Source organism: Metopolophium dirhodum, chromosome 3, assembly GCF_019925205.1.
Source record: "Metopolophium dirhodum isolate CAU chromosome 3, ASM1992520v1, whole genome shotgun sequence".
NCBI classification, from domain to species: Eukaryota; Metazoa; Arthropoda; class Insecta; order Hemiptera; family Aphididae; genus Metopolophium; species Metopolophium dirhodum.
Window position 1 is genome coordinate 12,097,811 of NC_083562.1, and position 122,587 is coordinate 12,220,397.

At 30.6% G+C, this 122,587-nt stretch overlaps 6 protein-coding genes across 9 annotated transcripts; 1 reads left to right on the forward strand and 5 right to left on the reverse strand.

Moving 5' to 3' along the window:
* Positions 1–28,302: 28,302 nt before the first annotated feature.
* Positions 28,303–50,023, reverse strand: LOC132941564 (uncharacterized). Of its 2 annotated transcripts, XM_061009670.1 has the most exons (12): positions 49,773–50,023; positions 41,716–41,928; positions 35,997–36,101; positions 35,726–35,905; positions 35,256–35,342; positions 34,662–34,880; positions 34,206–34,369; positions 33,446–33,657; positions 32,779–32,936; positions 32,486–32,614; positions 31,553–31,738; positions 28,303–31,320 (listed from the first exon to the last, which is right to left on the reverse strand). In XM_061009670.1, exons 1-12 carry the CDS (start codon positions 49,945–49,947, stop codon positions 29,816–29,818), a joined length of 3,333 nt encoding a protein of 1,110 aa, XP_060865653.1. In that variant the 5' UTR covers positions 49,948–50,023; the 3' UTR covers positions 28,303–29,815. The 2 variants fall into 2 exon arrangements, with proteins under 2 accessions (XP_060865653.1, XP_060865654.1); XM_061009671.1 differs by lacking the exons at positions 35,726–35,905; positions 35,997–36,101 and having other exon boundaries at positions 28,305–31,320; positions 49,773–50,021.
* Positions 50,024–60,324: 10,301 nt separating this feature from the next.
* LOC132941876 (uncharacterized) lies at positions 60,325–62,900 on the reverse strand. Its single transcript, XM_061010095.1, is given in 4 exon segments — positions 60,325–61,135; positions 62,799–62,851; positions 62,854–62,883; positions 62,886–62,900. Coding segments are annotated over 4 exon segments (405 nt in total). The 3' UTR covers positions 60,325–60,828.
* A 2,171-nt stretch (positions 62,901–65,071) lies between these two features.
* LOC132940858 (rac GTPase-activating protein 1-like) lies at positions 65,072–83,185 on the forward strand. The gene is made up of 13 exons (XM_061008652.1): positions 65,072–65,319; positions 65,385–65,520; positions 79,275–79,382; positions 79,701–79,903; positions 79,976–80,105; positions 80,162–80,328; positions 80,408–80,552; positions 80,631–80,796; positions 80,920–81,040; positions 81,637–82,031; positions 82,111–82,237; positions 82,322–82,485; positions 82,596–83,185. Exons 3-13 carry the CDS (start codon positions 79,301–79,303, stop codon positions 82,672–82,674), a joined length of 1,779 nt encoding a protein of 592 aa, XP_060864635.1. The 5' UTR covers positions 65,072–65,319; positions 65,385–65,520; positions 79,275–79,300; the 3' UTR covers positions 82,675–83,185.
* LOC132941482 (uncharacterized) lies at positions 67,709–77,034 on the reverse strand. 2 transcript variants are annotated; one of them, XM_061009568.1, is made up of 6 exons: positions 76,639–77,034; positions 76,256–76,354; positions 70,784–70,878; positions 69,933–70,202; positions 69,645–69,845; positions 67,709–69,586 (listed from the first exon to the last, which is right to left on the reverse strand). In XM_061009568.1, coding segments are annotated over exons 2-6 (2,157 nt in total). In that variant the 5' UTR covers positions 76,258–76,354; positions 76,639–77,034; the 3' UTR covers positions 67,709–67,997. The 2 variants fall into 2 exon arrangements, with proteins under 2 accessions (XP_060865551.1, XP_060865552.1); XM_061009569.1 differs by lacking the exons at positions 76,256–76,354; positions 76,639–77,034 and adding an exon at positions 71,706–71,842.
* Positions 71,349–73,648, reverse strand: LOC132941483 (ATP synthase subunit s, mitochondrial). Its single transcript, XM_061009570.1, has 4 exons — positions 72,519–73,648; positions 72,211–72,431; positions 71,972–72,134; positions 71,349–71,912 (listed from the first exon to the last, which is right to left on the reverse strand). Exons 1-4 carry the CDS (start codon positions 72,617–72,619, stop codon positions 71,798–71,800), a joined length of 600 nt encoding a protein of 199 aa, XP_060865553.1. The 5' UTR covers positions 72,620–73,648; the 3' UTR covers positions 71,349–71,797.
* Positions 83,186–87,246: 4,061 nt separating the features above from the next.
* On the reverse strand, positions 87,247–120,529 carry LOC132940401 (zinc finger protein 395-like). 2 transcript variants are annotated; one of them, XM_061007994.1, is made up of 8 exons: positions 119,620–120,529; positions 117,490–117,647; positions 113,906–114,075; positions 109,607–109,818; positions 91,217–91,317; positions 90,563–90,750; positions 90,345–90,457; positions 87,247–89,829 (listed from the first exon to the last, which is right to left on the reverse strand). In XM_061007994.1, exons 1-8 carry the CDS (start codon positions 119,992–119,994, stop codon positions 89,632–89,634), a joined length of 1,515 nt encoding a protein of 504 aa, XP_060863977.1. In that variant the 5' UTR covers positions 119,995–120,529; the 3' UTR covers positions 87,247–89,631. The 2 variants fall into 2 exon arrangements, with proteins under 2 accessions (XP_060863977.1, XP_060863978.1); XM_061007995.1 differs by having other exon boundaries at positions 87,262–89,829; positions 90,599–90,750.
* Positions 120,530–122,587: the final 2,058 nt, after the last annotated feature.

Consider the following 122,587-nt stretch of genomic DNA (forward strand, 5'->3'; position numbering starts at 1 on the left):
TATCTACCCATATTTTATACTGTTTATCCACAAAATATTATCTTAACGTGGTTGCCAAATTGATAATAATAATAAATTAATAATTATAATTATTATTATTATAATTTATTAATATTAATTTATTAGTAGATTTCGAAAGCGGAACACCAATAATAGCTGTTGCAGCATCGACGATGTGGTTGTACGCCGATACTACCTACTCACAATATAAATGTAAAAGCATTTATCAATCGCACTATATGTCTATAAATAATGTATACATATATTAAGGTAGAACCACCTATATATCAATATAATATTACATTTTTACTGAGCCTTACGGCCCTTGGTAAACATTTCTCATAATCTAATAGGTACCTACCTGTATATTTTTCACTTTTCACGAATAGTGAATTTTAAATGTATTAAAATCGTATACGATTTTTGTTCTTATGCAGCGCATTCAATAGCAACTGCTGAACTGTGGGGACATATAATAAATGATTATATAGTTTATGGAACATGAAACATGGGACATAGGTACGGAAACATTTGTTTCGTGTGCCCACATTATTGATAAAAATAAATCATTTTTGCTAAAATAATTCGAACATGCACATACGGCATACCTACTATTATTACGCAAATATAGTACACCCGACTACCCAAATATACCTGCAGTGTATTATTATGGATATATTATAATAATGTCTAAGATATAAAAACATAATTTAAGTTCTGATATTACAAAATATATCATAATATATCATAAAATAATGTTTAAGCTTTAAATTGTTTAACAGAATGTAATTTAAAAAAAAATTAATAGTCCACTGCAGTGATACATAAATTACTTGTACATAATATTATGATTATCTACAGATAAAATCTAATAAATTCAAATAAATTGTACTTATGTATTACTTGGGTATAGGGTATATTATATTTTTCGTTTGAAATTATTATAGTTCACACGTTTAACATAATGTATTGATACTTGTGTGAACTGAATCAATGTATTATATATTTATGTGCCAACTGGAAACTATTTGAATAAATTGAAATAAATTATTTATTAAAAGTAATTATTCAGTCTCCCCGAGCCTGAGAATAATATCTTGTTTAATTATTATTATTTGCATAATATATTTCATAGTAATATATTATATTATAGGTATACGTAGACAAGTCTATAGGTATTACAAAATAAAAAAACTATTAGATATATTATATTTTATTGTAAACTGATATGTTTTTTTTATTTCATAACTTGTTGCTAGCGACAGTGAGTTGTAACATTTTAATAATGTTACGTTAAAATCAATATTATGTTTTCAAAATAAAATTACTTGCGTGTTAGTATGTTATTTTATAATAATATAATTACTTATGTGATAAGAAAATCTTGGTTCTGCATGTAAAAAATGCGTTATTTTGCAAACGAAATTAACCGTTAAATATTTGTGATGAAATTAAAAAACTAATAACATTATAGTAAGTACCTAATTTTAAACCATTCATTTCAATTACAAATGTACACTATTTTAAATATAAATCTTACAATCGTGATTCATGATTGTAGGTACTATATAAATATATAATATACTAGCTGAATAATCCGGCTTCGCTTGCGTGCGAATATAGGTGTATCTCGGTTTGAGTGGATCTCAGTTTAGTTTAGGTACCTCAGTTCACGGGCAAATCAGCGTCAGTGTACCTAGCTTTGTAAAATAATTCGACCTAGATGGGTAAATGTATGTTGTAACGTATCTCTCAACTTTTCTGAAATCTCTAAAATCTATGTCTGAGATTTTCATCAAAATCAATCGAGTAGTTTTTAAGTATAGGTACCTACCACCTATTTATTAAGCTAAAAACATACATAAGTTTTATTTTTTAAGATATGGTTTCTTTAATCGAGGATTTGTAAACGCCATGTACCTGATCCCTCCAAGTAACCAATGGCTATAATTTATAAATAAAAAGGTTCCATTTTCACCAGGAATCTCAAAATCCTTGTTCGAGGACCTTATTTTGGAAAATCCTGGCCGATTCGTCTAGTGGATCCACATCGTAAAACGAAACTACTGACCAAATGTCATACTTATACTCACATACTCAGTCAGTCAGGACAAGTTTTTTATATAGATTGTACAAGCTGGCATTAATGATAAAATGTAATACTATTTTATTAATTGTATCTACAATAAATACATATTATATAAGACATTTAAGGTTAAACGAATTAATTGTTACTTAGTCACCATTTTATATTTGCGATTGGTTGAAACTGATTAGTTTTTAATTTTTATATAGGTTACCTATATTCATATTTTCATACAAACATATAGATATAGGTATTCAGTTTCAATAGTAGTTCAACAATAATATATTAATTATGAACTATATATTATTATAGTTAATACTTAATTTACTGCTATGCAAATAAACTAATTAAGGATCTTCCTCCAAAGACAAAAAAAGTAATATATAATTAAAACAATTAAATGTTGTGTTTCGATTTCTAAAATGAATTATGGGTATACATTTCGTTTTTCGTAAAAATAATTAACTATAAGTGTATACACTAATATTATTGACCAATTACCTACATAATTAACGACGGAGCATATCGTTGTTTCAACCGTTTTTAAAAATATTAAGCACAAACAATTAACAACCGTTTAAATATCTTACCGCGAAAAAAAAACATGATGATTTCGTCTCGTTTCATTATAATATTTATTACTAAGCGCTTTTGATAGGGTAGTTAGGTGTTATAGGTCTAAAATAATAAGTAATATTATAATCGTGTAATATATATAAATATATATAGTATTATATTATAATAGGTTCGAGACGATATTTTTTAGGTGTATAATTTTGATGTTTTGATGCATCGTCCTTGAAAATATGGACCCCCGCTCGAGGTATTTACCCTCCGGGCGACCACCACCGCGGTTAGGTGCTGACTATGCGGCGCTGGCTTACGCATTTACATTTGAATAAAAAATAATATATATATACAATATAATATTATAATGTGTCGGTGGAATTCGGAGAAACGTATTATTATATTATATTATATACAGTATAATATATTTATGTGTGTGTGTAGGGTTCCCATATGGACGACCCAAGACGAAATGGCCCCGACAAAGTGGGTAGTACACGCACGTTGCACTCGCTGCTGCTGTATGTATATAACACACGTATATGTATAGTTGTGTAAACTGTTGAATAACCTGCAATCTCCGATGAGGGATCTCTCTTTTATTCGCCTCTCGTCGTCCTTTATAATATTTACGTATTATTATTATTACATCTCGCGTGCATTATACGCGTTTTTGACAAGACGCCGAGAAACCGCGCGCCTTAACCTGTGCGGGGAGAAAGAACCGAAAAAAAATGATGAAAAACCCGTAGTCCCCTCGACTACGACCGCAGAACAATGCGCAATGGTCGTATGTATATAACTATATACCTAAGTGCGTGTAAATGTGCAAGTGCCTATAGTCTACATAACTATAATATTATATATACCTATACTCGTATACGCATGATACGCAGCAACCGTCGCGATAAATAGTATTATTGGCATTCCCGATAGATAATTATGAAATTGATAGGTATGGTATTATGGCTCGTATAGTCATGTGTAATTTTATTTATTGTGTAAAACGAATTCACGAATAATATGTTTAAGAACATAAGAGTACCTACGTTTCGATTAGAACTTTCTACAACGTCTAATAACTTATAATCTTTATATTATACTCGATATACTCTTGTACGCGTGATGTACCTACATAATACATACCTACCTAGGTAGTATATTTAAGTTAACTGATGTAATATCGTGAGTTGTACGTTCTAATAATCACCCTATATACTTTATACAGTGTTAATGTGTTTTCTATACGGAATTTTCTAAGATTTTTAGTGTAGTGCGATCGTCGGTTGCAAAATACTTCGTCAAGTTTGTAATAATTATAATAATATTGCATTTATATATAGTTTATTATTTTATAATGTCTGATCGACGTTTGTTCGACTTGGCTGGTCGTCTGTCTTTCGTCTAGAGTATCAAGCGTATAGCTGTTATATTATTTTAGCATCGACACTTGAGAGTTTGTAAAATCTAATCTAGTACGGGAAGTATCTTTAATAATAAAAAATAAAAATAAAACATAGAAAATGATTTATTATTAGTAGTTTAATGAGAATATACATGTTGTGTGCAAAATAACAGCGGTATTACAGACGTGTTATTAATAGACATTGCAAAATTCAAAATCCGATCGAGTTTAAATACGTATATTCTACATAAACAAACGCATAATATGACGTGTCTTATATTATAAGTCTCTAATTATTCTATTTAGATAAAACCATAAACTGTAAACAAATATTATTTTAACATGTAAGACATTGTTAAAATGAGTTCGTGTTTTATAATTTGAAAAAAAAACCTTTTGTTATAATATGACAATGGTTGAACCAAATAAGTAATGAGTAATGAAACACATTATACCTAAACACCTATAGTATTATTGGTGTTGAAATTGCATAAAACGTTGGATGTGATTTCGATTTCTTATGAGAAAAATAAGAACATGTCGACATTATGACATTACGATCTGATATTATAAACTATAATGTCACTCTATTGTTTGATGTGTCAAAAATTATTATTAAATACATAATAATATAATATTTACAATTTACAATAATTGCATATAATATTATATTATATGATAATGATAAAATTATATGTCTTAACAATGTCAAAAATTAAATATTATTAGATTTAATGCTTTGTGATAATATTCAAAGAATAAAGTATGTAGATATCAAATATATTTGGATAAATATTCCGATCACGTCAATTGTATTAATCTATTGTTCATATGTCGTCCAACTGTGCAAGTGAATAATAGTGAAATTGTATTTAATTAAGTATTTACGTAATAAACTAATAAATAAGAACATGATTTATAACTTTCTTTATATATTGAATCTTATTATTTTTATTTAATTTTAAAATTTTCGATTTAATCTTACACTTCTTTACTTTAAAGAAATTATGAATTGATATGAATCAATATAATATATACCTACTGTAAGTCTATATTAAATTATAATTAGAGATAATAGATATCAATAAAATATATATACCAGGTGACTCGCCGAGCATGCTCTCATCAGTCACCCAGATATTTTCCTTTAATAATACATTGAATCAAATTCTGAATTTTTAAGTACCTAATACGTCTTAAGGACTCAAATATTTAGATTTCTTATACCATTTAAGGAGAGCCCAGTGGTGATTCATTGAAACAAACATTTTCAGAAAAGTCATGTGCTTAATAATTTACTAAAAAAAAGTTAGCTCTCAATTAGAAAAAAAAATTAGTTCTGGGCTCTCCTTAAATGGTATAAAAATCTAAATAAGTAATTGAAAATATGGTTCTTAAGTATACATAAAAATTGTTAAAATCAAAATTTAAATAAATATGTTATTAAAAGAAAAAAGCTTGTTTGTGCTTGGTGAATCAACCTGCATATTATGTACATAATAATATAATATATAATAATATAGTATACAAAAGTCAAAACTAAAATTTTGAGCATAAAAATAACAATATGGGAATTAAAGTAATAACACATTTTATTTATCAAACTACCATTTACCAAGGCCATCAGCTTATTAGTATCAAAGAAATTACATTTATTTATTAACACAATACATAACTGCAATTATGATAATATTATAATAACATATCATTTAGTTATTATTATTTTAAATAAATCATTTATTATAATGTGATTAAATTATTGTATATTTATTATAAATCATGATTGGTTATGAAATAAATATTATAACCTAATTTCGGAATGCCATAAAAACGGATCATATTAGGAATATTAGTTGACTTTTCACTTTACTTAAATTATACCTATCTATACTGGCTACTATGCCAATTGATTTTACTAATGAATATATGGATATATTATCATCTTAGAGGTATCATCACTTTTCTATAAATTGTTTGATGTTCATATAAAACGGTATTCATTTATATATAAAGCTTAAAAATGTTTATATAAATATAAATTATGAACTACAAGATTATTTTTTTATTAAGGAGACGGATGAATTAGCATTTATTATTAATTACCATATTTATATTATTATTAATACTTAGAATTTTCTTATGTTGCAGGTAGGTAGAACTCATTTTAACAAACATATTATTATAGAGTGAATGTAAGTATAAATTAATTTTTCTTTGATTCATTTGTAGATATATTCCTATGGTAAATAATATTTGTGTTTGTATATCCATTTGTTTTAATAGTTGTAAGTTAAAAGTTAAAACGTAATATACTCATATTACGTCATATTATTTCATGATGGTAGTATGGTAGAAAAAAGTGCAAACTTTAAGAATACCTGGTATTTCATCATTTTAGTAATGAATAACCCCATTTGTGGTTAAAATGTTATAATGTATTGATGTATCAATACAAATTGAATTAAACGTTAGAAACAAAAAAAAATCATTGTTTTATCAATAAATTCACAAATACACAACATAATACAAATAAAAAATTTCTATTAATTCTATTATTTATACCCAATGCAAAAAGTATTAAAAATAGCTAGTAGGTTAGGTTAGGTTAGGTCATACCTAGTAGGTATATACTTATTCATAGGTAGTACATTTATTGACGCCATTAGCAGGGGGCTAAGCCCCCCTCCCCAAACTAGCAGATTTTCGAAGAACCCAGAATGAACCTGAGCTTCAGGTGCTTCAACGATTCAGCCCCTCAAAAAACATAAGAATCACTATCGGTTACGAATTTAGAACGGTTACTGTCTTACTGAACACCTTTATACATTAATTCATACGCAAATAATTTGGAAAACTTATCCATTTAATTAATTGGTTATTCTGGTTAGTCAGCATAAAGTAAGTATTCACATTATTCAGATATTATACCACTATCAAGTACTATAGTCTATATGATTTAAAACTTAAATATAGTTATATAGGTAGTATCGTACATACTTATTTTTGTGCATAATTATACATATAGATATACATTTTAAACAAACTATTATTTGCATTTCTGCTAAGTAAAACAAAAAATATGTAATATTATATAAGTACAATTTTTATGAGACATTAAAGTACGCTATAATAGTACCTATGTTGTATCTTGAGTGTACGTGATATTATATTTTTTAATTTCATCATATCTTTATGTTTTATATGTATATAGCCGTATAGGTAAAAACTCTAATTGTTACCAATTAGGTACTCGCTGCCATAATATGTATTACTTAAATTATAATAATATCGTATTTTAATGTACTTACTGCTATAAATAAAATAAAAATATACAATAAAATATTAGTAAATCATTGGAGTATATAGGAGAAATTTATGCGAGTAAATAAAGATGAACTATCTAAAATTGTGTAATTTGCAATTTATTTTGAGTTATCAAGAATTTGCAAATATAGCGAAAACCAAGATTTATTACATTTATAGTTAATACTATCTTAATTTATTTTAAATCATGGTTCTATATAGGGATATCATTAGTATTTTTATTACACACGTGGGACGTAGGTATATGACATAATTATTAAATTTATTATATTACAAATGTACAATAGCCAATAGGTACTATAGATATTAGGCATATAATATATAGTAATTATATTATATTGAATATATTAAATTTAAGTGGTATGACATTATGACGTGCTTAGTATAACGTTCAGTTAAAATAATAATGATTTGAATGTTAGAGTTTTAGCATTACTCCTACAGTCCTACAAACAGATGCCATTATATAAATGCGCAACATCTACAAGTGCCAATTTATTTTTCGATTTAACACGGTAGATATTTTTGCATTTTCATAAATAAAATTTATAAAGCACGTGGTTCAGAACGAATACGCGTGTATTTAATATTTTTTAAATACAAACATTTGCCAAAAAATTGATACAAAAACATAATTATTGTGACAGGTCATTAGAAAATTGTTACCACCTCTTCCTATGCATTCATTTTTTTATCGTATTAATTATATGTCGACCGAAGATCGTCTTATGCCGTCGTTGTACATATTAACACGTCGCAATAATAAATGGCAGACGTAAAAAAATAATTATAATACTTATAATAACGAAAAAATGTTCACGTCGTAGACACTTGCAGATAGCAGTGGTATATATATTATATAGTTATATGGTACATCCTGTTTTTAAAATGGGTTTGGTGTGGAAATGACACGTGTTCAGGTTTTTATTTTTACCCCCTCGTAACCACCGCAATCATCAGAATCTTTACACCACTCTTGCGCGACCAATGGAAACTTTTCCTTTTATTTTCAGGAGCCGACACTAAAAAACAACAGTAAATCGAGGTAAATGCGCTTGTATACAGCTACATGCAGAACAAGGTGAAATGATGTGATGGAAAGGGAGGGTGCAGGAAGGACCGGAATGCCAAAATCCAAACGAGTGTGTATAGGCATTAGACATATGATATACACACCATCTATATACTGCAGACTATATATTAGAAACATTATACATATATACTGCGATATACATAATATATTATATTATATAGGTACCTACGTGTGCTGCAAGCCTCGCAGACGTCAGACGGCGTCCACCAGGTGTTTTTCTTGTGCATACGCGTGGCATAGTATACATATATTTATGTGTCTACACATTATATAGTAGACTAATATATATAGTAGTAATTTCCTAAGCATTTTTTTTTTTGTCTCGTGCGTCTGGTGCAAACATTTCGATCCCGTAATAATCACAATAATAATAACAACAACACAAATGGCCCATCTGGCCGGAATTTTATTATTATTATTATTATACATATCGACGGCCCCCGCGCAGTCGATCATTATTGCACCTGGCGAAACCGTTTGTGCACACGAGGACGAACCGTTTCTTTTTTTCTCGCTTTTCTTCCCTCCTTTGCTCCAGCATTATATACATACATATACAGGTATGGTTACCTACACACGACCGTATTACGGTCCGACGGCGAAAATGCGTCCTGCGCGTTTGCCCTCATTGTTTGGTGCTCCGTGCACATTATATACATATTTCGCGGCGGACCACCGGTGACAGATGGCGAATATCGACGTGCCTGTGCAGTGTGTATATATATATAAACACATACACAGACACATACACACCGTGTATATAATATATAGGTATGTAGGTATATGCACTTAAATATTATAATACGCGTGTGTGTGTTGCGAGAGGGCGAGGAAGTCTCGCGGGAGACCAAACGGCAAACCGTGATCCGCGGCGGCTGCTTTCATAATATGTATCGTGGTGTGGCCGCACAATATACCTACGTGTGTACTGTGTAGATTTTTACACGATAATAATAATATATATATATGGTTGCGTGCTTATATATTACAGTCGTGAAATCTACGGGGGGGGTGTAGGGTGCAGTTTCAACGCGCGTATTTTCCTATACGGCAGCAGGACTGTGGAATTTAAAATAAATATCAGTTGTAAATGATTTTATCAACTCACTAGCCACCGCGGACCTCCCGGGCACCCATCGTAGAGATTGAGTCCAATTTATGACACTGAAATTCAGTAGCAGTGCTCATGTATGCAACATCGCGACGACAATAATTCATATATTATATACAATTCTCAACGTAACTGAAACGTCATATACATAATATTACTTATATCCTGCTTAGAAAACCTTTAGTCTGTCTGTCTGTCTGTCGTCTGTCCGGAATGCGCCGCCAGTATAAATCGGCTTCCGGATTGAACATTGTATATAATAATATATTATTTAATATGTGAGTCAGCGGCACGACGACCGGAATAATATAATCTTACCAGTCCGAGTATCCACCATACCGTGCGAATAACAGTCCACACACGTACAAGTAAAAATTTTCTTCGGTGTAAAAAAAAATCAGGAAGAATAATAAATGTAAACACAAATAACGGGAAATCGGGTGAAAACGAATTCGCGCGCGTTTACGTATAACTAATATACCTAGATCGACGTCCTATACAGCATGCTTCAACATTGTGCATCGTACGAGCATATTAAGTAAAAGTATATACAAATTACAATAAATATGATATCTGAACACTCTGTATATCCAGCCAATATCTAGGACTGCTATCGTGGATAATCAACCACGGGATCCATATTATATAGAATATAAAAAGGGTTCGCCCGTAAAACAATAAGCAATTAACAGCTATATATGCGTACCTAGAATATAGATTCAATGTGATATTATTGTGTTTTATGTAATTTTTGGAGTAGACATTAAACATAAAAAATGTTTTAACAATAGGTACTTCAAGTCACGAAATTGAGAGGTTTTATACTGAATTTAATAATATTTAAAATAACAAACAAATAAATATTTGGCTTTACTTTTTTCCGATGATCAATGATTGTCAGCTTGATCAGGAGACTTAAATAGATTTTTGAGTTTGTGTGATATAGTTGGCTCATTAGTTATAACTTATAAGTGAATATTGATAAGTGGAAATGCATGTCCTTCCACTACAATAGCCGAAGTTTACAGCATAAACGGTGTTCGCCGTGTGCCCTATCAATCGTATAGATACAAACGACAATTACACGATAATTTAATTCGTTTATGACTACTTTATGTAGATGTATAATTTAGGTATTCGTCGATTTGTTTTTATCAACAATAGAGCCTGAATAAATATGGAATTTATGAATAATCTGGAATAAATATTTATATTTTAAACACAATAACTTGTTTAGTATGTACCTACTATTGTAGGTACTCGTACCTAATTATGTAAATATAAGCTAAATTGACTGTCGACTTAAACAGTTTCCCATTAATATTAGGTAAATATTTAAATTATATCAATCAAACAAATAGCTATAAAAAATTCAAGATGAATAATAAAAATCCTTGTCCTCTAATATTTTATAAGAATATAACCTAACCCAACCAACATATCAAATGTAATATATTAGCGAAGACAATTACATTTTTTCACGGTAGTAATTTCAAAACTGATTCATAAACAATATTTGACAACAATGAAGAACAAACAAAAAATCTAATGAAAACCAATTTTTTTTTTATGTATTTAAATGAATAATGGACAGAAACAAATATAAATATATACTAAACCTAACCTTACACTCGATAGTTGTTATCCAGATCCTCTTTATATATATATATAAAAAGAAGATGAAAAAAGAAAAATATTGTGCGTTTCATCGGCTGTCAAGCAGTGTAATGGGACGGATGATGGTTTTCAGACCGCATAAAACGATCCGCGTATATAACGGTAAATGTATTGGCGTGAATAGGCTGCACGCGATGAGGAGCATTTCAGAAAAGATTCGTTTGTGGAAAAAAAATTGAAAATACTTACTTACACACGCGCGAGCGGGGATAACGCGCACCATGGATATTCTTCGCATCACAGTATCACACGCGAATAATTCCGAACAAAAGTGACGCACTATTATATTATATTATATTATATTATTTGTATACGAAGGGGAGACATGCGGTCCGTCACATACTATATATTATGTATAATAAAATGTATAGGTAGTGTGTCCGCATATAATATATAATATATATAAATATATGTATAGATGCGTGTATAAAATGTGTGTTATTGTGTATTTCAGTATTTGTGGGTGTGTGTGGATGAGTTTAGAATTCGCTCCGATAATTCAGATTTTTCGAGTAAATAGACACTGTACGAGCAGAGGAAATACTTAAATCACAATAGCATAATATTATGCACTGCAATGTAAATCGATCGGAATTCATTTGAGCCGGGTGGCTTCTTTTGCATTTCTGCGATTTTAACGCGCGTGCTACGTACATAATATATATGGCTATATATACTATAAATATATAGGTGTTTTGTATCACACCATTATGTAATAACCACATTATAATGAATAATGACAAATTACCAACTTCAAACATTTTTCATATGTAGGTACTATACGTCTATACTGTATATAGGTAGATACATCATGTAATAATATTAAGGTAAGTCTTAATCAATAATATCGACGTTTAACGAAATATTGAGTTTATTTAATTATTTTATCACAAATAATATAGGTATAATTATTTAGAATTAATTTAATTTAGTTTAGATTGATAATAATTGTAAAATAATAAAAACTAAAAACAGTTAAAACCATTTGAAATGTGTAGGTACTAGGTAGACAATTTGTATAATTACTATTAATACAATTAATCCGAACATTCCGAGCAAATTTAATGAGTTTAAAATTACTATATAGGTACCTATAATTTGCTGCTCATATTCTTTATTAGTTTGCTTAAAATATGATAATCATATAAATTTAACTTTAATAATATGCGTAGGTATATAAATAGTTCACTACAGAATAATAAATTTGAAATTTAATGAATGTGTTTAATAATATATTAATTAATATTTATTTCAATAATATAACTTTCAACACTTTTCATGTGAATAAATTTATTTAAATGGTGAATGTACATAATGTATAAATATTGTGGTGGATTATAAATTATGCTGATTTTTTCTTGTCTTAGTAACATTAGCATAATGTAATATTTACAGCTAACCCCAATTTTATATCTACACATCAAAAACACTAATTGAACACCTTACATTCCATATAATGAGCAAATGAGCAACGGCTAAAATAAGAAAAGTCTACATTAATGTTCTATAAAAAAATGATTAATTTTTAAATGTTTATATTACAATATTACCTATATAATATGTCGTTATTCGTTACACTATTTATAATATTCAACATACATATAATATATTATATAAGCAAGCAAACTTAAAGTATGCACAAAGTTATTGAACTGCCCTTGAGAAGTTGAGTATTTTAGAAATCACAGCCAATTTACTTTTTAGCATCCAAGGTTTTGTATATTTAAAATTGTTTGAGTTTGATATTTATTAATTTCGTAGAAAAGTATTAAAGTTAAAAATATACAATATGTTAAAAGTCGGTAATAAAGGAGGTATCGTTCATCATGCTGTAAAAGTTAAAACAATTCTAATACAATTAAAAACTGTTATCTAGTTGAATGTTATTATTTTTACTTTTTACTGATATTTCACAAATCGATAATAGTGTTCGTTATAATTAGGAAATTAATTTTGTGATTACCGATTACAGTGGATAATATAATTAACTAGTATCGGTGTATACAATTTAATTTATTTCCCAAGTTTAAACTAACATAAAAAATACTATTAATTACATAAGTAAGATATCTGTTATAAATTTTTGGATAAGCATGTAAGATTAATATAGTTGTGTATTGATATACATATAAATATAGGTAATAAGACAGGAGAGGTCGCTCTGCTGAATAGTAGATACCTGAAGTACTTCGTCATTGAGTAGGTCATATGGTTACTGAAATGGACGTGGTAAAGACTTAAATTTGAATGGAATGTGTTAAATGGCGTACGAAAAACGATTCTGAGCGGAGACGATTTGTTAGCCAATTATCTAAGGATATTTTATTACATATTTGCATTTTATATTGCTATCAGAAATACGGTGCTGAATATAGATAATAGGTTGAACCAATGTTTGCCAACAACAAATATTAATTATACTTAAAACAAATAATTATTTCATATAATACTACTAACTGTTATTAACCTTTATTATGTCAATACAAACGCACCACTTAACTATAATAATATCTATATATTATATTAATATATTTTACATTAATTATACACTCCCGCGACGAGTGATTGAAATAAAGTAAGTATGAACTACGTTCGTTCATCACCCAAACATTGAGAAACGACGAGTCATGAATGGCTTATCGCGCATATCGCGTAAAATCCATGATCTATAAAATATGTCATTGCAGTCGGTTTATTCCGAGTAGTTTCGTCGAATAAATAGTTAAAAATAATTGCATTGGTTATACGTTTCTAGTATAGGTAGTAAATAATAATTTGTGCAGTGCAAAACGTTTCAAGTCCCTACGGATAATATTTTTTGAATTTATTACAACAAAATAATCAATAGCTTTTTTTTGTTTAAGTATAAAATGTCGTCATCAAAATTTGAACTTACATAATATATTATTATGTATATTTGAGATTTTTATTTTTCTCTAAGAACAACTTATGACTTGTATTACATTATTTGACCTTATATTAAGCAAAAGATTTTATGAATTTTTGACTAAGTACACAATAATTTGCAAATTTTAGTGATTTTGACGATTATTGTCAAAATGTGAAGATCAGACATAAAACGCTTATTAAAATAAAATTGTGCCCATGTGTTTTTGATAAGTTTTAATTGCTGTAAGAACAACTTATAATGAACTTTGTATTCATTTTTAAAGCTTTTTTACTTACAAATAAAAATTGTATCATACTTAAATTTAAAGAAAAAAACTAAAAAAAGATTATATCTATTAATAGACGAATAAAAAGTATTTTCAGACACAGAATTAAAATTAAAATTAGAAAAAGAATACATCATTCGAAGAACTAATACCTACAATCATCGCTCCGCTCAGAATTTTATGCTAGCATGAAATTATGTTATATTATGGGCTATGGCGAATGTCATCCTTTTTAAATTAGTATCAAAACTTAAATATTTAATACAAATTAATATTTATAGTATACTTATAAATTTAATTCAAGTATATAGAAAGAACGTTAAATAAAATAAAGTTTTTATTTATTTATAAAATCTTTAATTCAATGATTGATAAATAGTATATTATTTAATTTTTACTATATATCAGCAATCAATGAGTAATTATAAAAATTATAATTGTATAACATTTTCGATGATTTACGTGTTACATAATACGTACTATTCTTTTATTTTTATGGATTCATGGTTTATTCGTTTATAATATTTTTATTACAGCTGCATATATTATTATAATGGTTTTCTTCAATTTCGAAGAACCATATACGTCCTATATTTCATATTACACTATTAACTATAATAATATGAATATTATATTATATTTATAAACCAGACCGCGGTTCGTGTGATGTTCATTTAAACCATTACGCGAGCTATATGAAATGAACATTTATAAAGGATACTCCTTATACTCGCACAGAAAAAAAGATTGTTATACCCGAATTCGCGGCGTTTACCAAAAGATTGTCTGCGGGGCTGGAACGATCGGTTTTTTGTACGTTACGATTTGAAAGCGACATATTTTTATTATAAAAACTGATCATCGCTATGGGTGGTAGGGAAATTTCGTTAATGGCACAAATCCCCGGGCGCGGAGTTTACGGGTGAGAAACCGTACATAATAATACAATATTATAATATATTGTACGACGACAATTTATGTATTCCATTCAACGATATTATATGTATATAATAATGAATTTGTGGAATAATCGAAAGGAAGTCACATATGCCTTGTGCAATCGTAAATTATATCGCCTTATCCGTATAATATAAGTAGTACAGCAAGAATTGAATAGTACGTACAATAACAAGAATATAATATATTATATACAAAATTCGATGTACAAAAGACGCGCGTCGAGGCAGACTGGTGGACTTTATACTATATAGTTTAAATATATATATTATATTATTACATATTATTATATTATACGCGCGAACCGCTTGCAATATTTTCTTTTCTCTCAACATACGTCCGAAACGTCCATTGTGCGTACGAATTCGGTACGATAATAGTATAATATAATATAATAAAATAACAATACGAGCACATATTGACCAAATATTTTTTTCCTCTGACACCGCACCGTGTGGCGACAACGCGTGGTCCGGCTGTGGGAGTCCAGTTCCCGACAACTGATTTCGGTCTGGTGACGGATACCGCGGTTCCGGTAAACGCGTGCGTACCTATATAGGTGTACCTATTATCCGACAATGTAGTGTTTAATTAGCGTACCCACGGCTATGTGGGGGGCCATCTGCACTCTGAAGTTACGCATATATATACTGACCAGACTGTAGGTGCAATAATATATACATTACAAAGCCGACCGCTAACGGTATACCGTGGTACTATTTATAAACAAACGAAATAAAAAAAAATATAATATATAATATAGGAAAATAGTAGCGAATTAACACAGGACGTTTACCGTTGGACACTAGGTATATTATAATTAAACAGAATACTGAGCGCGACGAATCGCGATCGACAGCTATGATGTCATCTACTGCACGGTTATCATCATCATCAATCATCGTAAATAGACGGCGGAACCGCACGTTTCGTAATATCGTAAAAGTTTAAAATTATATATATAATATAATTATTATAAATGAGTCCATCTACAAAAGACGACGCCGATCACGAGATCGTCCGGGAATTTCAACATCGCCTTGCGCGCTTTTATATACTTAATACTTATATTATTATATTGTATACGGCGTGTCACACGTGTGTGTGTGTGTGTGTGTGTGTGTGTGTATACAACTCAACTACATACAGTAGTTAATATAATAAGATTATAAGAACATACGACAACAATAAGACCTGGCACGCTATTATGTATGATGGACGATATTATAGACTCGAAGGCTATATTTGCAGGCGTACCTATAGAGGACGATTGTGGTGATTGGCTAACGGGTATTTTGCTGCAGAATGTTTGTGAACGACGCACGCCTAAACGAACCCATTCCAAAGCGTCCACTTACAAAATTTGTCGTCATCCGTTATTATTGCGATGATTTACCGCGTGTCACGAATGGTCGCATGCATGGTTGATAACGCGATGATGGCATTATGGCAGTTCTGTGGCCTTAACGATTTTGACTCCATCTTGCATGAACTCAACTATTGAACTATACGATTTTTTATCCAGCAGTGGAAGCTGCGTTTGAAAATTATTTATAATAGGCCTTTTTCTCGACGCTCGTGGTATAAAATAATAGTACAAAAACAACAATTTCATCCAGGTGGAAACAAAAATTTCAGCTAGGTGGAGGTGAGGGGTAGAATCTATGTACCTATCAGCTGCTTTCACTAAATCATAGAACAATAATTATAATAATAATTAATATTAGTAAATCGGGTCCTATTAGCAATCTAGTTTAAGTTTTAACGATGACCTTTTAGTGTAAGTACCTAGTCTTACACTAGTTACACTAAAAAGTAAAAATTCAATGGCTAAAATACCGGTTTCAAGACCACCGATGACAAGACTATACAGTCAAATACACGTAAGCGCACATTGTGCACATTATTTGACTAACGAGGTCTATGCTACGATCACACGGGATTGCCGAGAAATTTGAATTACACTCGGACTGATTTAGGTTCTCAGTGGCGGGTACAATAAGACATAAGTGAACAACTGTTGTTGCACTTTCTCATGACTTTAATACTATTTGCCATTTAGACTGACAAGGCCACGGCCCACGGCCCGTTCGCTTGTCAATAGTAATAGAACACGAAGTCAACTATTTAATAATACTTTTACATAATATTGTTATGCATATTATTTAATTTTCTGCAATTATTAATGTCTTTGAAATTTTTTGTAGAGTTAATTTTTCTAAAATTATAAGTGTAATGATTGTTGATTGTTCATATTAAAAAAATTAATGATTCCGAATATTTATAAGATATACAAATATACATATATATATAGGTACCTATTTATGATGAAATACATCTACAAATTATGTAAAATTAAGTATGGCTGAAGTGCCTGCAGATTTTATTACAATAATCATTTAAAAACAATTTACTACACTAATTTTCATAATACATTATTAACATTCACATCAATGGCATGTACCTATCTAAAGAAAATATTGAACAATTTTTTTTTATTAGTTATTGTATGTGCAATGTGCATTAATAATAATAGTAATTTGCATGTTGCGTAACATAAAAAAAATAATAATTTAAGAATTCTCTGATCCTTATACAACTTTTATAAACTGAAATCTGTATTGTTTAAATATAAAAATCAAAAATCTTTAATAAGCCCTAACCATACATTTTATGGATTATAGTATTGCAATTTTGCACTCATTTTTTCCACTACATTATTCCATGTCATAATGTTCTGTTGGCTTTTACACACCCTTATGATACATTGTTTGTGCGACGACGGAGGGGGATATTATGGTATTGTATACAACATTTTGCGCGTACAGTTTTCATTTTTAAAAGTATAACATGTATCATCTAAACTAAGCACCTGGTCTTAACGATCGAAAAATGTGACCAATGCGCGCTGCACATTCAATTTGGAACACCTATTATGAAACGATGTCAAATAGCCACCAAGGACAGACCGAACAAATATGCTCTTTATAGATTTATACATACAACAGAGTTTAGAGGTGTGGTATTTATTCATATGACATATTTAGATTCATAACAATATTGTATAAAATTTAAGTCAAATAAATCACTCACACGGCGTTGCTTAGCGAACTGTGGGAAATATAATAATAAACCACTAACCCGTTTATAAATGGTAACCGATAATCATAAGGATGATAAAATTCTTGTTCAAGAGTATGTTTCCAATTATGGCTCATAAAATAAAAAGTTCAGTTTTCTTTTAAAATAACTAATCAGACATCAGTATTTATAAATGAGTGCAAGATTAAAACATAAGTTTTCGACTGTTTTCATCAACTCTTCAATTATTTATAAGTAGATTGGAACGAATTATTTTGTCATTTCGTTTTAGCAAACTGCAACAACTATATTACATGTAACGGACCAGAACATTTTTTTTAATAAAAAAAAACTATATTTTTTGCATTAAACTATAAATATTCACCCTAATTTTAAATTCTAAACTAAATTCTTGGATATATCCAATATCCATATGGATTGGTGCATTATTTGATCGCAGTATTACCACGAGTATCGGAGTTTATAATCATACAATTGTTTCATATTAATCAATTTTTTCTATTAAATATGAGGCGAGGTATTACAAAATATACGAGCCAAAGCAGCAGTCGATCGTTTCAATGGAATAATGTTTACTCACAATATAATATATACCGGACAAAAGGCACATACACCCATTACACCCGTGGTACTTGTTGATTCGTAGTTAATTATATTTGTATTGTGGTGAAATAATAACGAATATCTCATTTTTACTTTTATTTTGTATAGCATAATATACTTATTGTCACCCGTTGAAGAGCCACCTCTGTTCGTATACCAAACCATCTATACCGCATGATTCTAATATAAATATATACATATAATACATTGTATACATTATACGATTTCGTGTCGTCGTGCCTGTAGGGCTTGTATAGTAGTTGTTGCTGTATATAACGAAAGCAAGGTGAAAAGGAACCGAGAACCCTTTAAGTACAATAATCGGAACACAATGGTTGGAGGTTTTCAATGTAACGATCACCCCTTTCATTAGGACGACGCGGATCTTCGATCTCATCGACGAACCGGTTGATTAACTATAATATATAACGTTGATGCCTAAATAGAAAATGTTATTAGATTTACAGTTAGTTTTTGTTTATAGTCTTCATTCGATGTAGGTAGGTATAATGATGCCATTTATTAATTAATATAGTATAATTTACATCGGATATTATTTTTCATTGTTTAGACTCTTGCAGTATACACATCCTATGTATTTTTAAATGTAAATTAACTATTAATGCCTAATTAGTGATTTATTATACCTAATCTAACTTAACCTTCGAGGGTGGTAATGGTGAAGAGTGCGACCTACCGGGCATTTTCAGGTAATAGGTTTAGTGTGTAAGTGGAAGTAATATACTATCGGGGTTCACGCCTTAGTTGTGACACTATTAGGAAGAAAAGAACTTAATGTGAAACCAACCAGGAATACTGTAATATACCAACCGTGAAATAAAAATATATAAAAATACACACGACTAGGTTGATGAAAAATGCATTACTGCAGAGTTCAGGAGACGCCTATAAAATTCCGGACCGTAAAATTAACAAAAATTAATATGTGTAGAACACAAACCAAATTGAAATCTAAGTTTACGAGACGTAATCTTGAGAGAAAATTATAGGACGGAACGAAAATTGATTGGAATTAAATATCGAATAACGTAAAACGTCCGGAAAGCAAAATTCAGGGATGCCAATAAAATCCCGGAAAAAAGTCACCGGAATTATGAAATAAGTAATAACTGAACGTAATGTAACCGTATTATTAAATTGAAAGAATTATAAATATATTGAAAACGAAATTCCAGACCGTAAAATCCACGGAATTGATATATCTTGACTGTAATTTGTTTGGAACTTAAAACTAATGAAGAAAATAAAATCGGAAAACTAAATTTTGAAACTCGGGATTGTAAAATTACTAGAATATAATTTGTGTAGAATATTAGAAATTTTAGATTACGAAAGAAAGTAATAAGGCCTAACGTAAATTTACCGGAATTAAATAACAATGACCGTAACACGCCCGGGGAATGTAAACTTCCAAAAAAAAATGCAGGATGATAGTACAGTTTTTGATCAGATATAGTATAGTATATTTTGGTTTCTAACTGGTAGGAATGGGGTGGGGTTGAACCAGGGGTGGCTCCAGGGGGAGGGGCTAGGGGCTGCAGCCCCCAAGCTGTATTTCTAAACAATTTTATACTGTTAAAAACAAAATTACAAAAAAAATCATTGACATTTTCTGTAAATTATGACTTGCCCCCCCCCTCTAACCATGTCCTTGGAGCCGCCCCTGGGTTGAACCAGGTTTCTGTCAGAAAATTGGATTTATAGTATGTCAATTTACTTTAGTGCGGAGTCAAAAGCAAAAATTCAAACTTCCCAGTACTTTTTATTTTTTAAAGTATAATATATAATATCATTCGTGTGAAATCACCCCTAACTGACATCTCCAAATATTGGACTTTTTTTGGGAATACAAACTACAACATTCCAACAAACTGAACCCTCTCAATGGTTGTCAGCATTTCAGTGACTGAGAATGTCCGGTATCTAGATGTTTCAATTTATGTTTTTATTAATAAATATATCATCCAGATAATGAATAATCGCTTATATTTTAATTCGTCACCATACGATTCACGAGAACTGATGAGTTTTAATTTGTAGATATATATAAATACCTATCAATATATAGCTCAACAATTTTTACACCTGACTGTCACCTGTATACCGATGTTATGGATCTACAAACCTAAAAAGATACGCTGTCTTACAAACGTATAACATAGTAAATTGTACGCTCAGCAAATCACATGTATGTCCATTAGTTTAAAAATCAGAGTGAATTTACCTCTTATAAAATTTAAAGCTAAGATTAATATTTAGGCAATATCATGGGCTTTTTATTATATTTTAATTTTGAAGCGAGTTACATGGATTAGATAACATTGCTATTATTCCGCATTAGCCGCGCGATATCTTATGTACCTATAATAATAATAATAATAGTCCTACCTATAATTTTCCAATACAACTTGTCTTACTTCTATGTGGTTGAAAATAACTTGCAAAATTACTGTAATCTGTAAGTTACCTATTAAATATTAAAAACGCTCTCCTGTTCAATTTAATATAGGTACCATTTTTTATGAACGGCCCTCTTGTATTGACAGTACGATGTTACTTACATCATTGCTCACAAGAAATGTTAGAACAGATTAACAGAACAATAGGTTAAGGTAATTAAGTAATTTAAACTTTAGGTATTCGGCGACAAACCAATACGCGCGCGTATCATCAGATGTGAAGATTGATTGCACAGGCTTTGTTTTATATTTAAATATTATAATTGAACGTTTTGTTGACATTGATTTGCCTAACTCATAACTACCTAAATCATTGTAAATCTATTTTCAAAAAAAGCTCCCACCAAAATGTTCTGCCCGGGGAAATCCCCCATGCTCTCCCCCCCCCCCCCCTAAATACGCCATTGATGTTAGGAAATATTTGGGGGACTAAGGTCTGCAGCCTCAAGTCTCCCCATGTATAAGCTTACAAACCTTAACAATGTAAATCGAAAAATGCAGCGTAGGTACCCACCATATATTTATGCGTGTATTCAATATATGCGTGAGCCAGTGAAACTTGACTTGCTACGATAATATTATAGTGCCATAGTGGACGTCGATAAGTGCAATACCATAGATAATATCGAAAATACATCTGTACATTTTGAACAGTTTTATATAATTACTATGTTTATACGTTTCTCATATTTTTAACCTAACCTAGCTATTTTGACTCGTTTTTAGCGGTTTATGGACATTCAGTTTCCAATATAATCAGAATAAAATCTTTGCTCCTTGTGTGAAAATAGTTTGCCACGCCACTACGTTAGGGTGTTAGACTACACGTCACAGTGGCACCAGGTATAAAGAATTGGAATTCTGAACTTAATCGTATCTAAGAAATTAGATATATTATCAAAAAATGTTAGGGTTAAAATAAGTTACATTTCGTTACAAAATCTTGAAAATGTTTCGTACAAAAATTCTAAGCATGGCGTGCTGGCGTGCGTAGCTTTGCTCGAATCCATTAAATACTTAAATTTTATTTTATTTTCCTCACTCTCGACTCTTTTCATAGTCTGGTGTATCTATCGAAATAGAGATTCCTCAATTCTTGAGGTGTTCTTTGTTCAATGGCCACCTCCCGCGCGGATGGCGCCATTTCCTTATTTGGGCGCAATAAAAATAGCACAGTTAAATATTTGTCTATATTATCTACATAAATTGGCAACTCGCTCTACAATAAGCCACATCGTATTGTATTTCGTGCAATATCCGTTAACACTGCAGGGTCAGCCGCATTTTTACAGCGAATTGCCGTTATGCCTGACAACTCGATATAGTTGTTAAAAGAAATTTACAAAATGTAGGTATTGTTATGCAATATAGGTACCTAATCAAATAAACAAAAACGATTTATGGTTTCAATAAAAATAAACAACTTTATTATAAACTTTCACTATACTAAATTAAATAAATAAATAACCAATTATGTTTTATTATAATAGGATGTAATGCAATAACAAATAGGTAATTATTATTAATATTAAAACGATTTTTAATGCATTTGAAAATATGTCTTTCTGCAAATATCTATAACTATACCCTTTTCGGGGACGCAACTGATCCACAAACAGGTGTACCTATTGTGTATACATAGGACGCAAGCAGTATTCTCTCAATGTGCAACTGTGCAATGCTTAGAAAGTTATTGGTAGAGTTTGGTATTTCTACTATTAAGGAAGGAGTAGACAGGCAGTGGGAAAAGTCACTGAATCGGCCTGTTTTCCGTGTAATATTTTACACAATATCCTACAACGGGTAGTGCTGCTGCTGTTTTTCCAACACGATCTTTTGACTAATTCGTCTGTTTTTCATAACAACGACTTACGCCATTTTACGCAGATCCACAGAATGTTCGTCGCAACAGCGGTGTCCCACGCCCCAGTGGTGACCGAGTTTGCGTTCGACACCTCTTCGTCGAGTCGTTCGTCGTTCGTCGTTAAGATTATTAGTTTTGGTATAGTGTGTCCTATTAATACTATTATTATTTAATTGTTAAAATATACGTACAAGTTCAACAAACTCGCGCAGGCCGACGTCGTCATCTCCGAGGACGTGCAACAATAATGTTACACGCGTCATTTGTATAATAACAACAATAATATTATAATATTATAATATTGTTCGCTATTTTCACTATATACATATATAGACGCGCGCGCATATACGTGGTCACACAATAGGAGACGTCTTAGTACAAACAAATTGGTTGTTTTCCACGTATGGATATTATATTCAATATAATAACAACAATACCAATAATAATAATAATATTATTATAAGGACACACGCGGCTGCTACGGGGCCAGCCAGCAGACGATCGCATTATAATATCATCGCGAGCACATTATAATATATAATGACATGTATGCACGCACAATACCTCTGCAGTACAGTGTCTACACACACACTGTCGAATATTATACTTTAACTAGGCAGGTAGGTGTACCTATAATAATGCTAATATATCTATATTATAATATTATATACACATGGTATTATAATAATATTATTACGATACGTCGTACCCATGGAGGTAGGTAGTAGGTACGCATCGTTATGCAGCTACTGTCTACGGTCGACGAATTGAACGGCGCTGACGAACACTGCACGGCGTGTTTGGACTAGTCTTTTATTATATCGCGTGTGTGTGTGTGTACAATGCATAATATATTATAATATGAATTCGAGACTGTATACTACCTATATACACTTTTGGTATATCGATACGGCGATGGTGGTTGTGCTGTATACACAATATATAATAAATAGGTACATGTGTACACAATATTTGTATTGTTATTTTATCATACGATATAATATAATATAACAATATTTTGTATAGGTACCTTCCTACGCGCGAACGTGAAAGAAAAAAAAACCGTGTAATCGTCATCTGACGAGACGTTCGATGAGAACCGTAGAGGATCGTGACTTATCGAAATAATACGCGTGCATAGAAGAACACGACAACGCCAAGCCCCAGTTGCAGTCACGAGTTGTGTACTTGTATATGAATATATATATATAATGTGTAAGTATAATATTTTAATAACGCACACACTAATCACTATTGCACATGGCACCTCCTACTATACAATATATTGTCAGTGTACATTTCAATATCATATTTGATATTTCCAATTCCAACTGCTGGTGTTTCTGCTGCTACTCGATTTTTATTTTCTATTTATTTTTATTTTCTATCTTTGTGTCCTTAGTAATTTGCGCGCTTTATATCGGTGTGCAGGATTTATCATATAAGAACGCTTCTTCGACTTGTCCACAGTATATCTGCTATTACTGTCAGCGGACTGTTTTTCGGCTCGACTGGAATCAGGGACTCGCTCAAAATGGAGGTTCTGCAATTTCCCCTGTCTTCACATACATAATAATATACATGAATAAAAAATAAATTATACCTATTTATTCGGCCCACGAGGTGTATTACTCCCACTCAACCGTACTTGTCACCCACCAAAACTTAACCCATGTAAATTTTGAGTTTAGTATACCTGTCCGAAAATAATGTATAAAAAATATTAATCAGAAAAAAATTAATCAACGAGAACAATCACCGCAGAGAGCTATTTAAGTAGGTATGTTATGCAATAATATAGCCCCTCGCGTTTATCATGTACGAGTGCACAATTTTCCTTCTATCGTGTTTTAAACGGCTGTTATTGTTCTATTATTTTTTATTTTACCTTTCCACCGGCTGTCCGTTCTTCGTTTTTGCAGAATTTGCCACCACCATCGCGCAAGTACAAAATACGACGATAACGCAACACAATAACATACGCATCAACATCACACTAACATGTAAACATATAGTCCAATAATAATAATATAGAACAAAACGCCAATACGACGCACGCAGCGATTTCCATACAAACGTCGAACACAAAACGACTTCACAATCAACAACAGCATATTTTATTATTATTATTAACATTGTGCAAGCGACCAGTACAGTATTTACTATTTTCTGCACGCAATACTGTATTGGTTCTAGTCCGCCAAAAATAATAACAAGTGTCGGAGAAATTTGGCGTATAATGTGTTGCCTATATCTGCAGTTCTCAACTTTTGTGTAGTGGCGACCCAAGATATTTACTAAATTTTTCATGTGACCGTTTTATTAATAATGTTCAGTGAAACGATTAAATTTGATGAGCATTTTACTGAGTACCAATTATCAATATTGTAAATGACTTAGAATCGTAACTCTTGGAAGAATTTACAAAAACTTTATTATTTATAAAACTATTTCATAAAAGTAGCCAGACTCAAAAATAAAAATATTTTATCGACGTTTAAAATTTTTGCCGACCCATTTAACATTATTGGCGACCCAAAATTGGTTCGCTACCCTATGGCTGAAAACCGCTAGCCTATATAGCTAGGTATTTTGGACGATTATCGCGATTTGATCGGAGAAAACCCGATATAAATCAATTGTATAATTCAAAATAAACAATATTGTTGGGGAAAAGATAAACAACTCGATACCAACCGTTTTTAAGGAGTTACATATAGGCAATTTTCCAAGTACTTGTGTGTATAGAAAGTAATCATTAGTATAATGGTGTGTTTGGCTGTATAATTTAAAAGAAATAACGGAGCGTTCCCTCACATGTACGCTAATGTCAATTATTGTCAAGTATTATTATAAATTATAATACCTACTTTGTCAAGGGTTTCAATTTTTTGCCAATTGTATTAAGTATTAACTAACCTAGTTATCCAATAAAAAGGCTGAAAACACATTTCAATTCGCCATTGCTCGTTTACTTGAAATCAAGTTCTTTACGTTTTAAAATTGTGATTAATTGATTCAATTTTTAGTTTTTTTTAATAACATTTGAAAATTTAATTGTGAAGTGTTTAAGAGTTCTATTTCAAAAAAGTGAAAATATTATTTTGAAGTAGGTAGTGATGGGTCCGTACTCTTGTAATTACAAAGTAATGATTACATTTAGTAACGATTATACGATTGCATTTGATCGTTACATGAACGTTCCGTTTGTATACAACAGTTTCAGTACCTACTACCATGTCCTGGTACCTAGTGGTTAGAAAGTACGATCAACGGTGGAAGACATTCCGTGCCCCCATGGTCTATATTAGGTAACTACGACCATCAGTAACTTGGTCTATTCAGCGGTCGGGAAATTCAGCGACTGACGCGCTATATAGGTGAATTAAGTTTTTTGTAACAAGATATTCATAGTAATTGGAATTTAAATAATTAAAGATTAAAAATTTGACATAAGCTAAACCATATAATATAATATAAAATGTACAATATTTCAACATAAAAATATTAAGAGTAGGTTGGTTTAATTTTGATTTGTAAGTGTTTGAAATAGAAATGATAACCTGATCTATTTGATTGCAATTCGCAAAACATATATTTAATATTTAGGTAGCTACGGCGGTATCTTTATATTAATATATTATATATTATATATTATGAACATTATATACATGCTATTACTGCTAACACATTTACATAAATATCATATAAGTAACTACGTCATTTTTAGTTACACCGAGAAAACAAAATGAATTTTGTTAAAACTGGTTTTTATAAAAATTTCCAGAATTAACGTTTAATTAAAAAAAATACTGGGAATTCTTATCTTTCAAAAGTAGCATCTAATATTCAAATTGCTACCAGAAACCACCCCCAAGTTGAAAGTCTAAGCATTTTTTTCCTATTTTTTCTATTTATGTCTTGTATATAATGAACATAGACATGCACATTGCACAAAACAAGACACATCATTGTAAAATTCAAAGTTTCGCTGAATAGAACTGAGCTTCAATCTGTTCTAAAATTTTTAAATTTTTAGATCATTTGTAATTTTATTCTAAGCTAATTCAATTTGAAAACTTTCGTAATTCGTAGTACAGTATTTGTTTATAAATGTAGGATGTGCATATTCCACATTACATCTAATTTGGATTTGCACTTGGCCCAGTCTTCAACAGTTCTACGCTCACTCTACTTCATCAGTTTTTAAAATTCCCAAATTCAATATGCACATGATAATTTACATTATAAAAGTGAAGCTCTAGATACTTAAGACGGCTCAAACTTGATTCTTAGCTACATCATGTATCGTGTCGTGCGTGGTAACTATGGTTACAACTGGTATATATTGGTTTAAAAGTTGAGCTGTAGTCAAATTTTGGTATACTCGGTTGCTGCTTGATTATTACAGGATACTAGGATAGTACCATAAAAGTAACTTATATATGATTAAAATATAGATCCCGTAAACATGCTGAATATCAGTTGTTGATTACCATCATTGATGAAACGGTCGTTTACTATTAAGTATCAATTCAATAATTTGTAAGGTTCAGAAAAAACTACTACATTGAGCGTCGGAAAAAGGTTCGAAGATATTTTGATTGCACACTTTTATTAATGTTGATACGAGTTTAATTTTAGATTCTGAGCGGATCGATGAATTTATTGATTTTACAATGATGTGTGTTTTTTTTATTTTTTATTTTTATTTTTTAAATTTTTGTACTTGTCATTACCTTTTAGGACAGTAAAAATGCTTAGATTTTCTTCAACAGTATCTTTTCTGATAGGAAAGTGAATATAGTTGGTACTATGGGGGGGGGGGGGGGGGGGGGAGGGGTCAAAAGTAGTAAATAAGCATTTAAAGTTCAAATTTTGACAAAATGTATCACATTTATAATTTAATAATTTTTTTGTAGTTAAAAATTCATAAAATGTTTGAAAATTTAAAACAAAATTTCACGTAAATAGGTTATATATAAATTACTTTATTCACCTTAATATCATCAAATATACTTAGTAATATCATAGGCTGACTGATCGTTTTCGCTCAGAATTGTTTTTCTTATACAATGATATTATATCATTGTATTAAAATTTAACACTATCCATTACAGTGACCCGCTTGTAACCTATTGTACTGCAGAGCGACATCTACTTACCCATCTTTTTAGTTTTATTAATATAATATAAACTACAAAAGGCTGATTTAGATAGTGAACAATTTAATATAGTTTATTTACTATTCATATAACCTATAGGTACTTATAAAAATAGGAAAAATATTTTTTAGTTTAAATAGATAAAAAAAAAAACAATTCACGTTTTCACAAATAATAATAATATTCATTAATATTAACTTATCGAATATTAATTAAATATAAAATAATGTAGCTTGTAATGAAATGTTTATATTTAAAGTTTAAACATCATATTATATACCAATATATCATTCTAAATAGTAAATATTCAATAACAAAAAATGTTATCTGAATGTACAATTTGAAATGTGTTCGTGAGTTTGTTAACTGTTTAAAGTAATAAATATTCGTTTGTTTAAATTTTAAACTTAAAACAAATTAACTTTTTATTAATTATTGATCTTAAAATATTTTTTTTAAAACCAAATATATGAATTAAACATATTATAGTTATTGATTATTGTACACATATTTAACAGTTGATATGCCTACGCAATTTTATACATTTTATAGAATTGACCATGTTGTTGTATACAAGCTATATTATTTTAAGCTATTTAAAGTTTTTAAATACTTTAATAATGCACCTAAAATATTACAACACCTTACGTATTATTATGATCAGCAGTCATCAATAATATTTGGCTTACATGTAGGTAATTAAACTAATTTTATTTTATTTTAAAAGTTAATAATTAAGAATGTACGAATATAAAAAAATTAATATCAGCTGATTTATTTAAAATTTATATCGATGATAAAATTAAAAACGTGGCAACCCTCAACATGTCCTTATACATAATGTTTAAATGTATCTATTTATAAATATTTGATTAACTGACAAGAGATCACATTGTTTACAGGCTATCGATCTATTTAATTATACCGAAACCGTCAAAACTTCAAACATATAATGTTTGAATAATTTAACTTATTTTATTTTGTTATCCAAAACAAAACTTAACAATTATTTATGCATATTCTAATGTTATCAATTACCAATTTGTTTATACAAATACCAACTATGTTTATGCTGACAAAATGGTGGAACAATTATGTAGGTATTAATTAAATCACACAAATACTACTATGCGTTTGTAATATTAGTGAGTTTATGGCGAATATTATTCTTTTGACTGACAGTATGCTATGACCTCCAGCCTATATCAACATTTCAATTGATTACAATGTACTCCGATTTCTGTACACATACACTCCAAACATGGATTGGAGAGTTCAGATATTATTTTTCCCACCCGGTACATACGTCCGTATATATTACAACCAGATATTTTCAGCATGGAAGCCAATAAATTGAACTCTGTATCAACCTTAGTTTTTAATGGTGTCATCCCAACATTTGGTTTTACATCGGTGTGCTGCATGACTTCAACGTCAGCGTATTGCTTAAAATCGGGATGATGCTTAATTTCTGTTTGTTGTTTAAAATCAAAATAAGGTTGGTTGACTTCGACTTGCTCTTTAACGTCAAAGTATTTATTAACTTCACTTTGATGCTTGAAATCGGCATAAATTTTGTCATCAGATTGAAACTTTGAATCCGGATGTGTTTTGAGTTCAGGTTGATCTCTCACGCTGAAGTGTGACTTGACTTCAGTTTGGTGGTTACTAAAGTCTTGGTGTGATGGTTTTACCTCGTCATAAAGCTTTAAATCAAATGGTGATGTAACGTGAACATTTTCTTTAACATCGAAATGTGTCTTAACCTCAGCTTGTTGTTTAGTACCAGATGGTATGGTATCCGGTTTGATTTCTTGATGGGATTTGACGTCAACGGACTGCTTGATTTCTTGATGTGATTTGACATCAACGTGCTGCTTGATTTCTTGATGTGATTTGACGTCAACGTGCTGCTTGATTCCTGATTGTGGTGGCTTGGTGTCGACGTGATGTTTAATTTCGGAATTCAGCTTGTCGTTAACGTATTGCTTAGTCTCAGTATTTGGTTTAGATTCTAAAGGTTTGTATACTCCCTGTGGTTCGACTTTGTTATGTTTATCTCCTGAGTGCTGATTTATACCAAAGGATGGGTTTGTATCGTGGTGTTCTTTTGGATACACATGATGTTCAGTATCTGCTAGGTTCAAATTAGGTTTATGTTGTTGTTTGGGGAGTGACATGAAGTCGGTTTGTCCGTGTTCATCTAAATGAACTTTCTCGTCGATTTCGTCATCTGTTCGATGCTCAATGCGAGTCTCTGATTCCATATTATTTGTAGACGAGGGCAGTGAAGAAGGGGATGATGTTGGTTCTGGTGTATCGCCGTTGAACAAAAATGAAAACATACTTTCAAAACTATAATCTTCGTCTTCGAGTGGCTTAGGTACAGGTGTTGTGACTTCTGTGCGTTTAATAGTTGCTGAAGTTGAAGAAACTATCAATTTTTCAGTGGTAGGCGCCAAAGTTGCAACCAACTTTACAGTGGAAGTGATCGGTTTTAACGAAGGCGTTTCCGAAGACACGTTCATGGGCGTTTGAGTGTTAGGCGATGAAGTTACAACTGGTTTATCAGTTGATGGTGCAGAATATAAAATATGTTCTATAACTGCATCTCTAATGTTTGTTGTGGTTGTGGATGGGGTTGTAATTGTTTCAGATGTAACTTCAATTTGTTTATTATTCTCAATAGTAATATAATTTTCATATTCATCTGTAATGGATAAAAAATGGGTTAAAAGTTTTCATTTATGAAGATTTAAAATAATGTATTCGATAATTAATAAACGTCAACTCTATAACATAAACTGTAAATCTAGTAAAAATAGAATTTCTTGAATAGAATTAGAATAAAATTGCATTAAAAGTTAACCTAAAGAAAATGTTTATACAAGATTTGAAGAATCAGGTATAAAATTCTTCATTAGAAAAACTAAAAAACTTACTGCAAACGATACGGCCACAGCAAGTGCTATTGTTCGGGTCGTTGATTCGCTGGCAGCCTACTTTGACGGTTGGACAATTTGTTTGGCAAACAATTTTGGCGTTTAAGCAAATGCATATGTCGCAAGCACTTGGTTCGGTCAGCAACTCACCGTGTTTGTACTTCTTACCATTGGATATGCACCAAACTAAAAAAAAAAAAGAAGAATTTAATACTAAGATCGTTGTTAGCAATTTAGCATATAGCATATGTTCGCAAAATAAATAAGAATTGTCTTAAAAAACGGTATCACGTAATATTGAAACTATTATACAATGTATTATTTAATACCTACGTTTATTCAATTAGTAACTGTTTTCTGTGCATAACTAATTTAAATTTTGAGCCGGATAATTAAATTACTATGTATGTAATGAGTCTTATTTTTACTTTGTCATTTTTTTTTTACATTAAAAGTTTTCAATATTATATTTCTTTCCCAAAAATTTAACACAAATTTGGCTTTAGACAGGTTTAATTTTAGGGTAATTTTATTTTCCATCAATCTAGTTTGAAAAATGCATTAAGAAATCTACAAAATAAAGCGAAAATGTGAAGAAATATAATATGCAACACACCAGTTTAAAAAAACATATAGGCGGTCTCTGGGTAAAAAATAATCCAATTACAATAGTTTTAAAGTCTTATGAATGTACCTAATTATTAAATTATTAATTTTAAATTTTAAATAAATAATACAACACGCGTTTTCATTGATGGCAAATGAATTTACTAATGACTAATGCAGTAAACCCTAATACCCAGTCTATTAATGTTACCAGTTATTCATTTTATTTAAGACTTTTCTAATTAATCTAGTAATATGATTATTTACAAATTTAAAAATTGATTATAAATTAAACAAAAACACTATGAGAACAACTTAATAAGTTACCAGATCCTATTGGTTGGTGCCCTACAACTGCAGGTTCATCGTGGTGAACAGTAGGCTGTTCCGTTGTCTTTCGAAATTTGTCAGGTAGATAAATCGCACCATTTGGAGAATCTTTTGGAATAAATCCACCTAAAAATTATACATAATTATAAAAATTAGATTTTTATATTATTATTTATAAACATAAGACTGAGAGTATATTTAATTTTAATATTACATACTCTACGTAATTGGAGTAAATATTAGATTACGCTATAACAGTATACACCTATCATGAAATGTATTAACATTACCCTCAGTCTCAATAGGTGGAGAAAAGCTATTGACGACGGGCAAAGGAGGTTCTTCAACGTCTGATACATTGTACACACGTTCTATCACAGGCTGATAATTTTCATAAGCTGCAGTAGGTTCATCGACAACTGCATCCGCTGCAACGAATGGTATGATTCTGCATGTAAGGAATAAAATGTTAATCAAATATTTTATAAATGTAAAAAAAGATGCACAAACAACAAATTATTATTATTAAAAATAAGTGAAAAGTAATTCAAAATTTCAAACTGATATTGTTAGATTTTGTTGTTTATTATGTGAAGTATAATAGGAAGGTTTGGCACAACTTAAATTCAATATAAACAATACAGTATTATCTACTTTTCGGTTCCCTTATATTAGGTATAGTTAATAGCTAAATTATTAAAATTTCAAAAAATATTAGTTTTGTAACATATATAATGCAATAATAAAATTAGCACCTTAAACAAATTTGAAGAAAACTGAAAAGATTACCTATCTATTTAATTTAATTTTAAAATAAAGTTATAGGTAACATCGCATTGTTTGTATTAACTTAACTTGGTTAAAAATACTTAAAGTTACAATTTTTATCTCTATTTTAAAATTATTTTAATGGCAGTTTGGTTTTTGGTTTACAAAAAACAAAAAATAAATAATTACTTGAGGTTTGGTAAAGATGGCGGCAATGTTGGGTCATCATAATCCATTTCAAAGTTGTTAGATTTTTCAGTGACATTCAATCCACCAAAGTCATCGTGCATTAAACTAGCAGGATTAGCATGTCTCGATTCTATGGGTTCTTCTGTAATTTGATCAGTCGCATTCTTTGAATTTACCGTGATACTGGATGTACTATCTGTCTCCACCAACATCTGTTAAACACACTGAACTGTAATTTATGTTGCATAGTATGTACGCCTTGATGTGAATTTTTTAACTCGTGTTACTAAACCTTCTTCGAGGTTACAGAAGAGCGCCGACAAGTCTGAGTATAAATGCAGATTTTATTACAAGTATATATTTTTGAAAATATTATGAATTAATTAAATAATATTCGAGCAATGGGTTATAAACGAATAGTTCAAGCGTTAAAATCTAAAAACCATCCACAGGGAGTACCTATATATGGTAATTATCTATACTGTTAGGCATTTAATTCAATTTTTAAATACACCAAAATTATATTTTTTTTAAATGTATTGGTTTTTACATCGAGAACTGTTAACATTTCACTAAGGGAATGCGTCTTGAGAGTTGAGACACAAATAACGGTCTGAAACGTTATAGGTACTTCCCAATAAACACGTAAGCTGTATACTATTATATTATAACATACGTGATGATGGTTTTAATCGAATAAAAAACTGCGGTGGTACTAATAAAAGAATAGTTATTATTTATTATTAGTATTATAATTTACCTGGGCCGCCGTAGGCGTTGGCAGCGTCGAAGGCGGTGGCGAACTATTAAGCAGGACATCATCATCGACTGCAGTCACGGTGGACGGCTGCGTTGTCGCAACAACACCTGTAGAAGTCGTCGTCGTCGTCGTCGTAGGAGTGACAGTCGGACTGATGTGCGATTCTAGGATGAAAAATGGATCAATAACGGCGATTTATTATAATATCATCCGGACGATGCGTGCACGGTGCAGGGAAAACGAAAAGCGAACGCGCGGGACTTAAACGATGATAATAATATTATCATTCATCATATATTAAAATAATAGATATGTACGTGTATATACATAATATACATACACGTATATGTATAGGATTAATATTTTTATACATAATATAGTGTAATGGTGTATATAGGTGCGTCGGACAAGTCAGTGACCCTGTGCGGGGAAACGCGCGGCGGCGTCGAGACGTACCGTTGCTGCTAGTGCTGGTGCAGTTGTAGCTCGTCGGGCAGCAGTGCCCTTCCGAGTAGACCGGTCCGCAATTGGGCGATATTTGGGCGCGGATTGGCGGACATATCACCTTGTCACATCGCACCTGACCGTTGATGCAGAAACAAGTTTCGCACGACGACCGCGCTACGCCAATCACGGGCTCTCCCAGCGATATCAGCCGACCGTTTATGCGACAATCTGTGTTTACATAATTAAGTGCGAAAAACCAATAATTAATAACCAATATTATTTTTTATTTTAATCGATACAAAAGTACATTGTCTAGCCACTTGGTGATATTCTAATTTTGTCTTACGACATCAACAATACAATTTAATAGATACCAATTTTTATAGATTCAGACCATCATATGTATAAATATTTAACAACAATGCAATGGATGTACCATGCACGTATCATAGATACTATAATAATTATGTTTTTTATGACAATTTCCTAGAGTTATCCATCATTTTTCCATTTTAATGCGCAGGGATAAAATTCTATTAATTTTAGTTTTAAAGTGAGATTAAAATCATTTATTATATCGTCCGTACAATATTGTTTTGATACCTTTAAGTCGAGCGGATAAAGAGGAGGCCATTTCAGTGGTCGTCGCATCTGCTGTATTTTTTATATGTGCATTTTGTAATGGTGAACCTGTAAAATAAATAAATGTAATTAAGCTAAAATAAAAATGTACTCAAATATTCAAATCAGTCAGTTTACAACATTAAAACTATTATAACAATTTAATTATCAAATGGAAAATGCAATATAATTAGTATATTCCTAATATTAAAAAAAAATGGTCATATTATAATAATTGAATTTGTTATAAAGTGATTAAAACTCGTTTATTATCATACGTACAAATGTGCAATAAAACCATTAAATTATTTATATTTATTTCTAATGAATTTAAAATACGAAAATCATCATATTATACGGTTTTATATAAACGTTTATACTCGCCAACCAAAATAATATTATTTCAAATACCTATTCATATATTATATTCATATCTCGTCATTTACACTTACATTTGTATCTAATTGGGCAACAAGTATGTTTTTTGTATACAGCTGTACAGCCTGGAATAGTTAAAGAACATTGGGGCCGTACGCACTGTTGATGCCCTTTGATGCAGTAACAATATTCACACAGACTGGAACTGTCCATAGCCGAACCTTCCGCGTAAATCGTACCGTTTATCACACATCCTTGCGAATAGAAAAATAATCAAGTTTTTTTTTCTAATTGGTGTTTTGAAATTGTTTCAGAATAAATACAATATATTATCCTCGTAAATACCTTTAGGTAAACCGTCAAATGTCACAATTGCAGAATTGTCCATCCTTGCGGGTCCAGACCGATTTTGCAATGAAAATAGTTTGGAATGAACAGCATCAAATTGTTCTACAATCAATGTGGAAATCAGGATTTTAATTTTACTTTGAAAATTTTGTTGCATTTAATTTATAAAAAAAAATATTTTAACCAATCATATAACGTTATATTATATTATCAGAAATAAATCAAGGTTAAATTATATTTTAATAAATTAGGTAGGTACCTATTTAATTTAAGACATGAAAATTGAAAAATTTCAACAAAATCAGTTGAAAATAATATTAGGTTGATAAAATTAAATATAAATAAATAAATTATGTTAAGGATAAAAATAAAACAAATAATATTTTTAATTTATGTTAAACTGTATGTTTTATTGTTATTAGTAATTTTAGTGAGAATGATTTATTGAATAATTAATTTGACTTTAAAGAGGATAAAATATTCGTGCAACTGTCAATAACTTATAATCAAAGTTTATTACTATATGTCTACAAGTCTAAGTAATATTATATTCTTATAAATTATGACATTGACTGTATTGATTATTACTTGTAAGTAATTATTATTATCATTAACTGCCAAAGTAAAATCGAATATAATTATTATTGAACTTCTTATACGCTATATTATTACCTATTCATATATTTAACAAATAGGTGCCACAAGTTACATAATAAGTAATACTAATACATTATGGTTTGGCCTATAAAAATGCTATTTTTTAAATATTTAATGCAACGAACAATGGTAAAATTAATTTTCAATCTTTTACTGACACCCAATACTATTTTCTCTTTTTTCATATAGTATTAGTGTAGTTAATTATACATACCTAATTTCAATGATAACTAAAACTTATAAACTACATGGATACATAAATAATACATTCATATTTATTTATATGGATTTCACTTTTTCTATGTAAAAATAAAGTTTTTGTACCAATCTTAAATTTTGTTTGATGTTCAGCCAATACGGTATGATTAGAGGATTCAAAAACGTATGCAAGTATATCTGACTGATTTTTAAAATTAATGGTATAGCTAACGGGATCCATAAGTCGGGTGTGACTCTTTATATATTATACAGTATAATATCATACGTACTGTATTCATCGAATACAGTTGCGTGTGAATATTTATTCATCGCCAAGCAGCGAAGCTTGTTCATGTGGCAAATAATAAGCTAATATTTATTTTACATTTTTACTGGCTTAAAATTAATGTTATAGAAATCAAAAAAAATCCTATCATCGCATTATCAATCGTCCATTTATTTATTTACATTTATTTTACTTGTTCAGTCTTAATAATTTTATTTTTAGTGAAATATTTAACCATACTATGATAATAAACTTTGAAAGAAAATAAGAAATAAATAAATGCAGGTAAATAGTTTAAGCCCGATTAGAAATTAAATTATAATAAAATTTAGTATTTACACAATTTGTAAATCGTTATTTTTTTTTATTATTATTTTTATAATTTGAATTATATAAGCACAATAAAATATATAATATATAAATATAATTATCTACTTATTTAAGCCGAAGCTTGTGATGAAGTAGAGAGTTAACTTTTAACAATCTGAACGTTCATACTTAACGGGTAGTACATAAGCTCTATGTTCTCTAATTTTATGATGTTCAATTTGTAACGGAGCGATGCATGTATATTGGTTTTATGATAATATCTAGTTTTTTAGTGTCTGATGTTATCTATAGCTTTTATGAGTAGTAAAAATGCTTCAATCTTCAACTTAAAGAATAGATCGTTGTAGTGATTTGAATCTACCTAATATAGTTAGAAATCAACTAGGAAAAACTAAAAAATAAAAATGTCAAAAAAACGACAATAGTTATAGCAGCAACAATATTGTAGATAAAATCAATTTTATATTTTTGTATAGTAATTTTAAATGAAAGAACCGTAGAAACTTTAACTTTTACGGAATATTTATATTAGCATTTTCTATAGATACATAATATAGTTTTCATAATATCTTAGATTTTTAGAGATAATTATACATTTTTGAAATGTTTGACTTGTTCAATTAATGTTAAGTATTAATTTTTTGATTATAATCAAAAACCATTAAAATGTAATATTAAGTTTCTCTTACAGCAGTTTAAAATTATCGAAATGATATATCAAATTTTTTTTTCAAGTGTCTGAAGTTTAAATGTTTACAAAATTGGTCAAAATCATAAAAATTTGTTAGTTATTTTGTGGTTATTTTGTAAATTCTTACAATTATTAGTTTTAATTCCAAAGGATTGAAATTTTAATGCAATTATTTTTGATTTGTTATTTTTACTGGAATTAAAAAAAGTTTTGCAAAAGGTCTCGTTAATCTCTTAAGAGCTTTTTTATCTAAGAAACTGGATATTTAAATAAAAATAATATTTTTTCCTCTTTAAAATAATAACAGTTGTATAGTAAAATTTTTAAATCTCATATGCGTGTGAACCATCGACAGAAATGCGCCACCCAATATTGGGTCGAGACCCATAGGTTGGGAACACTGCATTGCATTGACCTACTCAATTATATGACAAGGTGCACTCAAAATCTACTATACAGCAGAGCGAGTTCCGTGGAGTTTGTTTCTTGGGTCCGACCCATATTCACTATTTTCTTCATGTCAGTATATTTTTATTTGTGTAGGTAGCTACAATAATCAAACAGATGTTAACTGAATATATATTTTGAGGAAGAATATTAAAAATGTTGGTAGGAGGTAGACTTGATGTATAATTGAATACTAAAACAGTAATAAGTAACGTTTAAAGTATGATGGAACCTACATCAATCAGCCATTAGTCATTTGCTCACCAACCAAATTTGTTTTTGGTGGAAATGGTACTTAAGTATAATTACATGGTGTAATTAACCGTTATACAAAATAATTATACATTTTTGAAGAATAATAACACCCGTTTCTAGTATCTGTGAACTCGTATGAACATGATGTTTTCTTTAAATAATTTTTAATAACAAATTAATAACCGTACTCTTAATATATGTTCAATCAAAAGCATAATATGGTTCAATTAGCATAAAATATTTTTTTCTTCAAAAATATTTATTTTTATTATATATATTTAAATTAATCAAATTCAATGTAATTTTTCGTTCGATACAACGAAGACAATGTGATTGAATGTATCGCAAACATACACGATATTATATGTCTCAATTTTCGTTTTATTATTATTTATGATAGCCCATAGATAATTAACTATATTAATATTTATTATATAAATAAGTCTGCTCTAGAGCTATCTGAAAATTGTTTTCTTTCATGAATGACGATTTTTTTTTCAATATAATTTGAATTTAAATTTGTGTATATTGTAGAGTTATTATAAATACTAGTTTTAAAAACTGGCAAAAAATAATATTGGCAAGCGCACATCACTCTTTTTACTGGTAAACTGGTCTTGAATGAATGACCTGTGGCAGTGGCGATGAGCGGCGGTCGACCTCAAGGCAATATACAGAAAAGAAGAGGCGATAAAAAATCACCACGTGTACATCCCATTCATAAATCAACCCGAAACACTTGTATTGTCATTTTGCGTGTCTAAACTTATTTAGCATACATATACGATCAAAATTCCTTCATTTAAAACACCTTTCTTTGTCAGTTGTAAAGTCCATTTGTCTTGTCTAGATTTTGCGCGGTCAACCCAACCTGCAATTCTCGTTGAGCTATTCACTACTGTCCACTAAACAGTACATACCGTTTTCATATAGGTCTGGTCGGTGGTGACTTGATATGCTAAGTATTTAGGTGTTCGGTCACATGTAAGTATAATTTTACGTAACCATAGTCCATAATAGTAGGTATATAATGCATTATATTTTTGTATATACAAACAGTAAGTTTACAATTAAAACTTCACATAGTATAGGTAGGCATATGCCCGCCATGCCATATTTCAAGTGGCTATAATTTGCATTATTTTTTTTGTTTATTGTTTATTTAGATGTATTATAATAATTGTAATAATACAATTTTAAGAAATGGATTTCAAAAGGTGAACTGAAGATAACTTTATCTATAATTATTGTAATATACTTCCTGTATTTAGTATTTACTTATATCATGTCGATACTATGAACATTGAACAATTTGATGTGAAATGACTAATGTTGTTTAACTTTAATTTTAAACATTCAGTAGCAGGTAATACACTATAAATATTTTGAAATACGACTATACGAGATACATAATAATATAATGAGGGGGACGGAGTGGCCGACCCGAGTTCGATACCTCGGTCGCGGGCGGCATTTTTCTTCGGGCAAGTCACGGTGTCCGGAGAACAAGTGCCGCCATCCCCCACCCGGGCATGGCAGATACCTACAGGTGTCCAAATTAAAAATTCTGCCAAAACAAACACACACGTGTAAACAAATCTACAGTAACCTCCCCTACAGTACCACAGGCTAATGACCTAGTTGAAGCCTTAACCCTAATAAAAAAAAATAATAATAATAATATAATGAATGTTATGAATATTATATTCTTATATTCTTCATAATATTAATTTTTTTTTTAATTTTTAATTTTTTCACACCTGTAATATGTCTAATGTATATAAATGTAATAAAGATAATCATAGGCTATAGCTTGCTATTATGTTAACATTAAGACAATCGATCCAAAAATGTATGACAGATCAATTATTGTAGTATGATAGTACCTATCTAGTAGATATTTATTATAGAAATTACTATAAATGTAATAGCTACTATAATAGCTTTGTCTGCAATTAACTTAACAATAATACTGACGACTGATTTATTATTTAATGCCCATATAAATATAAGTATGGGAAAAGTCTTCGTGGTTTAGGGTTTATCAAACATATACCTGCCACGATTTTAATAAACCTTTGTGTCTGAAAGTACTGTATTGTTATAACTTGTAATATCTTAATATCTTAATATCTTCACTTGAATTTGGTACAGTTTTATGTTATCCTAATCAATTGTATTTAATTAATAAACTAAAGGTGGTCTAGAGACATTTTTTACATTTTTACGCCTTTAAAACTAAGTTAATTTATCAAAACACCAATGATATTGCTATTGTTACGGTTTAAAGTCACTTAAGACTAGACAATTAGTATTTGATGTTACTTTTGTTTATAAAATCTTGAACGGTATTAGACTTTCCAGAAATATTACATAAAATTGGTCTTAAAGTAGGTAACTCTTTTAATTCCAGAAATAACCGGCCTTTTGCTATACATAAGTCTAAAAATACTTATGTCACTAATAGTTCATTATGCCGCCTACCAATAATATGCAATCAAAAAAATATTTTTTTTATTCATGTTCGAAGTTAAAAATATGATGTAATTATAATTTAAATAACAGATGTATGTTTTCCATTTTGATGTTATGTACTCCTTTACTATTACCTACCTTAATATTTTACTTAATAATATTAACTTTACTATTCATAAGTTACTGTACTTTACCCTTGGAGTGTTATCTATTTATTAATTTTTCTTTACATTCAACCACACAAAACATTTTTCTATTTAGAATAATAAATTAAAATATAGGATATTACCTACCTACAATATATATTTATTATTTTATTCTTATCTGCATGAATAACTTATGTTATATTCTGAAAGAGTTTAAAATGTATATTTTACCATAATAACATTGAAGGTGCGCACAACATTTGTTCTTCTTGTGAACTATCACACATCCCTGAGGTGGTGGATCTGGTAATTCTGGACAAATTTGCAAATGGCATACCAAACTTCCGGTGACACACGTGCATTTTAAGCACGGTTGGTCTGTATTAACCAATGATCCTGGATCATAACTTCGTCCTTTATAACTACACCCAACTGACGCAATTTCTAAATTTAAAAAAAAAATTTTAAAAAACTTTAGTTACAGCAAAAGTATAATACAAATTATTTATTTTTATTTCTAATATTATGTTAAGTACCTATGTTTAAAATATTTCAAAAAGTCAACTCATACGGTCTTATGTATTTATATAATATAAGTGCTTTACAAATAGCTTATAAACAAATAAGACGTACTTGGTTAAGAAATTTAACTTAGATAATTATCATATAGAGTTAAGCAATAAAAGAGAATTGAGGAAATATGAATTGACCGTTAATTATACAAATAAATCTTTTGGTCAATGTTTTGTAGATTATCTTGGACCAACGTTTTTCAATTATATGCCTTTTGAATTTAAAAAAAAATACTTGGGGATGAAAGGATTAATATTAAATGCTTGGTATATATAAATATTTATTTCCGGAGTTAAATAATGAGTTGCTGTAATTGTATTTTATATGCTAAGCTTTGTAAGTATTAATCTATGAGATTTTATTCGTGTATCTTAGACTAATATGTTTATTTTATATTTCTTTCTTTATAATGTACGATTTCTTAATAATATTTCTAAACTATATTTGTTTATTTATCTTTATATGTACTTAGAACCTATACTCTGTATTTTGTAAATTTTATAATTATAATAATTGTATCATATATATAATAACTCTCTTTCTCCAACACAAGCTTTCCTTAAAGGAGAAAGATAATCGAAAATGTTACTTTCTTACTAATAGCTGATTTAGGTATTTTTATATTTTAATTGAGTTTTTATAATACTGTAAACCGTATTACCGTAAAAATAATCAAACATTGGTTTTTTTTTATATTTTTTTTATTAAAAAATACGTTGCCGTATAGAACATTTTTCCAAAAATATGAATGTAATTTATCCCAATGAAATATGTTAGAATAGTAAAAACTAATAGTAAAAAGTAATGACTAACAATTGAAAGGGTTTTATAAATGAAAATATTATTGAACCAAAAGATTCTCGGGTTCTTTCTTAGTTTAAAAATGTTTAAAAAGTGATATATAATATTATATATTTAGGTACCTTACAGTACATAACTCTTCAATCGTATACCGTAGTATTGTACAACTAATAAATTCAATAAAAACGTAGATCTAAGGTTTTTCCTGTGTAAATCACTTTGTAAGAAAATCTGCATGATAAACATAACGCATTTTGTGAGCATTATTTTGTATACAATGTTATGATATATTATGATACTTAATCATTACCATCACGTCTAATGAAAATGTTATATCATTGAGTATTTTAGGTGCAGGCAATAAAGAAAAAAAAACAGAGAAGAGTCCGACTAACGGTACACGCATAATACACACGCCACATTACCTCTTTTTGCCATAGTCCCCAGTGTTTAATTCATTATTACAAATACACATGATACACTCACACACATATATAAAAATATTATACAATGCATATTGCATACAATATTAAAATATTTTTGGTTCTATACTTACCTAGTACCTATAACTAATATGGAATGATAACAAGCAAATATAAGTAATAGGTGTTAGTTACTATTAGTACTACTTGCTAATAGGTAATAATTAATATTATAGTTTATAGTTTATTTCAGCAAAAACATCACCGACGACGGAACAATCGTATTACTTTTATTAATGTGGTTCCTGGTTACTATTGTTATAGATGACCACTCTAAATGTAAAATGTCATATTATACTCAACCTGTCACCTTATTGATACTAATATTTCTGTTACCATATAGCAATATAGCATTTAATATGACTTGGTGAGATTGATATGCAAATGTATGCACTTACGAGCCCTGATATTATATTATTTTGGAGAATACCTATACTTAAATTAAACATGTATACCTAGATACTGCATCAAAGTAATATACATTTTTGATAAATATAGGTAGGTAGGCACCTACATTAAATCGATTATGTAAAAGCATTTTCATTTTTAAATATAAAACAGAAACTATTATTTGAAATTTTAATATGTGATAATTGATTGTCATTGTATTATAATTTGTAACACACAATATATTAGTAATATGGAGTAATCAATAAACACAAAAAAATAGAACAAAAATAAAATAAATACAACAAAACAATAAAACACTTATCACTCGAAAAAATATTTAAAATACAATTCATAATTTTAAATAAAATGTAATTCTATAAAATATCACTATAATTTGTATTTAGTTTATTACCTACCTTCCTATATATCTATTTGAACACATCTTTCATCTCTGTCAACGTTTTACAATATAAATAGAAACTATCAATGATCAATAATCTATAAACAATAAACATCTGTTTTGATAAATGATAATGTATTATACATATTATGTACGCAAAATTAATAGTAATTGTGTGTATGAGCAGTATTTTTTTAGACAAACTTGAGCCATATGAGTAAAAAATAAAAATGATAACCTAACTAGTACAACATACCGTAAAATAAGTAACTAACCAACCTATTAGTTAAACAACTAAGGTTACTAAATAATTAATGTTTATATATGCGGAACTGCAGATGAGGGCGGCCAATTCAAAAACTCTAACTGTCTCGTGGGAACTTTGTTTTATTATAAAATCATTCACATACGAATAACGTATTTTAATAATGTTACTATTATTTAGAAAATTGTAAGAAAAAAAATACTAACGGTTTTCTTTAACTGTAATACCTACCTACGTTTCAAAATATTAAAGTGAATGCTGCACCCTTATGTCTCAACAATATTGTTTGCGTGAGTTAAAATAAGGCAATGAAATAAGTACCTAGGTACATCTACATAAACTCAATACATATAATATTGTATTGATGTGTATAATCTGCATAATAATATTAGATACCTATAATATATTAATCATAGACTGTATGTTAATTAATAATTATTTCAAATATTATTATTTCAAAAACAACTACCTTCTTTAAATCATAGTTTTATCAAATTATAACGGTTCTAAATCAATGAAACTCGTGTGAACGCTACATATTATTACCTTGTTTATAAATACTAAACAAAAGTTTTAAAGGTTCCATAATATTTTATATCGTAAAGTGCAAAATATGAATTATTGAATTTTAACTAAACAAGAAATCTAAAATGGTATACAACAACTATATCATATACCTATGTCAATATATATATATTATATATACATTATACCTTCGTCCTTCGTTATTTAGTATATAATATTATATAATACTGTATAATAAATGATAAAATATTTTAATAAAATGGAGTTTAAAAATATTGTAAACAGAAGCATGATATATTTCCAGTAATATGTAATATGCACTTAATATTCAACTTTGAAAATATCATAACTATTGATCTACCATAAAAAAATACTCTTATTACAGTTTACAAATATTGAAATATATTTATGTAAATTATAACATTTTATAAAAAAAAAAACCGAATTTTAGTTTATAATTTATAATGTTATTCCTAACGAGTGATAAATTGCATTAATATGCTATGTAGCACTTACCAAAAATAAGTGTTGATATATTATTATTCAAACATCTTAAACTCTACACGTTCTAATCATATTATAATTGTATCTTGACTTACCAATAGTATAAAATAAACTAAAATCTCATACATTTTATACTCGAGGCTTCTCACTGCCTTACCAACAATGAAATTATGAAAATATATGGGTATTAGGTAGGTACCGTCTATATTATGTAATTCAGTATAATATGTTGTTTTAGTATTCTGACAGCTTTAGTTCAAGTTGTCAAAATGATAACTCCTACAGTGCCCCAGTATTTTAAGTACTAAACCCGGTGGTAACCAAACCCAGAATATATTATGGTAAACAACATACACTACTCTGCGGGAACCAAGCAGACGGGACGTACACACACACACACACACACAAGGGGTTAATGTACAGTTATACGACGATGTTATCTTGATTTCATAAAACCCAAATTAACGGTGTGTGTTGAATCAAAAACGACCATATACATACAAAAATATAGTATACATATTACATATACACATTGCGATGGAGCAGTTGTGTGTTTGTGTGTGTATGTGAGAGAATATCGTGTTGGGCTCACGTCTGCCTCCAAGGGGTTTCGCGTTCATGGAAGTCTGCCGCCCGTGAGTGGGTTTCCTGCAATTCGTAATTACATCCTTAAGCGGCGTGTGTTAACCGTGAGAAAGTTAATACCCATAATACGCCGACTTAAGATAGGACTATGTAGACTTATATTGTTTCCAAACTTCATAATATCATATGTCTAATTATTCAGATTATTTTTTTTAGCGGTTTACCCTTCCGTAAAATAATTATAGATCAACGTTTGCATTGTGCACTAAAAATAATGTTCTGCACTATATATTATAATGTATACGTTTCTATACGTTTGTATATATTAAAGTATTTGAATGTAGATTGTGTAAACGTCATAATATAGTATTATTTAAGTATATATGGTATATATAGTTAAAAGTTTAAACGATCAAACGAAATCGTCGGAAGTTTTACTATTAACGAGTTCACATTCTGGCATATTACCCGCATATACAATTTTCAGTTGTATTATATATGTATAAATATATTTTTTTCGAAATCGTTTAAAATTGCTAATGTACCTATGATTGTATTACCCGTATTTTTGGTTCGATAATATAAACATTGATAAATGTAGTTAATTTAAATATTACAAATTCCAATTTACAACACGTTGCACATCTATAGTAAAATAGTAAAATACTTTTCTATAATATAAGTAATACATTTTATATTCGAGTAGATGTCTATAAATAGTTGAGTCTTTTCCTAAAATTCTAATCAACCATCTTATTTGTTGAAAATTAGTTAAAATTAACTTATACATTTCAGTATATTACCTGAATGTTTATTCGTATTAACTTATTTAATTATACTTATTCTACAACTGTCTAATTGTTGCTTAGGACTTGCCCTTAAATCATCCTTATACAAATAAATAATAATAATATGTACTAGTGAATTCTTTACGTATTCTGAACCTACTAGCATAATATTATTTAATTGAAATTTTTTTTTTTTTAAACAGGTAATAATAATTTAATTTAAAATAAAATCTATTCATAGGTACAAATAGCACCAAAAGGTATGAGAAAAATTCGAATAGAAAATATTCTTAATTGTATCAGAAAAAGAAACTATATTTTTACTCATTAATATTATTGTTACTTATATTTAATTTCATATTGTTACACATTTCAACATTTGTGAATGCAAGCATATATGTGCGTGTGTATACGAATGTATACAGTTGTGCGTGTTGTACCTATTAATCCGAGTAATACCTATTATTGTATCCTCCATAGATCGATGTGTGGCCGTCTGGAGACATCAGTATTTTTAATTGCGGCGGTGCAATTACAAAAGAAGACGGTAAGACAGAGAAGGAATAGAACATTCCCTGTGCGTTAATTATTTAAAGTGGACCATGTACCGTGTTGGTCATTAACTAATTGCCTGGCCAGAACCGATCGGGCAATCTTTTCTTGAGAAAAATGTCACCGGTCATTTTTTTTTCTCAATCCACCTATACACACGATACTTTTTTCTTCACATTTTTTTTTTCTCTTATACAATTTCTTCTTATTTCCTGTGGCCGATGGGTTTCCGTTGCTATTTCCTCAATGCTGGATCAACGGTTTCTGATGCAATACATTCACCATAGTATTTCAGAAACGCGTCGATTAAACATACAGAAATCTCAATAATTGCTATTAAAGTCAATGATTTGTACCTACTACCTAGTACCTACCAACCCCAACATACGTGACTATACAATGCTCGGTGATCCACACACATATTACATGATATATATCGATAGTACATGTTTATATTATATTTAAGTACATAATTACAGAAACACAAACACGTGCTTACGATGTGTGTTTGTACATCAAGCTTTGGCATAAACTAACATTAATATCCAACCATCTAAATGTATAGTCATTATATTTTTACAAATTAAATTTTATGGAATATTATATGTATATTATAGCGAATGATTTTTCCAAAAATAATCTTTTGGTTTATTGTTATGCAAATTGAAACATTAATCTATAAACGGTAAAATAGTGAACTCTGAAAAAGTAATTATGAAAATTACAAACAGTTGAAATTGAATATAATATTCATAGTCATCACATACCTACACGAAATACGTATGAAATAACTTTAATTGTCAATTGTCAAATGTTTGCTTATACAAAATTATCAAAAACTATTGAGAATTTCGTTTTACTAACCTTGTGTTAAACTTTTAATCAAAAGACCCTAAGACGAGATGTTATATTCGTTAATTTGCTGCCTTACTTTATAAAGAATATAAAAGGTCAAAGAAATGTTCTAAATAATATTTGATATAATATGATGATTTCAATACTACCATATTATCAAACAACATCTATAAGACTATAACAATTACCCGTGTTTCACACGTAGAATATTTTTCAATATTTGTATTATCCTGGTCCCTTTAAAGTGGGCCTGATGAAAGGAAAATTATAATAAATAATAATACAATAAATATTCACAGACTTGAAAAATGAAAATATTATTATGTCGCCAAAATACAATTAGTGGTAATTTATCAAAACTACTTTATAATAAAGATTAGCTATATTCAAAAGAATTATTATTACAAATGAAAAAAGAACATTTTCATTGTTATATATTATTTATGATAGTAACAATAGCGAATAGCCATATAATAATATAATATTTTATAATGTTTTTAATAACCTTACTCAATGGTATACGTGTTTCCATTTCTATACCAGTAAGTTTTATACTACATTACTACCTACCTATAGTTATTAGTTAATTCTGTTATATTATCTTCAGTTCTCAGAAAAAATCTTTGTTAAAATCGTATATTAACAACATTTTACGATACACAATACTATGTAAATATCAATATTACACAACATATTATACAGTATTTTTTTTTTAACAATTAAATCTAACTTTTCTTACCAAACTTTAAATAATACATAACATTTAGCTGTACATCTAATAATAATGGTAATAAATTATAAGAAAGCGTCAACTGATGTATACAAAGTGTTTGTATTATTTTTATGATATTTATTATTTAATCATTATAAAAGAAAATATTAATAAATATTTTCCATTGAAAATCCAAAATCATACTGAAAATAATTTCATTTTAGCGGAATAAAAACGATGACACGAATTTAATGTGAGATATTATACATAATAGAATAAATATAATATAGGTACCAATTATTTTTCTTCAAACTTCTTCTAACACATGACTAAAATTAGGGTGTAGCTAGAGATTACGTTTGTAAATTTACTATTTCTTACAAAAAAAAAAACTTTTATTTAGGTGCGTGTAATAAACCATTATAATATAAAATATATGTAAAGAAACCATTTTAGACTATTTTTTTCAAAGGAGGTACCTATAATTTATTTGTACGAAATGTTATATATTTTTATTTATAATTGTTAAAAATGTTATTTTTACTTAATAATGAGAAAAAATATATATATTATTTTTTTGGCAGCAAAGGTAACCATGTCTTAACCTATTTTGGTTTTCAGTAAAACAAAAAGATCTATTTGACTAACGACGATTTTTTATTTCTGTCTCGTGGACAGATTTCTATGTCATGGGGATGTAGGTACTATAATATAGGTAACATAATATATAATATTATATAGGTATGTGTTTATTTTTATAGATTAGTGATGACCGAAGGAAAAATGTTTATATTCATAAAAAATGTCACGACACAAGATATTGAATACCTAAATATAAATATTCTTATCGCATTACCGGTAGCGTTGACTGAGGCGGTGTCGACGTCGACGTCTTCGTCGGTGGTTGCGGGCGCGACCTCAGCGGCGTGGGTGGCTGGCCCGTGGCTGATCCCAAACGACCGTCGGTCTGTAAGCAGCATCAGGAGCGCGACCATCCACGGACGAACCATCGTACGCAAAGTGATGACCATACGACCGCGTGGTCAAGCACAGACTGTTCTAGCGCACACGGTCGGCCACGCGCCTCGCTTCGCCGCATCACATACATCATACGCACGTACGCGCGGTATTGTCGTATGTTACCTCTTCGCGTGCACACCATGTAGCTTGTGGTGTGTGTGTGTGTGTGTGTGTGTGTGTGTGTGTGTGTGTGTGTGTGTGCGTGTGCGTGCGTGTGCTTTGTGCGTGTAATGTTTTCCAACCAGCAGTTACCGCCGTCACCGTTACCGCCGCACCATTGTCGCTGTCCCGCGAGTGCGGCGGAGGAGCGTCGACCACGGCGACCCATCAATAAACGACATGACTATATAGCTCTCGCCGCAAAGGTCACCACCGTCCACCGTCCACCACTACGAAGGCCGTAGTGTGTTCATCTTATCGCTTTTTTAACGCCGCCGCCGTAACGTGGTGTGTGGTCATTGTCGTTTAGTGCAATCCGTCCGGATGTTGTTGTCGTCGTTTATAAAATATCTGTCGATTCGTTTACCACAAACTTACATTAAGGGTATTAATTCTGTAAACAAGGAATTGCATCACACATCATCGGCATTTGTTAAATTCGACGCCTTATAGAGCAGGGATCGCGATCGACTGGTCGTCAATCTTTAGAGGAATATTGGTCGATCTTATTAAAAATGAATTATACCAATATCCTGTTGATTACGTGCGTTAGACTTAAACACGCCTTTACGCTTTATTATACACAAAGTAAAGTATTATTTATTAGCGAAGAAAAACATTCAATTTTCCGACGGAGAAATAATGAAAGAAGAATATTATGTATTATGAAATGTATAATTATGCTGCATGTAATAACATATAATATAGTAAACCTAAACAAAATAGTGGTAGATCTCACTTTGAAAGGATGACGACCCCCTGCCTATTAGAGTGTATAAAAAAAAAAATTGTATATAGCAGGAGAAAAGAAAATTGAAAAGGTATAAATAAAAATATTATCAATTAGTCAACCTATTTCAAGTTGTTTCATCAAAAACTTATACTGATTAACTTGTACCTTTATTATAATATGATCAGACAAAATGTTATTATTTTGTGTGACGACTGTGCGATGTTCTTATAATAATGTATAGGTTCATCAAATTTAGTTTAATTTGCTATACAATTGACAGAAATCATGACTATAATAACTACATTATGCACTTTATGGTACCAAACAGATTTTAGTAATGAATAATATTATATAACTAATATAAGCAAAACTAGACTTAACATTAAAGCAGTTGAACGAATTCACCGATATTATAAAAATTACATACATACCGAGAAGATGAACGATAAACGTCCTAACTGGAATCACAACTTTTTAAAACAAAACCAAATAAACCAGTTACAACAACAAGTATAGGTACCTACCTACGCTACGTTCTCGTCATTAACACTATCGTTTCATTCATCAAACATTCAAATATATGGATAACCGCTAGTACATTAATTTAACAGTTTATATACCTACCACTCAAATGGAAAAGAAAATAACTGATAGATAACATTATAAAGTTACAATTTTTAGATTCGGAGCTAGTGAAGTACAAGTTATAGACTATATAGTAGGTATATGACTGTTTTTTTTTTTTTATTATTATTATTCCGTGGACTGTTTACTTACAGTTTTTTGGGTAGAATTATATGGCTGTACGAATCTCATGTGACCCAAGTATTTTATCGAAATCTGAGTGAAGTCAGTAATGAGTGGTTTTCAGAACGCCAGGGTGTTTATCAATTAATTTCGAACATCACAAATACTACAACATTACGACAACGTGATATGAGCATACGAATGCCAGATGTTGTATTCAACAGGCTTTTATTATTGGAAATAATTTTAATTGAAAAAAGTTCGGTGCTATAATATTATCAACATTTTAAAGTCTGAGCGGAGCGATGAATGTATGATTTTACAATATTGTGCGGGTGTTGTTTTTTATTAGGTGTGTTTGGTAGTTGGTACATGATTTCAAATAAAAAAAAAGCTTTGATATTATGATTTTTAACGTCAATATCTATTCTGGCAGAAAAGTAAATCTAATTGGTACTTTCAGGATGTCAATTTTAAAAATATCCAATACTTTTTTTAATAATTGGGAAAACCCCCAAAAAAACTAACAGGGAAAACGATTTTAAACAGAACTAGTTTTCGACAGTATAGATTTTCTGATTTTTTTGTAATTAAAAAATGAATAACCATCCCTAGATAATTTAAATCTTACATTATGGCATTGTCTATACTTGGTCTAATTTCCAATATATTTTGACTCTTTATTAGTTATTTATAGACATTTGACATTTCCACATTTTTCAGTTTGTTTCTGATAAAAAATTTAAAAATTTTCACTCGGTCAAAAATCTAGAAAATGTAATACAAGGTTCCTTATAAGTTGTTAATATAGCTATTAAAAATGTATAAGATATAAGAAACGATTTTTTTTTTAAGCAGTTGAAATTAAATATTTGACAAAATTAAGAAAGCTAAGACATGAAAATAATTATTTATTTATTTAGTTAATATAATACAAAGTTTCATATGAGTAGCTTATGATGCCATATATTGAAACCAGAGAATTAAAAAATATACTTACACAATTCATTTTATAGAAAAATTTGAAAAGTTGTACAAAATTATGTATAACAAAGAATAACAATTTTAATTATTTTGTTGCAATTCAAAAATATTATTCGTGAAAACTTTTACGTATATTAATATTATATTTTATAAACCCAATAACATTTTTATAACATTTACATTAATTTTATCCTATTGACTATTTATATAATAACATGAACGTTTTTACGTTAAAACTAAAAAAGTTGAGCATTTTATACATTTTTAACAACAAAATAATTTTAAAATTTAAGATTTAATAAATGTTGTCAACATTTGAACTTTAAATGTTTATTAAAAAAGATTGTGCCTAAGTATTATGAATATTTTTTTAAAACTTATTGAGTTTTTACGCTCATAAAAATTTAAATTATCTTTCCAGAAGACATTTTTAGATTCTGAGCGAAGCGATGAATGTATTGATTCTACAATGATGTGTGTTTTTTTTTTTATTTTTATTTTTTTTTTTATTTTATTTTTATTTTTGTGTCTGTCATCACTTTTTAGGACAGTAAAACTGCTTGGATTTTCTTCAATAATACCTTTTCTGATAGGAAAGTGAATCTAGTTGGTACTTTGGGGGGTCAAAAGTAAAAATTTCCCAGTAGTTTTCACAAGCGACGTGAAAAACAAAAGAAAAATTAAGGAAAAACGGGAATTTTTACGCAAAATCTGTTTTCGATTTTGGTTTTTGGTGTTACTCTAAAACAAATGACCGTAGGGACATGAAATTTTGACTGAATGTTTATATTAGCATTTTCTATACACCATAAAATTTACAAAATATTTTGACTCTTTTTGAGCTGTTTACGGCCATTGTCAGTTTTCAATTTTTTTAGTTTTTTTTTCTATAAATATCAATAAAATTTTATCTGTTGAGTAAAAAAGCTTTTAAATTTATTAGAAGGCTCCTAGGTTATTGTTTCAAAGGCAGATGAAAAAAATTTAAAATCCTTAGTCACAGTTTTTAATTATAAGCATTTAAAGTTCAAATTTTGACAAAATACGGAAAAATCACGAAAAATAGCAAATTATTTTGATGAGAATTCATAAAAATAATAGGCTGACTGACCGTTTTCGCTCAGAATCGTTTTTCTTATACAATGATATTATATCATTGAATTCAAATTTAACACCATCCATTACAGTGACCCACTTGTAACCTACCGTACAGCAGAGCGACATCCACTTATCCACCTTTTTTTTTTTGATAAACGTTGAAAAAATTATGAGAAATCTTGTATTAAATTTTCAATTCTTAGATTCAAAAATAAAGATTTTATATACTTCTAACTCAAATAATTTGCAAATTTTCGTGATTTTTACGTATTTTGTCAAAATTTGAGCTGCTATTCTAACAATATATTAAGATTTAAGAGCCTTGTATTAAATTTTCAAGCTTTTTGAACTAACGAATAAACATTTATTGACATTTATAGAAAAAAAACCAAAAAAATTGAAAACTGATAATGTTTGTAAACAGCTCAAAACAAGTCAAAATATTTTGAAAGTTTTATTGTGTATAGAAAATGCTAATATAAAACTTCAGTAAAAATCACATGTATCTACATTCTACGGTCATTTGTTTTACACCAAAAACCAAAATCGTTTTGTCAATAACAAATTAAACGTGAAAATTCTCGTTTTTCCCTTTTTTTTTTCTCTCGGTTTTTTAAAAAACAACAGAGAATATTTTTACTTTTGACCCTTCTCCCCCCCCCCCAAAAAAAAAGTTCCAACTAGATTCACTTTCCCATCAAATAAGATACTGAAGTTGAAAATTGAAGCATTATTTCAACTACTTATCGTGTACACAAACACAACATTTAAAAAAAAAACACTTGCATCATTGTAGAAAATCAACAAAGAAAATCAGAAGCAGAATAGGACTACAAATTACAATAGTAAAATAGAATATTTGCTTTAAAAAAAAGAAATTACTGATGGAAAAAAATATTACTATAAATACCATAGAAAAAGAAGCTTATAACAGTATATGTCTGGAGTGTGGCATTATATGGATATAAGTCGTAAGACATGGATAGTATAATTAATAAAAAAGAAAAGGATATGTTGGAGCTAAAAATGTGGTGTTTGAGTAAGGGGTAATAATGAATAAGTTGGACTACAAGAACAACAAATGAAGACATCTTAAAAAATAAAGACAATTGAAGGAAATCTAAAATTAATAGATACTCTAAAGAAATTGAGATGGCAGATAATAGGGCTCATGCTAAGGTATGCCGAAGGGCGAAGAATTACACAGTTTAATAACTGAAGGAATGATTGAAGAAACGCGATTAGAAGGAAAATTAGCCAAATAATGGAGGATGCGAGGGTCAATACGTTCAACAACTCAAGATGTGTTAAGCAATAGTGCAACATAGAAAAAACATTTGTTGTAAATAAATGTATTATAAACCAATATTGAATTGAAAAACTAAAAACGTGTGGTAGGGTGGGATGGGGCGATCGCCCTATCTACTCCACACTCGTATCCTCGTACCAACTCGTACTATAGTTTAAGTGTCTCTCCGCGTTTGTCCTTACTTCTCAGATCTTACCAATAACTTTTTTCTGGTTAATATATTTTTAGATAAGGTTTTTGAACAATATTATTGTATTTTGTATAATATATAAGATAACATCGACAAGTTAAGCTTTGAATTTGTAAAACTATTTTTTGGTTCACTTGTCAATTTATTGTCGATTTAAATGAATTTTTTTGTAAGGTAGTTCTCTGTTGTTAATAAGTCATTTCGGTCAAACTTTTCGATGTTTTATTTATTTTATAGGTTCACAAATCCTATTTATTCCGCTATAATACATATTATTAAGTATTGTTCTTGATAATAATATTACCGAAATGTACAGAGTTTTGAGTTTCGCCTTATTTCTCGTGTATATGCAACCTATCTTGATGGTATGTAAATGTCATATTTTATCACCAACATCCAACATTGTTAAAAAATTACCTGGTTTTTGTTCCTTAAAATGCTTATAACTTTCTTCAAAATTAAAATATTAAAAAAAGCTTACGTGGAGCTCCCACTGATAATATTCTTATGTTTAAATTTCAAAATGGAAACTACAAAAGTTGAACATTTTATACATTTTTGACCATAAAATCATTTAAAATTTTGTCAACATTTGAACTTTAAATGCTTATAAAAAAATGCTTTCATCTTTTCAATCAATTATTGTATTAAATACTATTAATCAACTATCTATCGTTGTATGTATATTATGTCACACTAATATTATAGTGTTACTAGTATTACTTATTAATGTAATTGAACTTTTCGCATTAAATAGATATTATACATTACATGTAGGTACCTACTTATAATAAGTAATTAACTTATTGAACATGATGTTTTCAGCAGAGGTGGACTAAATACTATGTGGCCATGTTGGCCGTCAGCATATACGTCAGACGGGTCTAATTTATTTTAAGAAACAATCAGATCGAATTAAAAAATGAAACCTTTTATTATGAAATCAATCTTAGTCGTCGTTGCAACTGTCAATTAATTATCTATCCTTATTGAAATTTCGTACTTAGTGGACAAATTCGTAATTCTTTTTATCTAGCTTTATCATATTTTGCAAAATGTTGAGTGATTTATTCAAAGTCTGGAGATTTTACTAATTCTCTTTTGGTGCTTAATATTCTATAATGTTATGAAGATCATAACACATTTTTTTATAGACTTATTTATTTATTAACGCCAAGCTCCGGTTTTATAAGTACATTGTAAATAACATAATTGTATAATATAAAAGAGAATTAGACTTAAATAATAACAAATTACTGATGAAGTGCCATTATACCTATACAATAATCGATAATACCTATAAGAACTTTCTCTAGGTAGTGCAGTTAGTATATGCCTACCTATAAGAATATATAAGAGAAAGATATATATAAAAAACAAACGGGTAGGTAAACGGTACCTAATAACTTTTAGATATTCGCAAAACTCACATTTACATTTAAATCAATCATTGCCTTATGCATTTAAGTAAAATATTCATAATCTTATTCCTATTACAAAAATGTGAGCAAATGGGTAACGCTCTGCTGTACAAAAGCTGTTGTCTAGACTTTAGACTCCTAGAGCGGTCACTGTAATTGATATGTTTATATTTATGTTTTTTAATTATGGCTATTTTCCATGGGCACCCCGCACCCATTTAAATGTGCCAAAGTGGACATTATCCTGCTGTAATTTTTTTTTTAACTGCATTTAATAATAGCACACATATTGAACACTACAGGTATTTAATTTACTTAAAGCTTCTAAAATATTTCTAGAATAAAACTTTTTTCTTTTTATAATATTAAAAAAAATGTTGATATTTCCCTGGATAGGACTCCTTGCAGGCGTGATTGGTATTTTCCGATGACCATTTCAGAAAAAGTTACCGATATAGGTGGTCTAAATTAGAACAAATAATTTCCATTTCATGAAATTGATCAAATTTGTGTTCATTATATATAATATATGCATGTCCATTACAATGCGTTTAAGAAATATATCGATTATAATAAAATACTGGCGGAGAAAGGCGATTAAAAATGAAAAATAGAGAAAGTTGTTAATATAACCATTTGATGTTTTTATAATATATTATGTTGAAAAACATAGTTAAAGGATATTTAAAAGTAAATTCTATGAAAGTTTGAATTCATGACGAAAGTCGAAAAGTAATAACATTTGTTATTGGAATATAATAATATATTTTAATACGATAATACAAATGACTAGTCATGGACTCAAGTGAAAGCCTAAAGCCATGATGTATTTATAGAATAATTATGAGATATAAAGAAATTATGTTCATTTTTCGACTTTATATTGCTATTACCTACATAAAGTGTCTATGTTTTAAACCCTATACACTATAATTATGGTTACTCAGTGGCACCAAATACGGGGTAATAGGGTCCTCACCTAAACAATTTTTTTGGGCCATGGGTGGTGGGTGGTAGGTGGACCATGGTATGGATACTAATAAGTAGTATAATAATTTACCTACTTATAATATGTTATCGATTTTAGCATAAATAAACATTAACTCTATCTATATTCTCTAATACTTTAAATAAGATAGTATAGAAATAGAATAGTTCTACAATTAAATGCTATAAGCAATTTACTGATTGCAATATACATCATTATACTTTATATTCAACGTCATGTATTATGTATTTACTCTATATTGGTAAATGATAATATTAGTACAATAATACCCGTCAGCTGTCACTCTGTCAGCAGTCTGGTTCCATTATCACATCCTGTTCGGAGAGCAGATTAATTATTTCAAGATACTTTTTAATTGGTTTTAGATTTAATAATTACTCAGATAAATAAATGTACAGATAATAATTTAAAAATAATGAAAAATGTAGCTTTGTTTCTATTGAAATAATCAATGAAATTAAAATAAATCCTAACATAATTTCAAAGGATGCTGCCTTTAAACCAGTCTATTCAGGATATCATACATTTTAGATTCTGAGCAGAGCAACGAATGAATTTACTTTACAATGAATAATTATGTGTGTTTTTTTGTGTGTCTGCACTTTGCGTACACGATAAGTTTAATAAGTACCTAGTTGAAATAATGCTTCGATTTTCAACTTCAGTATCTTTAGGGCCGGTAAGTGAATCAAGTTGCACCAACTAACAATGCATCATTTGAGAGTTCAAAATTTAAAGTTCCCAGTAGTTTAAAAATAAAAAAGTGGGTCGCTGTAATAGAAGGTGTTAAAATTTAAATTCAATGGTATAATATTATCATTGTGTATACGAATATCGATTCTGAGTGGAGATGGTTTGTCATTCAGCCTACATAATAATATTTTTAGATTATAACAAAATAACTAAGTCGTTTTTCTTCGTTTCTATATCTATATCTAATTTCGTCCAAATTTGAACTTAAAAACGGTATTTGTCCAAATTTTTTTAGATTTTTTGGTGATAGTATGAACTACTCATGAGATGCCTTGTTTTAAAATTTCAATCTTTAGCTATAAAAACTGAAAATTTTATAAATTTGTAACTACAAAATAATTTGCACATTTCCGAGATTTGACGAATCGTGCCTTTGTATATTTTATATTTTTTAACGGTTATTATAATAGATTATGAAGAACTATGTATTAAGTTTTCAAGCTTTTGATATAACAAAATAAATTTATTGACATTAATAAAAAAAACTAAAAAAAATTGAGAATGAATATATTAAATAGATCAAACCTAGTCTATATATTTTGAAAATTGTATCATGTATTGAAAATGATAGAATAAACATTTGGTGAAAATTGCAAGTATCTACGTAGGTACTACGGTTATTTTGAATTACAACAAAATAATAAAACCGTTCGATGAGAATTTATTAATTTATGACTGAAAATCCAATGCCAAAAAAATAGAAACTTCAAATGCTCATAAAAATTAGTTTGACTTTCCGGTAAACTTTATTTTTGTTAAAGGCAGATAAACTTATGAGGAATCATGTATTAAATTTTCAAATCTTTGATATAAATTGTTAAATATATTATATACATTTCTAACTCAAAATAATTTGAAAGTTTTCGTGATTTTGAAGAATTTTGACTCATAAAAAATTATTTTGGAATTACGCTCAACTTATTATGGGTCGGTCAAACCCCCCCCCCCCCCCATTTTCAAAAATGTATATGACGCCACTACTTAGATTTATATATGATATTATAGCTGCTACTAAAATGTTGACCATAACATGGAAAATATAATATAAATTATCAAAATGTATTATGCAATGATAAAAATGATTAAATCCATTAGTAACGTAGGTACTTAATAAAATAAACTCTATAGTTTATAATCTTTATACCACTATACTTATTACCTATACCTACGGCTATTCGTCTATACATTAGGTATAGTATAGGTATGCATATTGAATAAATTGACTGGTTTCAAGGCTGATGATCACCTCGAGCATCAAATATTATGATAAATATTACTACTTTCACCTTCAAAGAATTTTGGATTGAGGGAATATTAAAACCTATACGCTACTTACTCAGCACAGATTCAAAACAAGTTGCAAGTACTTAATATTAAACAAGTCAGAATATCTTTTTATGGAAATGGAATTAAAATATTGTATAGGTAAGCTAGTCAATTATTTAATGATTATTTGTTGTTTGCTACCTATTTAATATACAACCATGGTCCGAGAACATTGAAACATTTAACTAACATTTTTGTTTTATAAAAGAAACGTTTAAAAATGATATTATACACTTGTTGTCTATAAAATAATTTTAATTCAAAATATATATTCAAGTACCAATTTCTTCTATCATATTAACATACATATAAGTACATACATACATAAGTATTTTGCTACGTTTGACCACAGATTGTAGAATGAGAATCGTTTTTGGTAGGTACCTATCTTAAATATAGCATATAGGTTATAGGTACCACGCTTCCAAGCTGGTATTCTGTTCTTATACCTTTAAGAAACATTTTGAAGTTTGCTCCAAGACTTTGGTTGTAGGGTATGCGGCTGATAACATAATGTGCTCCCCAAAAACATAAATGCCCCTAAATAAATGCTCATAATATTGCCATAAAAATATTTATGCCCAATTATATTTTAGCAGTACGTACTTTCTAAGCTAGAAGTGTAAATGCAACTGTAGATAAATAAATAAACATTGAAATTATTAAAATAAATAATATTATTGTATTCTTTGAATTGAAATATTTAATGTTAAAAAATATATATATAAACAGGATTTAGTAACATATTATTATGTAGTTACTTACATAAATTTTATAAATTAGATTATGTTTATTGTTTGTAATACCTTTAGAGCATATGGGTACTACATTAAATAAAGACGGTCCATGCATAGAAAGTAAATGTAGGTAAATGTAAGTATAGGCATTTGTCAAAAAAAAAAAATAATAGTAATAACTAAGCAGTGGGTGAAAGCACTTTCGTCGAAAAATAAAAATACTTTCTCTGTAAAAAACAAATCGATAACAATGTTGCATAAGAGTCGTATTACATAGATGCATAATGTGTCTTAGAACTCAACGTTGAAACATATTAGAAAATAAAAGAACATTATTATTCTACGCGCGAGTTACTCAGACTTATTTTAGGAAGACAAACTAAATAATATTATGTGTAGACCAAATTAAATTATATTATCGCGTTTTCACTGTTTTCCAACTTGATCAACTTGGGTTTGCAGGTTGCTGACCACCTCTGGAGGTACGTGGTCGCCGAGGATTTCGAACAGGTTGATGGCCTGTGACCCAGGTATCGACTCGTATGCGACCACCTCTACGCCTTCTTGGACCTTCTGAATCTGAGCATTTTGCGGTATAAGATGTGTACTCTGTGCTTGTCTGATGGCTTCGTTTGAGAATATTTCACCATCTTTACCTCCTTGTGGCATTGCCAGGCACACAGCCATCATGCACGTGCCCAAAACCACAGCGGTCATAAACAGATTCATAGTTCTAGTGGGGGAAAAAAATATATTTAAAAAAAAACTCGTTATTCCGTGACCCAACATGCTTATAATACTGTTATTAGAATAGGTAGGTATAAAAGTAAAATATATTAATATGTAATACTATAATAGGTACTATATTATACAGTCTGTACATAATTATACATTATACAGTCGTGTCAAACACTCTCTAAATTACTACCTATATATATTATATAACATTATAAACCCCCACTAATTTATAGATTTTATGATGTAAATCATAGAAAAATAAAAATTTCAATGACGAACTCTTAAGATCAAGTGTACGACCCAAATTGAGTAAATACATCTATCAATATGTAGGTACTTATAACTCATGAACAAAATTAAACATATTATTATGATTTTGTGTTACCAAATAAAAATATATACATATTTTATACTGTACCTAACTGATCCACTGTTAGATACATTATATAGTATAACGTGTTAATAGGGCTTCTCATCCCTTGCATGTGTTATCACTTATTACCGTCTTACAGTCATACAACTATTTTCCATACCTCTATGGTACAAACTACAAGTGTACATCATAGGAAATTTGCGTTCAGCACTTCAGCAGAACCAATTCTATAATGTTGTTTTGTATTACCTTTAATATTAGAGTGAATTGATATATTATATTCAAATTTATAGGTGAGAAAATTATCTGTGTTTGTACGTTGGTTTTTAGCGATATTTTTATTTTTAAGCAAATTACGAGTTAGTATGTAAAATATTTAAATTTAAAAATTCTGACAAATTTAAAAAAAATTAAAATATCATAAAAACCAACGTACATAGATAATGTTCTTACCTTTAATTTTTATAATTATTCAATTCAATCTAACAACACAAAATTGGTTGTGGACATAGGTACTGCGAAAACTTCTTAGGTAATCAGTATAATAATTTCCGACATGGGTAAAATAATATTTATGAGGGAAGACACCTAATGATGGCTCATTAAAAACATTACTATTAAACAAGCCCACATCATTTACCATAATTTATAAGTTATAAGTTTATAAGTTTATAACTATCTATATGCTACCTATATGCTTACAATTTACTACTTAGGCCCAGACACACATAAATAAAAGAAACATTTTTTATAATAAAAATGATTAAGTAATAATTATTACAATTGTTTGCTTTTAGGAAGTAGGTAACATACACTTTAATCATCGATATAAAAAATGTGTTCAATTTAATAACCATAAAATATTTGAAAATAAATACTGTAACCATAATATATATAGGAACATTTTATCAATCAATAAAATATATCTAAAAAATATTTATAATGCATTTAACTGTTAAATAAAATGTGAATCATTTTTTTTCTCTTGTAATATTAACATATTTGATGTAAGTACTTATAATAAACTGTATTCTGATTTATATCTATAGTTATTTATTTTGAATGCTTGAATAAGTAAATATACATGGATATGATCTGTTTGCTGAAAATCAACTAACGGCTGCTCGAATTATATGGTTAAATTTACAATTTCAAAAATATTTGAACAAATTAACAATTTTTTAAGGTTTAAATGTATTATTCTATTACAATCGTCATTCTTCATTATTATTATTTATTAAATATTTTATTATCTATTAGAAGAAAATAAATAAATATAGCTTACCTGAGTAAATAAAACTGTTGTTGTCGATGTGTTGACTCACGAGTCACAACACAGTATGAAAGAACACGGTGCGTTTTATAAGAGTTTACTAAAACAAATCATGTGATGCGAGTACCCAAGTGGGAGTATACTGTCGTTTGTCAGTAGCGAATTGAATTACTTTCTCCGGGATAATTTATGAAAACCCTTTCATAAACATAATAAATTAATACGCACGTGTCAGTGTCAGTGGATATTCATTTAATTTTGTTCGGTGCAAGTTTCCAAACAACTGAAGTGTTTTCAATATTGATGTATTAAAAGATTGTTAAAAATATAAAACATCTTTTAATAGTAAAATAATAATTTCTAAAAATCATATAAAATTTTTTTTTAACAATTTGATTGTTGTGCGCACGACCCGTTCCTAATTCATAAGTACCCATAAATTATCGTAAAAAATAAAACGTTGATGTAGCTCACTACTTTGCTTATCTAAGTTGACATATTATATAAATAAATAATCTAGTAGAGAAAACTGCTATTCTTATTTATTTATAATAAATTGTTAATTGAAGTTTGATTTTAAAAATGCTAAATTCTTTAGACGCCCACCCATCCACAATCCACAACTAATGTAAAATCTAAATATACAATATATGATGAGTACTCTATAGCAGGTAATGAACATTTAACAACAATAATCAATAGGCCAATATATAATTTCTATAATGGATTAATTGTGTACATCTTAGTACTTATCAGTACATAAGTTTATTGTAGTAGGCTTTATACATTATTATAATAGTTTATCAAGTTTTGGGCAAAGTTTAAACATTAACTAATCTATAACTTTAAATAGGTACATTATGATGACTGGCTTTTTATTGATAATTTAACAGACAATAATAAATCATTGGATACGAAAAAAAGTAAGTACGATTTTGAGCGGAAACGGTCTATCAGCATATATTATGACTATATAACTATAGGTATACTTCATAGTTCATAATATATTTGTATTGTTATTAAGTAATTTATTTTACTACCTACCTATTAGTAATACGGTGGGTCGAATTAATTTTTACCGAAAACATTGCATTTATTATATTATTGATTATTATTATAAAATATAATAGTATACATTTATATCTAAATATATTATTACTGTTATTAACTTTTGAAACTATCAATGTGTACCTTTTACCTACAATAAAGTAAAATATAACAATACACGTAAAAGTTTCGATTCCCTGCAGCTAATAATATTTTTGAATTAAAACAAACAATTTAAAATCCTTTAAATATCTAATTTCGTCAAAACTTGAACTTCAAATCTCTAAGAACAGTAAGAACAAATTTTAATTAATATGTTTGTCATTTGATGTATTAATAGGTTTCAGTAAGAACTACTTACAAAAAACCTTGTATTTAATTGTCAAGCCTTTACTTTATTAAAGCATACGGTTGGTTTTAGTAAAAACCGAATGTTAAATGTTAAATCAAATTTAACTGGACATTGTAATAACGGCACTAGAGGTCTAGTATCTGTTGATCTATGGTCTTTCAATATAGATTATTTGTAAAATTGGTAAATTTTTGTTAAAAAGTGATTTATAGTGTATCCGTTTAATTTTATCACAATTATTGTCATAATATTATGTTAAGAACGTAACACAAATATAAAATAAGGCAATAGTATTGGTATATTATTCTTGAAATCTTATTATTACATAAAATTAAATAAAAATAATTAGATTTAGATTATTAGAATTTAAAATACTTGCCGAAAAAATTTTACACGGAAATTTACTAGATTCATTATATCATTACTTAGTATAAACATTTTAATAACTCAGAAAATAATAGTTAAAATTTTTATTTAGATAAGCACCTACATCAACATTTTCAAGGAAATCATCCACCAAATAATTTTCAGTAAAAAAGAGGGGGTTCTCCTTTGAAAAATAAAAGTTTGTGTCGCCATAGGATACTCCTCCTGCAGTAGTTCAAAAAATATTAGGAATTTGAAAATATGGTTTTTAGATATACTTAAAAATTCTGAAAATTAGAATTTGAATAAAATGTACGATGTGTCGATGTAATATTAAAGTAAATATAGTGGTGTGTAGGCTAGTAGGCATTAAATCGTGTGAGTAGATTTTCATTGATACGTTACCATAGAATTATAGGTAAAACCTATTCTGTGCGTTTACTATAATTATTTAAGTTGGTCACACTGGCTGTCCGGACGGTTACTTTTCAAAACTAACAATTCGGTTATCTCGACCATCGGGTAGTCGTCGTAATTCCGTATATTTTGATTTATTCTTCATTGTTAAGTTGTTTGATAGTTACTATTGTAATTACTAATTTGTAAGTCTTTCATTCTTTGTGTGCTTTGAGTGTTTGGAAATTTAACAAATATGTATTAGGCACCAATTGACCAATCATATTAATATATACTTTTTTGTAAATATAGTTAGAGATATCAATTATCATCTACCTATTCATATCGATTCTTTGAATTTCTTTCCTCTCGGTAATTCGATTAACTCATAAATGCTTGTTTTATATACTTAATGAGTTGTTTTATTAATTTTTAAGGTTGAACCATTTTTAAAACTCACTTACCTGTATTGTATTTTGATTGACTATGATTTTGTCGTCAATAATGATACATTAACTACGTTGTCTATATTATACTGTTTCCACTGGATATATCAATAATATTAGCAAACAAGTAAGTAAATCATAAAAAACCTTATTAGAATATTAAGCCTACATTCATCCGAAATAACTTTTACATTTTAACATGTTCTATATTTTCATAAGATTAATTATATACCTACCTGAAAACAATATCAATACAAATTAGAATTAATTTTATTCTTATTACATAGGTATTACCTTGGTACCAATCTCATTTAATTTGAAACATTTTCATAGCATTGTGAATGTTCAAAATCAAACTATTTAAAATGTAGGTATATCATAAAAATTAAAAAATACTGATAATTAAGTAGGTGGGCCAACATAGGTGCTACCAAGTTATAATCTATCACTTTGTTTTTACTACAGTTTATTTTTGGTTAATATTTAAGTAATTTTATATATTAAATTGATGATGGATAATATAAACAGCCTGAGCAAAAAGTTTTATTTTTTTTCTAAATGAGATATTAGTCAAGTACTAAAATAATTAATTTTTTGAAAAATTTATTTGCCTACCTAACTTGTTTTAAGATAAATATTTGAAAATAATACTCTGCTCTCAGGCATAGTTTATATTATTCTCATCTACAAATTTACCGATAATAATATGTAAACTTCCTATAATATTAACCGTGGTAAGTATCCGGTACATATATTTGATATGTTACGCGACAATTACTAACAATATTATTATGCGTGTGTACTGTGTGGTGCTACTAAAAAAAATAACTAATATATTGGTAATCACTAATCATCAATTAAGTAAAGTAGAATTAGCTTATACCGAACCTAACCTAACCTAACCGATTCAAGGTACCTATATAATCCATGCACTGATCAATAAATTATTTTAAATGAAAATGAGTAACATAATGAAATATTGATATATTATATTACCTTCAATTAATTTTTTTTGGTTTTAATTAAATTATCACCTTAATATTTTTTTTAATTTACTTATTAGGTATTATGGTTTACCTATTTTATAAATTATTGTATTAGGTATTCTATTGAATATAGGTTCACTGAAATTTTAGTAGAAATCTACCCTTACAAAATATGGTAATATTGAAAATATCCTACTTTTGTACTCTTATATTTTGGCACCTACATGGTTAACAAAATAATATTTATAAAACGTACTGATATTTTTGATAATTTTATTACAGAAATGTCAGGATTATTCTTGGCTCTGTTAAATTATGAAATGATGTGTAATTGTTTGTTATAGTACCCAGGTTTTTATAAAATATGTACCTATGATTTAGATGTCGTGGTTTTTTTTTTTTTTTTTTTTTTTTTATTTTTTTTTTAGTAGGTCTCTAGGCCACTGTCTTTTGAGTCTTCTAATTACATTGCCAGGAAGTGAGGTGGAAGAAAGTTTCTTTATTAATGGATTACTGTGAGAGTTTAAGTTGGAGTGAAATTTAGAGTAATGGGCTTTTGCTAATTGATTGAGTGTAGGAATTTTTAGATCTTTGTGAAGATTATTGTTTGTGAAATACCAAGGAGAAGATGTTATTAATCGTAGGCAGATAGATTGAAAAGCTTGAAGCGTGTTGGTGTTAGAGGGCTTTGCAGAGCCCCATAATTGGATACCATATGTCCAAGCTGGTTGAATTATTGATTTGTATATAGTAAGTTTATTGGAAAGGGAAAGTTTAGATTTTAAGAGTGGTCTAAAGATATGAAGTCTAGAGTTAACAGTTTTACGTTTAAATTTTATGTGTGGGCTCCAGGTTTAGCGTTTGTCGAGAGTTAGCCCAAGGTATTTAACTTCATTTGCCTTAGGAATTGTTATATTGTTTAACGTAACAGGAGGAGAATCGAGATTACGTAGTGAAAAAGTTACTTGAACAGATTTAGTTTCGTTTATTTTGATTTTCCATCTGTTTGCCCACAAGCTGATCATATTTAAATGGTTTTGGATCATTTCACTGGTTGTGACGTGGCTTTCGTGGGAGGCGGTTATTAGCGTGTCATCAGCGTATGTGCCTAAAGATGTATAAAATGTCTTGGGTATGTCATGAGTGAAAATCGAGTAAAGGTTACCTATGATTTATAAATGCAATTAATAATATATAATATATATTTAAGAAAAATGTAGTTGGATACTTTTATTTTATAAATATTCTTTCCTCTGTGTAGGTATACATCATATTATTATACTACATAGTGTAAACACTATAACATAATAGAGTAAGCTATTAGATAAATTATTATCTATATTTTATGATCTATTTATAGTAGATATACATTTAATAAGTAATACAGATCATATATTATATTATATTTTAAGAACAATTATACATATTATACATTTATAATTAGGGAGGTATTTACTTAACAATTAGTAAGATTATTTGATTGCGTTTAAACAGTTTTAAATCCATGGATACTTGTATGTTTACTGGTCAATAAAATAACTCAAACCATCTGTTAGAAACCGAGTATTCATGGATTTCAAATTATTTTTAACGCCACCATACAAACTTTCAACTAGATTTAAGTTGAGTTTAAAAATGATACATTTCGAAGTGGACCTAAATTATTACTTGGTTTAATATTTGTTGATTGAATTCCAGCTAAATATTTTTCAATTTCTTTATCAGCTTTATAAATTAAATCTAAAGTTGGTAAAGTAACCATTGTTGTTGTTGTATAAACTATGTCTGGGATGCTTGTGTATGTTCTTTTTGTTATAGTCAAAGATGGTCCATTTTGAATTGTTTCAAATTCGTCAGGATATTCTTTAGGATATGTAATTTTTTTAATTACTGAACGAATAGAGTCTTGAATTGGTAATAATTTTGTTTCAATAATAAAAGGAGTAGTTGAAGTTAACTCTGATTGAGGGCTGAATAGTTCATCATTTATTTTTGAAGAATTGATACAACTATTATTTACACACGATGCAGTATTATTTTGCTCTAATTCCAGAAAATTAGTGTCATTATACATTTCAGTTGCATTATTTGTATTAACAGATACATTTTCTAGTTTATATTCTATGTTTTCTGAAATATTTTTTTTAATTTTTTTTATTTTTGAATTGCTGAATGGTCTATTGAGTAATTCATTTTGGGGAGATTCTGTGGTTGTTTCTTTTATACTTTTTAAGGTTGTTAATATGGTAGGTAAAGTTGTTGTATAGGTATTTTTTTTAATTTGTGTACTATCTGAATTTGAATCAGAAGAAATCTCATGTGTTTGTGTTTTATAGCCAAAGTTTGGTCCAAACATATCTGTTGTATCTTCTAAATCTGTAAATGTATTTTCTGTATTTATCTCATCCTCAATTGTTTTTTGTAGAGTGTCCATAACTAATTTATGAGGTGTACCAATTGTTGATTTATCGGGTGCTCTTGGTGTAGTTGCTTCCCTTGACTCTTCATAATCCATTTCAGTTGTTACATCTATTTCAGATGTTATAGTGGAAAGTTCAATCATCGATTTTTCTGTATCTAATATTAAATCATTTGGATTAAAAATTTCAACCTGAGTACTACTTGTTTCAGGCATTGAGTTACTAATTTCTTCAGTAGTCGGTTCCTCTGTCAACCCTATAATAGTTTCAGTACCATTTTGATCAGTTATTATTACTGAATTATCAATATTTGCTGTAGTATCAAATAATTCTTCGAATTGAGGTACAATTCCTGAAGTTGTATTGTTTGTTATAAAGCTAGTATCAGTGGTTTCTACATTTGTTGTAAAATTATCTATTTCAAAACCTAAAAATAAAGTTTTTGAATTTTCAAAGAGATCACCCACAGTTACTAAATTATTAATATCATCTGGTTCGTTAAAAGTAATATTTTTTTCAAGTATTGAATTTGATGTTGAAGCATCTAATTCTTCAAAATAATTATTTGGTAATGAAGTGGTAATGTCCCTAATTACTTTATCAGGATCATATATAGGCATTGTTGTCACAAAATTTGGAACTGTAGTCAATTCTTGTTTTTGAATTTTTACTGTATCTCTTTTCCAAATGCTGTCATCGTAGTAATTCTGTTCTGTAGTAGGTGACCAGTAGTCAATATTTCTACTATTTGATTTCTTAGAACTAATTGATTCATTTGGTTTTTGTTCTAAAAAAAATTATCTCATTAAATATGATTATCAAATAGTATATCCACACATATATACCTATTGAAGTTGACGAGCAATTATCATACTTAGGACAACAATCTCCTGGTAAATAATATCCTTGACAGTCATTTCTAGTGTAACATATAATAGAAGTGCATACTATTTCTCCGCCATTGCAAAAACACACTCTACAAGCCGATTCATCAGATTTATTAATTTTTTCTCCATTATTATACTGTTTACCTTTATGTTCACAATCTATTTAACAAAACAAATATATTTGTTATTCTAATAGTATATAGTTTTAATTTTAATATTAAATGTCTTATTAAAATCATTAAGTACCACATTTGTACTTTGGACAGCATTTATTTGGTAACTGAATTGTGATGCAACCAGTATTTATTGGACATTTCATCATTGAACATACAACATTTGGTGGATGGCAAATACATTCTTCACATGGACCTGCTCCGGGTGTATATTCACCTTCTCCATATTTTGAACCATTGACTATACAGCTTGAGTTAGCTAGTTTTTTATCATATTCTTTTTCGTGTGCTAAATGTTCGTTCATAATATTTTCTTGATTTGAATATGACATACTTAATGGCACTGAAATGATAATTATATTTTAATAAGAAATAAAATAGCCAACTAGTATATAAACTTCCTTTTCTTTTTTCTTAATGTATCATTTATTTATCTTGTATTAATTATTATCAATATATATATATATACATACAATTACCGAATATTTACAGTAACCAATTATAACCAAATAATCAATAAAACGTACAATAGAATACAATTATTAATTCAATCTGTAGCATTTGTGTTACATAAAAATTCCTTTTAATTATTATAATATTGCAAGCAACCAATATTAAACATTGGTATGCACTTCTATATAATATTTTTATATTCAATACTATTATATGACATGAAGAAAAAAAATTTAAATGTTGTATAATACTATTGTAAAAACAATTACTTTGCATTACTGAATACACAGTCCATTTTATTTAAAAATTTTCTATTTTCAAGACTCAATCTTTCTAGGTATACCTTGTATAATGTAGGCATAGCCAGTATAACAATAATATAAGATTAATGAATCCAATTTCAAAATAACTGCATTTATTACATATTTACAATACTAATATTAATTAGCCAAAATAATATTTTTCTCTCACCTCCAAATACCACAGTATTCAATGTCAAGAAAATACTTGAAATAATAATCATACATTTCCATCTTGAACTTATCAACTTATGTCTCATGATGTTCCTATAATAACAAAAAAGAAAACATATTATATTCAATTATTTATATAATTGCTGGAAAGTATAATTTAATTAATAAAGAAATATTTAAATTTAAATTAAGGTCAATGGTAAACTAATAAAGATCTAATAATGTTTTAGAATATTAACAGTGTTTAATTAAAAAATAGTAGTAAATTATTTTAGCTTTTGGCCCAACTTATAATCTTTGATTTAATTAAATTTTTTTTGAAAATATTTATGTAGTTTATACTTTCTAACATAATTTGAGATTATGACACTTATTTCTCAAAAACCCAGTTCAACTCTTTATAATGATTCAATGTATATTTATTGTTCATGGTCCATAAAATTAAGTACATAATATAGTACCTACCTATATTATTAAACCATTTTAATATAAGTATGTAATTAATTTTATAATTTGGATTTTTCTGTGATATTTAATATCTTTATAACAATAACTATAAATTATCATTACTTGTAATGCATATTTATAAATTATTTTATACACAAAAAAACAATATTGGTTCTCAATTGAAATATCATCAATATTGTTTGTATGACCAAACATTCTAATAATACCTGTGTATAAATCGGTACCTATTAATCAGTTCCATGTGTCTTTTAACCACCTGATCACTAGTCATTGTGTTTATTGCTATACATTAAACAAAGTCTGTTTTTAATTTTAAATAAAAATATACATTGTAAATAAGGTTTAAGAGGTAAAATAAATAAATTTTAAGTGTTTTTCGAATTAGTATTTTATTATTAGTAATCTAAATACTTTTTACACTAAAATATCAGTCATATATGATAATTAATTACACTGAAAATAGTTAGGTATAGTAGAATTAGTTTCTTTGTATCAGGTAGCTCTATAATTTAAAAATTGTTTTTGTTTTTATCTTTTATTATTGTCATTCATTATAATATTGTACATTGCATTCTGGCAGCTTTCTTTTCAGATGATCAATTGTTGCTTCTGGTTCACTTAAAAATTGTAAATTTTTCAACTCCAAATATTTTAATGCCCTGTAATTCAAATTATTAATTAACATTGATTTTATTGAATAAATTAATTATATCCTTACTGGAGCTGTTCTAATGACATTATTCCTTGATCAGAAACGTTTATACAGCCATTAATTTTCAAACTAGTCAAGTAATCTTTCAAGATATTAAGTTTATTTAATGCTTCATTATCAATCGTGTTACATCCAACAAATTCCACTTTAGAAATATTTTTACAGTTTTCTATAAAATTATCATTTATGTAAGTCATTAATAACAATCAAAAATAAATGTTGTGTTGCAGTAATCGAGAACCCACTAAAATAATTAAATCCTATATGTGAGATTGAAGCTTCTTTTCCAGCATAAACTTGTTCTATTAGAAACTGTCCGAGGTTACATGATGTTACATTAGGTAAGCAATTGTAATGACTGACAAATTCTTTACAACCTTTCCATCTAACTTGTGCACCATTTTTCATAAGCCATTCAGCACATGCCAAGTTAGGGCCAATTTCCTTGATACGATCATCATCCAAGCTATTTTTAACAAAATAATAATTATTATAAAACTAAATAAGTTAAATACTTAATCCTTGTCATTTAATTTTATGTAAAGGCACTTGCCGGTTGAATGTGTCATCAATCCATTGCCATAAACAACGTTTACTCATTCCAATTGTATTTATTTTTAAAAAATGAAATTGTAAAGTTTTTAACATCTTCATCTCACCCAACACGATTGAGGCTATTTTGCAATACAACTCTAATTTTTGTTATTTTCAGTCGATTGAATGACAAATGATAATAGCATTGATTTTAATAACAATTGTAATGGTCAGTAATAACTTTAGAAATCATAAATTCACATAATATTATGACATTATGTGCACCTATGACCTATGTAATAGGATGTTCGTTTGTTTATACCACGGACTAAGATCTGGTTTGTAATTTGTTAAATGATAATAAGCAATAAACCAGAGAATCTGATATGTAAAATTGTAAATACTAAATTTTTAACAGACAAACATCAGTGTGACCAATAGATATTCTCCTAATAATTATAAAATGTATAAAAATGTTATAATATTATTAAAAAAAAAAATTAGGTAGTAATGTCGTACGTGATCTGTCAAACCATAGAACAATAGCCAAACTCATTTATTAGCAGTACGCGTCCACCGAAAAATAATATTGAATTACGGAATTATTTATTATAAATTAATTACTCAAATAATATATTCATATTATATTTTATGATATACCTATTGTTATTTTATTGTTATAATCACTAGTATAATGTATGCATCACTTTAATAATAATAATATTATATTATCACCATATTGTGCAGTCTATAATTTACTTAGGTACTATTTTTTTTAAACTAAAAATGTAGTATTCATGTCGATTAGAAAATCATCAAATTTTTTATGTTCAAAACCGCTATAAGTGATTATAGAAAATCATAGTTTGGTTAATTAAAAAACTGTATTTTAAAAATGTTACATCAATTTATAATACATTTTGTACTTTTGTAACATTGAATAATTTAACTAATTTCCGTATACCTACCTATATGGTTATATTTTGAGGGCCTTTTAAACTAAAATGCTCGGTAGGCGTTTTATAGTCAGTCCGAACCTACACTTTAATAAAAATAGACAATGTTCGAGTTCGTTATTAAATATTAATAAATAACACCACTAGCATAAGTAACTCGTAAAATATTAAAATCTACGTAGTACTTACAGTACGGTAGTACCTAGTACCTACTTCAACTAATTATAATTCTCCGTGTATTACCAGTTCTCTATATTTTAAGTAGGTAATTAATTTTATCTTATCGTATGAATTGGGTTATACGATTGTATATAGGACAGTCTTAAATGTATCGTACCTGATTATCGATCGGGTAAAAGTATCAATGGCGTATCTACGAGGCAGAAGTTATTGTAGTCATACCCCCTCCCTCTGATACCAAATTTTGTACATAATACAACTAATTGTAGATAATAATATGAATACATTAATATACTATGTGTTTACTGAATATATCTATTAAAATCTTTATTACCTCCCCCCCATCGGTGAAAAAATCCTAGATACGCTACTGATAGGTAGGTATGATTATACGTTTTTTTCAATTTTGGGAGTTTTGGGAGATCGCGTACACCACTACCAAAAATTGATACAAAGTAAATATGGTAAAGAAAATTGTATTTAGTTTGTACGTTGATAAAATAACGAACAATAATTGTAAAAAAAAAAAATACACTAAACCCTAATAATATGCAAATATTATATGCACTCAAATTTAAGTAACTAAACAATTAATTATTTAAATTAATAACTCATTTAACTTAATAGGTAATAAATTTACTTAACAATTCTGTAACAATTTAGTTCTATGACGTATATTAACAAAACAAGTATTCACAAAGTATGTTTGGATTCATTTTAACTGGCTTAATGCTATTGAAAACCATCAAGTTCAAGGCCCCGAAAGAGCAGTGATTTTATGTTGTATACGTAGTAGAGATGCAAGAGGGTCATTCTACTGTTGCTATTAACCTATTAGTTACGGTGTACGGTTTTACACCTGACGTGATATTTCTGTTATTTTTTTTTAGATATTTGTCATTGTTTTGGAACGATTTGCAGTCAAATATTACGTGCCCAAAATAAAAGTATTCCGACAATTAGGTATTATTCCAATTTTGTGTCTCGTCCCGATTTTCCTTATTTTATTACTCGTAATAAAATAATATGTACTAGTTTTAAACTTCTATAGTTCTATATCGCTATTTGAATTATGCAGATTTGGTAATAGGATATATTTTCTAACCATTTATAACTGTTATAGTGTACCTAACAATATACATTATAAAAACGTAACAGAAACTATTACAAATAATTAACATTAGATAAATGCATATTTATTACAATATAAATAAATCGTATTGATTTCTGATTATACAAGAGTCGGGTAGATGTGTAATGTATGCAATGTATAAACCATAGATTATTTTTGCAATTTGTCTAGTCAAAACGAAATTATATAATATTTAAAAATAGTTATTAATGTTTAAGTCATGGTATTGCGTTGACACTTTCACAGTGATATTAATATAAAATAACAATTTTTTTCCGGTAATATGGGTGATAAACTCTTGGCCAATAAGCTATTTTGGTACTTGTTTAGAAAATATGTTGAGTTTTTTTTTATTTATATGTATTTTAAATGGTAACATTAACTATTAAGTAATATTTATCCTTGAATATTAAAGTAATGATTTCAAATTTATAAAACTACTTCATTATTATACGGGTAAATAAAATCATATATTAGTTTATTACTATTATTAAAATAAGTATGTAGTAAAATGTATTATAATTATTAAAAAAGACGTATACATAATTGCATTGATGATAATTTTCAATAATATCCACTGTTAAAGTAAAACACCAAAATACTATGAATTATTTTTTTTCATTTAATATTACTATGTTTGCTTCTTGTTTATTCTAGACAACAATGAATTCCTTTTATTACATTTTATAAAACAACATTGGTGTAAACAAAAATAAATTAATTGTTTACAGATAGGTAATCAAGTAGGTATTTAACAACTACGATAAGTTAATTTAACTATATTTGACGTTCAATATATTTTTTATAGAGATATGTCAATATTTGTTTTTTAATTAGTAAATTATCAGACACTTTTTATAGTTACTAATATATTTATATTTAATAAGAATAAGTTAAAATATTATTTAAATTAATGTATGTACTGTTAAGCTTGCAGTATTTTCCTATTTTATCTTTATTAGAAAGCAAGATAAACTCTATAATACAAGGTTAATAATATTACAAAGTATGTAGTGACATATGTATGTTTTTTGTAAGTTACTTAATTTGTAAATATGTTCAATGCTAATTGATAAAATAAAATATTTTACAACATTTTAAGATTTATCAATTAACATTTAAACTTTTTTCAGTTTTTTGTTGTAAAGTAAAATTCACAGTAAATATGTTTATTTATGAAAGCCACATAAAAAATTATACATTTATAAGAGTTGAATTGGGTTTGCAGTAGAGATAAATGTAATTTGACATTTTTAATTCCCTCAATTACTTATAATACTTAGTCTTACGCCTATCAATTTTTTTAAAGCTAAATTATTATTTTTTTTGGATTGTGAATCTGATATGATCAATATGTTAAATTATATTTTTACATTTACGTATACAAAAATTTAAAAAGAAAAATAATGATTTTTAATATTTTCAACATAAAAAAAATACCATTATTTTTGTATAATATAATAATTTAAATAATAAACTGTTACTCACATTTTTGACAGATGATCTTAGCCTATTAAATATTCGGTTAAACGTGAGTTAGTTGTATTGGTCTCCTGTTACTGAATAACGATCTGAGGATCTATCTACCTAATGTTGTCGAACAATAAAAAACGAATCGATTCAAATCTAGAGCCTCCAGACTGAAAATCACATCACGCATGCGCAATTTTACACTCGGAAAAAAAAAACGATTTATTTAGTGTAACAAAACATTATTGACATTCACTAAAAAAAGTCTGTGGATAGTTAATTTTATATTTTATCAATTTGATAATATTTTAAAACCCATTTATGTTTGTGTTATTAGTAAAAAATATAAAACAATGTAACTACAATACTACATAACATTAAAATATAATGCCTGTACTTACTTTACAATTACTACGATATATGTAGAACATATTACTGTGTATAACTTTTTAAGTTCTCGTATTAAAAAAAAAAAAACAACAGTAACTTTACATTCCGCTAAATGCTATCTTTTTGATAACTAGCGATTAACCAAATAATAAAGTTGGTTTTAGATCAAATTCAACACAATTCTACTATACAAAATTGTATATAATGATAAATAATTATTTTTTTGTTACGAAATTAAATCTATGAAAAAATTGTTGTACTACAAATAAATATTCTGAAACGAACCACGGTAGAAATTATCAGACTGTGCCCTTAGAAATTGTCTCATTACGAGGGTTGTTCTCCTTAGACACATCCAAACAGTATTATCGATCATCATTTCGGTACTACTATGTGCCATGCACCGAGGTTTAAACTTGTGTCCCAGTGTGAAACAACTTGGTAAAATATAGCATGTCATTTATATTACTCTTTTACGAATTTCATATTTTGGTTATATAAATTATGAATTTAACTAATAACTCAAATAGGCAACAAAAACCGTGGAGTTTTTTTAATCATTCATGTTTACAATGATTGGTCTAATAAATCGTTAAAAAAATTACTTTGAAATTATTTGACCTTCTTATTCATAAGCCCTGACACAACAAGGTCCTGACAAAAAAACAACACAAAAGTACTTTCAAGATTAATTATTTCTATTAAATTTAAAATTTTATTGAAATTATTTTTTTTATTTACACGCTAGACAGCATTGTTATTTTCAAGATAAATGTTGGTATTTGAATTGTTGTATACCTACTCCACGTGTTATCCGTTCTAAATAGGAATAAAACTAAACTAACTGATAATTGTTGTTTTTGTTGTACTTAAAAATACGAACAATTGTTCTAAAAAAATTTAAGTTTGATTGGGTATACTAAGAACTTAATAAATAATAATTAATCAGCTATAAATATATATTGTTATATTTTAAAATAATATAAAATTGTTTCGACAAAATAGGAATTAAGTGATGGTAAAATTATTTTATCTCCACAAGAATGTTATATATTAAATCCCCTCCTCTAGGTATACTTTACAGATAGTAAACTATTTTTTCCATTATGGATATATTTTAGGCATATCAAGATTTAAAATTTGTCGTTCCATATCCGAGTTAAAAAAAAAAAACAGTTCAAATAAGTAATTTATTATTCTATGGTGTTACCAATTCGTCATTTTAGAAATAAAACTTCGATTTTTGGAACAAAATACGATTACCTCGGTGATGGATGAATATTATATAAAAAAAAATATATTAATAATATATAAATTAACTTAATTGTTATTAGCTTATAACTCTTGTTTTTAATGATTTTAATGGGAATGAGAAACATATTAAGTCACCTTTAAAATAGTTTATTATAGGGTGGATTGTTTAAAGCTCAATTTTCGTTTTCAATACTCATGTTTTACGTTCTAATTCGTGCAACAATCTAAATTTACAATTGAAAACTATTGCAATGCGATTCTCATAAAAAAAATTATAATGCTGTCCTAGAATGACGTTACAAATAAGTTTATTATTTCTGCCTATCACTACGCATAGGTACTTAACAAAGCAAATCCACGTTCCACATATTCCGAACTATTGCTACAGTTCATATTATGTATGTCGAATTTGACGTATTATAAATTGTATATATTTATTTATAAAATAAATGTATTTTATGCATTATTGTCTACCCAATATTTTAAGTTTGTGCAAAGTATTATTTTTTGAAATATTGTAAAATTAATTACAACGGAATAAATCGTTTTGCTATTAGGTCAAACAATCTTAAGGTTGTATAATTGATACGATAAATTTAATACAATTTGGATCAAGCTAGAATTGTACTATTCTGGATCTTTTATTGGCAAATCAACAAGTATCTTAAGGCACATTATTATCTTGAAAATAAGTATTATAAAATAATAAAATCAATTTTGAATTTTCGTAACTATTTTTTTTTTCAAATTGTCAGTGTTATGTCGGAATTAAATAAGACGTATAATAATACCAGAGTATTTAATACTAACTTGAGTATTCACCGTCACAGTTAATATTTATCTCAAATTCTATGTTTTTAATAGATGAATAAAATACTAAATCTTTAGGGACGCAAATAATTTTTTTAAGCAGTAGACTATTTTTTTTATAGTATGTAGTAGACATTCTTTCGTATTTTAATTACTTTTTTTTTGATGTATGCACCGTGGAATACTGTAATGTATATTATAATATATACATATACATAAAACAATAATGGACCAAATATTTCATTATTATGTCTGAAACGCCATTAATACAATATTGAAATATGAGTATCTCATGAGACCTATGTTCTATTATTAGTTTTTACCTATATACCTTCTTATCGTAATCCATATTTTTATATCGTTTATATGTTACGATAACTTGGATACATAATAATTCTCAGCTTATAATGATACTTGATTTAGTATCATTGGTGTAACAAAAATATCTATTTGAAAAATTAACAATAGCTACTCAGTTGATATATTTTTTTATAATTAAAAAAATAACATATTACAATATCTAATAATAAATAATGTACATTTATAATATTACATAAAAATTTATATAAAATACAATTTTCAGACACTGATTTTTCTCCTTCAAAAACAATGGATCAATTATCATTAACTATGAAATATGATGAACATTTCAGACATGTGTTGGCTTTATTGGACACTACTGTGGAAAGAGGTACATACTTAAAACAAACGTGTATTCATTTTATAATTGTTTTGTCCTGTATACATTTAAAAATACACCCAATTAAATTATCAGTGGTTTCATGCTGACATATATATATTATAATCTTTGGAATAAAAACAATGCATAAGACATACTCTACCTAAAAATGTTTCACTAAATTATGAAAATCAATGAAATTGAAATATACTATGTTAAAACATTACATGATGTACCACTATTTGTTTTCAGTATAAATATATCTGTCAATTAGTATGTGTCCTTAGGTATAATTATTTTAAGATTAAAAATGTATAAATATTTATATAGACTATAAAGCCAAAATCATATCATTGGATGTACTCAGTGTACAATTTAAAGATCATGGAAGTGACAAAGAAATAATGAAGAAAAAACTACAGGAAATGCGTATTGAGTGCGAACGACTTATGCATAATCTTAAAAGTTCCAATCGATTATTAGATGAAGCAAATAAGGAAAAGAGGCATGCTGAAGTTGAACGAGACAATATGGTAAAGACTTACAGTTGGATGGATGTCCTATATGAATTAATGTAATATTTATTGTTATTAAACTTTAATTAGGCCCAGAAACTTGAAAATTTCTATAGATTATTTAATAGCGCTAATAATTCCAATATAAATCGATCTGGTTCTCCAGTATTTCAATGTGAAGCAGAAAGGTTTGATCAAATACCACGTCAAGATACAACTGGTAAAATAATTATAATCGTAATTTACAGTTACTTCATTTAAAATTGCTTATTCCAGAATCTGTATTATCAGACATAAGTTATTCAAGGGTAGAAGATAGTTTGGATTCTGACAAGAATTTTGAAGATGCTATGGATCGCTGGGAACCTGAAGTATTTGATACTGTAAAAAGAAAACGAACATCCGGTCTTTCAAACCCCAATGGAATGATGAAAGAAATTGAGGTAAAATCTATAATATGCTATTTAGTTAATATTTTATTTTATGAATTGAGTATTTACAAGCCATATGCTTGGTTTACAGACTACTACAACTACCTCGTCAACTCAAATAGTTGCAACCACTACTGTTACAATGCAGCCATTCACAAGAAACATCAGTGCAAAATCTGTTATTGAAACCAAACCATCTAACCTTTTTCCAACACCCAGTGCACCACCTATATCTGGTAAGATATCAATAATAATTTACAAACAATCACATAGTATTAACAATATAACTAATATTAAATTTGATTTTTGAATAGACTCTTTGGATTCATTTGACTCTGATCCATATGGTAATGAAAATAATCAAAATATTCCCAACACAATACATTCAAGTTCAGCACTAAATAAATTGAACAATAGAGCTCACAATTTTACTCAAAAAAGTGTTATCATTCCAGAAATATGTGGCCCATGTGGGAAAAAGTAATTTATATTTTATATTAAATATACATGTTATTCACTTTGTTCTTAATATTGTTATTGTTATTGATTTATCTAAAAGATAATCTTAACACTATTTGCTAAAAATAAGAAAACATGTTACAGAGTTAAATTCAATCGTGTTGTGGTGAAATGCTTAGATTGCAAAGCAACAGCACATTTGGAACACAAAGATAAAATTCCTTTACCGTGTATTCCTGTAAAAAGTACACCAAACAAAAATGGCGTAAGTTTTTATCAAAATATAATTTTATAGTTATTATTGTTACTAAATTTATCCATATAGTTGGTAATTGGTACTTTCGGAATATTTATAAAACATTTTTGCTAAAATTAATTTTGTTTTTTTGTTATAAATAAAAAAAAGAATACAAATGGATACTTGTAATTTTTACAAAATATTTATGTTAGTGTTTTCTAAACATGATAACATTTTCAAAATATTTCGGCTCTTTTGAGCAATTTATATTTATTGAACAAGCCTATTCAGTGTTTGCGCTATTCTATGGTATATGGCTGCTATTAGCTGGATTGTAAAGTGGTATATCATATTTTCAGCGAAAATTATTTCCCAAATTAAGAAAATACTTATAACACTAATTCATAGTGAATTCAAGTATTAATATTGAGTTCGGTTAGAAATAATTATAATTTATACCATCTCTTGAGCAAATTTATTTTATGTATTCAAATTAGTGGTGAGACGTAATAATACATAAATTATTTTACAGTTTTGTTTACAAATATTAGTCCTTAATTATATTGTGTAATGTTTAATATATTTTTAATAAATATTGTATTTAACGTAAATACTAATAATAGGGGCGAATAGCTGATTATTCGCCAATGGTTAATGGCCGCCCAATGATACCTGCATTAGTCATCCATTGTGTGAACGAAATTGAACAAAGAGGATTTGATACTGTTGGACTGTACAGAATACCTGGCTCAGAAAAAGACGTTAAAGCACTAAAGGAAAAATTCCGTAAAGGAGTACCTAATTTGTCTGATGTCGACATACATGTTGTGTGTGGTTGCTTTAAAGATTTCTTGAGGACTCTTGATGATCCACTAATTCCCCACTATGATTGGAAAACTTTTACTGATGCTGTCAGAAATTCAAAAGATGAAACTGAACACAGGCTATATCAAGCCATATCACTATTGCCACCGCCCAATCGTAACACACTCGCATACATAATGTTGCATCTACAAAAGTATGACATTTTCATTTTGTGTTAACTTGAAGTATAATAATTATATGTATATAATTTGTTTAATCTTTAAATTATGTAGAGTGGCTGCAACACCTGACTGTAAAATGCCTGTTGGAAATTTAGCCCGAGTATTTGGTCCAACAATTGTTGGTTATTCAAGCGAAGTTTCTGAAAATCTGTATTTTGATTGCGAATTGAGTAATAAAGTAAGAACAAAAAAAAAATAAATATTTTATACTGCTTAATACTTATATATCTTAAAAAATATTAATTCATTTTTTATTACATAGGTCGTTGAAGAAATGCTGAAACTATCGCCTGACTATTGGTCAAATTTTTTAAACAATTTAGTACCTCTGCGTGCACAAAATACACCTGTGAAACGCACTTCTTCCCGTCCATTACAGCCCACTCATACTCCAATGTCTAAAAACAACAGAATTTTTGGTTCTAGGTTAGTTAGTTCAAACTATTTAAAATTCAATTCAATGAAATTAAAAATGAATAAATTTATATAAATAAATAAATACATTTTATAAAAACAAAAATTACTTCTAATTGCAGCACAAAAAGACGATATTTGGAATCTCCGCGATCAGTCAAGGCTGCTAGAATCAAACAACTTGAATCAAAAAAAAAATAATTCTTTAGTGATATTTGATAATTTTTTTTTTTTTGGTTTTTCAACTTCTGTTGAGTCAAAATTAAATACAAAACAAATACTAAATTAAGTTATCACAATACTTATGTTTACTAATAAATTTATCTATAATTTTTCAAACGAAACTAATGAAGCTGATGAATATTTATCAGGTTTATTTTTTGTCACATTTAGGAATTTTTTTAAAATGTGCTAACAGAAACACATTTTTACATTACTGTTGTATAATTTTCAATCATCATTGTTTTCAATTTTTTTATAATCTGTGATTTTCTTTTTTACCCTAATTTTAATTTATTTACCTACGAACAAAATATATTTTATTGCTTATAACTTATATAAAAAACCGAACAATATATTATATATTAAGTCTACAATAAGTAATGAACAATTTATACGTATGTTTAAATTAACCTTAGTCTTTAATTTTTTTATATAATATATACTATACTAGCATAATAAATAAACATACAATATTGGTATTTACTATTTAATGTTATTTTTTATTATTATTAAAGTTAGCCCTGGATTCTGGGTTACTGGCTTAAAAATATTTACTTTTATTATAATTATTTACAATTTATTAAATTAAATTATGTGTATTACCTAGATTTATCAATTAATATGTCTATGGTATGATGTTGTGTTGTGTGAATGTTAAGTTTGTGTCAGTGATAGAAAGCCTGAAAGAAGTGGTTAAAGAATGCCTGGAAGAATGAAGAACAATGTTTGGAAGAGGACAAAGAAACAGACGTAGGTCATATGTGTTGCAATATTGAAAGATGGTGATGGGGATAGAGGGTGGGTGAATAAGTTCAACTTGACCCATTCAAGTACTTAGGATTGGTGGTACAAAATAATAGTAAATGAGGGGTACTTTCATCAAAAGTATGTTGTGGCCATTGGATACCATTAAGGATTGAGATTAAATGTTAGGTTTTATAATGAAGTTGTGAGGACAGTCCTATTTTACGGATTGGAATGTTGGACAGTGGATAATAAAACAACTAGGTGAGTGAAGCAGAGATGACTAGAGATATGAATGCTAAGGTGTCTAAGTGACTAGGGGCGATAAGAATAATACATTGTATTTAAGAAATTCATTAGGGATAATGTAATGTAAGTGACACCAATAAAAAACAAAATGGTGAAATAAAACATTCAACATTTTAAGTGTAATTAAGTTTGACGAAGCCAACATTTTCTTTGTTTCTCGTCAATTTGTCCAGTAATAATGTACTGTTAAGTTAAATATGGACAGTTTCATTGAAGTTACAGGTGCTATAATTTTCGATAGAGAAAAGACCAACTTTGATTTAGACATTGGTGAATCTTGAAAACATTGCCATTTTGAAGAATATTATATAATAATGGCTATAATATAATATATAGTCATATAATGGCTACCTATATTAAGTTATAAAATGTTTATTAGTACGGGAGAAATAATTGTTCTGTCAATCAATGATTAATTATTTTGCAGTCGTTGTTGAACTGTAGAGACAGCGTATTCCGGACTTAAGACAATAATACTTATTACTGATGCAGTTTTGCTTGCCACCTAATATGTGCATTTAATTGGTTTTGGTATGTGCTATGATACCGATTACTGACTACAGAATTGATAATTAAAGTAACAAAGTTGTTAGCAAAGTAAAAACAAATCAAATGACCGTATAACAATACGGTAGTCAATTACACATTATACAGTAGGTAGGTAATTGGAAAGGTTTCCGGAAACGCGATAAACATCGTGAAGTCGTGAAGAAACTAATGACCAAGCCGGGATTAAGGATCAATTGGGCCCCGGGTCGCACCATACACCTAGTGCCTCCCACCCCTTAATTCGGACTTGCTAATGACAATAATTTGATATTGAAATTGTGAAATATGTGATGTTTGTGATAAAGATTTCATGATTTTTAGAAAACAGTAGTGGATTGTAAACTTCTGAGTTCTAAATTTGTACCTAATACCTAAAGTTCATGAATTGTGTAATATTAAATTTGTCTGATCCACATTTTACATAAAAAATGACATTAGATTTTGTATAATAATATAATTATGAATTTATTCATTATATACCATCAGAATAATATCTAAAATATGAAAATCGTATACAATATTATGGCATCAAAACCGAAAAAATAACTGTTCTTATACCAACTTAATATTTATAACACTAAATAATCTAGGTTTTTTTAAATACATTAATTATGATTTTTCACTTTCATTGAATTGTATAAAAATATCTAGATATCTTCCCAACATTTTAGTAGATTATCTGATTATAATATAATGATATTATCATTGTCAAGATTATAAAAAATAAGAATCAAATATAACAACAACAAAAAAAGCGACTGGACCATTGGCGCGCAGCCATTGGGAGGGGGTCAAAAAAGACTTGGCGCCCCGAGTTAAAATTTAGCACCCCTTGTTTTTTTAGATCTAACTATTATTAATTATTATTTTAGTGGAACACTATCAAATTCATGTTTTTAAATTATGAAATATATACCGAAAAAAAAAACTATTTTGGTCATAAATCATACTATTAGTTATTAGCACGATTAAAGATACTATCTTAAATCGTGGTTATTAGATAATTCGCTATAAATGATTACATATTGATATAACACCTTGCCTATTTTATTTATATTCTAATTGTGTTATCACAATTCAGCCACAATTCATAAATTGTATTCGTAAATTCAGGGATATGGATGGATTCACTATCTATTTAGTGTAGAGGGCCCCATACACGGTCAGTTATGAATGTGAGTTTTTGTGATTGTCACTCTTGATTGACCGTGTATATTGATGAATGTCAATCTTTTTTTGTGACTGATGAATTTCAAACAAGTTAGATTTTTTGTTGTCAATCAGAGTGATTGACAATCATGACTGACCATGTGTGGTAATGATTTATACTCGTTATCATTCAAAACAATAACAAAAACATTATCACAGTTGTACCACGTGCTTATACGCGCAATACTTTTCACTTTCAAAATCGTTATTCATTAATAAAGTAAGTATATTTTAACTAAACATATTGTTATTTTAAGTATTTATATAAGGTTATATTTTTTTAATTTTTTTTTTTTGTATGTACCTAGGATAATTATGGCTACTACTATAGAATTCTGGCGTGAATTTATACACATATATCGCGAACTACCTGCAGTTTAAAAAATAAAAAGTGATGATTATAAAAACCGTGATTTAAAGTCTGAATGTTATGTAAAGTTAACAGACAAACTAAAAGAACTTCAACCAACTGCAGATATAAATTGTACAAAAAGAAAAATTAACACATTAAGGTCCAATTTTCGAAGAGAGTTGAAGATACAAATCAATAGTAGAAAATCTGGAGCTGGTGCTGACGATATGTATGAGCCCACTGTTTTGGTATTTTAATGATATGGAGTTTCTAAGAGATCAAGAATATCAGGATATTGGAAGGTCATCCATAGAAAAAGACATGCCTAATTTTGTAAGTTTTTTTAATACGTTGCTTATTTTCCTAGATGCCCTAGAAATGTTGTAATGCAACCAAATATACATATAATAAAGCGAGTACTATTACTAATATTTACATAGGAGAAGAAATTTCTGAACTGTGTTATAAGAATTATAAGTTTATAAAATTATAACGGCTCCGATTTAGTGATAGACACTCAAAACCATCTGACCATCAGTTTATTTAAATACGGTGCAAGGGTACAACCCATTTTAAAGTTTCATAATTTTTGGTAGGTAGGTAAAGTTTTACATATTAGAGAACAGATAGCAGTATTCCTGAACAGCGACGCATACCTATTATTATACTGATTTTCATAGGAGAAGAAATAACTTAACCTCTAAACTGCATTGTAATTGCTCCAATTTTCACGGTGGACATTCGAAACAAGTGTACAACCCATAATATCATATATATATCATACGTATCTGTGATTGGAAATTAGAATATAGTAAGATCAGAATCTATAGAATTATAAAAAATAATGTCTGGGAGGATAGGCCCCTATGCCCCTCCTGGATTCGTTCATGTGTATAATGACTATTTTTTCTCAGATAGCTGTAAATATAACAATATTGTATTGTACAGTATTACAGTATACACATTACAAACAACAATTTAAATACTACAACTATTCTTTTTTTCTGTATAGGGGTATAGGGCAGTTATGATAGTTTAAACATTAATTAACAGTTATTATTTAAAAATGTATAATATTTAAGCTTCAACACTTATTACAAACAGTTTTTAAGCATAAATAAACAACAACAAATTATATTATTATACTTGTTTGTATATTATCGATTTACATTTTTTTTAAAAATAAAGTCATTTAGCAAATATTTTAGTTTTAAAAAAGAGAAAATACATGTTTCTTTTATATTAATATTCATTGTATAACGTAAATAATAAATATTATAATTGTATAACATTTCACAATTTTGCGTTATTTTTTATTCAAACTTAAAATTATAATAATCTTTATAGTTTAAAACACGCTAATATAATGATTAATTATATAATATAATATATTGTTTTTTTTGCATATTCAATCACTCCAAATAACTATATAATAAATTATTAAAAATAAGATAAAACTATTAAAAACACTCTAAAAATAATGGTTGATTAAAATATTAAATAACTTTATCCAAGAAAACTAGGCAAGAATACAATATACATAAATATATATTAAAAAATATTAAATTTCATAAAAGGATCATTTTTCAAAGAATAACTAAAGTAGGTAGTTTTTAAGTTAGCATAGAAAAATAATATTTCAAGGGTAAATTTATTGTTTTTTTTTTAACAAATCAATGTTACAAATAAAAATGGTAATATAAATTCAAAACAAAAATGTTCTTGATAATATTATGAATTATACAGAAATAAAATAATAATACACAGCCAGCTTGTGTTATTTAATAAGTTTGTTTTGTCTTGAGAATAGGTAAATATATATTTTTGTTTACAAACAGAATACAATAGAAATAAAGGATAAAATACTTAACAATATTAATGATGACATTTTTTTTCTCGAAAAAACCTACTCTTACACATAATATTATATTATATTTATGGGTGTATTTTATTAATAAAATCTCTATAATAGAATATATAGTAAAAATAATTCATTAATTCAAAAAAATATAAATACATACAATATATATATTATATATTTAAATGATTATTATGAGTTTATCCAGATCGATCGAAGGACACTCATAGTTTAATTGCTTATCAAGTTTCTTAATATTTGTTTTAGAGATGAACGTTCAAATCAACATTCACTCTAGTCTAAATTAATAATGTTCAACGCGATACTTATTATTTAAGCACCCCACCTAAAATTACTTTTATATACTTCATAATGAGATCGATCACAAATTAAATTTCTCTTAAACTTTGGCTTTTGTAAAAGATTTGAATCCAAATTATGCTCCCCTTAATAAAAATGTTATAGAGATCAAAAAAAAAAAACAAAACAAAAAACAAAATTATACAATAAAAAAAAAATGAAGTCTATCAATTTTAGTTTGAACACATCTGAATTATTAAATTCTTAATTCACATTAAGACTTATTTACCTTTTTTTTTTTTACTTTTTTACATATTTTTATTTCCAGAACAATTTGAGCCTTATAATTAAGAAGCTAATTTGAAAAAAAATTATATTTCTTTAGAAAGATATGTTAATTTGGGACAGGAGATTGTCTTAGAGAGCATTTATATAATAATAATGAATATAATTATATACAACCGCATGTGACATAACTAGTTTAATCTTTTAGTATTACCATAATATTACTTTTGAATGATAATTTAACCAAGTTTTATACACTAAAAAATTAATGTGTATATTTAGTTTTTTTTATTCTTATTAAAAGTCAAATTTAATAATTTGTTTAAAATAGATTTTTTTTTTTTTTAATAATTAAAAAACTGTCACATGCGTTTAGTATATATCTTAAAAAATAAATAAATAAATAAATCAAATACAATAAAATAATAATAGTAAATACGAACTCATAGAGCAATTGGTAACTACTTAAAATAATATAACATAATATCATATAAACAATAAATAAATCAAAGTATTACAACCAAATAAAATAATGCAGTTACTTTTGGGAAACAACGTAGTTTGAGAAGCAAAAGTCTAAGTAAAATAAAATGCTTGTTCTCGAAATTTTTCATGTCATTTGAAAATAAATACAAAAATTATTCTGTGCGCATTTAATATGTAAAAAACATTAAGTCTAACCATATCTATAAATATAATTTATTATTTTATTGTTAAAAATTATTGCTTTTTCTTAGGACATTATCTTGTTGTTTTTATTTATTAAAAACTAATACTTTGTCTTTTTTAAATTTATAAATATGGCTTTTTTGTCTGGTATATAAATATAAATTATCATTTTCATAACAGTCAAATGCATATCAATGCAATAACGGACTTATGAATGAATAAAGTACTTTTCCTAGGAACTTTTCCCCAAGTACTGAAACGTTACAAGTTTTTAAGTATTACGTCGTAGGTATTAGATACTTTAATGTATGTATTTATATGTTTGTATGATTTACAAATGAACCTGGTAGAACAATTATTATTATTATTATGATTATTATATACCTAGGTATATTTATATAACTTATTTTACTAAACATAAAATAGAAATTTGTTTGTACATAAAACGGGGTACAAACCTCGATGAAAGTTGATATAGAAAAAAAAATAATAAAAGTTATAAACGCTAGTGTGTCTTAGCGTTTAATAAAAATATAATAATAATAATAATATAAAAAAAAAACATAATAATAATAATAAAAGGAAAAACATTTTAATTTTGGCAGTTAGCGTAAATTGGTGCAGATTGTCGGCATCGGCGGTACCCGGTGTGTCGTTTTCATTACGCCAATTGTGCGTTTTCCTGGGACCCGACAAATCTGGTGCACGCTTTCTTCCATTTGCATTGCGTGCACCACTTCTCTCGGTGTTCCATGCCGTATACCTTGCGACACTTTTTCGTTTCACCACGTGCTTTTCTCATAGGGCTACTCGGGAACCTCGGTCCGCCCAAATTCTGATACATCATTTTGATCTGTTTCTGAAAAGGAAAAAAAATACATTAAAAATTTAAACCGTATATAATATTAGGTGACGCGTAATTTTCGGGAAAATCAAAATCAAATCTTTGTCTGAAGTAAATGTAATTTTGATGCTAGAAACAATGGTGTTGGTGTATCGTAATTTAACAGGAATTGTAATCGTAATAATTATTGTGGTCATAAAATCATTCGAAGTTTCATTTTTTCATATTATATATTTTTTTAATATAAAAATTAATCGTGACAAACACATTTTACTCGTGTAAATAAACACGACTAATAATGGATAGTTAAATAAAACAAATAGATTAATTATGGTTAAATTTTATCACGAAACTCGATATAATTTGTTATGGTTAATATTAAATTTAAAAAAAAATGTAAATGACCGCAACTTTGATTATATTGTGGTTTTTAACGCCTTCAAATTAATACATTATAAGAAAACAGTTTGATTTTTGGAAGATTTTCTAAACTAATATTATTTGCTTTCCCGAAATCGTACACTACGCACCTGTCCGTTAAGAGATGCGAACGGCCAGTTGACAGTGGTGGTTCCAGACGGTATGTTCATCGGGCAAGCGCCGCCCGGACGAGGTATGATCAACGTCTTCTGGTATTCAGGATCTATATTCAACGAAGATAAACCAAAAACAAAACAAAAAATAACAGTTAATGATCATTCGCAGATCAAACAGCGCACACGCGAAATAGTAGTAATACGAATCGTACAAATAATGATCATCTTATTGGGCGCGCATCCTTTACCTTCGTGCGGCGGACGGGCCATGTCCCGGTGCGACAGCGTGGGTGGCGATGAAGCCGCGCCGAGTTCCACTTCCGTGTAATAAAACTCCTCTTCATGATCGTCAATTGAGTCGTTCGTGCAATCGTCTGACGGAGATTTGTCAAGTCTCGGTCTGAAAAAGTCGTACCAGAAACATACACACATGAAATTAAAACGATCGACATTCAAAAATGTATAATAAATAAAAACAAGAAAAAACATGTATTTTTCCTCATCAACCTCAATCATATAAATATTATATAATATAACAACCTCTAACCCCCGGCAACGTCATTGACAGTCCCGAGGTCGATATATGTATAATATATATATACTATGCATATATAATATATATGCATAACGATAATATTAGGTATATATTATTATTTTAGTATTTTATTCCGCAGCGCCCTCGTTATATTGTTTAAAGACGAGGACGCCAACGGTCGGTCGTATAGTGCAATAATAATTTAATAATAATATCTAACACTCACGTCTCGCGCATACTAATATAGTTGCAGTTGCAATATAATTATAGCAGCTGCATACATATATACGAAAAAGTGTATTAATAATTGCACTACTTGCTGGTCGCTTACCCAAGGTGATTCTGGCGGACGTGTAATTCGATGGAAGCCACAGTGGTAGTGATCATTACGCATCCGGGCCAAGTGCATTGAAAAACTGTGCGGCAATCCGACTGCAACACAAACGTAAGAAAAGTTCGATTATTATACCACAATAAAATTATTATTTTTATTGTATTCTTGCGTCCAACGTTCTACTCCACAGAGAGAGTAACAAAAGTTGGCAACGAACAAAATGAATAAAATTCAGTGAGAATAACGAAGACAACAATTATTGTTAAACGTACAATATTATTATATTTAATAAACGAACAATGAGCACTATGACATTTTGTACAAATAAAATATTTCTAGGTCATTTAAGAATTAAGAGATTAAATTATTGTTCTCCAATGTGTTTATTATAAGTAGTGAGAGCATATCCGTCGGTATTCATTATATTTTCTAAACCGAAGAAATAGTCACGAGAGCTAAAAGCAGAAGTCTATAACAAGACGACTATTACAATATAATATTATATAATACGACTGTCGATCACCAAAAAATTATAAGAAACAAATATTACATTTATAACGCACAATTGAAAGAATTGGTTTAATGATTATATTTAGTTTAAACTTAAATCATATTGATTTATCGCGACAAAATATGACAACGATAAATAATAAAGAGTAACCAAATATCCCGTTTTTAAGCATCATAATATTGTATTAATGCCTCCTTGTTCTAACAAACTTTGAACGGGACGCTGTTTGTCCCGTTTTAATCTCGTTATCTCCATATTATTCTATGAGCGTAAAAGAAAAAACCTGCACACGAAACAAATACTAAACAATATTTTTACAGTTTTATATTGAATTTTTGAAACCAAAGTTTAAAAGTTAATAGTTATAATTTATTAAAAACAGATTTTGTATAACGAGCGTCAAGTGCCGACGAACAAATATCAGCAATAAGGTCGATACATGTTGTATTGGCGTATTCCACATCCACAGTGTAATTAAAGATTCACATTGAACCCGTACGACCGTGGCTAACGCTTTCCAACAACTAACCTTATATCTAATATGCAAAAATTATTTTTAAAAAAATCTTTCAAAATACAAAAAAAATAACAATTTTTGGAGAATTTAAAGTTAAGACAAAATTGTCTGTCCCGTTTATTTTATAAACATGGTCACCCTAAATCAATTAAATATATTACGTATATTGGCATATTAGTGTTTTTACTGTTCACGGGAACTATATTGTATAACTTAATATTAATAATTATTATTTGATTATATTATATGAACGCCATTGACAATAACGGGCGAAAGTGTATAGCGTATAATCGCATAATATTATAGTCGTTCAGTGGATGCACGTAGCCATGTAGGAAGTAAGTGTAGGTACATCAAAACTGCACCGGTGCACATAATAATATTTCTGCAGTTAAATCGTCGTGCGTCATAATGTAAGTTGGCAGAGGCTGAATGTAGTATTTTCGGAATTGCGTAAACAGTAAAACGGAGATAATTTTCGGCAATTTGATGAATTTATGAGACGCGTGATTTATTTATTTTTATAAATATTTTAATATTTATTGCATTAATATTGCATTATTTGTAAAAAATTATTTTATTATAAAACGCAAGTGATAATATATTATATTCTTCAAAATTTCTAATTAATTAAAAGGAAAACAAATCGTGCGAGCGCTTAAATATACACAACTCTCTCTCTATAATATGTTCTATACTAAATAATATCTACTGTCTGTATAATAGTATGTACTCGGGCGATGGAACGCCTATAATATTGACATTTGACGGTCACGAACAAATCATGGCATTCATTTATTATATAAGCATTAATAGCAGCAATACACTACCGTTGTGTTAAATTATTTTAAAATAATTCCAAAAAAAAAAAGAAGATGATAGGTATGATATTGTTATTTAAATGCCGTTGACTGTTATTTTTGGTTTATGGAACAATCGATGACAACGATGACATATAAATACCATTCGACGGCCTTTACCAAAAGGCCAGTTGTGTGATAAATATAATCTAAAATTCTTGGACAAGAATCAATAAAAAAATAATCGGTAACCGCTTCGTGAGAACCATTTTCAGTGCCAATGTATTATGGCTTAAAATATTATATAAATGCAATAAGGTCATTACCGAGAAACATTTGCGTATAACAAAAAGTAGGTTAAAAGGGACACAAAGAAGAACTGGGTTAATAACAGCAATAATATTGTTCGAGGATCGAGGAATGAAATAATTTCATCGAAAGTTTTAAATCTACATGCCCGATGAGATAGTATAATTTAGTAGTAATCGATTGGCGAGAACAGTAAAAATAATAACATATTCGTAGTGAGTACGAGAAAGATAATTATTGCGAAGAAAATAAATAATCTATACTTAATGTGTGTAAAAATGCATCAAAGGTCAACCCCAACAGGCAACAACCTGCAAGGCGCATGGCTGCTCCGCCGATACTCTAATGTTATAAATTATAATATAATATTACATATTATTGCACAATGCATCATCACAATTACAATAATATTATAGTACGATCGTGGTGCATCACGAATATAAACTGGAAACGGGAGCGAAACGTTTCACGCGAACACGCAAGAGATAGCGGTGGCGGTCAAGTGCAGGGGAATAAACCACTGTCGTCAGCAGCTGCGAATGTATTTCGTAATATTATTTTAACGCGCGTACTGCTGCATAGTAGATTAAAATATTTATTATATTAATATCGTCTGTAGTGCGGGTCGCGATGATGACGTGCGACATGGACGGTAATAGGTAGGTATGTGTACGACAGTGACGAATCCGCGATGGCGAGAGGGACGCCGAAATGAGGCCGGTGCAGCGGCTGAAACCGTGTGTGTACGTCTAAATGGGTCAGGTCGCGAGCGGGGCCGCCGCGCGCGCGTATATGTTAACTGCTGGGAATGGTCCGGGGAAAAATGAGGTCAGTAGGCACGGTAGCCGACGGTTTTCTGGCGCGCTGGGAACGACGATGACGAATAATATCGGATCGATGAGCGCGCGCGACGGTGGTGATGACGGTGGCGGGACGGAGCCGAGGAACGCGGTACCCACGTGTCAGTTAGCGCGCGCGTGCACGCCGGCCCGCCGCCGCCATCACACGCACACATACACCGACCGGCATATAATATTACACCGGCGCGCGTGTGTGCGGCCGGAAAAGCCGACTTTAGCGCGCGCCAATCGCGCTGGGCGCCCCCGCGATAACAAACCGCGGGCGCCGCTGCATCTTCGTCCTTTGTTGCCGTATCGATCTTCGGCCGGCCGGATCGGCGTTGGCGGTGGGTAGGATCGCATCGCATACACAACAAAGCCGCTCCTCCCCCCCCCACAATATCTTACCCCGTCAAGCGACGAAAGTGTAGTACCAGTGGTGGTGTTATGTTGGCGGTGGAACGTACCCCCTCCCCACGAGTTTTGTAATCGGGTCAAACGATTAACCCGGTTAACGGAGCGGCCGGGTGCCTGGAAAAACAAACCGAGCGCGCCAACGAAGTTTTCCTGTCTACGGGAGCGCGCCGCGCGGTCAATTATTATGTTACGTCAAACTATATTTAAAAATAATATAGAACACGACAATAACCTAATCGTCGCGACGCAAGATGACTCGTATAATAATAATAATAATAATAATATATAGTAAAACGATAGTATATTATATTATGTATATTGTATACAAAAATACCACCACAACAACAATAATAATAATAATATATTTCGACGGTTTAAGCTGCGCGATTCAAAACTAGGTCAGCTCGACCCAATTCCAGCGACCGGCGGAGGTTCGCAACGCAAACAAACATTCACTCACTCACGCGAAGAGACCTAGTTTCGTGTCCTCCCCACCATCACACGTGACACGGGTTCGGCTTCGGCTGGACGCCCCTCCCATCATAATAAGTCTATCAATTACTACCGTATCCGCCGTACGTTGTAAATTATTATTATATATTATACTACTTAATAATATAATAATGCAACGTTTGGTCATTGCATGCGAAAGAGAGAAAAACGCTACGTAGTGTGCGTAATTATTAATACTTCGGACAGATGTGGTTCCGTGATGCGCGATGGAGAGGTGCGCGGACGAATGTACATTACATTTGTATGTATAGGATGAATCACTGTTTTATTTTGTTTTTCTACCGCGTTTCAATCGTTAGGCGTGAACAAAAATAATATAATTAATAGTGGATGATAAATATATTTATAGGTACGAGATCTTGACGCAAAATCATCAATTTCCATCGTTTCGGTCTCGGCTTACATATTATTATATTAAATAATATAATATATATACGTCCGATTACACATATATTACTATGGTACGGTGTGTGCATAACTTACTATACATTACATAAATCGAAATCATTTGATATATTATCGGTACGAATTACGAAAATAAATAAGTATGTAATACATCATTATTGTATACATAGAGAAACTCCGGCCAAGGTGTGTGTTGGGGTCAAGGTGGCACGGAAATAAGCTAGCTCAAAATAGCAGCAGTAAGGAAAACAGTTCTCGAATAATGATTATATATATAATATAATAATTGTCGTTACTCGGAAAATACGACTTATTTTTTGCACAGCGTGTTCATCAAAACTGCGTTTGCGTAATGCAATAAGTACGTATGTACATTGTACCTACAGCAAGACCACTGCCAACATTATTCGTCGGTCCCCGCCTTGCGACAAATAGACACGGTAAAACGCAACTCAATTTTTTTTACACTGAGCACGGTCCGTGAAACATTTTTAAGGTTTTGTCCATCGTTTATAGAGCTTATATTATTATACAAAAATCTTCTCGAAGTTTGTCAAAACCATTATTATAAATGATGTAGGTAGCACAGGTAATATATTATACTTAAAGTTTTCCACAAACGAATTGATTTTTTAAGAGGATTATCATTATATTATGTGACACTAAATTACTATTGACACTATTTTGATGCTCCCGTCACCATTTGGCGTGACATCCAACACAATGTGTAATAATATTCGCGTCACAAGTGAAAATGTGGTTGGGTATACGTTTTCAAACAATAGACAAATATAATTTATTGTTTTCGACAATTTAAATTTTAAACCAGCAATTTGTTTTTGTTTTTTCCCCCATACAGTGTTTGGGGACCTTTATATTATGTACCTATTTTATTTTATCATTCCAATTTTGGTCTATTTGACAGTTAAATCATACGATGGATCACCATACCACGTTCACCAATGTACGTAACTACTCTTAATCTCACCCTGTCACCTACTACCACAAAGATTGAGGTCGACCGAATTTATGTTGACCGTTTTGCAACACCGGGCATAATATAAGGGACAACCATACCGATCGATTTTCGGAAAGCGCGCGCACCAAACGCACACACACATAATAATCATTAGATGTAGTCGTAATTTTTTTCAACACGCATTTACACTTCATAAACAGTGTACTGGCAAGCATTTTTTTATGATTTATTCAATCTATATTACATATTTTTATGACGGACGCGTTATAAGAAGAGAATGTCTCGCACATAATTCTATATATACATGTATAATTAGGTATATATGTAGAGAGAAGAGAATTGTGTAACTTTCACTTTCAATTCGAAAGGTTGGAACAACAACTGCTCGCGGTAAACATTAAACACGGTTCCCCGGTAAAAACGGGACTAAAAGCGGTGGCGCAGACGACGACGTTGGAAACGTGACCGGACCACGGATGAGCAAAAACGATGTAATACGTCTGAATTTGTTTACCTTCGCATATGCGAATGTTTACATTTATTAGATGAAAAAGGCCAATAACAAAAATCCCGAAGAAAAAAATCGATTTTATTCCTTCCGAGTAAAGCGTAGGTATATACTGTAATTTAATGTGTGCGTATATTTGTTTGTTTGTGTGCAGTATACATTTCGATCGAAAACGCAACGGCCGCCCACGCTCCACAACCGCCGCCCATCAATGTATTATACCGCCACTTGGCCTACCCTACGGCCTACACGAATCCCTACTTATACTCGTAGTATTCACATCGCGGCGACATTCCACACATAGTTATCAAGACATTTTTTTACAGAAAATAATTATACGACGACTTGGTTTTATTTTTATACGCATTTACATAACGTCATCCGAAGATATTAAAATATTAATGAAAATATGTGCGTATATTAACATTAATATTTAATACCCACACAGTCACACGCGCGTCATATGCTCATATGTCATATAAAGATATTGTATAACGAGGTTACAAACCTTTGTGAGTCAACAACCAAAACCATTATATTCCAGTCGTCGTCGTCGACGCCACCGCTGCTCTACACAGGGTCAAGGTTCATCGATCGGAAAAATCTAGCATTAACACGCACAATGGACTTTGTAAGCTCCTCCCTCTCAATCTATCACCAAACCTGGTCTAAAGTTTAGACTCTAAACGACCGTAAATCAAACAATATTCATAAAGGTATAATGATATGACACCCATATATTCCTTCGGAGTTCCCTGGTACATGCGTGCAATTTATTTTATTTCATTATTTTGAAAATGAATTTCCACACATGCTGAATGTGTTATAATAAGCTTTGTTATTATAACTATTACTACCTACATGACTTCAGGATGTTTTCGACCTATTTCTACTCTTCTCGGCCAATTTCCATACAATTTATATTATGCTAATCACACAATGCCATTTGCAAGTACCACTGCACTCCAACTCGTATAATATACAATAATATAACTCGTATAATAGCTCCCGGTATTAATAAAAAATTTCAATAATATCACAAAAAAAATTGACCTCAAATGCAGAATAACATTTCATAGTGTTTCGTATACTTGTAATAAATATATTAGCATATTAAATACAATATACTGCCGGTTTTATCGGCGTATACCATAGTTGTCTCGTCTAAAAAATTATATTGTCGGTATTTACTGTCAGTCAATTTTGAAGGGAACTTTGTGTCTGAGAAAAGTAAGAACAGAGCTGTATGAATTGCTACTTCAAAATCAGCATAAACAATATCTGGTATAAAATTTAAATTTTGTTTATTGCATTCATTGAGAATATACGGGTAAAAGTTTGTGAATAACAATCTGTACTTTTAGAAGGTAGAAACAAAATATAATATGAATATAGTGATTGTTGTGAATAGCTTACACGAAATATTTTACAACTTTTAAATGTACCATCAACATAAATTGTATTAGATTTACATAAAAATTTTAAATTTTCAGTTGTTGGAAAAATTATTATATTTTTTACATTGTCATTAATTAATAGTCTTCTTCATGATGTATTTTTAATTAAAATTTAAAATAGTTTAGTGTTTTATGAATATCGCTTAAACTTTTAGGAATACTCGGTTGAATACTTTTGTTTTGTTTTAACAAAACTATTTATTTAAAATAATCCATAGGGGACTTATATCTAAATCAGTGAAGGACTTTTGTGGGGGGGGGGCTAAATCTTAGTCAGGGGGACTAAGCCCCCCTAGTAATAATATTATACACGGACCCAATTCGAACACATCATTTTATACGCCCGGATCCATTTCGTACAATTAATATTATTTTCAGACTCAACTCGGATGCAGCCGATTTTATAGGCAAGTTCGTTAATGTGTCTACGCGGTCACTGCACAGCCATTCCAGAAGTCGCTGAATTATAAGCATAAAACAGCAGCTGAAGAAGAAGTGTTGTAACGGTGGTTTTTTTCACGATGTACCACTCCTCCGAAACCATGGCCACTGCCTGCGTGCAGTTGGATGACATTGGCCCGAGGTCATTACCCCACAAACGAAACAGTATAATAATATTATAACATAATAGTAATAATAGTATTACGCAGTATTATACCAGTATACAGTATAATAAACTCGAGATGTAAACACGGACGCCGATCGAGAGTGAAGACTGAAGAGGAGGAAAACGAATAGTAGGACGACGGCACATAGAGAAGAGGTAAGACGTAAGAAGTTATTAATAATAACATCATCGTACTGATTTTAAGGTAATAAAATATTATAATATGAGTCGTATCTATACTGTATAATGAAAAAAATTAAAACGCACGTTCGGGAGATAAGACAAACAATAGTTATTAGTATATACAATTTGTAAATTATGCCGAACAGTAATTATGCACGAGTGGCATGGTGCAGTATGGATGTGTGAGCGTGTATATGTATATGTGTGTGCATGTATGTGTATGGGTATGTGTACAGTGTACAGACGTTTCGGTGTGGATAGGTCGTCGTTTTAAACATTTTAATTGGCATAAAACTGTCAATCGTTATCTCTGGTGAATATAATATTATAATAATTAATAATAAACTACACAATAATATATTATATCACTATAATATTATGGCATATTATACGAAAACCGTTTTCTACGACAATGTTATAATTATTTATTGATCAACCTCCTTCCAAAATACCTTCATAAAAACTCCAGTAGTATATAATATTAATACTTATATATTGTTATACTCCTCGCGTACAACGAAAAATTTTTATCAGCCATAGCAGTGATTTGTCGAACACAGTACATTATTTGTACACAAAAGAAATGCATAACTTATGTAACTATAACTATAATATATTACAATAACGGTCTTTACTCTTTTCTATTCGTTCGAAATTTGTTTTATTATTATTCTTTTCACGACTGCCAAACGGACCGAATATTGCAGATTTCCATTAGTCAATACACGTTTGCTAAAGGTAGGTCGTTACGATCGGCCTGGGACTTGATACAAACAGTAATGAGCGCTTAAAAAACCACACGAAAATGAGCGAGTAATTAATCTAAACGCAATCGAGTACGAAAATAACAAGATCGTTCACAAGGACAGAAATTAAATTGCACAAGATTTTTTTCCGCGTAGTATTTATTTATTTGTATTTATTAGCTGTTGACGAGAATACACGAACAAAAAAGGTGTACGATGTATTGAATGCATGTTTATTGTTTATTCAAATTGTTTACGATTTACCTCTGAATAATTATAAAACCAACAAAAACTTACAAAACAAAACATTTCATGCGAAATGGTTTTTATTAAATCTATTATATTGTAATCTTTCATAAAAGTTCATTAATAATAGCGGTCAGCGATAACCTTTTTCCAACTTCTAGTGAACTGCTCGGCGTGATTTAACTTTTTCACAGCCGGCTTGTGTTGTATTATTAAATGCCCATCTCTAATGGGAATTTTTTTCAATGTCATTACGCCGTCAATCGAACTCGCACGACGTTATAATTGCATAAAATAATATAAATGGCAGCTGTCCGATATTACGTGAGCGCAAATGACCGATGGTGAGACGAGAAAAAAAACTATAAATGTATATTATGTAGGAGTGAGAGGCACTATGGATATAATATATTTATTATAAAAACCATAAATAAATAAATCCTGGCCCAAGTATTAATATTATAATGTTGCAATCATCTGGTATGCGCGCGACCGCCTGAACCAAAGTACGTATATAAGTATATTAAGAGTTTAGATTCAAATTCGTGAAAGTTGTGACGCGTCATGCACCGCCATCGATATACTGAAAAACACACGTCATATCGTCATATCTATCGGCCTTGTGGTAATTTAAGCGATAATGGTCAATACTGCGCCAGGTTTTCAAATACTGTTCCAACCACATCGTTGTGTAACAACAATATTGTTATTTAGTAAAACAATAGTCAAACGTTTGATAATAATATTTTAAGAACGAAATTTTGTCTCCCTAATCGTATTTTCTTTGTTGACATTCTTTATCAAGACATTCATATTTTATTTTATCATCCTTAATCAATAAATTTAATAGTTCTACTCGTGTTTCTGTATATTATCAATATGTATATACAAAATATTATGTAGTGTAAATAAATCACTAATCAGTGTAGTTAAGCACCCGCTAACATCAACACATCGTTATAATCATCTTATATAAACCGATACTAATACACAATGTACGTACAATCTAGAACCTAACGTTTATACAGGATTCAGAATGAACTTTGTTTGTAGAACAACTCAGGCGGACGTGTTGCCGGAATTGATAGTTAATAAACAATATTCTAAACATTAAAACATTAAACAGACGGGTTATTTATTTATAAACAAACGGTCGTATAATAGCAGTAACTCGGATCATTTAACCAATGACAAAAAAAATTAAACTATACGTGCCAAAAACAATACTGATTTCCTGGTGCATTTTGATTCTTTTTCGATTTCTGTGACAGCCCAGGTCAACCCGTTGGCAATACATTATAGAAAAGATTTTCGATATTTCGATTTTCGATCAAGTAGTAACAATCCACACACGTACGCACGAGAAGTAGGGGTCGATTACGTAACTGAAATTACACGAATTTATACATTACAATGGAACGATAAAATCTTTTCGTCGTCGACAAAAAGTGACTTGGAGCAAACCGTGTTTTGAAGAATGGAAAAAAAAACTTCTATCCGTGTAAGACCGCCCGCAGTCAAAAGGTTTAAACACCAGTTGTATACATAAAACGTCACCAATTTCGGACGATGTACGCCTTCCACTTATCGGGCGGAAAAAAATCCCTATTCTACGGTTGTAATAATTCTACTGCGTCGAAATACATTCGGAGCGGATCCCTCTTATTTTCGGATTATAATATATAAAATATATAAAAATACAATATACAATATATAAAATATATTATATACGGCTATGATAATGAGAACACACAACTCGGTGCTGTGCTGCCTTTACAAACCAGACAATCAATGAAACCCTGAGGGAACGCAATACAGTAGCACGGTATGCAGTTTAGATGTTGTCCAGTGGAAATAAATAATACGATATAATATTATATAGTGTGCGACGTGTGTGTAATGATAACAATAATACTATTATGTGACCCGAAAGACGTGCAGGCACCGAAGACGTACATTAACATGATTTGAATTTTAAAAAAAGAACTCTACACCTGCAAAGGTGGACGGAAATCGAAACGAGAAATCGTATATACTAGAAATTCAGACCGGTGACGAGGCAAAGGATACTGAGAAGACGATGGGGCGACGTGTACAACAGAAATCCGACGCCGAGAGAACCCAACAAACGACTGCGACGAGTATACCGCGCGCCAGACGGGTTCGTAGGTCGACACAATAATAAGATATAATAATATTATATAATATATATCACGTCGTGTGTCGGCGACGGCAACGACAGGGGTGCGCGCGAGAGTGCGTTACACCCAGGACGAGCGACGTCCTTGAGCAACCGGTGGGAAGAAGAGGTCACCGGACTCTCGAACCGCCGCAGACAGTTCTTACCCCAACGGTACGCGCACGCGCATGCCGATTGCCGGACCGACCGTGTAATGACCGGTTAATGGTGGTAGTGCCACAACGGTCGTCACAACATTATTATTATAATAATAATGGTCACAATAATCGCCGAGATAATGATTATTGCTACAAACAATAATAATTGTCAAAAATGTCGACGAGTGTAGTACGTGTGTATGACGATGTCGTTTCGTGTCGTAACACTCTAGATATCACCCCGTTTATCGGACGTGTGATTTTCGCGGTTCGTTTCCGTATTCGCGTCCGACACACGGAAAGCATGTATATAATAATATTATTAATACTGATAGTTATAAGTATAACAATAATAATAATAATAATACTAATAATAAATGATAACAATACGGTATTATGCGAAACGGATATAATAGTATTATTGTGCGTAGTGCGTAGATAAATGGTGAAAATAAAATATAAACAACACGCACACAGGGGCAGCGGCGTCAGTGTTCTTGGAGGGGGAGAGAGCGAGCACAGTCATCGGCGGCACGGGGTCGCCGAACCCGACGGTGTGTCCCGGTGTTGCATCGGCCTCTCTAGATATTGCGTTCAATCCCTACAACAACGTTCTACGCACACACACGCACATAGACGCACAAGTTCAAGAAACTCTAGAGCCGCCGGCAACAACGGCGACAACGACGACGACCACTAGGACAGGACACGACTACGACGAGACCGCGAAGAGCATTATTTATTATTATTGTTACACAGTTGTATGTTACATACACGCGCATAATATTATATTATTATATACGGATATTTATAGATGTAGAACGGGACGACGAAAATAAAATCGTATTCGTTCAAATTTTGTGTACAAATATTATGATAATAATATATACCCGTAGGTATGTTGTGTGCGTAGTGCGTACGTGGATGAATAAATTGAAATAATATACGGCATACGCCGCGACATTGTGATTCGAAGAACATGAGGTAAACGGACCATTTAAAAACGATATTAAATCGATTATTAAGTCGTTACGTTTTGCTTTCTACATACGTAATACTTTGTGTATAGGTACACGACCCTGGGACATTCGCCTTCGCCTTAAAAAAAGCAATTAACACACGTCCGCAAGCCACCGCCCTACCAGTAATAGCCAGTGGGTAGGCTAAATGCCCAAGACCCAAGTACACTATGTTTGAGGAAAAAAATTATCGAAATGCTAGAGGGCTATTGTATTTTGTATACTTTTTTTTCAAGTAGAGGGCTTTATTTTGTTAGAAAAAATTTGGTCAAAAATATATTGTTTCTGAACTGTATACTGATTTGGATATATATTTTACCGGAGAAGTATTTGCTTGGAAAGTTTGAAAAGTATTTTGTTAGAAAATATTATTTTGTAATCGTATTTATTGAAACGTATTAGCTTAGAAACGTAAAAATATTTGATCGCTTAGTATGAACTATGAAGCCACGGACCCCTAAATAAACCTTAAATTGGTCCGGGGTTCCCTTTTTTGTAAATATTTACTTTTCAATTTGAACAAATTGATTATCTACCTTTTTCGCGATAATGGCGTTTCAAACGGAATTTAAAACGATTATGAATTTAATAATTTCACAAAAAATGAAAAATCTTATAGTATTACACAATTTCGGACCCCCAACATCAACACGCGGACTATCAATTGGGAACCACTGCCGTAATATACACTTTTAACAGAATATTTTTCATAAAATTGCATTTCCGCCATGATATATTTCTAACGGATTACAATATCAAATTAATATAATTCAATTAAAATCGAATTACAACAGTATATTGTTATAAACAGGATATTTTTCAGAAAAAAATATGTATGCGTGCCAGAAAAGTCATCCCCATCCCTTATCATAACTGTGGTTGGGTTAAACTAGGGTTTCAACAAACAGCGGCGACTGCATTATACAATATACACTGTTCATCGTCGGAGTGCAGTTGTAACAGTATAGTGATCGAAATTCCGTTACAGAATAGTACACACGCACGATGATTTTCTTATTATTTTTTTGGCCTATTCGAATCGTTCTCGGTGTTAACAACCTCTCGGCGGCGAATTTTACGGTTTCCATATTACAAACGGGCCGGAACAACGCACGTGAGGTGACGGCGGCATCGGCAGTGACCGGCCACCGCCGCCATTGCGTGGGCATATTATATGTATATCTATCTACCTATATCATTATAATTTATAGCGCTCACTCATCTAACAACAACAACAAAAACAACAACGACGACGATGATGGTTGCGTCACGGTTTAAGATGCAGGGTTTTCTCGATGTGGTCCATCCGCCGGAGATGCGTTGTATTTTTGCGTCGTATAATAAATTATTAATTTGGTACCGGACCCGGCGGTCGGCCTAGGAACGGCGGTGCGTAGAAGGTGACGACGGTAGGACGAGCGGGAAACGCGCGCGCGGGGGACACGTGTTCATAAGTGCCGGCCGGCAATGATCGATACAGCGCATACGCAGCAGCACGCATCGCGTGAGTCCCGTTATTGTTGTTATCTTTCGCTCGTAACATTCGCTAGTACGACGTACCTACCTATATTTAAAAATTTAAATGCGCTACGTTTAATAAGTACTTTATTGTTATTATTATTATCATCATCATCATCGTCATTCGGCGTAGGTACGTATAATATACCGGTTCGTTTGCTTTTAAAATTTGTAATCGATTTTCGAATGACAGTTTGGTTTCGATTTCGATAGTCGTCCCCATTTTGGCACTGATGGTTTTTTGACAGCGTTTCCGCCATGAAGCGATTTTTTTTTATTCCAAATGGAGAGAGAAAACTTAAATACGCCATTTTTCCTTTGTCACAACAAGTGTGAGTGCGCGCGCGCGAACGCTATCCCGCTCGCTCAGCCGCGTATACTTTATGGCCGCGTTGTTATGGTATTGCGACGCGGACCAGCGCGCACGCCCCGCGCCATCCACCCTCTTGTACACACGTGCTGGTCTTCGCTCCACGTGCAATGTCGACAGAACAAAGAACATTCCCGGGCGTGCGCAAAAGGGGCCCCTTATTATTCCTCCGTCGTGTCACCTCCGCCCCGCCACCATAATACGACCACTCGTTACCGAAACGACTTGCCACTCCTCCTCTACAGCTGGTATAAACTGAACAGTGACAGAGAGAGACGCCATAGCGGTAATAACAGTAGTAGTAATGGTAATATACCAGCGCACCGAACAGCGGCCGGGAAGCGGGATAGGGCGACGACAACGTCCGTGGGCCACGTACGACGGAATTGCATTGCGAGAAATTTCGCACGGATGACGCGCGCTACGGACGCTGCACGTGTCGCGCATTTCATTGCACTTTTTGACGCCAAGGCCACTTTGTCATCCTTTGTTAGTGCGTTGCACGACCGGTTCTCCGACATATTATTGCAGTTGCAGTTGCAGTAGTTGCTGTTGTGTCCGTAAATCCCATTCGATCGCCAGAAAACTGAATATAATGATATTATTCAGCCGGCAACATTATATATTACAAATTGCTCTAATATGGTAAACAATAAAGTATATTATAAAATTATTATCATCGGAGACACGAATTTATTTATCAAACAACAATATTGTTGAGTGTATACTACAAAATATATTTGTTATAATATGTATGTGTCGGTGGTCGGAACGCAATCCCATCATAATTTAATAAATAGTATTCGAATTTGACACAATTCACACTATCGCGAAACACCGCATAATGGGATAACCACGATGGGAACGTATGTTTAATGAAACGAATAAAACTTTTAGACTTGAAACACCGCAAAAATTATCACCACTGTCGTGCCATAATCGCGATGTGGTGGTCGATGCGTGCAGTTTGTGCCGCAGTATACATAATTTATTTAGATAGAGCCGACAACTAGTAGATTGCAAGTAGTAGGAAAAGCATGTAAAACGACCAACAGCCATCGGGCTTTTTGGGGGACCACCCGTTCCCGTTACGAAACTACGAGAATACACGAAGGTCAGCGTAATTTTTTTCTATTCATCATGATTTTTTTTTATTTAACACTATTATTAGATTATTTAATTTCGTCAAAATTAGACGGACACGGATTATAAAAACGCACCACAAGCGTGTAAACATAATATATAATAATAATAATAATAATAAAGGCGTAATGCGCACGTGCACCACCGCAGCTAGTGCAGTTGCGAAAATTGCAAGGCCAAAGTTGCAACAAAAAGAAAAAAAAATTACATGGAACCGACACGTCCAAGGACTTTCTGACACACGTTGCAGCATGCAATCCGATACTCCAGTGTCCCCTTCACCACCGCCTCATTGTCAGTCGGTGCACACACGCACACAATACATTTTTTTTAAATATTTATTATTAATACGCGGAGGTTTTCCAAAGAGGAAAGATGATGATGAGTGTAAAAAGAATATTAAGCTACTGCGTCGTAATTCAAAAACGTGAACAGCTGTTTTTGGGTGAGCGGCTCAAAACCGACGAAGTAGATATTTAAAAAAAATAAAACCGGTCTTGTTGGGGTGAAATTCCCAGACACAGCCAATCACCACCAATCCCTCCAGCGGTCGGAGGAAATATATTATTATAATATCTATTAGGTACTCCTGTAAAATGCTACTCTCAATGTACCTCTTGGAGGTGGAAAATAAGCAGACTTCTACATACATATATTGTTAGACACGAACAAATGGATGCGAAGAGAATAAGGATTGATGTATAGTCGCTAACCATATAGTATATTGTATACCACGATTATCTACCACGTCCGTGCCAAATACATGCTGCGATTTCCTTCTGGGTACGAATTTGCTTTATGTTTATGTACCACGTTATCCGTGTATTGAGGATAACACTATATAACTGCAGTGCTGTATACAGAGCTATTTACGTATTTGGGGATGCATCATGCATATCATATATCTATGCAAACAAACACGTAAGTACGTACTTCTGACTTCAACATAAATTTAAAATTTTCAAGTTAATAACTAGGTATATATACGTTTAATGATACGCCTCTCTCGTCGTGGCCATTATATTATATATGTGTTCGCATTTTTTTAACGAGCGATTGTAAACGTAACAATACCTCTCACTTTCTCCTTCCATTCGAATCTCAATTTTTATCAATCGACCGTTTATCATAATGTTTATAAATATTACGGGGAAAAACGATTTCTTCGGCGGCTTCAGGATGAAAGCTGTCGTATTGAATGTTTGTCTAACAAATAATATTTTATTATATATTTGTTTTGTTGCAACTGCTATGGGAAGTATAGGTATACTTATACCGTGTATGATGCATTAATACATATTATAAGACCTTTGCATAGTTCACATAATATGTATGCCTGGAATAATTGTATCGAAGGTTTTCCCACCCCCGTGGCCATAGCAATTCTATATTTTAGCATACTATATACCTATTTAAAATTCAGGGAATACAGAACATGGTTGTAGACTTTACTCTTGTACGCCATATTTCATGAAAATATATTTTCATTCAAAAAAAACTTTATTAAATGTTATTGATACTTATAAATATTAGATAATAGATCAAAATATGAATCGGTTATTATTGAACTAGCCTATAACACATTATTATCAAATTAAATGTATAATATGGAGAACCTAAATTACTTATAATATACTAGGTTAATGTAGCTGAAGTTAATTATTATTTGTACACGAAACCATTAATGTCAAACATAAAATATAATATACACAAACATCAAGTATAATTATAAATAAATAGCTACTTGCTGTTATTTGAATATAAAAAAAATATATAAATTTGCTTTTACTGGTAAGAAATATTTTTAAAAGATACAATAATCACAAAACTATTTATTCGGTGTATGAATACCGGCTGATGGTTTTTATTTGATTATAAAAAGTTATTCGTATTCAAGTCAAATTGATTAAATGTAAAACTTTAATTATTTATCGTAATACGACAGTTATTGTTTAAAAAATAAATTTATTCGCCTTCCGGTAATGATTTATGATTGCGTTGGTGCAGTGCGTGGGCGGGGAAACAGTCCACGAGAGAATAAAGTTAACAAATTAAAATTGTCGTCACGGCTTACAAGCACCCAACTGAAAATTGTAGTAGATATCTATTACTAACGGATCAGCGCACTTTCGGGGAAAAAAACCTACAGTACTACCGTAATTATTATTATTATGTACACCTAGAAAATTTTAGCTATTGAATAAAAAATAATTAAACAAAATAATACCTACACTAACACCAGAATCAGCATGCGAAAAAAAAAACAAAGAGCGGTTTTTTAACAAGCTGACAGGGGCGTATCCGTTTTATTAGTTTTATATTTCACATATTATCTCTTTGCGTTCGAATTAACGTAATGTTAATATACTTAATAGTACGTACAACGTACACACATATTATACGCATATTCAGGCCCATTTTAGAAAGGAGGAAATATATAATGACGGTCCGCGCGTGTATACGGATGGACGATGATGGCTATCGGGGCAATTATTCTAAACATTCATCATAAATAATATACCGAGCACAATCGTATCGACGTGAAATTTAATTTTGACGAGCAACGTAGAGACGGTACACGAATTTTCTGTATTCTCAACGAGGGCCGGGATACGTCATAATATTAAATGAAGTGATACTTTTAGATCAAACTTTAAAATATGCCTGCAGCGCCGTTCTATATACCATTCACATATAATTCTAAATTAATATAAGCACATTTCGCGATGCATGATACAGTGCCTGTGTGTAATCACTATAATAACGACAATTGAAAAGTTCGTAAATATACGACGAACTATAGTATTATAAACAACAGTTTTTGAAAATATGAAAATATGATGTGAAAAACCACAATTAAACCATTGAAATCTTTGAAATAAAATATTTTTCAATTACATAATAATAATATTATGTGTAAGTTGCAGGATACACTAAACATAGTAACATATTGTGCTACTGACCTTCTTTCGTTTGGGCACGTCTTCGAAATCATCGTCGGTCAGACCGATACCTTCGTCAACGACCGACGGCAGGCCGCGTCCGCTCCAGGCGGCCGAGGAACTGGACTCGCTCAATGGTGGTGACGGTGAGCTGCGACATGAAAAAGCTCCTTCGCTGGACGTGGACGGGCTGGTGGACAGCGACTCAGGTTGTTGGCAGCGTGTGATGCGTCCTGAGCATAATTTACAAAAAACTTTGTTGTAATATTAAAAAAAAACACGAACAAATCGAAATAGCACGCTCGGTACGTCAAAAATAGCGAGTATAATATATTATTACAGTCGCACACCGGTCGGAAAGTGGTGCGTGGGGGGAGGGCTGGGCGAGCGCAAGAAAATTCGCAGAGACCGAGCGCGCGAGACGGGCGGGCGCTCGCGGGCCCCCACGTAAACGCCAGCCGTTTCCGACCGAAAATAAGCTCGTAGGCGGCCGTGACGTGACGTCATCGAATGACGCTAGTGCCGGTACGCGGGGGCGGTGGGTTACTGCTGCTGTCGTCAGGTGGTGAATCGTCGTAGTAGGTTGTAGCGAATTGAATAATAATAATAAAAAAATACGACGTATAGGTACGCATATTATTATTAACACTCGTGTGTTTGTGCAATTGTGCGTGAGCGCGTGTGCGTAAGTCGGTTCACGCGCACAACAACAACGATTCGTCCTTGTGTAAGCGCGAACGTGAATTTCACTGCTTTTTATAGTTTTTGTTTTTAAACCTTCCTAACATTTCGAACAATCGAAATTTGTTTGATATTTGTCAAACGATAGTCATTGTACTTATGCATACGATCGAACTGCACGCATTTCGTACGTGATGGACGTCGACAATGACGCGATTATAATATTATGTACTATATAAATTTAATATGAAAAACCATAAATACGACGTCGGCAATGATGACGTCGATTGCGGGTGTTTTACACGCGATCATCGATTTCCGGATTAAAATCATCAAAGTTGGAATAGTCCGCCTAAACTTTACGCGATGCTACTGTATAATGTATAATATTATACGTCTCAGAAATCTCATATCGGTCGTCATTGAGTCGAGCGATCGAGTGGTGCATACAAAACGTTACATTTGTTATTGGACAAGTTCTAAAACGATCAAACTAATCTCATTATAGTATTATAATATTCTGTTTATGTGCTGCACTTATATAAATAATTATGCGATCGCGGAGTGCCGGTGGCGATTATGCAGTAAAAGCGTGTAAATATTGGCTGTTAGTGCAATATTTAATAAGCACGTGCAGCATAGTGATGAAAATCGACCGATAACAAAATGTTCTGTCGATAAGACACAACGTTGTTTACTTTACAGGTACTGAGATACCACAAGAGTTTTACACGCACTTACAATATTATCTTGTAAGTTAATATTGAAGACTATAATCCGATGTTAAATCTTTAAAGATGAAAACTTTTGATCGATAAAAAAATTTTTACTGCAAATATTAATTGATTAAAACCGTACGTTTCGAATGTTATTTGGATGAGGAATATGATATATTATACTTTTTAGTGATATTGATTGAATTCATTTTCGACGATAAAATGTACACTTCTTAGTTAAGTTCTTATTGTATTTTCCCCGATGATCAGTCACGAACATGGCCTTTCAGGATGACGGGAGCGGAGAGATTATCAACCGGGTTATCATATGAAGTATAATAATATAATATTATAGGTACCTATACCATTTTAGGTCGTGAAAACGCCATTCACGGGGATAGAAAAAATTAGAAGTTTATTGCGCAACGCCATCGTGTATCTCTATATATGTACATTGTACACGGGTGTGGGGACAAAGCGTACAGTAACTATAACTGTTGTGCACTAGTGATCGTTATACAACACCGTTTCTGGTTAAAAAAAAAAACTATTTCTATTTCCTCCGACGCGCGAGACCAAAGCTGCGCGAACGTCTTGTAGTCGCGGTATTATATAATAATGAGTGTTATTCAGACACAATTTTTTGGACGAATTCCTCCTTGTCGTAGTATCATATCATGTTGCGCGTGATTTGTAGTATTAGTGCATTCGGAAGAAATGACGGATGCGTCACACATTCAGCACGTAGTACGTACACGCTCAAAATATTTTTAACTATATAATGATGAATCATATAATATAATAGATATACCTATATTCTATAAGTCTGGAAACTATGATATTCATTGGGGTGGGGGCTTTGCTATAATAATTGTATTATTATGAATTAACGTTTAACGTATGCGCATAACATACGTCTGCCGTTCAGGCGAAAATTATGTGTCACGACTCACGAGCGCCGGCCGGCGACACAGTTTCCGAGCGTGGTCCGTCCTTGTCACGTCCAATGTCGGGCGTTTCGCGCTACTCGCGCGCGTTGGCGGGGCGGGCCGGTGCAGCAGGAGCGCGAGACCGGTTACACCGCGGCGGGCGCGCGCTCTTCGCGTCCTTAACACTGCGTCCCGGTTACGAAATGCCACATAAACGTGTACCCAAGCGCACTAGCCGAGTCACCACGGCGGTACAGCGCGCGCTGCATAGAAAGCTGGCTTTTCACTTTTACCATTATCATATCTAGGCCACAGTTGGGCAACTCTCTATATAATAAAAATAATATAATGCGATGGAGAATTATTATTGTTGTTGTTGAGTAACGGACGGCTTGGCAGTGATAAGAACTCCACGCGCCAGATGGTGGCGGAGGCTGAACCGTGCCTCGATCAGGCGGCTTGCACAGCGTTTTTTAAATAATACCATCGATTAGTACCTATAATATTTATAAATATAATAATACAATATTGACGACGCGACGAAATAAAAACCGCAAACTCGATCCCATATTATATAATATAATATATAAATAGATATGTGCAGGGTCAAGTGCTTTAAAGAAAAAAATTATCGAGTGCGATACGAAATTCAATAAATTTTAAGATCACTGATACATACATGCGTCGGCCGTAAGACGTGTAAATGCAGTGTGTGCGTGTAACGCCCGAGCCCGGTCAAGTGTTATACACAACACCGCCGCCCGTTATAATTTATACACACGACGACCGGATCGTTTAATAATTAGACGTGCGGCCAAGTGCCCCGTTATACACACATTACGCGTAATACATAATATTATATCGGACGACGGACGTTACACGATTACGGTTTTCGCGTTCGATGCGTGTATATTAAACGTGGTTTTTCTTTGCGCATTGCTGCTGCAGTAAGGCATTATATATCTATACCACCCATATATTGTGTATATATGTATATTATATTATAGGTACACCAAACTCCGCTGCAGCAGTGGTCAAATCAGAGGTCAACGCACCGCCGCCGGTTAAAGTACATATTATTATTATTTTTTTTTTTTTATAGGTATGTGCCACGGCAGTGCGGCGGTGTCAATGCACCGTAAAACAAAAAACAAAAACACGCACGAACCACAACGGCATCCCTGCGACGCAACACATATATGGTATATTATAATATTATAGTGGGCGGCAAACAAAATCGCGTTGATTGCATGTTGTAGCTTCCTGTGCGTAGGTACAGCTGTATACCTAAAATATATAATATGCAACATAATGTGTAGCCGGCGTGCCACCCTGTAACACCTGAAGCGCGGAGTCAATAAGCGCGATAGTCGTATTGCCATTATACATGCATAATATTATAATAATATTATTATTACGCCCCCTCCCGTATATTGCAGTGTATATTATACGATACACCTAACTAACTACAACAGTCGCCGCTTTTTAAATCGTTTAAATTAATGTTTAGGTTTTTTGGACACAGCGCGATATTGTTGCAATGTGAAACCGTGGAGAAAGGACGTTGCAGAGCATGACTGAAAGTGAAATCCCGCGTATCAACTTCCCCTCCATATCGTATACAATATTATATTATGTATAAAAATATCACTTCTCCCCCTATTCATGTACATATACATTTATTATATCGCGCGACTGTACGTATAACTATTTTATCGCCGTGCGCCATCGACAACCCCCCGCCCTATCATCCAGGTCGAGTTACCAACTGCGACCGTTTTACCGAAGATTTCCATTGGGTTTTCTCACGTCTAGAATGCACAAAAAATCCAACAAACGGATTCGGGTGAAAGTGCCCGTATGGTAATATACAACTATAGTAACGATACACGGAATCGAAAACAATAGCGATTTTATTTCGCTTCGAATGTGATTACGAAAAATATACCGACATACGGTCGGTGCAAAAAAGTGCACTTAATTCAAATACCGACCTTGTATGGATGGCGAGTGGGGACTGCATGACAGGCTCATCAACACCAAGGCCGCGGTACACTCTGTCATTTCTTCCTCTTTTGGTTCATTATCGTCGTCTTCATCTTTCATTTCCTCTTCACGGGATTCATCCAGATCTTGGCTACTGCTGGGTCGACGTTTTCGGGACCTGCAGAAATCAGGAAAATCATCTATTTTAATTTCAATGCTAATATTCAAGAATCGTGTAGTACCTACTTAGCGGCATTATTATTAAATAAGTAATAAAAAACAAACAAATAGACTATATCAACAAGAATTCTTCAATAACAACAACATTTTGATTACATTTTGAGATTTTAGCCTCAACCATAATACCATGGAAGGTCAGGGTAAACAACTGGATTCACACCTGGTGTACGAATTCTATTTTTAAACATCAAGGATGACGGAACTAGGTAACAAGTGAGGGTATATTTTAATTCTAATTATTACTATCAAGGTTTAAATTTGAAGCAATGTATTAAATAATATTATAAATATATTATGTAAGCATTATCTATCTCCCGAGCTCTTCTGTATTATAAATTAAACTATTATTTCGTTCATAATTCGAGCTTAGTTAATCTGACTTACTAATTTTGATAAATTTTGTCGGGTATCTAGTCTAATTTTTAATATTGCTTTTCTACAAGTACCCCAATTATTAGTATTATACTATTGTCCGATACATCAACCGGATTTTCAATACAGAAAAAAATATTTAATAAAAAGTTGATCGCCATCAATGTAATTTTATTTTTTTTACATTACACATGCAAATATGCAATCGATAAGTTTAATGCAAACAAGTAACAACAACCAGAGAAACATATATGTAAACAAACCCATAAGGAATAACAATCATATAACACCAGTACAGATATTACCCGATACACACTGTACATAATATATATTATGTTATACATTATACCTATGTAAATAAACCTCCATTATTGCGTAATTTAACGTAATGGCCGAGTGATTTTATTTGTGCAATTACTATCTGCAAATAGTAAGTTTATTGATATATATATGTATAAACTAATTATATTCCCCTCGTATGCCGGTCCCAAAGTGTTCCGGGACATATATAATATATAATTATGGAAAAAAAAACCAATAACAATACAACAATGTTAAACGAAGACAATTTTCTCGGATATCACCACGCCCGACGTGACTGAAAAAGCAATAAGTAGGCCAAAACTACAATAACAACCGTCAGCAGTTTGACTCTCATTCATGGTCGCTGGTGTAACCCACACCATTATATAGGTACTATAATATATTCTTTAAAAATCTTGTCGTGTTCGCACTCCATGCACCTGCGTCGGCGAACAACCTTGCGAAATCGTATTGAACTTGATTGTTTTTAATTCGTGTACACGTATGCATGCAGTGAAATAACCAGATTTCATAACATAATGGTCACATAAAGGCCGCGACCTAGGGTACGGTTTATTTTTTCACACAACTTTGTAACTGTCATTCATATTAAAAAAAAAAAAAAAAATGACGGTGAAAAGCACCGAATTTGATTTTCACGTCACCGCGTAATATCTATAATATATTGTATAAGTCTGTATACCTATAAATAAAATATATGAATTAATCAAAGCATTCAAAGCCAATTTGAATAACAGTATAAACAAAATACTTGTAGGTAACTAAAATTTCGTTACATTTCTTTTGCATGTGGAAAATACAATTTATTATTAATTTTTAATAAAAAAAATGTTGACGAAAAAACGTGGACAGAACACGCCGATCAATAATGGAATCGACTATAATAGTGCCTATATTATTTAATGGGCCTACGGGCTACGACAAGGACGCGGACCTTTTACGGCACAGTGGCGTACCGTATTCGGATAGTGTGAGCCTATATAGCGTGTATGATGACATGACGTACTATATAACGCTAAATTTACTACAACGCTTTATATAAATACATATTTGCGACACAAGTACTGACAGTGCACCGGTTCTAAATGATTTACCGGCTTACAGCAGTAGAACATCGGCAACATGGCAAGGTCGTTCGTATGTCAACCGACCTTGAATAAAAAAAATCAGCTGATCTGAGGGCCGCTATTTCTTTTTATTATGTTTTTTTTTTGTTACTGTACACCTCCTCTCTGTGTCTCCAGTCACCGCCCGAAATACACGCATGTTTTAACAATCTGAAATACGGTTCTACGATGGAACACACAACAAGGTCTACCGGACACAATTTGCATCACGCGAAGGGGGACCACCATTTAAAATACAGAAGTTTATACCTATTTGCAATAACGATATAATATTACATCGCGTATATATCGTTTGGGCGTATGCTACCATACCGATACGCACTTGCGCGGATATTTGAGAGACATACGTGCAATCTGTATCGGAGAACGGGATACAATGTTTTTTAAATGACAGATTATGCAGTCTCGGAACCGGAACTCTATCAATGCACATTTTCTTATATACCATTAACCCGCCCGTGTGAGTAAAAGTGAATGGTACTATGCGTGCGCCGAGCGGCGGTGTTGTCGGCACCACCGATGTTATACCTATAGTATTATCGAAAACTGACGGCATACGACGGAAACTAATTTAAAGACGTAAAATAGTTTTCTTCGTCCCGCGCACATCGAGATGGGAATTCAGCGGAGAAATAAATTTAAGACCAGCAGTATAACGAGAGAAAATACCGCGCCAAATACCGTAACTGTCTTCTGCAGAGCAGATAGTTTTCATTTTCGTATTGCCCACCCCTTCCTTTTACGTTATCTTTTTTCACTCAAACTATTATTATTATTATTGTGGCATATGATATGTATAATATATTAATACCATACAACTAATGAAAAAAATAAATAAAATTCGTACGATAAACCCAGCCCACACGCTCGCATGCTCCATCAAAACATTTCATGTTTACATTTTATATTTATGACACTATATACACTACCGGACGATTTTTATTATTTTTCAACTAAAAAAAAAACCATTTTATTTATTTACCTGAGTACTTACAATCTACTATTATGTAATTGCTAAACCATCAATAATTTTCTATTTATAGTGGAAACTGATGCCCGATTAACAAATCCGACACCATGCCAAAATAAGTGTACATTTATCATGTCCCAACGAGTGTCAGGGATCCTGGCACCTCTCATTTAAATGACCGACAGAATTCAGAAGTGAAATGTTGTACTATTACAATGATTATGTTTAACGATATTTTCGGGCTATTGAACTGCTCTATTGTCTTCGTCTTAACTTGTATGTACATTTTTTATCTCCGCGTTATCTCTGATTGTATTACGTTGTCCTCATTATAAAACAGCTATCGAACCACACAGAACCACAAATATATATATATATTATGCCTAAAAGAAATTTGTTTACTCGAGATCGTTATGTCCAGTTGTAGTATTATCAACCAACCAAAGGTTAACCAAAAAAGAAGAAGATATATATGAAATCACATCGCAATATTAATACAAAAAATCCGTTAGGAAATTAAAATTTTAATCTAACTTATTTTATGCTAACAAAAACTTACCCGCTGATTTCTACAGCATTCTGAGAGGACGAACTACGTTTCCTGTCTGACATGTCTGCCAACCTAGCGAAATCTGTATCCTGGTCCATTAGCCGTGCCGATTTTCTAGATTCTAGCACGCGAACATCATCCAATTTCTTTATTACTTCGATGGACCCCTGAAAAAGAAAACAATGGTAAATGGTGGTTGTAAATAAATTGCCTTCGGTAAGGGTAGAAGATGGCTATAATCAAAAATGCATAATTTGCTGGTAGCTGCCGGTAATTGTGTATCTTACATTTAATAAACAATAATATAGTCGCAATGCTTTCACTCCACCCGCAAGACCGGTTCGTTTCCTTGTGAAATCGGTTAAATGCATACTCACACACACCCATGTCTCAAAGTTCGCATATATGAAATAATTTTATTTTTCATAAAATTATAAGGAAGTAAAAAAACGAGACGAGTTTTCAGTGGCTTTTTCTATAAACTCAAGGCTCAACATTTTTTTCATGCTTGCAACCGGTTACCACAATGGTGCAAATTACAAGAAAACGCACAAGTGAGGTATATTATAGGTATACTATGCGATTTTCCATGGCCCGACTAGATGACCCGGATTGTAATTCAAGCCTGCGATATCGGTCGCGCACACGCCGCGGCAAAGTCAAGGTCAAGCACAACGCAGTATGTGCATTATTATCTGTACAATATATATTATTAATAAATAATAATAGTAATAATCATATAAATATAGTACCTAATCGGTTAATCATAATAAAATAGTAAATATTAAATATGCACACAGTTTATTGCTCAAGTTTCGATAACGCGCGCTATCTACGAACTTTTCCCACCTCCGTCAATAGAGCGAATTGTGGTTACGAGTTTCCAGCCGCCAAGTGGTACACAGAAGCGTGCGGCGGAGGCGGTGGCGTTGTGAGGGGGGGGGGGATGTGTTTGACGCAATTACGATGTCCTTTCGCCAAATCGCGTTCCAACGGAATGTCGCGCACGCTCGCGTACGGCAGGAGAAAGGTATATATTTTTATTGTATACGAGAATATTATATTATTATTGTTATACACACACCGCGGCGGCGATTTGTGATGTAAAAATAATAATAATAAAAATGAGGTAGAAAGTATAAGGACCACCCCCTCTCCATGTTGCATCCCATTCACCTAACTGGTTTCAACTGCGCAGTGAACGGAACCCGCATCGACCCGCGGACACCGCATATATAATATAATATTATAATACAATTATTTAAATAATATGATATTTCAATATTTGATTTCAACACCGGAGAAGATGAGTTTCCCACACAAGCTAATGCGTTACCAAAAAAAAACACTTGAATACAATATTCGAATCTGTGGTTCTCAAAAAACCCCCATTTTTTGGTTTTTTGGAAGGTCAGAAACTTGAACAACGTCGTTGACAACAGTACGCTCTGTATGTGATGACGTCTGGGCGTCAAAGGGTGAAAAATAAATAAAATTCCCTAAATGCCACCAACAAGAGGGGTTTCGACCCCGTTGAACAGCAGCTGCCAGTGAAAAGGAGATTCCCTGTCCGTGTATAATACGTATACAACACGTCAGATTGATACGTATGAATATTATTCAAAAAACGACATAGTACGCTGATCCCGCTACAGCAGCCGGCCGGCCTCAACGGTAGGTTGGCAACCGTGTCGCCCGCACATTGCATATAGTAACCGCCGCCAACCCGGTGAAATTGGCGTACCTACGCGGAAAACTTCTGCGTACGTCCACCGCGGATATTTGAGTTCCGTGTACAGGTAACAAGTAACAACGCGTAGGTTATTATAATATGCCACCTCTGTTGTTATAAGCACGAAACGCATTAAAATCGCACGGTCAGCCGTGCACTCGCGCCGGCCGGCAACAAGTAACCGGCAGTGGACGCGGGCCAGGGGAGCGACCGAGACTAAAGAAAACATATCCGTTTTGGCGCCAAACACACGGGCCGCTATAAAACGCAAACGAGACAGATCGCTTCTTTTTGGTAATACGATCGTTTTTACACAGACCGGCGTAATCGCTATGCAAAGTCGGCAACTATTTCTACAATTTGAATTTATAATTATATTATTATATCCGCTGTCATTCAACACTCACCTCGTGCCCGTGCGGCATTATGGAAACGCGCACTTCTTCAGTGTCTGGTCTGTGGACAACCACGTCACCGCATATCTCGCGACCGTTGAACGTGATGTACACCCGCTGACCAGCCATCAGTCGGAGGTCGGACAGCGTCTGGAAACCAGGGCCGACCAGCTCGGTGGCCCGGTACTCACGCCGGCTGCCGGTTCCGTCGTCGAACCGTATTGAATACCCGGTCTCAGAGCCGTCCGCGGCCGTCTTGACCGCGGCGATGATGCCAGCGCACAGCTTGCCGTCATCGCCCGACGGCGCGCAGACGCGCGTCCCTATGATGGACCGCTTGGCCAGCCGTTTACCGGCGCCCGGGATCAGCCCGTTCCTGTGCCGCATTGGGATCGCGAACGAAGCGTCCAGCTTGGCGGTGTAGTACGACGTGATTGATCGATATCGATTATCGCGCGTAAGCGCGATCAAGGAAACGGGCGGGGAAAAAATTAAACACGAAACAAAATATGTACCGGTGTCACTCCCGTACAATATCAGTCGACACTCACACCACCATCGTACCGATTCACAAAATTATAACAGCACATTTTTATCTACCAAAAAATATCTAAGAAAAAAAACTATACTATATAGTATATAATATAATATATTAGTAATTACGTTTATATTCGCGTTATTTAAATAACACAGATTGAAATCGTAAGAAAAACGCTAAAGTTTTTGAGCGGCAATTTTTTCAAATTGTTTTCGCACGAATGTTTTATTTTTGCGAATTTGAGTTCACACGGAATACACAGTCGACGGGGAATACGACGACGACAACGACAACAACAACAACAATAATAATCGGTGATTTGAGGCTGAACTGCCGAACAGCGAAGGACTACCGGCTACGACAAGACGTAAAACGGAACTATGGACGTGGTTTGGCACAAATGTTCAACGCCACAGCTGACAATGCCGGTTGCCGGTATCCGCGCAGTGATACCAATTTACCGTACCCTATCGACCCGGTTTTGCGTTCTACGCTTCTATTATTATTATTACTATTACGACGCGCATCCTGAATCCGCTTTCCGTTCACAAAGGAAATCAACACCGATTTTCTGCTGTTTTTCCATGAAATATTCGACATTTTTTTTTGTCCACAAATCTGTATTGGCTTTTGATTCAGTGGCAAGTGCAGCCGCGGTCTGCGTAATATTACAAATATTGTGTTTTTGGTTCACATTAATGACGTCATCACTCTCGTATTATAGAAGTTTTATTTTTTATTTGCGTCGTCATTGGTATTTCCAATAATAATAATTATTGTTGTGTATTGTATTATTTTATGCAATACACTTATACAAGTTAGTAGCTTAGAACTTACAACAACATATCAATAAGTTATATTATAATATTATCTAGGTACATTTATATCCAAATGCATTATGCATTATGCCATAATATTATTTATTATATAGCTAGCTGCAGCCTGCTGGTAGGGATATGACATTATATTCCTGAGAATACCACTCTAAAGCCCCATAGTTGATGCGAAATAAATAATTGTGAAACAATGACACGGGATTGCCTTACCTGGTTACCTATCAAGTATCAACAAGGATAATTAACCTATAGAAAACTCCCACAACAACCAAAATAAAACAAAAGAAGCTCATCATTACAAAATTAGCTAAAAAGTCTAAATCTAGGCTAAAACCACGCCTACCACAAGACATCTTTCTAGAAGTCCAATCGGACAACTAATAAAGAAGATATTTTTTATGTTCATTTGTATTTATTGACAATTATTGTAAATTTATAACATTGTAAAAACAATTGGGTTGTTATAAAAAAATTGAGTCTGTTATTGCAAATTTGTGTACGTACCTATATTATATTCGTGTTTGGACGATCAAAGTCGAATAATTTGTTACTAAAACGAATCGTAGTGTATAATTATATTTTTACTTGGAAAATAATGCATATGAGAAACAAGTAATAACAATAAAAAGTTTAGATTTAGATTTATTTTCTACGTATTTGTTACGGATTGCAGTATAAATATTACGTTTATATGCAATGTTACAATACTATAATAACGTGCATAATTCCATAATATATAATATAAGTACATGCATTATTTCATTATTTTGTGTGAAATATTAAAGGTTGTAAAAGTTAAGTAAAGTTTTTAAGGCATTTAAATTTTTTAATAGTAACTTTTTCAAAATGTTCACTAATATAAATAGTCGGGCTTTTATCTTCTATATTCCTGTGGACCTTATAAACTATTATTTTTACTTTTTTTATTAAACAAAGTCCGCGGCAACTGTGGCCATTGGACTGATATATATAATTGTAATTATAAAAGTATCCTTCTATCCAACTGTAAAAAGAATATTACAAAAATCTGAACGAATAATGCATATCATTGTTTTCTTTACTTGATTTTAGTATTTATATTCTTTTATAAGTAAAAATCATTTATATTTAAAATTGTTGGATAGAATAATATTTATTGAAATTGTCAATTCAAATGTTAAGCTAAACAATTATGTTAGTCCACCCCCGCTCTAATCTCATTGAATTTAAAAAAAAAATGTATTTTAATATGTTGTGTTATTAAAAAAAACTATTACATAAGTATATTGATTTTTAATAGCTAAATATAAATATAATAGAAAAAATAATTTTCAATAATATGCATACATTTACATTTACGTGTGATATGTAAATAAAATGAAATGTTAATTCAATGAATACCTAATTTAAAACTCCACCTGTAACCTATAATAGCACTCCTCTAAACAGCCCAACGCATTTATTTAATAATACAATAATATTTTAAAACATCCAAACCCTATAGGTGGGGAGGCAGTATAGGTAAATAGAAATAATAATAGTTATAAACTTTTAAAAATTACAATTATAGTCCACCAAAATTATATCAAATTAAAAATTGATTACACGTATAGATACAATGATAGAA

Coding starts and splice junctions, on each gene's coding strand:
- LOC132941564 (XM_061009670.1), bottom strand. CDS start 49,947: ATGGTCATCACTTTGCGTACGATGGTTCGTCCGTGGATGGTCGCGCTC. Junction 35,906..35,996: donor ATTTGACGGTTTACCTAAAG/GTATTTACGAGG, acceptor TCTATTCGCAAG/GATGTGTGATAAACGGTACG. Junction 33,658..34,205: donor CAACGCCTACGGCGGCCCAG/GTAAATTATAAT, acceptor TGTGTTTAACAG/ATGTTGGTGGAGACAGATAG.
- LOC132940401 (XM_061007994.1), bottom strand. CDS start 119,994: ATGCGGCACAGGAACGGGCTGATCCCGGGCGCCGGTAAACGGCTGGCC. Junction 109,819..113,905: donor CCACTCGCCATCCATACAAG/GTCGGTATTTGA, acceptor AATTATGCTCAG/GACGCATCACACGCTGCCAA. Junction 91,318..109,606: donor ACGTGCCCAAACGAAAGAAG/GTCAGTAGCACA, acceptor TTTGTGTTGCAG/TCGGATTGCCGCACAGTTTT.
- LOC132941483 (XM_061009570.1), bottom strand. CDS start 72,619: ATGAAGATGTTAAAAACTTTACAATTTCATTTTTTAAAAATAAATACA. Junction 72,432..72,518: donor ATTGATGACACATTCAACCG/GCAAGTGCCTTT, acceptor TGTTAAAAATAG/CTTGGATGATGATCGTATCA. Junction 71,913..71,971: donor ATGTCATTAGAACAGCTCCA/GTAAGGATATAA, acceptor TTTGAATTACAG/GGCATTAAAATATTTGGAGT.
- LOC132941482 (XM_061009568.1), bottom strand. Junction 70,203..70,783: donor GAATACTGTGGTATTTGGAG/GTGAGAGAAAAA, acceptor TTATCATTTCAG/TGCCATTAAGTATGTCATAT. Junction 69,587..69,644: donor TTGCTCGTCAACTTCAATAG/GTATATATGTGT, acceptor AATTTTTTTTAG/AACAAAAACCAAATGAATCA.
- LOC132940858 (XM_061008652.1), top strand. CDS start 79,301: ATGGATCAATTATCATTAACTATGAAATATGATGAACATTTCAGACAT. Junction 80,106..80,161: donor ACCACGTCAAGATACAACTG/GTAAAATAATTA, acceptor TGCTTATTCCAG/AATCTGTATTATCAGACATA. Junction 80,329..80,407: donor GAATGATGAAAGAAATTGAG/GTAAAATCTATA, acceptor CTTGGTTTACAG/ACTACTACAACTACCTCGTC.